Source organism: Botrytis cinerea, chromosome 12 (assembly GCF_000143535.2).
Source record: "Botrytis cinerea B05.10 chromosome 12, complete sequence".
In the NCBI taxonomy this organism is placed as follows: domain Eukaryota; kingdom Fungi; phylum Ascomycota; class Leotiomycetes; order Helotiales; family Sclerotiniaceae; genus Botrytis; species Botrytis cinerea.
This window is the reverse complement of record NC_037321.1, coordinates 2226899-2352958: the sequence shown is the minus strand read 5'-3', so window position 1 is coordinate 2352958 and position 126060 is coordinate 2226899. Positions and strand designations below refer to the sequence as shown.

Below are 126060 nucleotides of genomic sequence, written 5' to 3'. Positions count from 1 at the left end.
CCCTAACCCTAACCCTAACCCTAACCCTAACCCTAACCCTAACCCTAACCCTAACCCTAACCCTAACCCTAACCCTAACCCTAACCCTAACCCTAACCCTAACCCTATGAGATCATGTGATTTTCACGTGATTTAAATTAAAAGCCAGTTTTTGAAAAGTTTGAAAACGGTATATAACTCAAAATTCTTCAAATATTTCAAAAGTACTATTATTATATTGCTAGCTCTAATATTACGTAAGAAATGAGTTAATACCAGATGATTTTTGTTAATACCAGATAAATCTTAAAAATAAAAATAAGATTTTATATATATATAACAAAAGCTACACCAAAATATTCAGCTTTCAAATCTACTTATAGTAATATATTATAACTTTCTCGAAAACATTAGCCCTTAAGCTTTTAAACCCTAAATAAGTTTTATTAAAAATCAAGAAATTCTAATTTTTCTAAGTCAAAAACGAACTAAGCCCGATTTGGACAAAATATATATCATTCAATTCGATTTATTTTGAAAAGTCCAAAAAAGTTATTTTTAATAAGCTAGCTCTAAAATTAAGCGAGATATTAGTTAATACCAGATAAAATTCTAAAAATAGAACTTAATAAGGAAGAACGCTAGCAAAATAAAAAAATCATTATTAAGTCAGAATTTTTCTCAGAATTATAAAAATATAATTATATATATATAAAAGACTCTAAAACCTTTAAATTCGAGTTAATACCAGATAAAACGTTAATACCAGGTGTATAGGAGTTAGGGCCTCACTTTTCTATAGCTTTTTTTATTCTTATGATACAATATACATCTTTATTTATATTTTGATAGTTTATATTATCTTTATAAGAAATTATTACAACTTTATATTAATTAAAAACTTTATTGATATTGCATTTCGATTGTATTGATTATACTCATTATTAGCTTGTTATATATTCTAATTATTATTATTTAAAAATTCTACAAAATTACTTTACAATTTTAAGAATATCTTAAGAATAATTGTTTAAGTATTTATATCTAATCTACCTCTATAATTCCTTTTCTTGAATTATATTTTCAATTTTATTGAAACTAATATTTCTTTGTTTATAGATTTGTTTAATAATTCAAATGCTATATATTTTGTAATTGTTTAAATTGTATTTAAATTGATTGAATCGATTATAAGTTTATTACAAACTCAAACCACTGCAACAGAAATTCAAGTTATCGATACTCAATTGAAAATTATCGAATTGAAAGATACAATTGAGATATTGAAATTTGCTATTTATAATAATCTGCAAATTCTGTTTTATTGAAAGTATTTTATTATTTTTAAAAAGTTTAATAGTATTGAGTAAGATATTGTAAAATGTCAAAATCAATATATAGTATTTTATAGTATGATAAATTGTTGTTTAATCATTAATTATAAAAATGAATCGGAATTTCAAAAGATTATATTCCTTGTTAATTTATTCTTTAGTTTTGTTTATACAAATAATCAAATATATTTCGATACAATTATTGATAATCTGTATAATTTCAATCTTTAGTTCTCCGGATAGTGTATTGTTGCAAATATCTAATGCAAATTGAATAAGCAATATCAAACTTTCGATTTTTTATAAAAAGCCTTTATAGATTATAATAAGTGTAAAATGAAAAAGATTCTATTTGATAACTTTATTATCAAGTTTAAATAGTTTGTTATAAAATATAAAAAAACTATTAAATAATAAGTCATTGATCTTAAATTCAAGGTTTTTCAAAAACTGATTGATATTTCGGTTAATTGTTTTAATAAACTTTTTATTATTGATATTGATATATAAACAATTTGATAGTAAAATATATATAATGATTTGGAAAAAAAGATTTATTTCGATAGTCAATAAAAGAATTAAGGTATCAATTTCAATTGTAATCAACCAAAACCTTATAATAGAAAGTAGATTTTTATTACAATTCTTTTTATATCAAATCTTTTTAACAATTTTATATAATTGGATACTGTTTATCAAAATCAATATCCCTTATTTTGTTATATTCAAAAGTAATATATTAATCTCAATTTTTATTTTTATTATAAAAAGCTCGATTATATTAAAAACAATTATAAAAAAAAACAAATCAATAATGCAAAGTATAATGTTAATACTAATATTAATATAAGATATACCTCTTATATTAATTATATTTCAATAATCAATTAATATTAAAACCCCAAATTATATCGCAATGCTGCTATCCTTTTATATTAAAATCTGTTTTCATTTATCAATCGTTTCTTATCCACACCATTACACTACACCTTTCCAATTCCTTCTAACCTTATTTAAAAGATTGATTTAGAAGAGTATATCAAAGGTTTTATTTATTCGAAAAAGAATAAAAGCTTATTTCTACAACTGGATATATTAAAAGATTAATCTCGATTTATAATTGCGAATCGAAATCCTTTGTAAGAAATTTACTTTTATAAATTAGAAGATTGATTATATTTAGGGATCTTTTATATCTTAAATTAATAAATAACAAATCTCTTAAAATCTCAATAGAAATCTCCCTTATATTTAATATGATTATTTTGTTTATTAATTTTATAAATAGTGGAACCATGGATTATAACTTTATTAATAGAAAAATCGTTTTCGAATTTTATATCCCTATACACTCTTTCCTTTACATTTGTTATTTATTTCTAGTTAATAAAAAACCTTCCAATATCCTATTACAATATACACTCTTAAATATATAAATCAACAATTATAAGGAGATTGATTTGTTCTATATTACTATTTTATTAATTGCAAATCCTATAATCCTCAATCTCCCATGGCTCCAGCGCCACAACCCCAGCATCGATTGGTCGGCGATGACACTCAGATATACATCTTTACCCGTGCCTTGACAGAATATATAAGTTTCAATAATATTTATTATTTATAATATATTAAAGCATTTTTTCTTTTAATATATAATATATATATAGGAATATAGCAATACAATATAAAATATTATATTATAAATTGGAATATAAATAAATAGCTTTTTAGGATATAAAATATAAAAAGAGGGGCTTTATTATGAGTATTTATAAAATAGTATTTCAGATATTGAGATTTGAGATTAACGGATTTATTTTATATTGATAGCGTTTTTTATACAAATATAAATAATATAATTTTCATAATTTTAAAAGAATAATAAAAAGTCATTATATTATAATTGACTAGTTGATTTATTGCTATTGTTCATTCTAATACTCCCCCTCTGTCTTCGAAAATTACTATAGCATTTCTTCAATCTTTTGAATCTCTTAAAAACTAATTTTATTTCAATTCAATATAAATGCTTCAATGTTATAGATTTTTTATTTTCATTTTTGAATAAATATAATTCAATTAAATTTCTATTTATTTATTTATTTATTTAAATTTTCAAAAAGCTTCAAATTGAAGCTAGAAAGGGTGGTGATTAATTGGAGAGATTTTCGCTGGGTCACCACCCCCCTGTCAAAATGAGTCAGCACCGGTGTTGACCACCAAAAAAATCCTAGGAATAATAGTTAGATTTTTAATAGTAAAGGTATTTCACAAATTGAAGATTTGAAATATATAATTTTGAGATTTTTGATTTTTTCAATAATAAAGATTTTTGTAAATCGGAGATATAAAATATATAATTTTGAGATTTTCGAATTTTTTAATAATAAAAGCATTTTATAAACTGAAAATGTAAAATATATAATTTTAAGATTTTTAAGATTTTGAAAAATACAATTGTTTCGTAAATCTAAATTGTGAAATATTTATTTTTAATAGAATAAAGAAATACTAATGTACTCGATTAATTTTATATTCAATATTTTAAATGAAAAAAGAGTATTAAGGCTTTTTAATTCTAATTCTGATTTCGCTATAATATTTATGGAGAAGTAAATGAATGTTGCTCAAAGCTGAAAAGATTATTGGATTGATTGGTTGTGACATCGACGCCAGGGTAAATATCATCGTTTGGCCAATTGTTATCATCGGGCAATTCTCTGTAGGCTACAGCGAAGACCCAGTGGGTAATAGCCCACCTACTGGGTATCTGACCTATAAGTTGGGTCTTTAAAGTAAATAGAGCCTTAATAGGTAAGTTAATATTTTAAGAACTTAGCCTATGTGAGAGGCTACGTTCAAGGAGCTTGGAAGCGTAGGTTCAGATTAGACTATGGACGATTCTATACAGAGAGAAAAAGAGATTTTCGCTTTCGGTTCTCAATTATATGTGTGCGCCACGTGACTGGTAACAGTAGTGGAGGTTCTGCCTGAGCCAGATATCACGGGTTCCATCCTTCACAGTCGGGGTTTTTCTTATGCGATAATATCTAAGTAATAAAATTCCTATTTAACTTTATAACGCTCTATATAGTATACTAAACAAATACATTCTACTAGAGACCTTTGTTCTCCTTTGAATCTAGAGACATCGGCCAAGATTATCTGAGTAAAAACTTTCCCCTCCTAAATATCATGATATGTTGGGGGAATTTTCTTGATATATCCATCTTGGATTTTGCCCCAATGATATGTAACTTAATGTATCGGGTGGTAGGATGTGTCGTGTCTGCTATTAGTAGAGAGTCTACTGGTGTATTTGGTATCTTCTGCTTGTGGAATCCGTCGGAGGCAATATAGATAATATATAATGCATCTTTATCAGGTCCTGTGAGCTGTCGATGTAGAAAAGAATCTCTGAATCTCCCCAATCTAGCTGCGGCAGTATCGAAGACCGGAATATCAATATCATCGTGAGAGTCTGGTTCGTCATGCTTATCAAGTATTCGGCGTATCCTTATATTTCTCGAGTCATTCGTGATGACAGCCTTGAACTGACATGCGGGGTCAATTCGTATTGCATAATCCGGCTCTGGATCCGTCCAGTCTGGATGGTCGTGGGTCGAACTTGGATCTCTCTCGATGTAATCGTGGGTGCTCCACTTATGCTTTTATCATGCCAGCATGCGCTTAAGTGGGGCACCCACGATTACACCAACGAAGAGAACTTATTAGGTGGCTCGTAGTTGGTTCCCGCATTTGGTCTCGCTTATCAGTATGCTTACTTAAGTAGTATTAAGTTCGTTGACCTACACTGTATCTACTCATCTTTACTATCTTTCTCTTGTTTCCATCGCCATCGCCATCGCCATCGCCATCCCCATCCCCATCGCCATCCCCACATCCTTCCATCTCCATTTTCATCGCCGTCTCGACATCCTTCCATCTCTATCGCACAACATTTATCACGACTATACGAGTGCTATCTTTCTATCACCATCTACCTATCCCTCTATCTCCATCACACAACATTTATCACGACTATACAAGTGCTGTCTTTCTATCGCCATCTATCTGTCCCTCTATCTCCATCGCACAACATTTATCACGACTATACGAGTGCTGTCTTTCTATCGCCATCTGTCTCTCTCTATCCCCATCGAACAATATCTATTACGAATCGAAATTGCTCCTATATTGTATTGTATACAAGAGTTGTGTCTTACAGTATTTGCTACTTAGAACCGTCCTACTAGTGACAGTGAACCGTCCTGCTAGTGACAGTGAACCGTCCTGCTAGTGACAGTGAACCGTCCTGCTAGTGACAGTGAGCCGTCCTGCTAGTGACAGTGAACCGTCCTGCTAGTGATAGTGAACCGTCCTGCTAGTGATAGTCCTTCAGTGTCTGCTGCTAAGAACAATTCTAATACAATTCATATATTAGCTTTTGTTGATCACTTCTACGCTTTATTTTATCTGAGAGTCAAGGCTGCTCTATAGCCTGGGTGGGTGGGAATCACACGTAAAGTGTGGGCCAGCATTGTTTTCAATACAATTGTTCTTCATCTATGTTTATCGCTAATTCTAGTTATAGGAATAAGTTATGTCGGATCTGACCGAGATTCTGATTGAGAAACTTCAACTACAACGTATCCTCTGCGAGAGAGTATTTATAAAATGGGAAGATCAGTCAGGCGAATCTTGCACATTAGGTTCTCGCACGAAAAATAATAAGAAGGATCTCAAACTTTTGATGGCTGCGTACTGTGATGAAGAAGGACATATTCATATTCACTTTTCCATTAAAGTGTCTATTTCGCGGGATGGCAAAAAGCATGAAAAAGAGATGTTGTTGGTTGTTCCTCCAGATGCCGACTTCTCAAAAGCCCTTACACCTTGTTCAATATCGACTATCAATGCTTTATCTCGCCTTGACGCAGCTGCTATTCACGATGCCGGAATCAGTGATTCAGTACATGTTATATATTTACCATTCGATTTAATTACGGAGGGATTCGTTGTTAGGAATACTACTTCGGCTCTCAAGCCCAAGCCCTGGAATAGGCCCTCACAAGAATTGATTCGTCGCTTTGTATCTCTATCCAATACGAAAATCTTCACTGTATACATCACGCCAAACGATTATGCGCGGGTCGGCCTGAAAGGACTTCACGATCGCTTAAGCAAGACTTCTACTGCTACCAATACACGCACGAACAATATGATGGAAATGTATATTCAACAAGGCGGTGTATTAGTAGAATCGAGCAGACTTGACCCAGAACTACCACCACAATATACTGAGAATCCTCCTCAGCCACTCCCGGAAGTACAAGTTCCCCGGTCACCACCAATCATTTTCGAACAGAAAACACTATCAATCAATACTTTCGAAACAGCGATTGCAGAAACACCAGCTCGGATTCCAGCTACTCCAAACTCTATAGTGGTACATAGTATTTTCTCTCCTATCTGTGAAGAGTTGTCCGATGGTGAAGTGGACTGGGACGATATCGAAGAGACTTGGAGAAATGTCGAGGAGGCTTCGAGAAATATCGAAATAGACCCCGACATAGATTCGGATCAGGAAGGTCTTGTTAACTTGAATTCTCGAGACCCAAGTCAGCAATTCAATTCTCGAGAACAAAGTCAGCAATTCAATTGTGATTCAGAAGTTTCAAAGATACTTGAGTCGAAGTTTGCGGAGTGGATGGAAACAGCAGGGCAGATAAACCCAAATATTCACGAACATAAACGTTTGATTACCAAGTTGTTAATACTAGGTAATTGTATTCGTACATCTAATTCTGGGGTATTTGATGCTACTATATTCTGGTGTTCTACAATATTTTTCTACGACCCATTCGATTCCGATATAAGTCCGGAGTTATGGGAGAGAAATTTATGGCTTCTCTCAGATATGGCTCGGCTGATTAAATGGGCTAATAAAGTTCACTATAGCGCCGAGATGAATCCGTTACTGGTGGATCATTTTCTGAAGCTAGGCGATACTGCTCGTACTACTGCTCTACATCCTGAGTATAGCTATGACAGCTATGAGCGTCAGAAACGTGTTTGCACTACTCAAGTAATTATAAAACTTGGCAAGCCGGTCATTGGTATTAGTGGGGAGACCAGTAAGCCTGTTCCTCGAAAACACTTGGGAACTGACAGTAATACGTCTAAGCGGGTAAAAATATAACGTTTGCCTCGTGTGCCACGTATGCTTTGTTTACCTTGTTTACCTTTTTCACCTTGTTTGTCTGTGACTCGCTCGCTATCGCTGGGGCCAACTAACCCCCAACTCATTACAACCTATCTAACGTCACTCCCTGCGTAGTATTTAATGTCCGCGTTCGGTATAAAAGGTCTATTGTCATGGAGTAACTCCGCTCTGATCTCTTCGAATTTCTCCATATCCATCGAACTTGTCTTGATCCCGTGTGCGAGTATACCATATTTGGGGAGCCGTGTTGACGCGCCTCTTCCGATTCGGCTCATCCGGTCGTTTGCAAATTGTCTCAATGCCTCCGCCTTGTTTCTGCTTGATGTCTTGATGCTAAGGTCTCCGCTCTTCAGTTGGTCAGCTGATACTACACCGGTCCTTTCGATGTGTTCGTTTCTACTCTGTTCAATTGCGCGATCAATATTGTTCTGTAAGTTTCTAGGGCTCTTTGCTCGGAGACTTTCAATAGTAGCAGGGTCTGTGATTTTCACGATAATCTCACGTTGCGCCTGAACGAATGATGAAGTCTGAGCAGATAATGTGATTGGTTTGCTAAGGGGCGCGGTATTTCTAGTCAATACCGACGCGTATGAGGCCTTTGAGGACGGTATAGATTGAATAGCTTTTACAATATTGTTCGTTACTTTGGTATTATCGTTGATCTCTTTGGTGATGTCGTTCGTTTCTTGTATAAGCGCGGTCGTTGTTCTTCTCTCTTCAGCAGTCGCTTTCACAAATTGATTAGTTTCTTGGCTCAGTGTAGCAATCTGTTGGTGAGTGATGGTGTTTTCCTGTATTTTTGCTGCTGTGAAGTGTGCTATATCTGCTGTCATTTTGAGATCGTTTTGGACACTTGCGAGGGTTTCCATTATTGCGCTCATATCCGGGGTATTCTGGAGCTTGGTGATGAGGACACTCGTGGCTGCGATCATGGTCTTGACTACCGGCGTTGGCACTGGCTCTTTCTCGGTAGAGTCGATACAGACAAGTGCTTTCCTAAGGTAATCGCTGAGGTCAGGAAACGTATCGCTAATCCAATGCTGTCCTAGCTGCTTTTCGAACTTCTTACACAAAAGTACCCTCAGTTCGTCTATTCGAAACATGTCTGCAAGGGCAAACACTCGTGGGTGTTTGAGTAATTCGAGATCATCTCCTATACTATATTAGTTTTAAATTTTTGGAAAGGGAAAGAGAGAAAAAAGAAGGAAAAAAAGAATGGAAAAAAGAGGAAAGAGAAAGAGAAAGAGAAAGAGAAAGAGAAAGAGAAAGAGAAAGAGAAAGAGAAAGAGAAAGAGAAAGAGAAAAGAGAAAGAGAAAGAGAAAGAGAAAGAGAAAGAGAAAGAGAAAAGAGAAAGAGAAAGAGAAAGAGAAGAGAAAGAGAAAGAGAAAGAGAAAGAGAAAGAGAAAGAGAAAGAGAAAGAGAAAGAGAAAGAGAAAGAGAAAGAGAAGAGAAAGAGAAAGAGAAAGAGAAAGAGAAAGAGAAAGAGAAAGAGAAAGAGAAAGAGAAAGAGAAAGAGAAAGAAACACCCACCATCAGAATCTAGACCTTCCGAAAGTTCATCAGAATAATCCCCTGTATATATATAGCAGAGCACTCGCCAACTGCCTAATTGAGTATACCATATAGGCCATGCCGTAGAAGTGAAGCTCTCCCGTACTATGTAGTGAGATACCACAACAATTATCAATTGTAGTAAAGTCTTCTGAGCAGACGAACTCTGCTATGCGCAGAGCCGCCCAGGTGCGGGTTTCGCAGTGGGTTCACACTCCTAACCTAGAGTTCATAACTCGATCAAAGGCACATAGCAGACGAACAAAGCTTCAGCTTATCGTTATTAGGACTTGTGAGACTAAAGTTCTTCTATATTCCGAGAGTGTAATCACTGTGACGATCTGAGGCTGATAGACAGGCTATCCTTAGAGACAAGGTCATCGATATCAGCTTCATAGAAACTAGCAATCTGTTGTCGGACCAGGACTGAAAGGTCGGTGTACATCGCCTAAATGTCGCCGTAGGGTTGCCGGAAACACGTTCGAGCTGCAGATTTCACAGTATAGTATACGATAGCCAGCATATGCATATTTAATGACCGGGCGGTGCAGAGGAAGTTGTTTAGAAGACAGAGAAATCATGGTGACTCGAGCCCTTTACAGTTGTTTAGCTCTACTTGTGACGATTGGGTTCAAGACATGATCGATAATTGATAATAAATAATGAATTGAAGTTAACAATCTATACGAAAGAATATCAAGTTATCGAATACAAGAATAAAGGATACCATGTCCTTTTATACCTTCTGCTAGCAGAACCTTAAGGTCCTGCCGGTAGAACCTTTTCCCCTGCCCTAACAGGCATAATCCTTCAATCCGTCACACTGCTATGATAATCTAGAAAACCAAAGAAGAACTAAAACAAAGTAGAATTAAATAGGTGTCTTACCACTAGATAGAACACGCGGTATGCAACGCGTGTATGTCGCGTTTCTTGTCTAACATATTCTATTCCGACTTTAAAATTAGAAGACAGGTGCACAGAGCATAGGGTGATCTTACCAACTAAATGAAAGTGATCTGACCACCAGGGCAGAGAAATTGGAACGAGAGGATGAGAGGTCAGCAGATCGATTATAAGTAGTCAATTACTTTTCCAAAGTGACTCAAATAATATTCTCTTAAATCACAACTACTAATCCAATTATACAACCATCATTTTGATTATATACCTAAAATAAATACTAAACTCCAAATCAGAATCAATCATTCAAAACAAAAACAGAAAAGTCTAATCAGCAGCAGCTCAAAACACCAAAACGTCACCAGTCGAAACAATGAGAGTAGAGACCAGAATACAACAAATAAATAAGAAAGATACACAGAATATCTCTTCGTGTCATTCCCAGTAGAAATCCGCTCGTAGATCTCTCAGTCTTTGTATCCGAGCAAAGATTCAATGCTCTCCTCTTGTTCTTGAGTGGTTCTTTGGTCTCTCCTTCTCCTTTTTACTGGGTTTAGTTCCTGACCTACCGCTACGGGGCTGTTTATTAGAGCCCTCCTGATCAGTGTCAGACTCCTCCTGATCTCCCACTGCTACTCTCTTCATCCGGTCATTCAAAGCTGCTATACGAGCAGTTTCAGCCGCATTAAATGAGTCAATTGCTTTTTTATGATCTTCGAGATTGTCCCTAAGTTTCGATGCTGATTGGCCCTGTTGTGTAGCACGTTTTTTGTGGCCATCTGCTGATTTTTTGCTAGGTTCTGTGGCTATATAATCTGTAGCCATCTGATCACGGAGATTCTCTGCCCTGGTTAGGTTTGTTAGCAGTTGTCTCAATATAAATTAGGAAACAGTGATGCAATCATCATAAAGTCAGAAAAAGCTGACTTACTGTTTGGCGCATTCGATAGCATGTTTCACCAGTGAGATAGCCTTTTCATGGAATTCTTTTGTTCCAGCAGGCACACCTCTGTATTTTCGCTGTTCTTCGGGAAGTCTCGCTTTCTTCTCTGCTTTCATATCACTTTCTTTAGCTGCTTCACTCTTACGGTGTGACCTGTAAGCCTTTTTCGCCTCCTCGGCCATATTATCGGCTTTTTTGTACTTATCGTTGAGCTTTTTCATGTTACTATCAGCAGGGACGTTATCAGCAACGGCGTCGCGGTATGCATCACGTTCGACTTGGAATGCGTCAGTATAAAGAAAGGGACGAACGTTTGAATTACGAAAATTTCACTCACCCTCTGGCTTTGTAGGATAAGTAGAAGTGCTAACCCTGCCCTCGAAATTTCCAAATAAGATTTTATCTTTAGGCACACCCTTTGTAGCTCGATGAGCCTCTGCGCTCCTTGGATTTGGCGGCGAATTCGTGATAGAAACATGTAGCCCTGCGTTGGGGGTTTGCGAGAAATTTGAAAACCCACTGCGTGCGGTGCCAGAACTTTCCTCGGCACTACTGCCCGAACGCGAGGTACCTTGGTATTGCGCTTCATTGCTGCCAGCAGATCTCTTAGCAGAGTGTCTTCCATCAGAGCTGGAATAGTTGTGGCTGCTACTTCCGGGCATAGTTGAAGAAAGCTCAAACTTTAGGTAGATGTGATGGGCAGTTGTAGATTGAAGTCAAAGTCCTGACAATTGGAATTTTGGATTGTTTACTATGTAGATGAAGAATGAAGATGATTGTGTGATGATTCGTGTTGTTTTGATATGCAGGTATCTAGTGTTCTCTTCATGCTTTATATACATCTTGAAAAGGTGTTGGATGTGGCTTTATTGGCTCAATCAAGAAGGAAAATAGGTCTCTGGATGTGGCCTCGCTGGCCATATGTATGATTTCCACAATCGTGGGATAACTAAAGAATTGAATGAGTGAGATTAAGAAATGAACAGATGGAATCCTACAAGACCACTTAGGCCAGAAATCAGGTAGAAGACCATTTTAGAGACAAACTCATCTTTATCTCGTCAAATAGTTATGGTTCCCAATAGAAAGTATTTTCTTACCACAGGCCATCGCTAGATGACGCGAAGAATTTTGGACATTTCCAGTTTCCCGTGCCAATGAGAGGAACATTCGAGAAGCTTTCTCCTTGACAAGGCCTCAATTGGCAAAGAACTGAGCACTAAGACGTCTCGAATATAAACAATTACTGCCTATGACCTGCTCAGATAACTCTCTCTGGGAAGGCAGTTCGAAAACTGGGCCGCATGAGGTAAGTCTCGAAAATAAAAACAGGATGAAAAAGCCGGTTCAGTGTCCGCTTTTGCCTTGTCACGTATCTCACCTTAGAGTAGCGTTCCCAATGGCTGGGGAAAGCGATACAATTGAATTAAGTAAATCATAAATTTGATCGAGTTGAGTATTATAAGATGATTATTTACAAGGGTAAAAAGATTAAGCGACTAGACTTAATGCTTCAGCCTGATTACGAGTGTAGCCTAAAGTTTAGCAGCGCCTGTTCTGTCAGCCGCGCTAAGGTCACAATCCTGATAAATACATTCAAAAACATAGCCCCATTTATACCAACATACAAGATCAAGTTTTCAGCTATGCAATATGGAGAAACCAAAAAGCCGGCTTGAGTTACTGCCCGTCGAATCGATACAAGCTATCCAGTGTCTCATTAAAAACGTCCCTGATTTATCGTCCATCATCCTCACGTGCAAAGCCATGCACAACGCTTTCGTCTCTGCAGACCAACACATTCTTAAGCAAGTCCTCACTAATGAGATAGGGTCTGAGGTGCTACCTGAAGCGTTCTTAGCTGCTCTAATCTCTCGCCAAACAACCGTCAGTGATGATGTCCTCGATAGTTACCATAATCGTTTTATCGAGAATGCTCGAAATATCAAGCGCAAAGACCATTTAGATTTGAGGATTTGTGATGCGCTACTCATGAGCAATCTCCATTCTCATGTTGTCTATTTCACGAACGATTTCATATCGAAAGCCTTTACATCTCAAATTTTCACTGAAGACATCTCAATCATCACAAGGCAACTTCCAGTCTCAGACAAAGAAAAATCGAGAATTCAGCGAACATTTTACCACTTTCAAATCTATTGCTATATATTTCACGAAAAGAAAACCTTGTTTCCTGTCCATTTACAATCGGATCAAAATAAAATATTCTTCAATTATTTCTCAATCTGGGAAAACGAACAATTAGCTTGCGTTCACGATTATATGTTTCGCGTCATTGCTCCTGGTATAGTACATATTCGTTTTTAATAGTTTTACTGAAAGTACTAATCCATCAATTTAGGCTTTGATGAGCTTGTCGACCATGATGTGGAATGGGGCGAATATATGATGAATTACGCTTCCTTCGACGACCCTGAAAATATGGAACCTCTGATCGCTCGTGGTCTTTTTGCAGTTCGTAATATGGTGGAAGCAAAAGGCTACAAAGAAATTCGCAAATCTTACTATCAAGATTATCCGGAGTATTCGTCAAATCTCCTTGATCATGGGCTTAGGAATTCCGCACATGGTAGTGGAGATGAATGGCATTGGCTCGAAGATTATTCTAAGGAAGAAGAGGATAAATTTATCAAAAATCCTGTATGGTATGATGACGAGGACAAGGGACCTGAGCTTGTATGGAGATGGGCGCATCAATCTTGTGGCAGTGTTGATTTTGTTCTTTGCGATAAGCACAGATTTGAGCGAGAATGGGGTTACGTGATGTGGGACTATAGTCGAATTTTAGAATTGGGTGTTACGGAAAGTGAATGGGAGAGAACAGACGACGCTGAGAATAACAAAGGATCACGACCGTCACGAGAATCCATGGATAGGAGAGAGAAAATCTATCGCACTGGTGGTAGGGGATGGTGGAGTGCCGAAGACGAAAGTAAAGTAGTTTGGCCAGACGGCTGTGCGCCATGGGATAAGCCTGTAAAGGCCGAGAGATGGGATCCTAAAGATGGAAAATCAATTGACGAGGCTAAGGATTTTATAAAGAGGTTGAAACTTCCCTGAGATAGATTTATCTTTCCTCACAGCGTAAACCAAATCACTGGGTAGTGCTCGGTGAACTTTATGGCCTAGCCTCTCATCTCGCCGCCATCAGTCGGACACCCCACTTTTGGGCCACCGCAAAAATGCCCACTGCAAAAAGGCATTTCATTTATTCATTGTTTAATAACTTCACAACGCTTGAATCAATTGATTCGAATTTTTGATATATCATTGATTACATCATGTCTAAGGGATATACCAAAGACGACTTTAATTGGGCCTTATGTGTGGTGGTGAATGGGCATTCAGCTCGACAAGTTGCTTCGGATTTTGGGATTTTAAGGGTTATTCTTCAAAATCATATAAAAGGCCACCTACATCTCACCAAAAAGGTGCACAACATATGCAAACGATAGCCCCGACTCAGGTAGGAAGTGAACAATAATAAGAGCCCGATGTGCTTGGAGGGCATTGGAAGGGCTCGCGAAGGCTTTAGGGCCGAGTGATCAGATTAATGACAGGATTTACTAAACTTGAATTGACATGGGTCAAACAACTGGATGCATTATGTGGAAGACAATAGTACATTTCCCTGAGTTGTATGCTGGTCCAACTTCAACACGGAATAGTACTGTGCACCATACTGAGGCACAGGGTGTGGCTGAACCTTGTGGTAGGAAAGTTAATATTTTCAACGAAAAGAAATTTAATATAAATCCCTATACAAATTTTATTATATATATAACAATAATGATATATTCTCTTCGTTATCGACAAAATAGCTATTTTATTAATAATAAATCAATAAATATTTTTCGAAATTTGTTTAATATTGAGATTTTTTTTAAAAAAAAATAGAAAAATAAGAATTCTAAAAGACCTTAGAGATTTTAAGGTTCTTAAATATCAGAGTTGAAAAAAAGATGAAGGGAAAAGAAGTAAATATAAGAGTTAGAAGAAGAAGAGGAGTAGATATAGAAATTAAAAGAAGAAAAAAGGGAGTGAATATAAGAATTATAGAGTAGGTGAAAGATATTGAATGAAAATTTAAAAGAGAATAAAGAGTAAATCAATTATTTATGTTTATTGATTAATAATCGAATTCAAAATGAGTAAATATTCTAGTGGTTTTTAAATTAAAAGTTAGAATTAGTTTTTTAAATTCGAGAAATTCATTAAATCCCTTAAAAATGAAATTCTTTTATTATATATAAAAATAAGATTTATTTATTTAGTTAATACTTTAAAAACACTCTTTTGAACAACGTAGTTTATCAGTGCGTGTACTAATATAAAATCATATAAGTATATGTATGTACTACTCATTTTACATATAAAATTCGTTTATATATAATCTTATACTATTACGGGAGCTGCCTCTAGGGTCACGTGGAAGTGTCTAGAGATCTCTTGAAGTAGTTTAGACTAGACTTCAAATAGGAATTCGATAAGATTATAATTAATTGCAATTCTCATAATAATAATAATAAAACTAATAATTATTCTTAAATATAAAGCTTTATATTATAATGAAATTTATTCCCTTATATAAATCTTTATTTCATTTAAATAGTTGAAATAGTTGGTCGCTTCTAAAACGCTATCATTCCTAAATTATTTATTATAGAATACTAATCCTATAATTTTTAATATTCTAATTTATCCTTTATTTTGAAACTAACCTTCTAGAATATTATTAATATAACTTCACAAAAAGTTTGCAAAATTATATTTAGTATTTTCTAAAACCTATTATCCTAAAAACTATATTCTAAATTTCTAGAATAACCTATAATTAATATTATATATATATTTAAGGCTTTCCTTGAATACCTAATATCCCTTAGTATACTATAGCTGAATCACTAAGGCCTATAATATCATTATAGCCTATACATTGGTGATTCTACAGCCTGTTACTAATCCGTTGTAACATATACTTTCTTTATTTATTAATATAATTTGGTTTTTCCTGAAAACCTTTATAGTTATTTATATAAACAATAAGAGCTTCTAATCAATTATTAGAAATGTGATTTAATATAATAATTATTTTAAAAAAAAGTTTTTTTGTACCGAAAATCGTGACAATTTCAATCTTTTCTAAAATATAATGAAAATATTTATATAAAAATTTATAATTTTTATCAAATATTTCTTTCTTTTCAAAAAATAATGATTAATTATTAAAATACAAATATTAAAAAAACCCTGATTTTAGTATAATTTTGAAGTGGTGCATATACTGATATGGTGCACGCACTGATAAACTACGTTATCTTATAAAAATATTAAGGATTTTATTATACTAACGAAGCGTCCACTTCGTAGATCACGAATTCTGCCACCATAGGAGAGTTCAGCCTGAGTCTTCTAATCAAGTAGTAGATCTAACCCAATTACACAACTCAATTCTTCTGTGTTGTGTGTGGAATCTTATACCCGAGGCACAATGCTTGAGAAGCCTTTTCACTTCTATTCTGCCAGCTGCCCTGTAATAGCAAAGTTAATAATTTCGATGAAAAGAAATTCAATACAAATCCCCATATAAATTTTTTATATATATATTATATTTATAATATATTCAATTCGTTAATAACGATATAGTTAGTTTATTAATAACAAATGGAATTGGTATAGAATGAGATTTATTTAGTATTGATTTTTAATAAAAAAAAAGAAAATGGGGGTTTTGAAAAACTTTAGAGATTTCAGGATTGATGATTATTAGAGTTTTAGGAAAGGTGGATGAAAAGGAAGCGAATATAAGAGCTAGAAGGAGGAGAGGAATAAGTGTAAGAACTAGGAAAAGAGGGGGAGGTATTAGTTGAAAACTTAAAGGGGATTACTCATTTTATTTTCAATTTATTTTTTAATCAAAAGCTTTATTATTGTACTATGCTATATAGAATGTACTGTTTATATGTATTATCTACTTAGCTCTAATTTATATATTCATATTCAATTCAATTACTAATCGAATTCAATATGAATAAAGTATTGATTATCTTAAGTTAGAATTCAAGCTAGAATTCAAGAATTTCATTAAGTCCCTTTGGAGTAAAAATTTCTAATCATTTACGAAAGAAAAAGCTTTCTAATCAATACTTTAAAAACGCTTTTTTCAATACAATATAAAAATATTGAATATTTTCTGGGGCTGACAAAGCGGCCACTTCGTCAATCGCGGATTCTGCCACCACAGGGCTGCTGATGGTCTGGACCTTTCATTTCTAATTGTTGAACTGTGATTTGATGTGTTTTGGTGTGTTCGGAATGGTCTTGTATTAGGACCTTTTCCTTCCAGGGCTTCATCGATTCCTGAGAGAGTTGCAACATTGTTGTGGGAGAATACATAATTTGGAAGGTAATTGTTTGTATGTGCAGCCAGCGGACATTAAAGAAAAGGAGTCGATTTGTGAACACTCGTCTCGAGTTAATTGGCGCTCTTTTGGGCCCCCTTGTTTTGATGTAGGTAGTTGATGTGTGGTCGTCGACTAGTAAAGTAAAGTAGATGGAATTCATTGCTAGGTCCAGACAATATAACAATCTCCAATGCCGATTAGACAATAATTTGATAAATCGGACACCAGCTACTGTCACGATTCCTCACGCTTTGTGTCTCTGCTGTGAGTATCCACTATTTGCACTCAGCAAAAAGCATTGCTTGGAAGCTTACAAAATAGGCGACCAGTAATCACTATGTTGAGGTGTTGGTGAATGCAATCCAGGCTGTGGGCTTTCGACTCTCCTCATAAGCAAGCGTATCATCTAAGCCTGAAAAGTATAGCTTGTGGTCACTTCTTTGTCAGTGCTGGGCGCCTTTGTTTCGGAAAACAATCGCAGTCTCACTACTATTCAAATTCCATATCTACACCAGCTATTATCAGTCATTGAGAGATACATCTTTTCTTAATTCCATGTTCTTAACACGACAGTCATTACTATTTAAGCCTTCGTCTACCTACAATAACATTTAATTTCTCTCCTCTCGTATTTGAAGGTCTATATTAATTTATACAGGACTTCCATATCAGTAATCAGTATCTATATCAGAATTTATATCTTTCTCATGTTCCCTAGATTCCCTCTCCTCCATTATTTATAGAATTTTGAGCGTCTTTGACAAGATCTCAACAAATTATTTAACCCCATGAGCACAAAGTGGTATCAATAGCCAGTACCTGTGCACCAATAGTAATCCTCCCGTCCACGGGTACATTCGATGCCCCGCTTGTAGTAACATACAAAATATGACTATCCCAAGGTGTGCGTCCAAAAGCCGCAGCTGTCGGCCCTGCTACAGTCGTAGAATTGAGACTACCCACCACAATCTCTGTTGGGATCGGTCCCTGCGAGCCCACTGCTGGGGCAAACACGCGTTCAATAGAATTTCCAGAGCCAGTCGTAACATATGCGATAGTGTCGCGCAGTGCAAAGTCGTCGTAGAACCAAGTAGAGTTCGCCTCGTGGGACAGGATTTCAACTGCACCACCTGCAACTTCTGTGCCGTTTTCGTGGATAGGAAAACGCACGAGCATACCTAAGCCGGTATTAGTGAGGTAAACCATTCCATCTCCTATTTTGATGCCGTTGACGCCCACAGCGCCAAGGTTGGGGTGCTCGTGCGCCTGCGTGTAAGTGTTGTTGATGGCAATGAAATATTTCCCGGAGACGGGGTCTAGATTGTAGACTACGCCAGCGGCGACATCGTTGACGAGCAAATTACGCGGTCCAACACCCCATCGAGGTAATGAAGTCATTCCATTAAGAAATTGACCAGAAGAAATATTTGCAATGGTGGACGACGTTGCCATAGTCTGCGTCAAGTTCAAGGAATCGACACGATAAGTGCCGGCGACAGGACCTGTACTCGAAGAGAACCTGCCGCCGTTCACGGCGTACACATCACGCTCATACTCAGTCATGCCAAATATGGTGAGGCCATCGAAGTTATGCACAACTGTTGGGGTGTAGTTTGAGTGCAGGGGGTCAATGCTATGGACTGAGGAGTTGTAAGGTAGTGTCATGAGAAGCTCGCCGTTAGGGCGAATTGCGATAGACTCGATGAATGTTCCGAGTGGATATTCGTAAAGAAGGCGAACAGCGGTTTCATTTCTAGAAGACAATACTCTTGATTTCTGGTGTGGTGAGGTTTCATATGATAAACCAGGAGCGAAAGCACATGACAACAAGATCACAATGGTCTTAAATAACATGATGTCGGCTCTCGTGAGTTCTTTCAACAAGGAAGATGGGTAAACTGGTTAGGAGGATTCTTATGGTTGAAGTCACTGACTGATGTATATATGCACATACTGATATATGGCGGAATAACGGATTTACCGGATTTAACGGATTGAGATGTTGAGATGGATCCAGCATCAAGCTGGAAGAGTTGAAGAAAAGCTTGGCTCAAAATTTACGTAACAGCTATAACAGCTATCGGCTTTAAAGTCGCTACAGCCGAAATCTACTTGCAGATGTGGGTGTTTATCGGCTCAATGCTCGGAAATAGAGTTTATATCTCTTGATACTCCTTTGTATTACCTTTTTCGAAGACGTATCCGAGTAGATTGTTGGCAGTTATCTTGCCTGCCCATGAGCAAACTCTCGTTCAGTGTGTGATTCGCTATGGGAAAGACAGAATTGCGCCAACTTTTACGAGTGTCTTGCATAATGCTAGTCTTCCGGAAACACTTGACCCTACCTCTCAAAATGAACTTATGTTAACTCATTACACAAATTCTCCGACCATCTGATTGATCGGATGAGGATGAAGAATAAGGCAGCGGACTCGTGCCTCATAGCACATACCGCATAAGACAGAACTAGTCACAATTGACCGCTTTTAACGCCAGCAATATAAAGATATCATCTTTGAAATTCCAATGTAGTATTCTACAGAATGCTGCATATACTTTTCTTCTCATAGTTTGCGATTCACGCAAGTAAGCTAGACTCTATTGTGACACCTCGAATCAAAAACTCATTCAACGAGGCCACAACACATTTCTCTATCCAACTATGGATGAAGACCATCCTCTCCGCAATGAGCGATTGGTTCATGATAATTAGTTTTACTCCGGGTATTTTGAAATAGTCAGATTTCAGCGAAGAGATATCTGCTAAGCTAAAACAAGAATTTGAAGAAATACGTCATAAGCTCCTCGAGGATAAGACGAACCTGGTTTGAAACCCCCTCTATATTGCGTTATTAAAGGAAAAGGTGATGGAAAAGAACATTAAAATGTTATAAAACACTCTTGGTATGTATATGAACTAATCATGTCAACAACATTACCCCACTGAGTTTTATCCAACGAAAAGAAGGACATGTGAAAGGGCAAGTGAATACACTCTCTGATTTGGAATTGAAGCCATAGTTTACTGTTATCCCTGTGATTAACCTGGATGAGAATTTTGAAGACAAAGAAAGGGAATGCTGGTATTTCGGAGCTGGAGGTGATCTTGAGGACTTTGTGTCCGATCTTGTGGAAGATTGGGCTGCTGTTATATATTTGGGCGATTATGGGAAAAGAAGCATAGCTTTGGTAAAACCGCAGCACAAGCTACTCCACCATCAAGTATGAATCCTGCAGCAGCCAAAGTAGCTGAAGTAAAGAGCCAGGCATTTTTGTTGTCCCCTTATCCCAGGTTTAAACATCTGAAGTCAATTGAGCGGCATGTAACATGTTTTGCAAAGCATCTCTCAGAGATTAGTGATCCTGGATCACTGAAGATCGAACATCTGATGTACTGATGCCAAAAATTGATCCAGGGAAATTTATCAATACGAAGGATTACTCGGTACATTTTCTTTATCAGTTCGGATGAGATCAATCAAGCCCAGAGTGATGGCTGAGCTGCATGATGTTTGAAATAATTCTGATTCACACAAGCGGTATTTCAGAATTCCCTTTAAACTTGTCATGAAGTCCAAGCTCTGTTTTGTTTCCAGTCGAATTGATAACTCAGATACGTTCCATGATATAACTGTCTTTATAAAGAAAGAAATCAAGGATTGAGGCTCTAGATATAAACGTGAAACTTTAAAGAGAGGTTCAAATTGAATTAGAAAAAGCTTTATTAAGGAATAATAGAAAAAGCCAAGTGGTACTATGAATCGCCTTCATCTATGTAAGCATGTAGTATACAAAAGCTTCATGAAGTAGTTTAATTACGATCTACGTCGAATATTGGAATTGAAGACATTTGAATATAACTAACCTCACAACGTGAATTTAAGGTTAGTCGATCAAGATCCAGTCTGAAACAAGTAGTCCGGGGAAACAACATCTTAAGATCTATTTTTTCTTATGTTCGGAGAATTACTACCCGTCATAATTGTATTGATTACCTATTATTAGAGTATTCATTATGGTCTAGATCACAACGCTCTTCCGTTTTCATAATCATTGTACTGATTAACATTCTCACCGAAAAACTTGTCTATCAAATGATTATCTACAAACTTCCATCGAGACTGTGCCATCATAGAATGTCCTATATCTAGTTGTATTAAGCTTCTCAGTCTCATATATTGGAATGTCACCGATCTATAAAGAAGTTCTAAATCATAGTTCCATGTGAAGGTGTATTCTCTAATTTTAGTCTCACCGCCTTTAATTTATCAGCAGCCAAATCATTCTGCGCAAGCAAACCCGCCTTTAAATATGAATGTCGTGAGACAAAGTTGAAAGTACGCACCTCCATGCGTGATGTAGAATTTACAGCAATCATAGATTACAGCATTATCATGCTCTCTTGGTGGAGGTATTCTCGAATAATATATGAAACACGGTACATCAAAGTTAAGTGTTATTTTGTCTATTTCTGCCTAGTGTATAATCATTGGACGATCCTGTCACCCGTGTCTCAAAATGTCAGAAAGCATACACTGACATTATCTGTGTATGGTTTTCACCTGATTATCTTTACCTAAATTAGAAGAATACCAATTCCAATACTAAATCGACTAAAGTGAGGCTCCATCAAAGTTTCCTTCAACTTGATGTATATAAGAAGGTGCTCATATTCCTATTGTTATTATTCATTCATCATTCAAGTCATTCATACATACCATCAAGCCTTCCTTACAAATATTACAACAGCCCAAGCCCGCCTATCACCAATAAACCACCACCATGAAGTTTATTCTTGCAACTACACTTTTCTTGGCTTCGGTCATGGCCTTGCCAAGTCAACTTGCAGCCGCCCCTCATGACGGGGGCAAGAGGGACCTCGTGAAAGAGAGTAGAGAGGCGGCGAATGAATTCTGTTCAGGATTCTTGGGTAGGTCTCAAAATCATCCGGCTTTTTCATAGCTTTTATCTGCATATTATGATAAACGATACTGACGATGGTGGATTTGAACAGGATATTGCTCCGATACCATCAAGTGCTGCGATAACCGCATCTGCACACGATGCCCAGGGGATACTGCCCCCATAAACGTTTGCCATGACACTCAGTGCGCCGCTTAAGGCAAAATCGGTACATTAGAGCTATAACAATTGCTTGGAAATCTTATCTAGGTGTTGGGAGTCATATCTGTTGGTGGAAGATGTTTCATTTGCATGTGCTCAGTATACAAGGCGGCAGGCGGCGGTGAGGGAAACAAGACTGCACTTTCACAATTGTAATCTTCTGTAATCTAAGGGACTTGAATTGTGGAATTCTATTAATTATGTACTTTATCACTGCTAAATTCAACATTTTGTCATTGCATCCTCCGCTCATTCCTTGTGGAGTGCATGAATGTAACCTCGGTTCTTGTGATATATGATGAATCCAATTGTCCCATTGCCTCGTAAGGCTCGGCTTCAAACAAACAAAACGCTGGGAATTGGTTGTATATGCCCCATTCTTCAATCAATCATGAGAACAAAATTCTTAAATGGTTGTTGACACAAACAAACGCGGTTCGATCCCAGTATGCCCATGATTGGTAGATTCAAGACGTAGAATCCATTGTTTTGAACCTCTGGCAAACATGCGGCTCGAATATACACCTCCTATCCCGAATGCTGGTCCATTCAGTAGCTTGTTATCGCAATAATATTTATCCATTACTACTTTCGATGGAACATGATGTTTCTCCGCATTTCAGGACACGCGATTGTACAAGTAGGTGTAGTAACGTGAATAGTGAAATAAACTCTATTAAACATACAAGATTGCAAATCTTTTTTATTGTATGATATCGAAACGAAACACTATCCCTTAAATGATGATCGTAAATAACTGCAATGCGTGATGTACGATAGTCAAAAATAACAGAATGTGCGGCCACATTAAGCATTTAACAAGTGATAAAACCTTAACTCTCAATTATTACTCATGAGATCTCAGTGACATTGTCATTTCGCGAAAATTACTTAAATGTTGAAAAGCCTGACCGACCACCGTTACCAAAGGAATGCGCGCAAGTTTCAAACAAAGGCACCATCTGAAGTCCTAACATCTTGAATACTGATTCGACTGACAGTGAGCCACAACTAAACCTTTTCGTTCGGTCTAACTTCTTGGGTAGCATCACCAGTCCTAATTGACTCCCTAGGTTCCACTCTCGGTTCCTCACCCAAAGTGTCACCGACACCGCCTCTAACATACTCGTCGTCATCAAGGTGTCTATACAAAAAGTAGAACCAGATTGCCATTAAAGTTCCCAATACCGCTGGTGCAACATAAGGCCAAATCAAGTACGGGTCCACCAAACTCGGAGTACAAGCTTGTGCAATTGCAGCAGAGAGAGCAGTAGCAAACAAGTACATGGAAGTGACAAGACCTTTCATATTTGCAGGAGCTCTTGAATAGGCGAGTTCAAGAGCAGTGACATTGCAAAAACATTCTGATATGCCTCCGATCATCCATTGAGGAAGTTGCCACCAGATACTAAGTGGAGCAACACCGGTTCCTATTTCGCAACCAGTGGCGTAGTATCCACACGGCGATGTTTCATAGATTCTCCATTGAGTAATCGCACCAATGGCAGATGAAACCGCGGCAATAAGAAAACCAAATGTTATTCTCTTGATAGGACCAAAATGAATCTTGTGGCGACGCAGAAGTGGATAAACTCCATAAGAAAGAATGGGGATGGTGACAATAACAGTAAGAGCATTGAAATTATTGAGAATATCATTAGGCGCATCGTTGGTTACCATTGCTGAACCTTGGGATGTCGTGATGTTTCCTATACCTCCATCGTTCAAGATGTAGATTGGGAAGAACAAAAAAATAGTGCAGGCTTCCAAAGATCGTTTGACATCCTCGACAAAATTGTCGTCCCAATCTACTGGCTTTCCATTATGTTCACCAGTGATACCTTCTGCAGCGAGGATAGAAGGTTTTGCAGCATCAAGATAGCCCTTGCGCCCAAATTTCTTTAGACCATTTCTTCTCAGGGAAGTACCAATGACCCTGAAAAACTTTCCGAGATCGCTTCCTTGCGGTGGATATTTGACCAGTCGTTTGTTTATTGCCCATAGTAATACTGGAAGCAAGAGGTAAAGAACCATTGGTAGTCCATAAGCCAGCCAGAACCCAACTCTCTTTTCAGAATATGTCGTAGCAAGGCCAAAGAATGCGCCAACATTGACCATACCATAAAATGCGAGGGCGAGTCTCTGAGCAGTAACTTCGGGGTCAAGAATGACCTTTTCTCCATCGGGTAGAGTCTTAACTATGAGTCCCTTTTGTGTGTCCTGGTCGAGAAGCATGGGAGAAACGTTGCTCTTGAATAGACCTGATGTTTCAATCAACATTGTACTTTTAGATGTATCTCGTAAGACATACCAGCTCCCAAAGCCAAGATCAAAATCCCAATAACAAATGGTGCCATGCCATGACCAGCTTGTAATACACTAGGTAAAGCCCCAAGAACCAAAACAAGATGCGCAACTCCAAAGACGACAACTCCAATACAGATAGTTTTGAAACGCCCTAATTTGGTATCTGCGAGCCATCCTCTGTAGATCTAAGTAAGCAAGAGATAACTGAAGACGGAAAATTGCTGAACGAACCCAAAGACAGGTACTGTGTATGCTAAGAACTTAAACAAAAGACCAAGGGCAGATGAAACAGTAAGACCTTTACCCAAAGCGCCTGGTGTTAGCTGGGTACCTTTCGGGGTTGCGCCAGCTCCATTCCCTCCTTTACTATTGTTTCCGTTAGCAGTGGACGCGAGATTTAAAACAAATCCTCGTTGAGATAAAGAGACATACGGAAGTGGGAATTGAACAAAGTTCGAGAAGACAAATTGGCAACCATAATAACTTGCGCGCTCTGCGAATTCGATGAGACAGATCATATAAGCAGTCCATGGAATTGAACCAGAAATTCTGCGAAGTGTAGTTCTCTCTTCTTCAGTGGGACGCAATAGTCCATCCTCGTCGAGGGAGGGTTCATGATCAAAAGCATGAATTTCGCTTGAGATTTTGGCATCAAGGTTATCTGGCGCATTTGCCAACAGACCTGTTTGATATACTGGAGCACTGGTAAGTGCATCAGTGGTAGTAGCCATGGAAGCTAACAGGTTTGTTGTTAGTATCTAGTGCCTCATGAACGGGTTTGATGCAATGAGGAATAAGTACTCATGTTTTGTGTCTTGGGTAAAGAGTTTCGCAGCAATGTTCGAGCTAGGTGTCAAAATGCGGTTCATGAAAGCCAACATGCAGTACGATCAAAGTAAAGTACCATCAATAAGTAACTCTTGATTTCAAGCAGCCGAGGGTAGAGTTGGCAGTGAAAGAGCTTGAATGGATCACAAGTATGATAACAGTGAATGAAAATGGGATGATATTGAGGGGAAATAGGAGAATATATGAAGGGTAGCACGACATGGTGTCAAAATTCACTAACAATTTCCATGTCACCTAATGCAACACTTGGCATGATAAACACTTATTTCCATTCCTTGGTATCTGAAGTCGTATTCACATGCAGCACCAAAAAGGTTACATTTCCTGCTCGTTGGGTCCCGATGATAGCCTACCCATCACGATTTTTGGTTGAGGAGTCTCGACATCTTACTCTTGATAATGTGGTATAGGACAACCTCAATTCAGAACCCAAGAGCTTCTTCGGACCTGTGCCTGAATTTGGAAAATTAGCATATCCTCGACATTCATGCCGTGCCTCATGATCACTGGGAGCATCCGCCCTTCTTGATGAGGAAGGTGGTTAAGAGATGAGAGGCGGTTCTCGAAGTTTTTGTAGTCTTGGGTCTTTGCGCTGATGTCTTGTTGCAATCCAGAATGATCAAATCAGAATTATTTGTGGTACAATATTTCACACTTGTGATTGGTACAGCACATTGATGGCTGAGCTCCAAGGCTTCCAAGTCCTGCCAAGGGCGAGCAGACAAATCACAATTCATTGTGCTATCAATATCGCGTTTGATGCTACTAGGAGCTCAGTGATAATACACGCTTCTTAATGTCGCTATTGTTCCGGCAAATTGTTGGTAGGATTATTGGGCCAAGTGAAGACGGTGCAATCCTTTCGTATCTCCTGAAAACATTCATGATAGAACATCAGCAGCAAGCTAGCAATCAATGCCGCAGAAGGCTTTAGACTTTTGGTCATTTCGTATCCGCGACCATAAAGATTGAAACAAACATTCTCGTTCTCATGTTGGCATTGTCATCTTTCTTGCGAGGACCTTAATCTAAAGAACGGTTCCAGAATACTGTCAAAGGAGTCAAGATCAACTCATCTGTTCAAGTCCACAAACTCACAATTGATGATTTTCAAGATATCAAATGGTGGGCTTAGTGAGGCTCTTTAATGCTATGAAGGAGCAGCACGAGTTGTAATACTGCACAATGGTTTGTAATGAAGAGAGTACTGGCAAGAGACTGATTTGTGATGCGCAAGTAGAAATTACTAGTCCATTGCGTGTTGAGTCCATATCACGTACCCTAGCTGTTAGGAATGTCAGAAAATCAATCTATTACGGTAACTTGGTCGCGCCAATATAGAAATCTCCGTGTTTTTGGCAACGCGACGTGGAATTTTTGACGACTCCTGAATTTGTGCCCCTCAAAAGTAAACAACAACAAACAATTCATTAATCCACCAACTCACTCGCCATTCCTTCAATTTCAGCAAAATGGCATCCGTAATGATGTCTGATGCGCCAACGCCAGACTTTGGAAATTCTTCAAGAGCTGGAACTCCCAAAGCTCGTAGACACAGGGGTTCTTCAACATCTGGTAGACCAAGAGGCCCCCCCTCCGAAAGCGCTGGTGCTATGAGTGATGATGAAGGTTTCGCAGATGATGCTATTCCACAAAACACTAACCGCCCGAGGAAGAGTGATAGGCCAATACCAAGAGTGGAGGATGCGATTGGACAATATGTACAGCTCACATTTGAGGAATTTCTTGAGTCGTGAGTTTTGCCCTTATTTTTACCATCGCACATCTAATGCCTTTGCAGATATGTTGAAGATCCAATACTATCTGGCGCAACTCCCTCATCTGCGATGACCACCGATAAATACTATATTGCGCAAATTCATGGGCTAAGAACATATCAATTGTCTACTCTATATGTGGATTATACACATCTCTCTTCATACAAAGGTGGCGCATTGGCAGAGGGTATAGTTGAAGAATACTACAGATTCCTACCATTCCTTACAAAAGCTTTACACAACATGATCGCCAAATACGAACCGAGATATTTCAGAGATCATCGTCAACCCACTGCATCGAGTAACCAAACTTCATCTGGGGCGAGCAATGCAGCATCTGCAAGTCAATCCGATTTCCAAGGAGACAAGACCACAAATCAGCAAACTGATAAGTTGTTTGCGTTGGCCTTCTATAACTTGCCTCTAGTTACCCGAGTACGTCATTTGAGGACTGCAAACATCGGACAACTTTTATCTATCTCTGGTACGGTCACGAGAACTTCGGAGGTCCGACCTGAACTCTCTCTAGCCACTTTCATATGCGAAAACTGCAAAAATGTTGTGCCAAATGTCGAACAAACCTTTAGATATACCGAACCTACACAATGTCCCAACTTGGAGTGTAACAATCGTCAGGCATGGAGATTGGATATCAGACAAAGCACATTTGTGGATTGGCAGAAAGTTCGTGTGCAGGAGAATAGTTCTGAAATTCCTACTGGAAGCATGCCAAGAACTATGGATGTAATTCTTCGTGGAGAAATTGTCGATCGTGCGAAGGCTGGAGAGAAATGTATCTTCACGGGAGCTCTTATTGTGGTTCCTGATGTTAGTCAACTTGGTTTACCTGGTGTTCGGCCAATGGCGATTAGAGATACACAAAATCGAAGTGGAGATGCAAGCGGTGTCACTGGACTGAAAGCGCTCGGTGTAAGAGATCTTACATACAGACTTGCATTCTTGTCATGTATGGTTACACCCGATACTTCCACTCAAGGAGCAGCTGCAAATCAACAACTCAACGGACAATCCAACAATATTCTCGCATCCCTTAATCAAACAGCTCCTATTGACCCTAATGAGCCTGGAGATCACGCTCAGGAAGCCGTTCTTGCATCCATGACACATGCCGAAATCGAGGATCTCAAAGAAATGGTTCATTCAGATCACATCTACTCACGTCTCGTCAATTCACTCGCTCCTATGGTCTACGGGCATGAAATCGTCAAGAAAGGTCTTCTCCTTCAACTCATGTCCGGTGTTTCCAAAGTTACCCCGGAAGGGATGCAACTTAGGGGTGATATCAATATTTGCATAGTTGGTGATCCTTCCACCTCGAAATCTCAATTTCTCAAATATATTTGCTCTTTTCTTCCTCGGGCTGTCTACACATCTGGAAAGGCCTCCTCAGCTGCGGGTCTTACAGCTGCTGTAGTGAAAGACGAGGAGACAGGAGAATTTACCATTGAAGCTGGAGCACTGATGTTAGCAGATAATGGTATTTGTGCTATTGACGAGTTCGATAAAATGGACATCAGTGATCAAGTCGCCATTCACGAAGCTATGGAGCAACAGACCATTTCCATTGCCAAAGCAGGTATTCAAGCCACGTTGAATGCTCGAACCTCGATTCTCGCAGCTGCAAATCCAGTAGGAGGAAGATACAACCGAAAGACGACATTGAGAGCTAATATTAATATGAGCGCTCCCATTATGTCGCGTTTCGATTTGTTCTTTGTTATTTTGGATGAGTGCAACGAAACTGTGGATCGTCATTTAGCAGAACATATTGTAGGGATCCATCAACTTCGTGACGAAGCAGTGCAACCCGAATTCACGACCGAGCAACTCCAGCGCTACATCCGCTTTGCCAAAACCTTCAAGCCAGAGTTCACAGATGAGGCTAAGGAATTACTGGTTCAAAAATACAAAGAATTGAGGAATGATGATGCTCAAGGAGGTGTTGGTAGAAATAGTTATCGCATCACAGTGAGACAATTGGAGAGCATGATTCGATTAAGTGAGGCTATCGCAAAGGCGAATTGTGTTGAGGAAATCACCGAGCCGATGGTTGTTGAAGCCTTTAACCTTTTGAGGCAAAGTATTATTAGTGTTGAGAAGGATGATGTCGAGGTTGATGACGACGATGAGGAAGTTCCAGCTCCAGCTGCGAATGATGATGCAGATGACGCCATGGATGAAGATACCCAGGATGCCAATGGAAGTGTACCGCCAGCTGAAGGGGATGGAAGGCCAAAGACAAAGATCACTTATGACAAATACATTGGAGTGGTCAACCTATTGGTCAGAAGGATCAATGAAGACGAGTTAGGTAGCGGTGAAGGCGTGGAGGGAGAGAAGTTGGTAGAGTGGTATTTGGAACAGATCGAAGGTGATCTAGCTGATGAAGAGGCATATCACGAAGAAATGAAATTATGCAAGAAGATTATTAAGAGAATGCTCAAGGTTCGTTGCTACTTTCATTCTTTTTCTGCTTCTGTTGGTCACTTCAGATCCTACATGGATTGCTCTGTGGATCTCGGACTAACATTTGATCTTGTAGGAAAACATTTTAATGGCAATTCGTGGGCAAGGATTGGTTGATCAAGATAACACGAATGGAGAAAGCAGTTCGAGGTCAGAGGAATCAGTTGTTTATGTATTACATCCTAATTGTGCGGTGGAAGAATTTTAACGTTCGATTTGGGGATTTGGGGAGCATGTCATAATGCATATATGAAGGCGTTAGGAAGAACACCCCAAGGTGACGATAATTTATGGACAAATGAATCATAACTTCCAAGCAACGCTACACATAGTAACGACGTGCCTGTTTTTGTATCAATGATTATCCATTCTATTTTCTATCCCTATCCTAGTGAGCCTGTGCAATGTTTGTCCCTTTCTAATTTATCAATGCGCTATTCCGTGGTGATTCGATATACACCAAAACACCTATCATGCACCCATCCTTTCATCCATCCTTTCATCCATAAACCGCCCTTGCAACTTCAACCAATTTATTAGACACCTCCCTAGAAAAGATTGCAACTCCTAACTCCTGGCTAGTCATCCAACTCGCCCGATCCATATTGCCACTCCCAAGAATCGTTATTTCGTTGTCAATTATTGTCATTTTGAGATGAAGCTTGACTGGCTTGCTCTCTTTTCCTATGTTTTCAAATCCTCGAGCCAGTGTCCCATCCGTTGTCGTATTTCGGCTATTGCATTCACTGGCACGAACTAGAGCGGGATTGAAATACACAATTTCTAAAGCTCCTATTCTAGAATTACCGGCTTCAATATCATCGACCCTTCTTGATGAACGAGATACAAGCTTACGATATCGACGTTTCATCTTCCATACCTCCCATTCAGTGATCGTGCCAGCTGTTACTAATTGCTCTAGGATCATCAACTTGCTCGAGACCACAATTCGGACATCGACACCTTTATCTAATGCTTCGAATAGTGAATTTATGAGTGGCGTGTATGTAATATTTGGTGTATAAAATGTAATTGATGTTCTGGCTGTTGAAATTTGTGATAGCAGGAATGTGTTGAGTGGTGTCAAAGGTGTTTTTGCATTTGGCCTAAAAATAACAGAAAATGGATTGTATGCAGAGTGAGTATGTGGAAGAAGAAGTGTTTCGGTATTTTGTGGAAGTTCTGATAGGTCGATGATACTTAACAATGATGGATCAGGATTCCATAAATCGCCATGTATTGATGGGCTTCTTTCTACTGGCTGAGCCGACGTCCACAATATTTCGGGAATTGTCATCTGGCCATCGCCGTTCCAGATCCTGCTCCAATAACTCCGCAAATCTTCTACCAGTTCTCCTCCCTCAAACCCAATACATCCTTCTCCCCATGGCTCCCAACTCACATTACAACTTGGGAACCAAATGCGTCGAGTATCTTGTATGATATATTTCCCATGCAAAACATGGCACGGGCGGAAAAATATCGACTTGACACGTAGATTCAGCCCTGGTATATCCGATTCAGACGGAAGTCCAAGTGAAGGATATTGAGATGATGGGTACAAATATCCGTCGGGGGAAGGGGTGTGAAATATCTTTTGCGAAATTGAGAGAGATGAAAAACAAATCCTGACATGAATGGTTTTTTGATCTGAAGCCGCACGTTCCGATAGTCTCAGGAGAAGTTGACAGATATCGCGCTGGCTAGAGGAAGAAGCCCAAAAGCAGGTCACGAGAATGAGTTCGTGGTTTGTGGAAAGGAGTTGTGGGAGGAGCGAAGACCATATTGAAGTACCGGTGCCAAGTAGGAACGTTGTGGGATGTGTTGTGCGATGAGCATAGCTAGGGAGCTGGGTTGTCATGGGTTTGTGTTTGTGTTTGTGTTTGTGTCTGAGACGATTGGAATATCAATAGTACCTAGGTGATGGCAAAGACTCGGAAGCAATTCAAATTCGTTGTGGTTGTTGATGTTCAGAGGATAGATAGTTACACTTATATATTAACAAGTTGGTTGTGAGAGATTGAGGTCAAGAGCAATAATAATAACCCACTGCCTTTTGCCCGGGGTCATTCATTTCACAGTCACTAATAAAATCCCGGACCATTACACCGGCCAAACCATTCACAAGAAATCACTACTGCACAACCGCTCCTCCCTTTGCTTCAGATTAGATTTCGACGCCATAAACTAATAATAAATAAATAAAATAATAAATAAATAAATAAATATTGATAATAGATTCAATACACATATTTTTAATCTTGTCAAAAATCCCACTGCATCCAATTCAAATAGAAGATCGCACTAGCAGCAATTCACCCAAAAAGGAACCAAAATATTACATAGTTACTCGAAATCAACCCTTCCCCAATTCACACGGATAATCCCCCCATCTTTGATTAAATACGACATAGAGAATCTCTTCACATTTTTCGATATGGATTGACTGCGTTATTCGCTGTATTCGAACAATGACTTATGGTATAGAGCCAGGTCCAATCTATCTTTGGCGTCGTCCCTCGCATCTACACTTTGTCTCCATAGGTGTTCAGCTTCACTCACCTTTTTCTCTGCGTAGCCTTCGTCCCCCCTGCGATCGCCAAGAGCCATTGTATATTGAGGGGAAAGAATATTGAAGTAAACACTTTCCAATGCCTGTCCTATTACTTGCTTTCTTTTCTGAGAATGAAATAGCTCTCGCGCGACTACCCACTCGTTGGCTCGATAATATCTATGTTGAAGCTCTTCGTTGGGATCGGAAGGCAACTTGTTGTATTCCGCAAGGCTTTTTAAATGATCGAACTCGTAATCCATTACCTGCAACCTTTTGGCGTAGAGCATTTGTTGATAGCGCTTGTATTTTCTCTGTATCGATTCGATGCGGCTATTATGTTCGTCCCACTGAATCTCACTCATATCCAACGCTTGTTGATGCAAATCTTCCTCGGTGGTTTCCGTCAGAAGTCTAGCCTCTGAAAGATTTGCTTGATGACGCAAAACTTCATTATACAACCTTGCAGTTCTTTCTCGGGCTTGCTGGAAAGCCATTTCCAAGTCACTTATTCTCGCATCTGTAGGAGGAGACTGCTCAAGAAGCTCATGCTGGACTTGAGGGCGATGGGAGGGAGCGATCGCTTCTAACCATTCTGGCCATGGACCAGATTCTTCCGCTGATATATCAGGCAATGGGCCGCGGCATTCCTGTCTGCAGATGGCGCATCCTTTGAACTCGATCATCATATCAAGACAATCTTTGTGGAACATGTGGCCACACTCTAAAGTTAGAGACAGCGCTTCATTCAGTTTCTCGTGTTGACATATCATGCAATAATCATCTGGAGGATTATCGCAGACATTTGCAATCAGTGGGGCGTGGGCACCCATCGCTTTTCTCCATTTTCCTTCCTGTTTTGTTTCCTTGTAATGAGTCTCTGCACGGTTATACGCAAGATCTCGAAGTATAGCCTGCCGTAATTGCAATATTATAATTTTATCCTCTCGGGATATTTTCTGTGCTTGACCAGTCCCAACAGTGATCCAGAGATGAGGTAGAAGTTGCTGAAAAACGAGGAGGTAAAGATGATTAAAAACATCGAGGTTCAGTCGTTTGTTGGAGCAAAATATGTCAAGATTTTCTCTAATATCTGGCTCAAAGTTGATATTTACAAAGGCATGCGCTCGATTCAACACAGCATTGGCTTTCTCCGATACGTTGGACTCTTTGAAATAAAGTTTATGAAACTCATATTCTGTGTTGAATCTTCCGACCATAAGTTGATTGGCGAGCATTTTCAGGGGATCTTCCGCCATGTAACATTCGGGGCAGAAGTCATCGATAGAGAAACTCCTAGTGTGTATCGTGTCGCAAATTCCAAGAGGCTTGCATGGTTGTACAATCCAAGAGTATGGCGTCTGGTCACACAACCTGTAATGGCACATTGTTCGTAAGCACATGTTGCAATAAAGGATAAAATTCAGCAGATATTTGAAATGGAAGTTAATTTTCAACTCTCAATGGGTCATATCAAATAGTTAAAAAACGGAGGAAAAATGTAGGAATAGTCATTGGGAACGTTGCCATGATGAGCTATATCATTTCTTTGTCTTGGAATGTTAGCAATACCATCCGTCGATCTTTGATTGAAATAAAGGAATTCAAGTAGAGGAAAGGGATACTCGTTAGTCTCTCTTTGTTTTGCTCAATAGTCGAGAACAAACAGAGTGACAATATCACTGAAATGCTCTTTCATTGAATTCCGCTACATACCGAAGCTAAAATTTAACGTTGAAAACTAATATCAAGTAGCATATGTAGAATAGATATTCATATCTCAATATAAAGGAACATGACTGAAAGTGTTTATCTGGATGATAACGACTGACCAGAAAATAATTGGAGGATCTAGTTCGGCAGCCCAAGCAAACCATTGGATACTAATACTCATATGATTTATTTCAACCGAATCATCTTGGTGTTCCCAGTGGTCCGAACTGCAGTCCAATTCAACTTTTTTGACTTCGAGGCTCCGATAATAGGATCAGACTCTTAGATATCTTGTGTTATCTCGCGATGAGATCTCTAATAATTCTCTTGTAGTCATCTACACCTTTAGCAAGCCCATCAGCAGTTATACATTCATGATCCGAATGAGCCGAAAGTACAGATCCAGGTCCGATTAAATAGCGTTTATGATTTCCTTGCAGATTTGGAACATCAGTTCCCCCTCGTTTTACATCAGTCTCAAAACCTAAAATTGAGGATCTCAGTACCAGCCACGCCTTAGGAAGCTATTGCAACAATACATACCGTCTATATCAACGTCACAGTTCACAGGACCGAAATGACGACCAAGTTTCACCTCCACACTCCCCTCGTTGATATCAAGACTCGCGATGATAGATTCGATCCGTTTCATAGCTTGTTCCGGCGTCCCGGCTGCCAATCTTGTCAATACAGAAGCTGATGCTTTTGCCGGAATTACGTTCAATGCCACGCCGCCTTGTATCATGCCAATACTTGTGGTTGTTTCACCCAACTTGTCACTTCCAGGTAGTTTCATTCCATCAATCTCCGATAGTGCCTTTATCAAAATACTAATTGCGTTGATTCCTAATTCTGGATAGGAGCTATGGGCGTCCTTTCCATGAGCAATTATCTCAAACGCCAACGCTCCTTTGTGTCCAAGAACCAATTTGTGTTCCGATGGTTCCCCGAAAATAACACTCTCCCATGCAACGTCATCTTGCTGGAATATTTCACTGGCTCTTTTCATACCAGCACCATCTGTTTCCTCCCCGACTACAAATAGCAATCCGATATCACCCTCATGAATTGAATCCTCAGCTATCAATTCTTCAACAGCCATAATTTGAGAAGCCATACATCCCTTGGCGTCGGTACTTCCTCGACCACAAATTTTATTCTCTTCTCCGTTAGAAGAACGTGAATATGGAATATATGGCCCGACTGTATCCATGTGACTTGTGATTAGAAGTCTAGTATTCCGTGTTGTTCCTTTATATGCGAAGATATTGAGTCGTGGTTCGTCAGAAATGTTTTGGACATTGGATGCTGACTGGATGGGAGAGACATGTTGAGTTTCAACCGTAAAATTGCGGGATGAAAGGTAAGAATATAAATATTGACCAATATCATACTCATTGCCAGTAATGGACTCGATAGAAATGAGGTCTTTGTGAAGCCTGATAAGGTTTGATTCGATTCCGGTGAGTCGAGAATCTTCTGCGTCCGGATTCATAGGTATTTGGGAAGGACTAAATGAAGAGCTCTCTACAAATGAAATGAAATGTAAACTTCCCAGGAGGAAAGGAATTAAAGAATTAATCATCGTGACTATTGATTTGTTGATGATAATGAAGCTTCCCAAAATCCTCATCTAAGAAGGTTGTCGTCAAATTTAGTTTGGTGTTACCTGATGTACTGTTGCTGTATAATTAATCAGCAATTAACCTATCAGCCAACAGCTTTGAGTCCAAAGTTAAAATTCTCCATATGTACTTAACAACTCTGTCGTCACATTACTGCCTCGATAAAAACTTCGGGAGCATCTTCATTTCTAAGGCAACACAAGGAGCAACGCACTCCAATGCAAATAAGATATGTGGTTATGCTTCAAATTTCGACTTTATTTCCAGGAGATTATGAGAACTTCCATAGCTTTTGCAAAAGCCCTTTCCTAACTAAAAAAGCAAAACACGCATCTCTCACACCAAAGATATCTTTCCTTTGACAAATCTGTTGCCATCATGGTATTTCACGACTGATACCACTTCTCGAAAAGCTCCCTGATGCGCTCAGAGTTCTTCCAGAGAAATTCCCATGTTGTTGAAAAATTGCTTTGCAGCCCTAAGAGTTGAACGTTTTCCTCAATATCGGTAGACAGAATAACCTCATCGATCGCTCTGCCCATAAGTGTTGTTCTTCCGCAAGTAATCCTCAGATGTCTGCATTTTACTTTCAACAATAATGTGTCGTCATTCCCGGGTACTTTGGCCTCGCAGAAGATCATTGTCGATAGCGGTTGTTATTCCGTCTCCGGCCTTCGCTGCTGCTTGGGAGAAACTCTTGAACCAGCTTTCGACTTGTTTCGCGGGTTGAATCTCCTCCAAACTTGGCTTGCTGAGAATCTCAGAATCGTTTTTATTAGCGATAATCCAAGGAGCATTCTTGGTGTTTCCTCGAGCCATGTTAGGGAGACACTCGTGGTTCATGCGTGATGCAAAGTGGTAAATATAATTTGTGCGTTCCGGTTTGTCGTTGACGATTTCGAAGCTATTGATATCGTAAATTTTCATGAGTGTTGTTTCTCGGCATGGCTTTTTCGTTGCAGCTACAATGATTGTGAAGAGACCCAAAAGCATCCTTCTTCTCCTCTCTGAGTGGCATGAAAAAGGCCTCTTTTAGGAGCCAGTTTGTGCCACATTTCATCAAAGGCGCTTCCCTCAAAGCTTCTGTGTCTTTTTTGATATCTTATGCGGCGAAAAACCCCAAGACCTTTCTTGGGGCTTGCCTTGATTTTGCACAGGGAGTTTGAAAATCATACTGAATTAATGTCAGTATTTGCTGTTTGAGTAAAAGAACATTTATTATTTATTACTATTGGTCTTTTTCTGTGCTAAAGCGGAGCTTCCAACGACACAATCACTGCTACAATCACTGCTACTGTTGCCGTTGAAACAGTCACTTGTAAGAGAATTTGTGGTTTTTTCACTTCCATCTGATAATGGAATTTTAGTCTTTTGACTTGTACTTCCTAACAATCGACATTGTTCGAATTCTTGTCGGGGTTTTCTTCGCCCCAGCACTCAATTTCTCTCGCCGGTTACGTTCAGCTTTACGCGTCTCAGTAGATTGATCTGCTGCATCATTGAGTTCCAAAGTTGCTACCCCAGACGACTAGAGGTAAATTAAAGTTAATTAATATTTGCACAAGCAGGTAGAAGGGATATCCTTACAATAATGTTCTGATCGATCTGGATTTGAGATCATCCGGGCGTTTTGCACTGTCTGCTTTCCCTGAGGTCATGATTCTTTGTGGGTCTATCAAAGAAAAGGGAGGCTGTTTGAGTTTGTTGTACAGATTAATCTTGAAGAATTTTGTTCAATCTTAAAGACGGTGGATTTTAAAAGAATTGGAAGAGCTTGAGACTCTTGCTTCTACCTCAAGATTGAAGATCGTGATCAATAGTAGCGGGTCTGGTTGGTTATATTCACTCAAGGTTATGTGCAAATATGAAGTCAGATTCACAGTCGTCACTTTTGATGATCGGAGGCAATACCCCCTGTTACAGTTTTTGCCATCTCTCAAAGCCATTCAACCATCGGTCGCAGGCCTAAATGTTGTGGAAGAATCTGGCGAGCCTAATTCAGGCGCGTTTCAATGGTGTCCCATGTGTATGAAAACACGAGAAACAAATACTTTGACCGCTTGGAAAGGCCCGTATCACGAGTGAGTCGATACAGAGTACTAAAAGATACTGCTAAATCTGGCTCAGGGTTTGATGTATATGAGCAAGTGAGATGACCTTCGTCGATCAAGCAAATCAGACTTGCTTCACACCCATCGCTCTTCACCGCGGGAAAATATTATAAGATCAAGGCTGAGATGGAAGCTGAGATGGAAATCAAGGAGTAGCTAAGGCTGGATTTGGGTGGAAAGTCATAGTAAACAGGTGGAAAGAGACTTCTCTTAGTTTAGAGCCATTGGGAGACAAGCCAAATGTAGTACTTTACAGGTAATGGTGATATATCGTAAAACAGAGGAATAGAAGCTTCTGGAACTTATCGGAAAATGTTTTCGGCATAAGAGACCAAATTTTTAACTAAAAGGGCATCTCTTTGAGTCTTCTTCACAAACTTTATACCTAGACTTCTCGTGAATCTAATAGCTTTCAGACCCGCAAATCAGAATATTTGGATACTTCAATGGCAGCTTATACCATTATGTTCTTCCTAAATCCCCATATTATAGTTGACCTTTGAATGGTCGACTATTTCATAGTTGGGAAGATAAAATGCCAAAGGATGATATTCCATCGCTTTCAACACATAATAACACAGCGGTTCAGCTTGAATCTAGTCTTTGTAGATGGAGCATGGTCACATAATCAATAAATTAAATAGACACTCATTTTGACAAACAGACAATGAGAGATTGGCCTACATCCAGAGATTTTTATTCTCCTCCGCAAACTCATCAAAGGTTTTAGGTGTGTGGCCTCCAATCCTCTCCACCACATCATTTTGTCTCACTTCCCCGCCATTCGCAGTCATAACTTCCAACGAAGTCAAATAACATGCAAGATCTTCAGGAAATCCTATACTAACATGCCTCTGTATCATCTCCTCAGCCGTAACTTTGATGTGGGTGATTGTTCGTCCAAGAACTTTGCTCAACTTTGCAGCAATCTACAATTGATAAGCCAATGTATTAATAGACGGACAAGAACATAGATACCTCATCATAATTGAGTAATTCAGCGCCAAGAACTCTGTAGTCGTGGTCTGGAGGATTTTTGCTGGTAAGTGCAGCCATTGCTACTCTGGCAATGTCACTCGCTGATACAAATGGAGCTTGGCCATCGCTCATTGCGGAAACGAATTTATTTTCTTTCTTGATGCTCTGGACATATGGGTAGTTGATAAAATTATCTTTCAGGTTGATTAACAACATTAGATCAAAGTCCTTCGCGATGAATCACGTACCCATGAACCAACTCGCTCTCAAAACCGAGTATTCGACGTGGATATCATCCAAATGCTGCCAAACGCCCCCATTATCATCTCCACCCTTTTCTGTGTCACTACCACTTAATAAGACGAATCTATCAATACCGTTCTTGACTGCGACGTCAATAAAGGCATTCATGGCAGGAACTGGGTCTGGAACTTCTGGAGCAACTAGATACACGACTTTGATGACTTCCTCGTGTGGAAAGGAATGGGAAAAGATAGCCTGGTAAGTTGATGGATCTGTGTAATCAAAGTTGACGGCGTGCATTCCATCAGGAGCAGTCAATTGGGCTTTTCGAGAAGCGAGAAGGAAAGGAATGGAGGCGGATTGAAGATGGCGGGCCAATTGAAGAGATGTTTTGCCTGTACCGCCGGTGACGAGAACTGCCATGATGAAGATGAGAAGGGATCGCTGTGATTATACAGTAGACAAGACGTGAAATGAAACGATTAGGGGAAGCTCGATGAAAGATTTTCAACAGAGAAAGGTAGCTTAATTCATGAAATTGATGTGGTCAACTTGGAACAGTGATACTTCACCATATATCAATCCGAAGATCAACAAATATAGGCCACCACGTGTAAGAATGCTGGCTCCTCTCAGAATGATAAAGATGATTCCGGATTTAGAAGGAGACGTGTCCTTTGAATCTATGAATCCAAGGTTGGACTTCATAGTTCAAAGAAGCATCGCCAATGATAATAGAAAATGATGCGGGGAGATGCAGCTTGGCCTCGTGTACCAAATAAGGCGACCATAACATCAGACTTCCCTTTACGCGAAATACCACATACCTAGTACGTATCTCTACAACAGCCAAAATGGTCTATGGAAACAAGGCAGTCATCAAATTTCTTATGTTCAATATCATCTACAATCCTCCAGAATCCAACAGTTCTCAAGTTGATCTCTATGCATAAGAATCTGGGTCAACCATCTATTACTTGCTTGAGTTCAATGCCATGAAGCCAACTTAGACTTACAATACGTCATTGTTAAACATCATTGCCCCCTTCTTCCAAGGGCGACGTTGCCCATTTTCAAAATCTAAATCTACTTGGACCTCCAAGACATGATACTTAATTTACTTACTACACATAGCATAGTGCCCAGGAAGAAATTTAACATTCACAGGCTGTTTTACATTTTACAGGCACAATTTTCAGAATCCGGCAAAGTAACAATGCCATCGCGTCCCTCCAAATCTACTGATGATGTCCTACCTTCTCCAGGCCAATTTACCCGTCCTCCACCATCTCAATATTACACCTATCGTATTCAACGAGGAGAACAGGGAGTTCTGACATATGAGCCTTACAAATCCTATCTCCTACCTTTGTGGCGATTCCGGACTCCCTCGATTGCAGAAAAGTCCTCGAATGCCTTATACGGAGAATTTCTACGATTTTACAAGGACAATGATTTTGTGGGTATGGATATGAGTAGAAAGTTTATACAAATGGGTATGACGCGATCGAAACGTTATGCGAATCATAAAGGGGGACGAAAATACGACGTTGGAAAGGATGGGGAAAAAGTGGAAATAGAAAAGAGTCAAGGCCATGAAGGACAAGCAGATAAACTGATGGCTAGTGGCATATTCAAAGAAATGTGGGAAAGATGCCGGGGCCATGAAGGGTACAAAGCTTTGAAGGAAAAGTTTCAAAAGGAGTTGAACGACTGGATAAGTGTCCATGGAGAGAAAACACGGTCAGATGAAGAGGGTTTTCAAGTAAGAGAGCAGGAACAAGGCGAAGAAGCAAAATATATCAAGCGAGAGGGCGAAGGGGCAGGGGACTTGAAGGATTCTAGACAACGAAAGAGGCCATGGAGTGAAATAAAAGATGGTCAGAAGATCAAGACAGAGGATAGTGTAGAGGAAACATCGAGCAACCCAAGAATGAAGCGAAAACGAATCGATCTTTGATCTGGCGCTATTTATACACCCATCGCTTTGCTTGTAAATCTCATATCATATTCTCATCCGACCTTTCGAGTGTCGAGTAGGCTTTTAACCCTTTCCATTGTGCTCCAACGATAGACATCCAAAGGACTTGATGTTATATTTTGCACTCTTCATTCAGTATCAATTCATGTGTCTAGCATGAGACTGGATGCAACAAATAGTAACAATCAATGTGCCCGTAATAACGCCATAGAACTCCCCCGTATCCTATTATACCAAACGTAAAGATCCACTTATTAATTCGACTTTTCGTCCTCCTTGCTAATGTTGTCGCAGCCGTGGATCTATAACAAAGACAAATTAGCACAATTCATTCCACTATTCTCCGGAGCCCAATTCTATTCCTCCTCTCCTCCTGCCATTCTACTACCAAAACAATCGAACAGGAAAAACGTACCGCACTCGCCCATGCCATCCACTCTTCGATTCCTCTGACGACCATATCACCACTCGCATCAACCAAGCACTCATGCCCCCATACCGTCAAGTCATCAAAAGAGCCTTCTTCATCAGCTATCTTCGTTTCGATTTCCTTTTCTACCACTTCATCCTCGTCCTCCTCGTCTTCCCGTCTCTCATCTTCAGCAGTAGATTCTTGTGGCATGATTTCTTCGCCCACTCTCAACACAACACCCCTCCATCCTTCTGGGACCTTAACCTTCCTACCAATCAATCTTCTACCTCTGAAAAATGACACCAATTCTTCTTTTCCCCTTTGATTCTTTGTAATTTTGGGGTCCCAATATCTTTTTTCGATCTTAATTGGAGCCGTGTGGTTTATGCGGCACGGGATGAGATTGGGTGTGTATTTTCTCGTGGATTTTGAGGAAGACTGATTAGATGGTGGACGGATCGCGAGCATGATGTTTGTGTACTTTTATCTCTGCGGTATGTATGAGAGGGCAGTGTTTTGTGGTTAAAGTGTGCGGAGTCGGTTTAATAGAATTGCATTGATGTGTATTTTCAAAAATCAAAGGTTTTGGTAGTGAGTACGAGCATGGGCGCAAGAGACGCGACTTTGACGCGTTTGCGATAAAGTACTGTAATAAGGTTACTTGGGCTTGGATCGCAAACTGCCTTGCCTGCCCACGTGCCGCCATTGCTTTCTCCGTCTCTGCGGGTTGAGTTGAGTCATCCTCCGATAACGCGGTAGACATGAATGAAGCCCATGATACGGTCCATCTACCCCTTCTGCTAATTTGTGCCTCTCCAGGTGTATCCTCCATACACCCTTGAGACACGTGACACCTCTTCCCCACCCCGCCACAAGACAAAGACTTTCCTTTCCTGGCCGATGGAGCACAATCCGATCCGTAAAGAGTGGCTCGGGACGTTGTCAATCGGAATGTTACCCCTGGCAGATTATATAATCACCCACAGTTTCTTTCAAATGCCATCTCCCACGGTTACGATTCCCATGCCTTTCTCTCTCGCGTATGGCCCTCGATGCGGACGACTCTTTGCAAGAGTGGGAAAGAGGTATACACATCGTTTCGCTGCGGAAATGTACGGACTCCGAAGGTGCTGAGGGAAAGGTTTCATTGGGAGATGCCCCTTGATATATGTGTGCTGCGGCAAAGGATCAATTGATGATGTCACGACTTTGATACCATCACCGGATGGACGGTGGGCACACCACTCACATTGCTCACACCGCGCATGTCAATTTGTTGAGCCTTATACGAACACGCGAATTGTTTTCTTGTAGGACGTACGAGTGCGCTCAGTTGAGTAGCTATGGTGTGCGCAAAATAAAATTAAAGGTCTAAACTCCTACCCAGATGAGCAGCGACCCTCGGCAGACTGGATCGATTGGAGATCCTTGTATGTATCTGATGGATACGCGCATCGTGCATACCTTGGGAAGAGGGATGAGGGTTATGCCCACGACCATGTCTCACCGTGGACATTCTCATTTTCAAACATCGTCTATACGTGCGAAGCAATATCTCTCTCCATGTGTGTTTACATGTATATTTTGATTTACATCTGTGCCAGTCATCTTCCTTCCCAGCCCAAAAAGCTTGATCAATTGGTGTCTGAGTTCACAGTCCAAGCACTTCCAAATATCGATGCGTTCCACACAGATCTCCCGACAAGATACACTAATAGCGGGGCTCCCCATCTGCATGAACTATTTTCACCCCTCCTTAATCCACATTCTGCCTAGCCCTTGTTTCCTTGCCGTGCACTCAAGCATTCAGTGTTTTGGCGGTCTTCGGGTAACATCGTCATCCGGGTCTTTCATGCTTCGCTCTCGATCGTGTTGCTTTTTTGATCTAGATTCGTAATGTGAGTGCTGCCTCTTCCTTTATATCTCTTCCCTCAACTTTGTGTGGTGTTGACTTCTGCTGATACCCGTAACAGCGAACGAGAGATATCTACCAGTTCCTCTGTCTCTGCTTCTTTTTCTTTCCTTTTCTTTTCCCTTCCTTCCCGTTCCTTTTTCAACGTAATCCCAATCAAATCGGTGGTGGTGCAAAGCTCAAGCTCAACACCTAGCGTCGTGATAGCTTGCTCAGTCTCCACAGCAGAAAAGGTTCCCACCCACGGCACTACCGGCACCGCCCAGCTAGTACCTCGACCGAGGAAATAGTCTTCTCGCCCTTCACCCTCCTGTCCATTCAATTGATATTTTCATACATCCCTCTCTACACGCGCAGGTCGTTAATACAATAATTTCCTAAGTTTTTCTTCTCGATTTCCCCAAAGAAGCTTTCCTATCACCATAATGGCTTCCTACCTCCCCGACGCCGTCACTGCGCCCATAACCAAGAGTGCCGACTATCTCAAGAGTACAATTGGTGGTTTGACTTGGGGTCCAGCCCTTTCTGTGTCCAAAGCTGCTGTCACTTCATTGTTCGGACGAATTGAGCGTGGTACACTCCTCGTAACTGATGCCGAAACTGGAAAAACAATAAGTTATGGGGCGAAGATTGCAAAGGAACACAAGGCCAATGGAGTCAATGGCGTAAATGGTAATCACAACCCGCGGAAAGCTGGTGCAGCAAGAAAGATAGAATTGAGAGTTATCAATCAAGCATTTTGGGTGCGCCTATTCCTGTTTGCCGATATGGGTTTTGCGGAGGCGTATATGTTGGGAGAGGTCGAATGTGATGACTTGACTGGCTTTTTCGAAGTATGTTAGGTTTTCCCCGGGTCGCACAATCTTACAATTTCATACTAAAAGCCATTTCTAGCTTTTTATCCAAAATCGCAATCAATTGGCAAATGCCACAACTCTAACCTCCTCTATCGCCGCCACTATTACAGGACTCGCCCGGAGTACCAACACTCTGTCCAATTCCCTCCTCAACGTCTCCGCGCATTACGACATTTCTAATGAAATGTTTGCTGCATTCCTTTCCGATGATATGACATATTCATGCCCGATATGGAAATCAATTTCTAGCGCCTCATTCGAATTTGAAGAGGAAACACTTGAAGAAGCACAAAGAACGAAACTCGATCGATTCATAGACGGGGCAAAAATCAAACCCTCAGATCATGTATTGGAGATTGGGACTGGATGGGGCTCATTTGCCATTCAAGCCGTTAAACGAACAGGATGTCGTGTAACAAGTTTGACTTTGTCTGTTGAACAAAAGGCCTTAGCCGAAAAGCGCATTTTCGCAGCCGGCTTCGCGGATAGAATTGAAGTGAAACTTATGGACTATCGAGCACTACCCGTACCAAAACAACCTTATGATAAGATAATTTCCATTGAGATGCTCGAAGCTGTTGGGGCAGAATATCTGGAGACCTATTTCTCCTGCATTCATCGACTATTGAAACCAGATGGAATCGCTGTGTTCCAATGCATTACTATGCCGGAGGGTCGATATGAGGCGTATGCAAAGGGCGAGGATTTTATTCGAAAGTATATTTTCCCCGGTGGCCATCTTCCTTCCGTCACACAATTAATCGACAACATCACCAAAGCCTCGGAGGGAACTTTGGTTGTTGAAAAGGTGGAGAACATCGGAGGTCATTATGCGAAGACGTTGCGATTATGGAAGGAAAAGTTCTTGACAAATTTCGAGTCAAGAATTAGACCTGCCTTGATGGCGGAGCACAAGGAGATGGGAGAGAGGGAGGTAGAAGTATTCAGAAAGAAGTGGGAGGTACGTATTTCCATATGCACCACACAAACGTATCCCAATATAACATGCGCTAACATGCTCATTCAGTACTATTTCACATATTGCGAAGCAGGATTTGCAACAAAGACACTTGGAGATGCAATAATCACAGTTGGTAGAGAAGGAGCATTGGAATTGATGGATGGCATTCCCCTATAATTTCGAGATCCCGGTTCACAATTGAGGGTAACTTTTTTCTGCAGCGCTTGGAGTCCATGGATGGGAGGGGTAATGAATTTTTCTAATTTTGAAAAGTCTTAGAAGAATTGGCACTGCATTAGGGTGGCAGTGTGTTAGACCATATAGACTTGTCATGTTTGTCGTGGAACCCATAGTATATTATTAGTGCTGGCTTTTCTTGTGCTTGCTGAGCAAACAGTGCCTAGCTGGATGTAATTGTTATATCGATGCTCGTAAAAGGGTCTTTGGATTTTGAAACCATCGCTCGAGTTAATGAGTCTCTTTCTCAACGCCAACCAAACTCCCAACTCCACTGAAAGCCAATATCTGCATTAGCAATATTCTTGTTCACTTATTTATAATAAAGTAAAGTCGCAACTCCATCGCCATTCACATCGTGGTGGCCTTGAGAATCTTCAACGCTTCCCTTTCTTCTTCTTCTTGCTGTTTGGCTTGGACTTCGAGGACACACCAGAGTGTGGAGGATGATGCTTCGCATGTTCAGTATCGAAAGCCGATTTGTGTTTCCTAAACAAAAGTATAGTTGCCCTCGCATCCTCAATACTAGAATGTTCACCGCCTTGTATATCCACACCCAGTATCTCCTTGGACAACTTCTTCAGACTCGGTGTTCTCCCGTTGCTATATTTTCTGAAGCCCGAAAATTTTGACGTATCCCGTATGTCTCTCTTTGGGTGGCTCAGTATCATAGCTTCCAAATCATTCTTTATCGCATGTCCCACCAATATCCTTCCCTTCAAAATCTCGGCCACATCCCTCTGCACCTCATCAAATTCCCTCGCCGTCGCCATATTTTTCGTCGAAACCCCAGAAACATGAGTTCTCCAATCCGTAACAAATTCTTTGGGTCGCACAAAAGAATCGTATACCTGCGTGCCATGGAAATTGACAATACTAACTCGAGCCAATACCGATCTATCTTCAGAACCTCCTACACCTACCATTTCGCAATCTATTCCAATGTATTTCCCTATATCAACGTCTTCCGAGAGCCCGCCATTGATTTTGTCGGCTCGAGCGCCTTGAATGGTTGTATCTTTCAAATTGCCTCCATAAGCTTCCGCAAGATCTTTCGCCGATATGTCATTGTCTTCCGCCCAGAGTGCCAGAGAAGCAGACGGTGCATTCTTAGGAAGTGGCGTATCATCTTCTGTTGAGTCTAAAGCTGGTGAGCTTCCCATTGCTCCCATCTTTCCCTTCTTCGGAATCCCTTTGGCGTCTGCGATTGGTCGAGGTTTTACTGCGAGGCCTTCTAATCTTCTGCGCTTTGCGATACTGTCTTTCGTTCTTTCCGAAGGTTCTGCAGCTTTTCGTTTCTTCGCATCTGGTTCTGGGTTGGGGGCTTTCTTTAATGCTGCTTGAAGATTCTTCCAATTACTTGATAAAACTGGTGCCATGACTTTTTCTTTGCATATTCCGTTGTTGATGTTGTCAATGTAGTTGCCCGAGAAATAAAATTTGAGGGTTGGGTTTTCACCAAGTCAATAAAATGAATTTCGATAAGGCAAGGCTCTGGCCGATAAAAGTGCCTTGCCTACCTAGTGAGTACTAAGGTTATCGAAGGCTAAAGAAAATGCGAGAACATTGTTTCCACAGCCTTGTTTTAACAATTTTGCCCTCCAAACACAAGAACCAACAAGCAGCTACATAGTGATAAATCAATCAAGATCAATCGAGAATCAATTCATCCCCATCAAAATAATCATTGAATTCCATCATGACAGGTCCGTCGCAAGATAAAGATAGTTCTGTGGGAACTCCAGTACCTAAGCAGAAGAGTAAGGCGACGATTGATACATTGGGGTGAGTTCTGGCACAATTCCACGGTCGCAAGATTAATGGTGCTAACGGATGCCTGCAGGGTAGGATGTATAGCGATGGTACAGAAGGTTAGTAGCCACATGTATTTGCTTCACCACTTGAACATCAATCATCCTCTTTTTGCCTTTGCTTCTATTTCTCCATGTTTTTGGAGACCAAGAACTTGTCAATTTGCTCTACCCAAAAATCCTGTTACTAATTCCACGTCAGGATGGTGCACTTAGAAGAGCAGAAATTCTGAGTATAAAAGAGACGAAAAGTGGTCGTCAATTTTATTGCAATTTCGATAATTTCAACAAACGTCTAGATGAATGGGTTCCTGCCATAAGGATAGATTTTACTCAAGACGTTGAATGGCCAGCTCCCGAGAAACCAAAGGAAAAGTCGAAAGCTCCTCCAGCTGGGAAAAAGACCATCGTTGGCAACAAGAAGAATCAAAAACGACCAACTCAAGCAAGCAAGAGAGAAGATTCTGTAGTCTCAGAATCCGGTTCAAATGCTCCTCCATGGTCTGAATTTGCGGAGTCTCAAAGACAGACTCCGGATGCTGATGGAGATGCAAAACTCACCATGGCATTAGACCTTGATGCTACGCCTGAAGCCAACGATCCTATGGATGTCGATGAAGCTGCTACTGAAGCAGCAAATGCAAAGAATGAACCTGCTCAGCAATTCAGTCCAAAAGAAGAAATCGAAAAATTACGCACAAGTGGTTCGATGACTCAAAATCAAGCCGAGATATCACGTATTCGAAATATTTCCAAAGTGCAATTCGGTAAATTCGAACTTTACCCCTGGTATTTCTCCCCATACCCTGAAGCATTTACTCAAGAAGATCTCATGTACATCTGTGAATTTTGTTTGTCTTATTACGGAGACCTCAAAGCCTTCACTCGTCATCGAGGCAAGTGTACGTTACAACACCCTCCCGGAAATGAAATTTATCGGGATGACTACGTCTCTTTCTTCGAAATCGATGGTCGACGTCAACGAACTTGGTGTCGAAACTTGTGCCTCATATCCAAGATGTTTCTGGATCACAAAACTCTTTACTACGACGTGGATCCTTTCTTGTTTTATGTCATGTGCTCACGGGACGAGAAAGGGTTTCATTTAGTGGGATATTTCTCAAAAGAAAAGGAAAGTGCGGATGGTTATAACGTAGCTTGTATTCTGACACTTCCGCAATATCAACGTAAAGGTTACGGGAGACTCCTAATCAATTTCTCCTATGAGCTCTCGAAGATCGAAGGAAAGCTCGGTTCGCCCGAAAAACCCCTATCCGATCTCGGTCTTCTCTCATATCGACAATATTGGACCGAACGCATTGTTGAAGAGCTTTTGATTCATAATGAAAAAGACGAGAGAATTAGTATAGAAGGTTTATCGCAAAAGCTCAATATGACGAGTGCTGATGTAGAACATACGTTACAGGCGCTGAAGATGCAGGTTTATCATAAGGGAGAACACAAGATGGTTTTGCCGACGGCATTGATCAAGAGACATGAGGCGATGAGGGAAAAGCAGAAATTAAAGCCGAAGAGGGTGATCGATCCTTCAAGGATTGTTTGGAAACCGTTTAAGTTGGTGGATAGAACGTGGGGTTGGTAGATTGGGTTAAAGGGGCTGATGGACGCTCGATGGAGAATCTCTTGGCTGTCTGTGAGAATTGGCGTTAAAAATTTATGAGGCATAGTATTTAGCGTGCGGTTACGGGAGAATTAATACATTAATAAATAGATTCAGAGTCTTGGGACATATCTGTAACGAAACGTTAGACAAATTTCTTTGAAGCGCACGAAACCTACCCCATTCTATTCAATTGCTCATTCCAAGGAATTCGGACATGAATAACAGCTCCAAAGCCAAGGTAAAATACTTCAGTTATCGCATCGATGAAAGACGACAAGGCTCTCACAGACAATTCCAAAAAAAAAATACAAATGCGGGTCCCAATCCATGAAATGAAGTCTCCATAAAATAAAGTGTTATGGATAACGCAACCTGGGTACGTTTGATGAACGAACTTTATCTACAATCTTATTTTGACCATTGAATGAATTCGAATCAATGATTGGTACGAAGATGTGAAATGAGCTTTAAGGAGACGGGATGATGCTGGAATTTTATATTGGTGTATGGGTGGGTACAGTGGAGGGAAGCTGCAATTGTGAGAATGGTTTGGCAATGTAATTATTTCAAATCCGTTCCCTATGTTATTTTTCACGATTTGCGAAACTTCACAAGCAATAGAAGGAGAATGGTGTTGTCAAAATTTGGTTCAATTCATATTTGAATTTTGCGATTGGGAAAATAATTACAAGAAGGTATCTCATCATCTTTGACCGGCTCTCTACCCAGCCATCGTTCTCATATCATCTATCATCTATCTCTACCTCTACCTTTACGATCCACCAAGCTCTGTTCTGTGTCAAAACTCCTGGTTTCGTAATTTACTCAGCATCGCAAGTATCATCATCATCTCCACTGCCGTATCCAGTTGAAGCAGAGGTGGAATGAGGAGCGGCGACACTGGTCTTTGCGGATTTGGTGGCGGAAGAGTGGGAAGTAACTGCTGGTGCTGAGGAAGCCTCAGAAGAAGGGACAACTGGGTGAGAGACAACTGCTGCAGAAGATGCCTTGGAAGAAGCTGCAGAAGTTGGGACAACAACGACTGGGCTAGAGGTTGCGGAGCTTGGTGCTACGACAACAGATGAAGAGCTAACTGAAGTTGGGGCAACAGAAGAGGTCTTGGCAGAAGTGCTTGCAACTGGGGAGGCGGATGCACTTCCCGAAGCATCTGGAGCTGGCATACTTGAATCATCAGCTCTCTTGCATCCAGTGCTCTTGGTCAATTCTGCTGGACAGTTGACTTGTTTGAAGTTGACAGTTGGGTTATCGGCACCTTCGAACCAATCGAATCTGAAGCTGCAACCTGGTTTAAGGGCCTCTGGGAAGGCTGCGCAGGAAGAAACGGCGGCGACACCACCATATTGTGCACCCCATCCTGAGGAAGGAGCACCGAATTCCTTTGTGCAACCATTGAAAATTCCAACACCTCCACCTGGAATAGCCAAGTCAAATTGGTTTGAGCCAAGATCACCACCAGTGTTACTGCATTCAAAGTAATGTTAGAAGACACATTCAGGTAAAAGGAAAGTGATATGAATGGAAATAGTATTTAACGTACGTAGCTTGAACAATCATCTTCTTGCCAGCAAGAGCAGTGCTGGTGAAAGTCAATTCATAACAAGCACAACACCATGAAGCCTCGCTTCCACCAGCGATGTTAACGGCAGCATAACCATATGCCAAATCATCAGAAACTGCCCAAGGAGATTGGTCTGAGCACATGTAGGAGTTTCCGCCATCACATCCAGAAACAGCAATTGCGGTAGGGTCTGAAAGAGGTGAGTCGTTGATATCGCAAGTTCCAACAGGTCCAGAGCCAGATTCGAGAGTAGCTTTGCCAGACCAGGCGCAAGATGGCTTGCAGCAATCCCAGTAACGAGTGGTGGTACCGGAGCCAGAAGCTTGAGCACTAACTTGAAGGAAGAAAGGGAGGAGAGCGACGAGAGACTTCATTGGGACCTGCATTTTGAATTTGGTTGTGTTATTGAAACGGCGGGTAGATAAATTCTTAGTTTGACTTGGTCTCGGACCGGAAACTTAGATATGTACTTGAAAAGAGGGAATGAACTCGACTTGGAGCTATGTATGAAAGATGCGAAAGCTTTCGAAAAGAGCGTGATATTCAGCAATGAACGTGAGGAGCAAAGGTGCTTGAAGGAGGGAGAGAAGAAGCGCTCATTGTAGAGAGGGATTATTCCTTATAAACATATAGGCACACCCATTAAAATTGCCCAGAAGGTTTTCCAATTAATATATTTATCTCTCCGGTTGTATATTGGAAACAGTGGCGTATGGAAGGAAGGGTAAGCGACTTGAACGTCAAATGAAAAGCCAATGGAATGACGGCCAAATTGAATATATCCCTGATCTCAATCCTTGATGACAGACAAGGGATTGAATGATCGTTGGTTCGGTTCATTCGGATATGATGAATTTGTTTAACCGACCCAGTCATATATAACCATATATTTAAAGGTTGGGTCTCCTTAATTCATCTAATCGTTGGTACCTGCATATAATTTTTGTGGTTTTTGGAAATTGGATCATGCCAAGTAATAGGGGAAGAATCGATTGGCTGTCTAGACTCCAATGTTTTCTTGATTTGCTCACAAGTAAAAGCAAATTGGGAGATTGAAGTGGATTTGTGACGAGCTGTGCATCCTGTGTTGTTGCTTTTGTAATATAAATCTAGACTGACTCAGGATTATCCAATTAGGCGCTGCTTCATCCTGAATTTTCCAATTCAAGAAGAAAGTACCAGAAATATTCTTGTTGATACCTGAACTCGGCCATGCCATTCCATTCCAGATGAAAAATAACCTGAAGGCTGAACTGGATGTAGATTTCACCGTTGCCTTCAAAATGAGATTGAATGAGAAATTCCTGGCACAGTACCTAATCTCGTATCGTGATCCTTAACCTCCCTAACAAAAGGACGCCGAGGTAAGTTTGACATCGTATTCTTCGCCAGCCCCACCATGAATAGGCGCAGTAAGGTAAGCACTTGATGGTAACAATAAACCCATACATCTACTGTACTTCGAATTAAAATGTGCTAAGCCGTTTGATTAACCGTCCATCCGAGATTCCTAGAGTCAGCCTTGAGATCTTTAACCCACCATCGAATGGATTAAGATCCTAGACGACAATTATTTGACTACTTAACGACTGGCAGATTATTCTGTACCAGTAATCGTCAGATAACTTCGATTATGAGTGCGGCATCAACACACTCAATGTCTGGCCTGAGTTTGTACCAAGTCAATGAACTGAAAAAAAAAAGACATGACACTGCACGGTTTCAACACATTTGATCTCTTTTCCGTCCGAGGGACTTCTTAGTGCCGTGGATGTCGCTGTGTATTTGATATATGGTTGTAAAGAAGCGAAATTGGTCGAAAGATGTCAGGATTTGATCATCGCTTAGGAGGAAAGAAAGAAGGAATAGAACGAGTTAAACACCCCTTTGATGCTTTTTTTTGCTGTGAATGCTAGATGACCGAACGACCCCCAAATCATTTGGAACGGTGCATATACACATAAGATCTATTGAATAGGGCTATGTCGATGTTTCAATCGTTCGATATCATCCATTGCCTTGTATATCTCGCAATATATGAACTGTGATTAGCCATTTGTTGTACGCTTAAATAACGCTCCGCTGGCTCTCCGAAGGCCACTGCCGTGGAGGCAGACTATTTAGAAATAGATCTGAAGGACTGAACGTTGACTATGTATAGAGCCAGTAAATTACAATGAATATATAAATGACATCATGCGAATAGATACGCTCATACCAAGATAGATTCAAAAGCTTGAAAAGCGGAAATAGATCCGCACGTGATCTGACGCCTATCGTTTATCTCTCTCTTATTCCTTATCTTTCTCGCTCTACGCCTTCTCATTCGTCAATCGTCTCAATTCTGGGGTAAGTGCGGGTTCCGGAAGGACACTAGCTCGATTTGGTGATAGCTCGTGTGCTTTTTCAATCATGGTATGAGCTTCTAAACTGATGAGGTCAACATCGAGGGTTCTAGCTTCCACATCTTCCGAGGTCTCCTTCATCCGTGATTCCAAGGTCAAACAACTCATCTGTGGAACCGTCTCCCTGTCCATTATCTATATTCAACGAAAGATCACAACCACAATAATAGAATTGTAACGTACAGTACAACACAACACAACACAACATAAAACAACAAGAAAGCAGCAAAATGGCGCCACCAGCTCGAGCCCTTTTCTCGTATGTTTATCTCCCCCAGTCTCCCTCCAATTCGTGTCTGCCTTGTTATGTACTCAACACTTGCTGTCCTCATCTTGATCGTCTGTATTAAAGAGTACTACGAATATACACTTGTCCTAACTTCACATTCGCAGACGTCAAAGATTGATTCTTGGTACCTTTCTTGGTGGCGGAGCTCTTTTCGTCAGTATGAAATGGAAAGCCGTTATGCAGAGAAGTGAGGCCGCAAAAATTGCAGGATCAAAACAGAATTATGCTGTTGTTGCTGGTAGAAGCGGTAAGACTTTGCAATAACCCTGAGTTCATGATTGATTACTGACTGACGGTGAAGGTGGTGGAATTTGAACATTCTTAATGGAATCGATCGATAACCAGTCAGAATTATAAACTGGGAGAAATTGGCACACACGGAAGCGGATATGGCATGGCAGATATGATAGATGATAAACACGCATGTACAGAATGGGGCTGCATTGAGTTCACGATAAAACAGAGAAAGCATGGTCTAAGGCGTTTAGAAATCATTCTGGTGACGATGAGACAACCATAGATAAATGCCTTGAGTTGGATGATAAGGCCATCATGTTGCTCTCAATCATGACATTTGGCTAACGTGCTCATATTGATAAAAATTCTACACCTCAAATATCGTTTCTCTCCAAGACTTTACCATGGGTTTCTTTTAGGATTTGTGCTTAGAAAGGAAAATTCGTGTCATTCAAGTGAGTGTATAAGAAAATCTCAATATATGGGAATAGAAGAATCAGATTCCGAGTTGAAATAATACAAATTATGGCTGTCTATATTTTACTTGAGATCAAAGGGACATACGGCCATGCACAGTGTAAAATTAACTTCAATCTAGTGACACGGAGTTTATATCTTTCAATCTCATCACACTATAAATTGTCTCTGCCCACCCCTCTCGAATACTTTGGGGTATATGCAATCCTCGCAGGATTGGTGATTCTGTGTTTTGCTTGTGTTTGGTTAAGCAGTCGTGTTTCCAATCGGTGTTCATGAAATGACGCAGTTTCTCTTCGAATACTCTGTGCAACCGATGGTCGTAGACACCGCGTGGAAATGGAATTTTGGGATGCAGAACGAAATCTGAGCAAGGGTTTCTCATCCTCTGGGCCGAGCACCTCCTTTTTAAATGGGTATTTGTCGTCAGTACTAAATGAAAAGTCATCGTTTTTTGCTTCCTGAATCACTTTGCTCTATACAACCATACAACCAGATACATGATGCGTGGTCAGATCCACCGCTCCCTTGTAGCATTTCGAAACATTCTTTCCATCTCTTGTCGTCTGTTAATCCTCCAATGTTGACACATTTTGTAAAAAGTGGAAAGATTTCTCCTTGAGTGAGTATCTCAAAGAGGTCTTGATATTAATGAGTGTATCTTAAATGAGTGCATTTGAAGAATCACTGGGTTCTTGTTATACCTCCTTGAGTCATGCGAACTTCTTTATAGCTCTAACAATTTCCATTGGTACTGCCTAGCTGAGGAACTTGAGGATTCATAATCCTTGCCTGGCATTTAAAGTTAAGGAATTACATTAAACATTTGATTATTCGTACTATCATAGAGCGACCGCTTCTGTCACTCTGCTCATTCATCCTAAAAATCCAAAACTATCTCATTGATATGCGATGATCCGCATCAAATGTCCCAACCAAAACCGTACATTATAAGTTAGGGATCTCTGACAACAGACACTCTAATAAACTTCCTCATCCGAAGAGGCAGCGCCGTCAACTTGTGCTTGATACATCCTCTCCTTATTCTCCTCCGATGAAAGCAAGCTGGTCTCTGCTTCCCCCCCAATCTGGAAAGCAGACCAATGGCTCTGATGCGAGGAGTCATAGCAAAATTTGCCTCGACTCAGACTACGCTTATGTGCAGCATGCGGCCTAACGTTTCTCATTAGATACCTCCAATCATGAGGCCCATTTCCTAGATTAGCCCACGTAGTGACTGTTGCAAAAGTTCCGCGATTGTCATTAAAGTCAAGCTCAAGACAGTATTCAGTGGGGCAATCATCGCATTTCAAAGGTTCTCTTGTGTTGTGAACGGGCCAATTAAAATCAGGATTGCCATTGACCCTACCGACCATTGTCTGCCATCTGACATATGTGGGACTTGTTGGTAGGAGTTCTAGTGGTGCTTGAATGCGACTTGAGAACTGTGAATGCGGTAGTGGCAGTACTTCCGAGAAAGAATTTAATAGTCTCTTATCACCCAAGTCCATAAGCCGTGCACGCTCTGCAGTCAAAGCTATAGTGAGATGCGCGCAAACGTCCACATGTACATACCAAGATCTTTTTTCGTCCATAAAATTTGAGAAAAGGACTGATTCCTGTCTACGATAAATCATCAAGCCTTGCGAAATCTTACAATCTACCCGAGTCTGCCCAGAGATACCATCACCGTTATCGATCTTTGAAGCTGGTGGATTTCCTGACAATATCTTCAACAGCCCGTCACATTCTGGCTTGAAATGATGTCGTTTCATGGCCATTTTGAAGATAACACCAGAAACTTTGGCAGGCCTATGATTTAGAGATTTGAAGGAAGACAGAATGCACGGTGTCAATTCCTGGGGCTGGCGTTTCTCCTCCACTGATTCCAAGCTATATTTTGCTGCATTTGACATACTGTGTAGACGTAGACAGTATGGGCAGCCAATTTCATCCTCAGTAGCCAATAAATCCAACGTTGCCAACTTATCTCGTACATTCAAGTCTTTGGTAAAATGACCATTTAACTTATGATACACTGTCTTACAAGACATAGAGAAAGCAGCTGCTGATTCGGGAGGTAAGTGATCGCATATTGACAGCAATGTCTCCGCCGAAAGATCAAACTTCATCTTGGAATTTTCTAACGACGTTTCGATATGATGAGATACCAACTCCAAGTGCCCGCTTACTTTGGTAAGATTTGGATTGTTCGCTGTCTATCGGGATATACAAGAGGAATGTAATAATGAGAATAATGAGAAATAATTATGATTAAATAATACGTAATACTTGTTAAGAGAAATAAACCCAAATAACCACCCAGTGATATATTTGGAGATAAATGAATAATGTAAAAAATTTGTGAAATGAGGTTTATCCTGTGTAGACCAAAGGGTTATATTAGTGTATTAAAAGTTATGGAAAAACGGGTATAAAAGAAAGATCAAGAATAAATGAAGAATGAAGGGAGGAAGAATGAAGAAGTAATTTTAAAGCGAGAAGGGAAATATATATATGATGATATCCTCAGCATATGAGATGTACGTAGAGGTAGATCTGACCAATAGGATTTCAATAATTGGATTTGTGCGTCAGGCTAATGGCATTGGCTCAATAGGCTTCAAATGCTTAGTAGTATCTAGTAGTTATTAAGTCAGAACCTAATTAATCATGACCTAATATGAACAATTGTTACGTTCACCTTCATAGGCCTTATTAGGCGTGGAGGAGAACTGTGCATCAATTAAGAATCTTCGGATGAACCTACACATACACACAGAGAAAGAGGAAGAGAGGAGGAGGGAGAGGGAGAGAGGGAGAGAGAAATAAGGAGGCAGGGAGAGAATAGCGAATCATTTTTGATAGACTTGAGCTAGTGAAGGCCAAAAATTGGCAACGAATTTCAACACATCCAATCAACCTTAGGATTCACCACTTTCTATTTTCAAGCTTAGACTGTTCTTCAGAGCATATATTATTGAGTAGAACAGCCTTGAGAACATGCATCCTTGTTTTCTGGGTGGCTAGCACTGATTGTTGGAAATGATGGAGGCCGCACTTTCCTGAAATATGCGAGACTAAAAGAAAAATCCCGAAAATCCAACCTACGTCGTAGACGACATGGACAAGGAACCCCATAATTTGGTCTGAGACATTATATGTAAATTCTTAATATCTGATAAAGCAATCTATTCTCTGAAGCGAATTCAGTATCTCAAATCCTTTGAATGATCTAATGTGATATAGTAAATGGAGGTTTCTGATTGTCGAATTGGGATCCGGACCATTTGAAACTCTGAATATAGAGAACAACAAGATGTTCAAGATGGTCATGGCAACGGCTTGCAAGAAATTACTACGCCGGTGTCTCGCCCTTTCTGAATTTTATTCTGCAAGGAAATTTATCTGCCGGATGAGCAGCACCTCCATCAACCTGGTATGATCTTTCTCCGTCTATTTCTTTTACACCTTTCTTATCGCCGAACTTTTCATCCCATTCATTATAAGCATCCCGTACATCCAACTCTCTCACCACCATCGACAACACAATCTTCAACTCCATCATCACCAAAGCCTGCCCAATGCAGTTCCTTGGTCCTAGCTCAAAGGGTCTCCAAGCTCCTTTTATACCACAATACAATTCATCTCCTGATTGTGCAAGCCATCTCTCGGGCAGAAACTCTTTTGGGCGTGTCCAGTATTTTGGATCATGTTGGATTGGCAAGTGAAGCGTGTATACCATGCAATGTTCTGTCGGATATATATTTCCTTCTTCATCAACCAAGTCCACACCTTTTAGTCCTTGCCTAATACTCGATGCGGGTGGGAAGAGACGAAGGGTTTCTTTGATGACGGCGGCTGTATATGGCAATTGATTGATGAGTGTCGAATCCTCTTTAATGAGTTTCGAAACAGCGGTAATGTCAGTTCCAAATACCGAATCGTGTTCTTGAATGATTTTTTCGAGGGTGGAGGGGTTTTTAGAAAGAAGATAGTAACACCAGGATATGGCACTACCAGTTGAATCATGGCCGGCGAAGAGAAGGAGTCGGATGTTACGGGTAGCGATAGTGCGGAATTCTTGGTCAAGACTGGTTGCATTGAGCCGAGCAGGATCAGCCATGTAGTCCTCGATAACCAGATCCATGATTGATTTAAAGGTTCCTGCTTTGTCGTCCAAATGGTCATTTGTTTCGGAATTCTTAGATAGCGTATACGCCTCAAAGCGCTTGTCGAGTTCTACGTTGATATACGCATCCATTTTCCGACCATTGAGCCACTCTTTAATCGGACGTACAAAATTGAGCCATTGAAGAGGGTTTACTTCTTGATTCGCAAGTTTACTTTGGATTTGATTCAACATGGTGTCTGCAAGAGGGTTGTATCCTCTCTGTGCGTTAAGCTTTGCGTTCCTAGATTGTGTTAAAATGTTTCACTTCGCCTATTTTGACTCTATCATTCCACGCAAACCATCTCTATGTGCAATGAATGTAGCGAAATGAATTAACTCACAAAGCGGTATTCCCAATCGAATCAATCATGAATCTCAAATTAATCCCATCTAGCTGAATCATTTCCCCACTCCTTGCCTTTTCTCTCAACCCCTCTGTATAGATTTCAACCTCATCTATGATCCCAGGAAGCAAATTCGTTAGATACTTGTTGCTGAAACCTCTGGCGAAAAGACTTCGTAGATCCTTCCACTCATCATATTCCGCATCAAACAAACTGATACCACCTGCGATGCTCCAGAACCAAGTTCTCAGAGCATCAGGCTTGCGATATGATATCGGAGTAGATTGTACAGCTTGATTTGCGAGAAACGGAGAAGTGATGACTAGGAATGGGGCTGCGAAAGGATATAGATCAAGGTAGAATGCGCCATTACTGGAGTATTTGCGGGCGAGAGCACCGAAAAGGTATACCTTTAGTGCATCTGCTGGGAAACCTTTCATAACATTGGCTAGCTCGATAAGATGGCCAGCTAGGAAATTATGGGGTGGCATTGGCTGAGAGGAGATGTTAGTGTAACTGCGCACTTCTGAGAAGGGAAGAAACTCACCAAGCCACGAGCTGATAACTTCGTGAAAAAATTCCGCGCGGTATATAGTTTAGGTAGAAGCCATAGTATGAGAGTAAGGAAGGATAATAGAATCGTAGTCCAAATGAAGCCCATTGTCGCGGTTTCTCCTAAGGGAATGCAATCGATCTAGAGCTGTTGAATTTTGTCTCTTGGATTTGTATTTTGGTATGACTAAAAAGATGACGAAAGAGGTAATTTAATGGGAGTTGACGGAGTGACTGGAAGTGATGCGTTGTAAGTACTGGCAATGTGCGTACAAAGTTATTCTTTAAGCGCCGATGATGCTCTGAGGATATTGCAGTCTCACTGAGTGCAGTGCAGGGGACACAATGGCAATAACTATTTGTGAGCTCAAGTCATCACACCCAGAGACCTTTTTGACGAGACAATTGGATTCAATGTGGCATTCCTATCCTACTGAGTCTTCCGGAGCATGTTAGAATATGACCAGATCGTCGCCAGAGTGTTCAGGAAATGCGGATTTAGCACGTCCCTATCGTGCCTACCTATCTGCATTTCCCTCGTGACAATGTTATCCATTGGGTCCAACCCATATAAACCTGACAAAGCAAAAATTTGACTGGACAGATACTCGTGCGACGAGAAATTGTGCGACTCCGCTGCTAAGGAAACCAGGTTAGCCCTCTTGTAATTTACCATCTTGGCTCAGTGCTAGGTGCGTCTAGCTTCGGAGTTGCGACTGCTCCATAATTTCTTGCCCCACGATCGCGAAATTCTAGGCAAGTTCAGAATTACCAACCCGACTTATGCAGGGGGAATCGACTACTGTCAAGATTGGTGGTAGTACCAAGTTGAAGCTTCAAAAGAAGCTTATATACGGAGTAATGAGGACTGCACTTTTCAAGCATGGACAAACTGAGAATTCCGTAAAAAAGAGAGAACTTCCCTTATCTCGTATAGGTGGACGTTTAAGGTCCATTCACAGCAATGTCTTGTCGATCTTATATGAAAATAGGTTTCACGTTCTCGATTCAATTTCTTTCTGGGCATTCATCACTCACGGCTGGATCTATCTTTGACTCTGATAAGTCTAATCCATGAGGCCATCAAGCTTGATTGACACATTTTGACCGTTTTTTGACTTCAAGTCTCGAAAAACGCCTTCGACCTTTAACTTTCTATCTATCTCTTTACAAAGGTAGGACACTTATTTAAATGAGCTTTATCACACTTCCCCGTGTAACTGAGTAGGCCAATAGCTCAAGGATAAGTATAAACATCATCAGCCGCTCCTGGGAGTCTAAAAAACCGAACCACATAATCAAGGTAGCTAGAGTAGACCAGTCCACACAGGAACTTATCCACAGCTGAGCGATGGAATTCAAAAATTGGGTTAAGAATACTCACCATCGAGAATGCTTTATTAGCCCGGGAACGCCATAAGGGAACTAAACATTCGGTCTACCGGAAGTTGCCAGTGGACTGGTAATGGTTGACATACATTCTGGAGTGCAAGAATACGATGTCCGTAGGAAAGAGAACTTGCCGTAGATAAGATGCAGGTAACTTTTCACTCCTAGTTCATCTGTTAGTTGGGAATCATCATCCACTAACGTTAGTCTGAAGTGGACGGTCGGCAAACAAATCGGCGGAAGTTGATACCGCTATTCACCAAGATACTGGAACCGCGAACTGACATTCCTTTTTCGAATATCATATAATTTAATGAAATTTTGGAAAAATGTTCGCACAGTATTTTGGTAAGCATAAAAGTTAATGGATCTTGAGAAATTTAATATAGCATAATTGTCTTTCCGCATCGCTTTATTGTAAAGCAAAGGTGTTTTTAAAAGGGGGTTGCTTTTGACGAGTTTGATGTCCCGCTCTACCGGTTTTTTATGTCCTTGTCGAAGCTCCAATGCACTCCACATCTTCATAGAAGCATAGAAGACTAGAAGCATTGCATGCCCGGCACTGCGGCAGGCAACATACACTAAGAACCAACAAATAAGTTTCGTCCATCATGTAAGGTGGACGGCGAAGTGCAAGTGCATTGGCATTACTTTGCCAAGAAAGAAGGAAATCTACGTAGCGCAATGGATCACTCTTTTTGTTACTTAGGAGCATTAGCGAATCTTCAAAAGAGATTACTCCATACAATTTTGACAATACTAATCACTGTATATCAATCTTCCACCTGCATTAGTCGGACCTTGCAATGGTAGACCATCCCGTTTAATCAATGTTTCCTATCCAAACTCGTTCCTGAACTGATCGAGCGGGCACCTGGTGCTAGGATATACTGGTTCAGTCAACTCCACAACCTCTAGTGGCGGTCATTACCAACTGCCTTCAGATGAACAGTCCTCTGAAATGGCTCGAAAATTCTTTTTCCCCATCTAACAGCCAGCGTGGAGAATAATTCAACATGGATCAATGGAGAAATGGTGACGGCAGATCTGGATGGGCACCGTCATAACAATATCCTCAGTGGACTAGTCATTATCGTAAACGAAAGAATTTCTTGGCCTGATTTGTGAGTGCCTGCTTTTAAAAGATATAAAGACAACGTTGAAGACTCGGGGGTAGATTTTTTCTCATCCAAACTCACTTTGGTATCCTGGTATCCGGTCCACTCTTTATCCAAATTATCACATTCGTTTACAATGCGTGTCACTAAAGGCCTTTTTTTGGCTGTCGCTCCTTTGGCGGTCGCTGCCCCTACTCCCTCTTTATTCGGTGATATTCTTGCTCTCGAAGCTGGTATTGCCAAAGTTGTCACCACAGTCGTAAGCACTGTCAAATCGGATATCCAAGTTGCTGTTTCCAAGATCGGCGCTACTCTCCAAACCGATGCCTCAAAGCACGGTTCTGTCTGGAATTATGGCAACATTCCTTGTCCTGAGGTTGCACTTTCTATCCAACGATATCTCCATGACATTGCCTGGACTAAGAAGTCCACTAATTACGTTGACTGGACCACATACAAAGCAAATGGTGTTAATTTCGGTGCTTGGTTAGAACAGTAAGACCACCTCATTTTCTTTCTCTTTTAAGTGTACATAAACTAACACTAGCATTAGAGAACAAAACTACGATCCAGACTGGTGGAATGCTCATGCACCTGACGCTATTGATGAATGGGGCCTATGCGAGACTTTGGGTGCTGAGTGTGGCCCAGTCCTTGAGGCTCGTTATGCTTCATGGATTACCACCGCCGACATCGACAAGCTCGCTGCTCAAAACATAAACACGCTCCGAATTCCCACTACATATGCAGCTTGGATCAAATTTCCTGGTTCCAAATTATACCATGGTAATCAACAAACCTATCTCCGAAATATTGCCCTCTATGCTATCCAGAAGTATGGAATGCACGTCATTATCGGTCTTCACTCTCTTCCTGGAGGAGTTAACTCCTTGGGTATCGGTGAAGCTTTCGGACATAGCGGGTGGTTCCAAAATGCAACAAACTTAGACTACTCCTTCAAGGCCATCGATGCTATTTTGACTTTCATCCAAAGCTCTGGTCAACCACAAGGTTTCACCATTGCTCCTATTAATGAAGCGAGCGATAATTTTGAAGCATTTGCTAGTAGTGAAGGGCTTACGGCAAACGGTACTAACTGGATCAACACGTACATCAACGGTGTCTTGACTCGTGTCGGTAAAGTCAACAAAAAAATCCCCGTCATGCTGCAAGACTGCTTCTTGGGGGAGACTTTCTGGTCCCCATTCTACGCTGCTGGAATGAATCTCGTCATTGACTCCCATATCTACTTCTTCGCCGCCGCCGGTATTTATTCGCAATATGTTTCCCCAGCTATCTGTGGCCAAGCAGAATACACTGCAGGTGACTCCAAGTTCCCTGTTTTCATCGGTGAATGGTCTCTTCAGACTCTTTACAACAATACACTTGCTGGACGTAAGGTTATCCACGATACTCAAGTTTACGCTTACCAGAAGTATGTTTCCGGTAGCGCATTCTGGAACGTCAAGATGATTAACAACACTGCTGCTGTTGATGGAGAGGGTATCACTTCCGACTACTGGTCATGGGAACTCTTAGTTGATCAAGGTGTTATTACACCTACAATCAATGGATCTTACTGTTAGCCAAGATCTTGATATCTCGTGGTCGATGGACGGACGTTAGGTACAACAAGTCGTCATCTGACTTCTTTCACATGTATATATATGACTTTAGGGGAAGACCAACTTAATGAAAGTAATGAATCTAATTTTTACACACAAATTCACAAATTGCAGATCGCAAAATCGGGAGTGATAAAACAATTTCGCGACTGATCATTCCCCCTTCATCTTCTCGGGTAATTTCTGTTTCTTTCAACACGTTCCTGTCTATTCGGAACTACCGAAATGCTTGCCGTACCGAATTCAAAACCTTGCATGTTGTTAAACGTATAATGACGATTACGACCATGAGTTCATATTTTCAAGCATCGTATACACCTTGGATAACGAGCCTCCCTTCACATGAACGGAAAAGCCACGCACCTAATCACCCAAGTAAAACTGTACATTGAAGCTATGGGAGCTTTGATACTAGACGCCACGTCACTGTTTTCTGATCATGGGTAAAATGGCCAAGAAGAATAGATCAAAAGCTCTCAAATCTTAATGTACAATTATGGACTAAATAATTGTTTGGCTTTATATCAAAGAACGAAAATACAGACGGTACTTGTGGGGTGTACCGTTCCAAAACCAGCTGGAGTCTCCTTCTATCCTGCAATCGAGATTTTTCGCCTTCGTCATTATCACTACATGGAGCGTCACTTGGTAACCAATCTACCCCAGAACTCCCGATATAGATTCGTGTTCAATGACAAAAATCGGTGATAATGATAAGAAGTAAAAACATCTCTAAAAAGAATTATCATTTCAACACTATCTCCGAACTCTAGAACAACTTTCAGACTGTCTCCATCCTGGAGATATCTATCACCCCACGCTAACGGTTACACGTTGACGATGCCCCGCATACCATTCCGCCCTCATTCCGCACACATTGATTGTACGAAGTACACGAAACATAAATACATACCTAGGTATAAACCAATTGAAATGCTATCATCACACCTTTCGACAAAATTTCATACTCTCCCCTTTCTTATCCGAATCTCATATCTAGCATCTCAGAAGCAACCCTCGAAAAGATGGAAGGTACATGTCTCTGCGGCGCCGTAACCGTAACAATCAACGATTCGGAGCTCTTCTCTCGTCCAAGAGGTCATTTATGTCATTGTCTGAATTGTAGAAAGACAGCTTCCTCGGGTATGTGGAAACATCTTGACTCGTGAGAAAACAGCTGACAATGAGACTAGCATTTGGAAGTAATCTCGCAATCGAGAGTGAAAAAGTGACCATTAAAGGGGCGGAGAATATGAATGTATATGCAGACTATGATACCACAAGCGGAAAATGTGTTAGGAGGCACTTTTGTAAGACCTGTGGAAAGTAGGTTGCTCATTTCATATCTAGTTCATATCTCCATATATATGTTCCTCGAAGTTTCCTTCTCAAGGCCCAATTATACATGAAATCGTTAACAAAATCCATAGCCCAATTCAATCAATAGCCGAAGCATATCCCGGCAAAACCATTTTGAAGATGGGAATCTTCGAGAAAGTCATGACGCCAGAATGGGAAAGCTTCGTGAAGGATAGACACCCGTGGATATCAGGATTGGAAGGAGCGGTGCAATTCAAGGCGGAAAGTGGCGGAGAGAAAGTATAGTAGTGCATGGTTGTCTTGGGGGATGAACCAAGTGGCGAGGGATGGATACCGCCGTATTTCTATGAAATGTAGGCAATCTTACGTTAGTTGAAATGAGCATGCATTTTCCTCAAAAAAAAAAAAGAATTGGTAGCTGGCTTAATTGTTAACCTCAGCAAACATGCCAACCAGGCCCAAGTTTTAACTGCGAGCTTCTATCAATATACACTATCTCATCTCCTGGACACTACTATACTGAGTTCCTTTTCAGACGCGCGTTTAAAGTTAACTTGATCAGAGTTCTACTTCATCTAGAGAAAGATGCAGTGGGATATTTCAACTCCACACCAACCTTCGCCTTGTGGACTTCAAGTCTAAGACGAGTGCTGCGACGTACGATCGAGGGCACCACGGGAAGGAAGTAAGATCTGTGAATGTCTGCCTTGTTCATTCTCATTCTCTTCATCAACTTCATATTTCAAAGAAGAATAGAGGGGGTGCATCTTTATGCCTGAAATGAGCTTTGAATGGTTTCCCAGCTCTGATAAATGCTTCAATGAAGGCTTGATAAATCAAACGAGTTTACGTGTTGCTCCCGCAATGAACAGAATAAATTGCATGCCAAGCAAAGACTTATAGCATTTTTCAATATTCCAATCCGAATCTAACAATCAAATTCTTTTGATGGTCCAAGCTGGATGTGACATTGAAATGCTTGGAAATCTCATTTTGATCCATAGTCTAATCCGTTCGCGTGAAGGACTGCGCAAAGTCTAGGAAATCATAAGTTGTGATACTAAAACTATCATCAAATCCAACGATAGCATGAAGATTTATTTCGCAGTCAGATTCATTCATCTACTAGGTAGAAGAATCTTCCTTTTGATCACCTGATGAACTGAATGACTGTCGGCACTTGATTTGAGGTGCTGGTAGAAGGATCTCAGAACGCGACTTCTTCATTTGGCAAACTCTATGAGACCGGCATCTTTCAGGGTAAGAGCAGTCGACTAGCTCAGAACTAGGAATACCGAAGTATAGCACCTCTCCTTCATTCCTTTTACTCCCTTTCTCTTCTTCTTCATGCTACCCATCCAACAATTTTCCGTGCCAGATTTTGCCTTTTCCAAGTCCTCGTCTTCAATATATGCATCATCTTTCGATAACATGGGCCTGTCCCACAAGTTGTCAGTTTAACATTCTTTCTTATGACTGCGTTCGCCACTAACTGGTTGTTTTGTAGATAAATGTTGGCCCTGGTTCTACTGTAAATCTTTCTGTAACCCCCATTCGACGTGGTCCCGTAAGCTACAGTTCCTTCAAGTTCATTTTTCATTCGTTTCATGCTAATAGATTATTTAGAATCGCCGACAAAGACGCAAGGCTGCTGCCAAGCTTGCTGCTGCTGCTGCTGCTGCTGCTGCTGATAAAGGAGCTGCTGAAAAAGGAGCTGCCCAAAAAATCACTCGAAGCCGCTAAACCTAATCTCGAAAATGCCAATTATGATTCCGAAACTGCCAATCACCATTCCGAAGCTGTTAATCCTCCTCTCGAAATCTCTAACCATTCATCAAATGCTGCAAAGCCTACCACGAAACCTGCTACCGAATCTGCCATCAAGTCTGCTGCTGAAAAGGTTGTTAACAATGTGAGATAGCCTTGAGTGATGAAGATGGCATGGAAATTGACCATGAGAATTGCTGGAAGGATTCTATAACATACTATAATCACATTTGCTGCCAATACAAATCTACATTCGACCCTCTATAAAACTTCTGACAGACATCACATTGAATGATGACTAAGAGTAGACTTGCAAACTAAGGAATATTTCATCAAACACTTGTTTTTCCAACAAATAATACATCATAAATATATTCACTACCTTTCAAAAGTCAAACAAAATTGACCAACATGATAACATGTTCCCTGAAGGTATCATAATTATTCCATTATATCATTGCATTTCTATCTAAGCTAATAAACCACATAAGTCCTCATATCGTACAATCAACATATAAGCTCCCTTGTTAACCCCAAGTGCCACCTCCACCGCTCCTACCCTGCCTCTTTTGTGCACTCAATCTCCAATCATCTTCTCCAGCAAACTTATTATGAAGAGGTTGAATCCTCTCTGCCTTCTTTCTCTTTGACAATTTCCCTGCATCCGCCACCTTAAAGAAGCTTGGTGCAGCACTCACCAACCACTTAGGATCGATGGTCGTTGTGCAATGCATGTATTCTTTCGTCGTCATTACAAGGGTATGATAGATGACCCATTCAGCTTGTTTACCGAAAAGAGCGGACGAAGGATGTAAGTATACAGGTGTGCTTTCAATTAAAGTCTTGTATCCTTCCTGAGGATCCTTTCGAGCAGAATTTCGGAAGAACCCAGAGCACAGTGCTTGTCGAACTTTATCTGTGTTCCGGCCACAAGATACAATGGGATGCTTGTATCGTTCCATGATTTTCAATAATTGATCACGTACGTCTTTTGCGCGCTTCATACTTCGTGCTTGAATGAAATTTTCGAAACACCACGGACTTGCAAATTTATTCTGCTTCCAGCTGTTATAAACATTCAAAAGTGTGAGATGATCACCATGAGGATCATGAAATTTGGCCTTCTTCTGATCGGCCTGGGCTTGTTTTTCCTTAGGTCGGTAAAAGATAGTTGGAATAGAAATCATAGCAACGATGCTAAGCAATTCGTCAGAGCAGCCGAGGTCAACAGCTGCAATAAGAACCTTTGAAAGAGATGGTTCCATGGGGAAATCTGCCATCTTACGGCCCAAACGAGTAAGAAGACCTTCATCATCCAAAGCTGAAAGGGCGTATAATTCTTCCAAAGCTGTCAGCATAGTGTTTGTTGGAGGTGGATCCATGAAGTCGAAATGAAGCAAATCATTGATGCCCATAGCCTTCAACATCAAAATAGTTGTAGACAAGTTTTGTCTCTGAATTTCCGGTATACTGGTGGGCAACATCTCAGATTGGAAAGCTGCTTCTGTGTAGAGACGGAAACATTTTCCTGGGCCTGTTCTTCCAGCACGTCCTGCACGCTGTTTGGCCTGTGCTTGGGAGATTGGGGTAACTATCAACGAGTCCATACCAAGTTTTGGATCATAGGCATTCTGTTTGACAAATCCAGGATCAATAACGTAATAGATATGATCGATAGTAATAGAAGTCTCGGCAATGTTGGTGGCAATCACCACTTTTCGAGCTCCAGGTGGTGCAGGGTCAAAGATCTTACTCTGCAATTCTGTAGGAAGTGATGCATAGACAGGAAGGATAATCAGCTCTGGAACACTAGGTCCAAGTGCTTTCATACGCTCGTAAAGAATTTCACAAGACGTGTCAATCTCCTCACTACCAGTCAAGAACAGTAAAATATCTCCAGGAGGTTCTGTCAAATGAATTTGCATAACAGTAACCAGAGCAGCATCAAGGTAATCAGATTCGGGCTCCCTTGAGTACATGACTTCTACAGGGAAAGTTCGACCAGGGATAGAGAAAATGGGACATTCGTTGAAGTATGACGAAAACTTGTCGGCATCAAGAGTCGCAGATGTGATGATGATTTTCAGATCTGGTCGACGTTTTATCGTTTTCTTCAATAATGCAAAGAGAACGTCCGTGGAGATGGTACGTTCGTGAGCTTCGTCCAGCATTATGACAGAGTATCGCTTTAGATCAGGATCCATCAGTACTTCTCTCTGCAACATTCCATCTGTCATGTACTTGATCTTCGTGGCTGGACTAGTACAATCTTCAAATCGAATAGTGTATCCAACCTCTTGACCAAGCTCGCAGCCAACTTCTTCTGAGACACGTTTTGCAACTGACATAGCAGCGACACGACGAGGTTGGGTGCAACCAATTATGCCATTGTTAGCAAAACCAGCCTCAGCTAAATATTGGGTTAATTGTGTCGTCTTTCCTGAACCAGTATCACCAACTACGATCAAAAGTTGATTCTCATGAACAGCCTTGATTAACTCAGAGCGGAATCTGAATACTGGGAGCGACTCTCTTTGGTCTTTGATGGACATATCCGTGCGGCGACCTAGAGGTTCATTCTTATTCTGAGTAGCCTTCTTCCAAGCAGGTACGACTTCACTACTAGGTGCTTGTTGTTTCGCAGTTCTAAGATCACTAGCAAACTGTCTCTGGTCTGGATTCGCCATCGGGTCATTCCATTGCGCAGAAAGATCAACCTTCGCTCCATCTTCCGTAGCTTTGTCTTGAGCTTCCTGTTGTTTCAATTCCCTACGGTCTTTAGCTAGAGTCGTACCTGCCATAGCAGCGCGATTAAGTGAGCCATCGGGAGCCTTGACGACTCTGATGGGAGACAACTCCAAGGACTGCTTCGTTTGCCCAGTCAGGAAAGGAGGCTCTTCTTCTCGAATCTCGATATCAACATCTTCTTCCAGCTCCATTTCCCCCTCGCCGTTCAGTGTCGCGTTGTAATCTTCGTCTAGATCTGGGTAATCCGATGCTTTTACCACGCCGGATGCGATCAGTTGTCGAATCTCCCATCTTTCAGGAGATGTCATTCTCTTCTTGTTCCTCCTCGAATTTCGCGACATTTGTCCTTCAAATACTGGTATAGGCTCATCAATTAAACCATACTCATTCTTGCTACCAAGAGGAGCACTATTAGCCCCAGAATGAAACTTTTCTTGGGGAGCCAAATCCATCCCAGTTTCTTGGTCAACCTCCTTCATTGAAAGTCCGATTCTGTTGCCCTCCACTTTAATAACTTTAACCTTGACAGGTTGGTTTCGCGAGACTAGATCCGATGGATGATTTACTCGTTGCCCTTCCACTAATGCCGAAACATGCACAAGTCCATCAACCTTTCCCTTTACACCGTGTATGTTAACGAAGGCACCGAAATCCTTAACACTAGTGACATGGCCGTCATAAATCTTCTGTAGAACAACTTCATCGTCAATTTCGGGGGTGCGTGGTCGTTTGTAATTATCATCTTCTCTTTTCCTCCGACTACTTTTGTGGCTCTTTCGCGTCCTCCCAAATTCGTCTTCTTCGTCATGTTCATGCTTTCGACGCCTCCTTGGTTCATCTCCGGACCGTGATCTGGATCTATGCCTATCTCTGCGACTTCGTCCTCTGTCATAATCTTGATCTGGACTTCTGCTTCGTTTTCTGTTTGATCTCTCAAGCTTCACGGGTTGCGCCGTGGGTGCTAAGCCTTCTAATAAGGCAAGGGTATCATCGACAGGTTGCGCCTTTGGTGCCAGACCTTCTAATAATGCAAGGGTATCGTCAATTGCATCAGCTCCGTTCGTTGCGTAGTCGTTCGAAGATTCGTCTTCGTCTTGCCATGCCGGTTTCTTGTCGGGTAATGCCAGACCTCTGAAGACCTTTGTTTTCTCTTCGACTTTAACGTTCCCATTTTCAGCCGATGTGCCATTTCTACCTTTGCCACCTTTGAACTTCGGATGCATCGTCAAAACCAGGCGATCCACACTCTCAACTAAACTTTGAGGAAAGTCTCCGCCAATTGCCTCGAGCTTCTTCTGGAATTCTTCGAGAGAACTGCATTCTGCACGTTGCGCAATAACAAATTCGGCGAGAGTTTTATCACTTATTCCAAGATGATTGTGCAGTTCAGAGGCCACTCTCTGGACCAAAGAAAGGATTTCAAGGGATTCGAGGTCGTCCATTTCGAAGGTGGCAAGGTAGGTATTGCTACTTGTCGATAAACTTTCGAGATTCAGCAATCAATAAGACGCCGAGACGCGCTTAACTTATCTCGCTAGTGAAACAAGCGCCAACCTTGGATAATTCTCAAACTTCAGCCCCCCCCCCCTGTCAATTATCATGTATTATGTAACGAATCTAGTTAATTTATCCGGAGGTATCTTGAGAGTCTCCTTTTGAATACTCATGGGTACAAAAGGTGTAAAGTGTTTGTATAAGAGGAAAGTTCCTAAGTCATCTATGAGCCGCATCGGAGGTGTAAAGGTCATACAAGATGCGACGTCTGGAAAGAATTACTTTCTACAAGGTCATATCTTTATCTCACTTCTTGGAAGTCGCAAGAAACTGATTTGAATTAGAGGCACAGTGTCACCTCAGTCTAGGGAAAATATTCCTAAGATAATTAGGTAGTGCCTATTCATCGACGCCCAAAACTGAAGGGAGAAGAAGAAGGAATACCTACATCCGCGTGTACAGATTGCAAGCACGTCCAAAATCCAAGTTCGCAGCACGATCTTCAACGGGAATGATATCTTACCACAGCTAGAATACTCCTACGTCTTGCTTGTTCCTCGGGCAGGATTTTTTAATTCATCACACCAAAAAGAATGGATATGAAAGTCTTGTTTGAAGACTTTTCTGTCAGTGGCTTGAGCTGACCACTGGAAACAATGAAGATGCAACACTGGTTTTCTGGTCTCTCATTAAAGTTGGTATCGAATTTACGTTTTACCACAGAGCCATCGCGCAGATAATTGTTGTAAGTTTTGATGACCGCCGTTTTAGGGTTAGCTCTGGGAAATGGGTGAGAAAATTCGCAAAATCCGGTATAACACATACCAATTCCTACTAGCATCAATGAGATCTTGCCAGGAAGGTAAAATCAGTTCCTGCCATACGCTCACCGATCAACTGCTCGAACTGTCTGTTTCACCCAGGATATATTTGCAAAGAACTTCGCTAAATTCCAGGGGTTTCTTACGACCAAGCCCGGAACTTGTATGTGAATTCCGAATTTCTATTCCACATAAATATTTTCCCCCCAAATGTCCTCCTAGATCACTTTACAAGAATGGCACTTACAACTTTGCTGCTTTTACTGGTTGCTTATTAACTTGCCACAGAGCTGTTATGTACCACTAGTTCTTCCCTTTTCCTCAACAAGATATAAAAGAAATTGACGATGAGTTGTGGCCACTATCCAAAGCCCCTCCAAGGAGGTATTTCAATAGTGACCAATTTGAGTTTGGACAGCTATATCCTTTCCCGATCTGGCTTAAAAATTGAAAGCCTGGTCAAAGTAGGGATATACATACTGAATATAATGAGATTACGAAAGGAATACTACGATTTTTAGTTGGGGGTTCAAGTGAGGACTTGACGGAAGAGTGAATAGGTGCTCGCATGATGTTTGTTTTCCAGAGATACCGTTTCTGTGGATGTTTATATTCTATGGTTTTTGAGGATTTGAAAGGTCTTCCTATATTAGTGTTTTCTGGGGGCGTAAGAGTTGACTACATTATAAGTCGTAAAAAAAAGCCATCATAGACTATGATGACAGAACATGGCAATAGTAACTTGGACAAAGACGGCTCACATATTGCAAGAGCCCGAATGAATAAAACATTCGAACCTCACAAATTTAGAGAATGCTTTTTGATTACATCAATAGTTCTGACATAATTAATGTATCAATGGCAAACAACAGATGGTGGTCAACGTGTTTTGGACGACCCGGTACAGATGGAAGATGATCATAAGCGCTTGATGTTATGATGTCAATACTCAGGAAACTGTTAAATATTTGAAAGGAGCAACAGAAGTAGCTGATATTTACATGATTCGGCTACCCCATTCCACATAGAAACGACGCCAAACCCTCCTCAAATCACATCATAGCCACCATCAATATCCCAATCCATCCATCACCTTGAGAATCCCGAATGCGTAAATACTAACAAAACTTGCCAAATGTAGTCAACATTCACCCTTCTCGAGCCACCCGGGGCCATTCTCATTCATCAAGCCCGCAATTCGATTTCTTCTCCTCAATCCTCATATTCGGGGACAAAAATCCTATTATAAATTCATCGCTCATTACTATGACTTCAAAATTCAACTGAAACATAACCCTGCTTCTTCTAGTAAAGCACAACAAACTCAGTGTAATATTGACTTGAACCATGGGAAACATGATGTGCATGCATTGTTGAAAATAGCATTTATGAAAATTTACGATGTGCAACAAATCACTTTCTGATATCACTAGCGTTCATTAAGGTTCTTCAGATTTTTGGTTTGGTTTGATGACCTGGAACCGACAGATTTGTAAGAAATACTGATCTGTTCGTAATGAATTCAGAGCAGACTCCTAGTTTTGCTTCTTGTTAATCGATTTATAGGATTTAGTAATATTGAGATTGCTTCTAAGTGTCGATGTATAGGTTTGAAAAAGAAGCCACTTTTCAAGACGTGATGTGCAACACAACTGTTCCAATGTAGCCGGCGGTCTTTTAACTTTTCCAATGAAAACTTTATTTCACATCTCCCAAATCGGAATGTTTCATTTTGAACATAACTTGTGAAGGTCATACTCGACATGGTGGTTTGACCCCTATAGGATGTTGTAACTCTCCTTCTGCCCATGCCATATATGTAATTTTTAAGAGTTTTAAAGGTCTCTAGAGTTTGGTAAATGGATTCGAGAACTGGGTCTCATTTAAGATGCGATATGCAACAAAACTTATTGCTATGAAAGAATTGAACTTTCTTTGAAGTTTAAAGTTTGTGTTAGTCTGGTTTTGGTACTGGCAAGTGAGTATCTTATAGGGAGTGCGAAGCAAGAAGAGCCATGTTGATTGAGGCGAAAAGGCATTCTTGACTGACTTCCCTCTTGATCAATTCCTGGTAATAGAAAGAAATAAGAATGTTATGGACGAGTAAGAAAGAAGTAATGAGAGAGTGCAACATACCGAGGAATGATATCGATGGCAGAGAACTGTGAGATAACGCGCGACGTCAAGGACATCAATTTTCAGAAATAGTAGGACTAAGTTTTTTTTCTGGCTGCCAACTTTACGCTACTCATGTACTTGCATCAAAGTAGGCATCTTGGCCAGTCTGATGGTCCTCATCGTCGCTGCCTTGACGGAGCGTAGGCGAATCCCACTGCGTTTCGCTAAACAAATAAGGATTCAATCATAAATGCATCTTCAATTCAAGCAGCTAAATATGTCTGCCTCGCTCATCCGGATATGTACAGTCTTCTTCCCCCCATGCCCAAAATTTCTCGTTTATTCTCGCCATGCATCCTCTACTTTGTCCTAATGTGCTTCAACTTCTTATCACTCCATAAGAAGTTGTTTGCATATGCCTTTGGCGCAACCTTCCTAACATTTGGCTCTTGAACGAAATATTCATAACCTTGCTTCTCTGCAAATCTAATCGCATCCTCTTTGGTTTTGAAGTTTACGTTTGTGCCTTGCATGAAATCGGCTGACGATTGCCAACCCATAAGAGGATTTTCCCAACGGTGGCCCTTGGACAAAATATCCCAGTCCATGCGCCAGTGATGACCATGCCAATCACCGGATTGTGTGGCGGTTTTGGCAGGTCGATAGATGCTAGATAATTTTGTATCAGTTATTTACTCGGAAATTTAGACATTGGTGCGATCGTTATGTAAAGCTTGGAGTTGATTGTGAACATACCGGACTGTTCGAGCTTGCAACTCGATTGGAGCACCAGATAGAACTGCAGCTGGCAGAACGTCTCCCTCTTCGCTACCATTCATAACACGCTTTGGGATGGGTGTGAACAATCTGCCAGTTTCCCATCAGTAACCGTTCTTCCTTCCATTATACAATTTCCCTTTGCATTCCCCATGGAAGACTCACGAAGCAGCTTGGTCAACCTCCACTCCATAATCTGGTTGGTTATGCTTAACCAGTGTATCCTTTGATTGTGGGTGGTTGATCATCGATGATTCTCCTTCTTTACGTTTAGGGTTTGGCATGTTCGTAGGTGTGAGAGGGACACCAGATTCGCATCTCACTCCATTTGGTATGGAGCGCAGCCCGGTAGGGCCTGTTGCGCGCAGTAATCGCCCTGCGATAGAAGGACGAAGGAGTGACATATTGTGTATAGTAAGTCGCAATTGAGGGGAAGATTATTGGATGTTTGATTTCGAGGTTCCTTGAGGCTCCGGGATGTGCTTACATAAGCGCACTAGTGGAGGCTTTCGGAACGAGATTTGAGGGAAGGTTGAAGACAACATCATTTCACCGTTCCTAGATTTCATCACGACGTCAGAAAAGGTATGTATTAATGCAGAGCATATAATTAATGAGATCGCTTATTGCGCGAAGATCAATTGGGCTGATTTTCTGTGGTAGTCTCCAAGATGAGTTTCGTTACACGCAGAGCTCTTTCCACCCTCATCCCCCCCAAGGTATGTCCTCTATACCCCTCCATACTTCTCACTTATAAACCGAACTAACTCGAGACTAGGTTGCTTCTCCATCTGTAAGTTATGTTTCTCCGCCAACGTCTTTGTTCTCCTACTTCTCGGGCTCTTCATCGTCCCCCACAACCCCCGAAATCCAAGCCGCACAAATATCAATTCTAACGATGGGCTAGGGACTCGGAGCTGCCAAAGATGCTGCCCGTATGCAACGTGTAGTTAGCTTCTACGAGAAGCTTCCCCGCGGACCAGCACCAGAGATTAAGGCCAAGGGTTTGTTGGGTAGATACCAAGCCAAGTACTTCGGAAAGAACCCTTCTGCCACACCTATCATTCACGCCTTGATCTTTTTGGTCGGTATTGGTTATGCTCAAAACTACTACTTCCACTTGCGTAAGCCTTTACACCTTTGGATCTTTGTGGATCACTAGATAACTAACAATACGGGGCAGGTCACCACAAGAACAATGCTCACTAGATGGATGATCAAGGAGAGAGGAAGGTCGATGGAGAACATACGCGGGCATTGTGTTACTTGGGTGTAAATAAGGAAAGGAATAGATGAATACCAGACAAGCCGTTAGTTGGATCTCATGCGTTGTGGCCATTATATTGGGTGTGACGCAATTTGAACCCTCAAACAACCCTAGGAATTATTACCCTGTGGTGGAAGAACCCATTCCAACCCAACAAGCCTACACTCGTATAGCACACTCATCACAGGCAAAGCGATGGCTACCGCATATAGCCAATTTAAGACTGTTGAGATTCATTCCATGTTTGCATTCCCCTTTATCGAAATTTTGCGGGGCCTAACAGGTAATGATCCCTCTAGAAGTGTGCTAGATTGCAGCCTTCACTTAATACCATTGTCTTTACTATCACAGCCATACCTTATGAACAGTCTTCGGGGTACTAAAATTTGAAGGAACAGTCCCGTGGGAGGAAATGAGCTCAGAAACAATTTAAACCCTCATTATTACATCGCGAGAATTGACTGGCTCATTCCTTTTCGCAATGCAACAGTCGCATGTCACCCCGAGTTTGTCCCACCTTTATGTTTTGGGTTATCTTCTGGATCAAGCAGCCGATGTAGCTGTGACTCCAAAACAGTAAGATAACCCCATTGGCGTTGTGAATATCTAAAATCTCCCCCACTGGCTCTCGTTCGATATCAAAACGATGAGGTGAGTATATTTCACCGGAAGGATGTGTGCTAGTGTATCTTCTATGCTGCATTGATTTGAATTCGAATTTAATAGGAATTCATCATATCAACAAAGACAAGAAAGTGATATGTGACTGATTCACAACATGTCATTACTAAGGGTGCACACACACACTGACCTTTTTTTTGTTCATATTAAAATTCACTTCAGCCTCGAGGAGATTCAAACGCTAACGCTTAAGATTATCACGCTATCGCCCAAAGGGGTTAGAGCCATACTTTGAATGGTCCGTACCTTAAACTTCGACATGATACATAATAGTGGCCGTATCGTATGAAAGTCTCCCGCAAGAAGATAAATCAACTTCAATACTTTCTCCCATTGCCTCCTTCCTCCTTCTGCTTCTCCGGATTCCAGTTACCTCAGATAGAAGATATTGCGACTGCCTTTATTGGAGATATCTTACCTAATTTGTCGCAAGCCAACCTCATATTTACGAAAACGAATTCCCCCCACCATATTTACATCTTCAAGGTTTAGAAAGCTTGTACCTTCACGAATACCATCGGGTCAACGTATGCGCAGTTACTTCGATACCAAATAAACATTTTGAAGACGTATGATGGCAACTGAAGCCACTCCTCAGAACTTCGCGACGTCATCTATAACTCCTGATCATGAGCTGGTTAGTCTATATATTCAATGACCCCTTGCACCTAATCGAAAATGCTGACATGCGCCTAGAACACTACTGAAACTAAGAGTCAAGATGTCCCCTCCGACAAATTTCTCTCTGTAGATGGAGCAACTGCCGACAAAGATGGAAGTAAACAAGATTCGGATTCTCTCGAAGTCACCAACAATAACTCGGCGGAGGTCAGTGTTAATGGAGGATCGGATACTGAAGGTACAAAAGCGGAAGCCTCGAAAATTGGTGATGACAAAGGTGGCCATGTTCGAACAACCTCGACCCTCAAGAAACCAGTCCCCTCTTTCAAGGCAGTTTCAGTAAACAAGACATTTTTGGCATCGAAAGCTTCCACGGCCGCAGTCCCATCGAAGGTTGGAGATAAAGGTCCTGCAGCTTCTAATACTGCGCCAACAGCTTTGACGGCTTCAACTTCAACCACACCGAAACCTAGGTTGGTCGCAAAATCAGGCAGTGGCCTCCGTGATTCAACTCCACGAGCTTCAACTACCGCAAATGGTGGAAAAGCTGGTGGTGCTCCGGATGCGAGTGCCGTGTGGAACAAAAACAGACGTATGTTACACAATATGTTGAAAGGGGGAAGATTCTAACACGAGACAGCTGCTGCCCCACCAGAGCCAAAACGATTTACAGATGAGGAACTCAAGCAACGTTATGGTATTCATTTAGCGACTAGATTACAATCAGATGACCCTGGTAAGCAGGCAAATTGGGCAGATATCGATGATGACGATGATGATTGGGCACCTGAATCGATTGAATGGACGGACGGCACGAAGATTACTCTACCGCACGCAGATGATGCACCCCCTCCACCTCCCGAACCCGTACCAGAGCCTGCGCCAGTCGTAAAGGAAATTAAAAAAACCGAACCCGCACCAAAGCCATCAAAATCACCAGCACCTCAGGTGATAGCTGCTCCTGCTCCTCGACTTGGGTCTGGAAAAGCTGGATTGGTGCTCAAAGGTGCTCCCGAAAAACCTACTCTCGTTGCAAAACCACCTGGGCCTCCAACGCCCGTTAAATCTCCATGGGCCCAACTTCCTCCAGTCGAAAAAGTGGCTCCTGTCGCAATTGACATGGCTCAACAATCTCAGCAACAATCTCAGCAAAATAGATTTAACCAACGCGATCCTCATGGATTTTCTGGTATGCCACAACCACCTGCGAAGGAAATTGCGGCCGATGATTTCAGCCGAACATGGAGAGAAAGTAACGCACATGCTAGCCGGGAGCTCTACAATTCTCAATCTGGTCGGTATGAGCCTGTGAATGAGGGTCGACGTGGAGCGTCCAGGTCCGACGGACAATCTCGTGGCCCTGCAGTCCTTCAACGACCATCGCACCAGGATGGCCCCGCAGAGCCATCTGCCGCTTTTCAGACTCATCACACGAGTGCGCAACAAGGCAATTATGGGCGCCGTCGCACTTCTTCTAATGTTAGTGGGGGAAGTGGAAATTTCGCTAGGCGTATGAGCCGTGGTCATGATATGCCACCACCTCAAGAAATGTTAAATGTACGCAGAGGCTCATTGGCAGCTGTAAGTGATGCGCCGTCTTCACCAAGAAATTTCTCCCCGTCTGGTCAAAATTATCCAAACCAGCAACATCAGCAACGAGGTTATCCAAATCAAAGTCAACCATGGCAATCCCGCGCATCGCCAGCTGTTAGTCATGCATCTCCTCATTCTACTCATGGACAGCTTGCTTCAGGTTCGAATGACATTCACATGCATGGTCCTCTACAAGGCCCACCGATGGGCGCTGCACGTGATGATGATGCTTTGGAAGAACAAAAGATTATCATGAGACGAACTCGTGAACTTGCTATCAAGAGAAGACAAGAGGCTGAAGCCAAAGAGGAAGCGGAGAGAAAGGAGCGTATCCGTATTAAGCTTGAAGCAATGGGTCCACCTCCAGAGAAGAAAAAGGTTAAGGATGAGCCGGTTAAAGAAGAAAGCGTTCCTACCTCTATTCAAGCCCGCGAAGCAAAATCACCCGTTCTAACGAAATCGACGGAAACCTCCAATGATGCACACGTGCTTAAATCGGACATCACAAATGAAAACGATAATGTCGGACATGTTGAAGGAAATTCTACTGGCTCCGATTCACGATCAAATGGTGTCTTCCAGCCCAGTGCTTCGGCGCCTACGCAACAACCTGTGCCTGATAATCGAAATTCGCAATCATGGCAGAGGAACTCAGCTTCAAATTATCCCGCCGATAGATTCACTTCATGGTCGGCTGCGCCCCCACCACCACAAAATTCATCTTCGCGGATTTGGGGGCCTCCCACAAACGAAAAAACAATTGGAAACGGTACTTTTAATCCAGAATTGAATAGGCTTCCAGAGATGTCTCGTCAATCACTCTCAGATATGCCTCATTCATCCGCACATCCAGGACCAATTGGACCGCCTGGTGCAAACCGTGGTAATGGTTCTTACCAGGCAAATCGTGGTCAAAACCAATACAATTCTCGACCACCTCCAATCGGACCTCCATCGGCGAACAGAGTATCCCAGCCACCAAGATCATACGAGGATGAGCAGCGAAAGTCTATGGCTAGACAGGTTTGGGGTGGTGTACCTGACAGGATATCACAAGAGGATGCAATTCTTCATCAACAACACCAGGAGGAAATGGAGCGCAAACGTGAATTAGAAGCAGCTGGTATTGTAGAGGAGCTTCCTCAGCCTGTCTACGAAGATACCTGGAAGCAAGTTACATTAAATGAAGATGGCACGAGAAGCAAGACGAAGAAGGTTTCGACTGCTTTAGTCGATGGAAGATCGTCGACTCCTTCAGTTTTGACGGAAAATGCTTCTCGCGGCAACGCTCGACCAGATTTGTCTCGAACACAGTACAACAACAATGCATGGCCGGGTCAAGAGACTAATGCATCAAGTACACATCGAGAGTCAAAGTTCTTCCCGAGCCACAATCGCGACGTTCGCCTTGACGAGATGAATGGCCATGGTTTTGAACGATCATCATCACCATCTCCACCTCCGCCTACCATGGCTGGTCATCCGGCATATGATAGCGACTTTGCAAGTCCACATGTAGCTCTACCACCTCCGTTACCTGTTGTTAGATTGCCACCTCCAACTATCGTTGCCCCAGTTGCTCCTCCCCGTCCAACATCCTTTGCAGCCGCGGCCGCAGCCCCTGCAGTTCCTGCCATCAGTCAAATTCCTGGTATGGTAGCTCGTCAAGGACTCGCGCGAGCTGGGTCAACTTCTTATGATATTCGCAGAGGTGCAACTTCATCCACCCAAACAGGGGAATGGAAGGAAAAAATTGATCAGTTGTTCGGCAAGAAGTCTCCGCCAAGAACTCATGCTCTTGCTGTCGATTCTTCTAGCAGACGCGCATTTGATCATTCATCTGAGTCACACACTTCTACTACCACTGTGGTTTCCCTTCCTGGGTCCGCCAACGAGAATTTGATTGGCGAACAAGAATCACTCGACACAAAGCCGGCTGCGGAGGAATGTTTCGAAGAACAGGAAATGGGCTCGTTACCTGTCATCAATATTCCACGAATTACGCCACAAAACGCCCTTGAACCTGCTCCTCCTCCAAGAAATATTCCTCGAAAGTTTCTTATGTCTGACACAACATCCGCAGAACCAATGCAATTCCCACCGGAGATCAGCAACAATGCCGCTTCTCTTATAATTTTGCTACCCGGTCAGGAAAAGTCTAAATCGGTTCAGCTTACAGTATCTCAGGCTAGAAGCAACCCGCGACGTGGGCGCGGCGGATCAAGACAAACTTCGTCGACACATCCAAGAGGTAACCGTAGTGGAAGAGACACCAACAGTGGCTCTTCCTCCACTCCTCGTGAAACCCAACCTTCAAATACAAACAATACTTCTGGACGTGGCCGTGGTGGAAGAGGCTTTGGGAATAATAGTAGCTGGAACCGCCACACTGCCACACCAGTTCACACTTAACTGTCGGGAAAGTTCAAGAAGACACGATAATGGTTATCATATTCTTTCATGAATATTGAACCTTCAACGTGTATTTATAGGAACGACCTTTTTCTTTCTGCACAACACCACTTTCTTCTTCAAAATATCTACACTTGTAACTTCAAAACCCTCGTGAGTGGGTTTTTGTCTTGTCAGCGATCATTAAGCAATTTGGGTTGCGTTATGGATCGCAATGTACATTTGCACGCAGTCATGACTTGCTTCTTACTGTTTTCGAGAGGCATAGGCATAGGTTTGGATGACATGGAGGTCATTATTTACAACGATATGAAGGGTAACAAAAAGGGATCGTCTGGACATTGAAATATTCACGAGGATTCCCAAGAAAACTCTCAATCATAAGTACTTCATTGCAATATGTTTTGCTCTATGGCTGTACATTCGGGATGACAGCAATGCCAAATGGAAATGGCTTCTTAACACAATTTTCAGATGAATAAAATATTCTAAAATCATGAAAACATATACAAAGTTTTGATGGAACATTCTGAATATGATGTGACGTCTATGTGAATGAATAAAGCAACACACTCGATCACCTAGATAGAATCATGGTTCAGGTTTCTCTTCAAAGAGTGAAATGACAATCCGAATTATACTTCTGTATTTCTTCCTAACATCTATCTATCATCAACCCCCACTTCTGTTTGATAAAGGGCGTACTGTTTATGTCGATCCCAACGAAAATGATTGGAACTCGTAGCCATACAACCCTTTACGTATTACTCTAAGCATCTTGAAATCTGGTACAATGATTTGATATCCGTCAAGTAATGATGTGCTCCATTTCAAAAGCAATGAAATGTATTTTGAAATAATCATGATTTAGCAAGTTCATTTGTAACCTCGAGGAGAGCTTTATGAGTCCGTGCGCATCACATCATTATATCACATTATATCACAATCAGATGTCCTGTATCCAACATCAACATCAACATCAACTTCAACTTCAACTTCAACAACCACATTACATTACCCAACGTTCATCATGACCAAGAATTACCCCTCAATCACTAAGCCTATGATTAGTCCACCAAAGAGACAAATTAATCTTCTGAGAGGCTGGCCTCATACTTCTCTCCTTCCTACTGCGTATATCCAGAATGCAGCAAACAAAGTCCTTACAAATCCAGATCTAGCTAATCCGGGATTATTGTATGGACCGGATCCGGGACCATCAAATATGAGGGAGAGCGTGGCGATATGGCTTCGAGAATTTTACTCTGAGTATTATCCTTCCTCTGCCTCCAACTCGGACGAAGAAAATAACAATCGAAAACTGTGGAATAAAGATAATCAAGGTACACTGACAAGTCCAGAAGCCGATAGGATATGCATCACGGGAGGAGCATCGCAAAATCTAGCGTGTATATTGCAGACATATACGGATCCACTAGTTACGAGAGTGTGGATGGTTACGCCCGGGTATTTTTTGGCGGGGAGAATCTTCGATGATAGTGGGCTGCGAGTTAGAGCTGTTGGGGAGGGCGATGAGGGGGTGGACTTGGAAGGATTAGAAAGTATGATGAAGGAGACTGGCAAGGAGGATAGAGGTGTCGAGGTATGTCAGGTGTTTCACGTTATTTGAAAGATGTCAATGTCAGTTTTGGAGTTGTAAAATTTCGTGTATGACAGAATGGCAAAGAATGAGGCTAACCAACGTGGACAGCCTATCAAAGACTCAAAATCGAGGCCATGGGGTAAGATCTATAAAAATATTATCTACTGTGTCCCAACATTTTCAAACCCGTCTGGAAAAACAATGACGCTGTCTTGTCGCACTTCTCTTGTTAAATTGGCTCGCGAATACGATGCATTAATCGTCACAGACGATGTTTATGATTTTCTCCAATGGCCCACTTCATCATCTACCTCTGAGGCTCCTCTTAAAAAGGCTTTACTTCCCCGCCTCGTCGATATCGACCGTACACTTGAGCCCATTCCCGATGTAGCCAGTTTCGGAAATGCAGTAAGTAACGGTTCATTCAGTAAAATAGCGGGACCAGGTGTTCGAACCGGATGGGTCGAAGCAACTCCTAAATTCGCGTTAGGATTGAGTTTGGTGGGTAGTTCGAGGAGTGGTGGATGCGCAAGTCAGTTGACTGCTACTATTGTTGATCAGGTTTTAAGATCGGGAGATTTGATGAAACATATCGAGGGGACACTTCAGCCTGCTTACAAGGAGAGATGCGAGAGGATGATGAGCGCGATTAAGAGGGAATTGGGCCCATTGGGTGTGACAGTTGAGAATACGGGTATGGAATCAGGGGAAGCAAAAGTTTTTGGAGGCTTTTTCATTTGGTTGAATTTGCCAGGTGGAATTGATGGAGATTTGGTAGCGCAGATGGCATTAGAAGAGGAGAATCTCGTGGTAGCTAAAGGAAGCATTTTTGAGGTGCAAGGGGATGAGAGTGTGAAATTGCCGAGGGGATTGAGACTTTGTTTTGCGTGGGAAGAGCTGGATGATTTAGAAGAGGGTGTTGTGAGGTTGGGGAGAGTTGTGAAGATGATTTTGCAAGGACGTGGTCTGAGAAGTGGAAGTAGAGGGGGGGATGGAAAGAGCCTTGCGGAGTTCAAGTAATTGTGATAAGATCAGAACCAGGTAATTCTGAAAGACATCATTTTTTTTTCTTCAAGGAAATCGGCTACAATCAATATCTGGCGAGTGATTATACATTCGGATTCAAATCCCGCGCACTTCCAAAGCTTGGTGGTACATGATCCCCGCCAGCCAGATTAATCTATGTAGCAAGCAACCCTCAAATTCTCTCGACATTATCATCGATCATATTAAAGGAATCGATGCCATGGCTATACTCGAGGCAAGCCCGCGCATAATGAGACCGCAAGTGCAGACGCTTCAAAAACACATAATGAAGAACATGCGTAGCGATAATTCTAGACGAGAGAGTTCTTGTCTGATTTTCAAAACAGGAAGTCTACAAAGGCATGAAAATTTCTCGGTTGATGCATCTTTAAATGGTATTCACGAGTTCCTAAAGTAAGGAATATATGACTGAGTCAGTGAGCTTCAATAAGTCTCAAGAAAGGATCACATATATGATAGATATCTCAAATTGGTTTGATCATTCTACCCATTCTTTCCACAGACAGATAGCCCAAATATTGCAACCCCATTTTGAAATATATAGAACCCAAAATGAAATGTAGTATTAAGTTGTAATAGCCCATTTCCAAAAATCTCAAATGTGAAGCGAAGGAGATAAATTTGTCCCTAACTACCAACCAACTGTGGCTATAAAATCTGGAGATGAGTATCCGATTCAAACCATCAAGACAATAATTATAGGAATCTCATCTACCCGACACATATTCCATAAAGGTTGACCAATCCGTTCTAGCCCGTCGTGTTAGGTATAAATCGGCAGCATGTAGACCAACATGCATATCAAACCTCCGTCCGATCGTAGACTTTATCCCTTCCATCCTTTCCCCCTCCCCAGTAACTCCGCGAAAACAAAATCCAATGATTCGTAAACCTATCCACCATAATATTCCTCCCTAAAAATATCCATCACAGTACTATCTCGGCACGACTCTCTGGTAATCTCAAGACTTCCACAATAACCTATAAAACCAAACATGAGTTGCTACACTCCAAGGAGCAATCACAAACAAATTCCTCCCCATCGGCGTCTTGTTCCACCACCATACCTTCATTCTATTAATCGAACTTGGACGAGAGCGAAGGAAAGCCAGATATGCCTGGGGTGGTGGTCGGGGGAGGAGAATTCTGTCAAGACGCCAGCAGGCTTGGAAGGCTTAGCGGTAGATGAAAGAAGGTGGCATGTTTGGATCGAAGTCAGTGTGGAGATTGGTTGGGTGGTGAGCTGAGCTGAGCTGAGCTGAGCTGATGGTAATAGGTTGTAATTGAGAGGTTTGATAGATTGTAATGGTCAAGGACAATATTGATGTGACGTGGGGTGGTGAATATACATGACATGAAGAGATTCATGGCAATTTATCTTAGTGTCGGGGTCTAGTGCAGACTAACGGAAGATTTTTACAACATCCCTATTGGCCGAACCTGGTTACATCCACCTCAAATGATAACACAACGTCACAGAATCTACTAATAAATAATTTACGAATTGCCCAGTTTTTCAGACGGATATTAGGAATCCTGAGATTCTCAGATTCTGAGATCCTGAACCAACAACCGATAAAACCCAAGGAAAATATCTTGTCGATTTCATATTCATTGAAAAGAGATGAAACATTGGTTTTGGTATAACGTCGAATATCAGTTCAGTTCCATTCTGAAATCTAGGCCGATACATAAACCAGAGGAAACCTGACACAAAGGAGAGAAGTGGTAAGGATATATCTTCGTCTTTCTGCCAATGCCATTTTCTACCATCACTATAGCTTTTCTGAGTGTTCTGGGTTTCAAGAGATGATTCATCAAGACTGACAACGGGCTCTTGACACAGGCATGAGATTTGAACAGTGTGAATTATGGTACTCTTTTAACAAAGTAGAGTGATAGTAACCATGGGAAGGAATTATCTTTCCCCCTGTTCCAGTAAAGTCTAATAAGATCTAGTAACATTAAAATCAGTGGAAAATGAATCTGATACCCTACTATATACACAGAAACTGAACTCCATATGCTGTAAGTATAAAGCTTCAATCGCTCCCGCAACGATGGTAGCGACTGTACCTCCAATTCTGTCTTTGCCTTCGCCTTGGTCCCATCTACCAGGAAGCCACAAAAAGAGCGCACTAGCTATCCCCTGACCTCATCAAGTCATAATACTCAACATGAATCATCGGTCAGCAACTCATACACCCTGACTATACCCCAGAACCTTTGACTCCACATCCCCTACACAACCCCCTATTGCTGATAAACCTTAACCGAATTAATCAACCAATAAGCCGGCGCAAACGCCCCCGGATTCGCCCCTACATACGCATTACAAGTATTTGCAACGCTAGCACAGTTCCCACTGGACCAAACCGATCCGGCCCAGTCTCCACAAAACGTGGTATCGAAAACAATCTGCTGGTTCGCGAAAAAACTATCGATGTTGCACCCACTCCCTCCATTGAATGCCACGAGGGGTAATCCCCAATTACCCGTTACGGGTTTCCCGGCAGTGACATCGGCGGGTACACTACCTCGAGGCCAGAACCATACGTAGATGCCGGAAGATTCCCATTGCATGGCATAGACACCGCCACCGACAGAGTTGAAACCATCTCCGTAGGAATTGGCCTTGTTAGTAAGCACACCGCAACCGTTGTAGCCGCTGTTAGAATTGCAATTCGGATCGCTTAAGGTAATACCGGGTTGGGAGCCAGCTGTATTGATTACACAGCCCGGTCCGGTGTGCAAGGTCATGCTGTTTGTGCCGGCGAGGTTAACGCCTTCGATGACGTCGATCTCTCTAGAACATAGTCAGAATCGTGGGTGTGGTGGAGAAGTCCGGAATTAAGCGGGATAAAATGAAAGTACGAAGGGACTTACCCTGCATATGGCCAATTAGGACCAACAAGCCAAACTAGAAGCAAGTATTAGCCAACCATCCAACGTGGACTTTTCGAAAGAATCACTCACAAGCGGGCCAGACTCCGCAGATTGATCCAGGCATATGGGCAATATCAGCAATGAAGAGACCATGATTATATGCCTTGTTACTCGTAAGTCTGACGGATGCACGGCCAGCTGAAGGGTTAACGGTTTTATAGTCAACACCTAAGTAGACCTGGCCATTGTTGGTATTGATGAGACCTTGTGCTGAAGCCGCTGATTGAGATTGATAAGATACATATCCATGAGTAGGATCTGCATCTGTGAAGAAGCTAAAGGCAGAGAAGAAGTTGGCCGAGTTGTAAGTGTCCTTGAGGCTATAGGTAGCAGTTGCATACTGCTGATAGGTTCCTTGAATATATGGGACAAGAGCGGTAATTGAGAAGGGTAAAGATAGTAAGAGATTTGTATAAAGGAAGACAGATCTAGGAGACATCTTGATTGTTCAAAGATAGATTTGTAGAATGAAGATGATTACACAAGCACTTGAGAGGCTGTAAAAGCCGGTGAATATTACGCTTTAAGGAAGGGAAATGCAAGAAGTCAAATCAGAAGGAGTGTAAGATCTGCCATTCAAAAATCCGAAGTGGACAAGATGAGCACTTATAAGCTGATTTTAGAAAAAGCTATCACTTTCCCAAGACGAGAATAAGTGCTTGATTAGATCACTTGCCATGAACCGCGCCACCGAGTCTGGAAATCATCTCCGTCTTGTGAGTGTAACATGCTTCCTTGCTCACCAGAGTTACAAGAGAAACACAACGAAGGATTGCAACGTAATCAAAGTATCTTCTGATATCAAAACCATGTGCGAAAATCCGGGGTAGCGTCCCAATAGTCCGGACTTCAGTCTAACAATTGAGAAACTTCCAATTTCTAATTCCAGTAAATGACTCACATAACTCGGGGTCCTAACCCTCTCCTCGACTGAGATATTGCTTTCTTTTTGCACAAATAATTCTCAGTTGACGGAACAGTTCTGAATATTGTATTGCTTTTCAGATGACAAGAACTTGCGTTCAACCTACCTTTTCGGACTATTTGATGCTCTAGTTCGGGGCATTCGACCTTCTCAATTCTTGGCACCCAGGACCTGAAGAATCCATTGTTTATCCGCTAAATGCCACTCTCCCATTTGACTTGCAATATCCGAAACCATGAAGTTTGTGCTGGAGAAGAGACGGAAAGCAGACAGTAATGCAAATGAGTGACCAGAACATGCGAGCATTGTACCCACGAATGAGAGTTACGAGAAGACTTATTATATCTTATCATTTACGCCAACATCAGAAGCCACAGTGTCTGTAGTTCAATGCTGATCGTTTCCCATGTATACACTTTTTAATTAAGGGGTATTGCTACGGAATATTTATGACCGCTTGAGACACAAAGATCTGAGCCACTCGACAATCTGACAGAAGTAACCTGAACACTAAGTGAGCCCTGCAGAAATTACAGATTACCTATTGAATTGCCAAATAGGTGTTGAAGATTCCGTTTCAAAGAGTGTCAGCAGCGTGGTATCGACCTTTGCATTATGCGTTGTTTACCCTCGTGAACCAAATTACCGGACTCTTTTCTATATCGGCTGATATCTTCATCTAGTAGTTCACAATCATTTGATCGTGTATTACCACCGAGTATAAGTCCGAAAGATTTTATCAACACTTGTCTGGTTCTTTCTTATGATTTTTTGACCATGGGGAAAGATCCTAGAAAACGCGGGGATGTAAGACCTCGGTAGTGGTTGTGTGGCATTGTGGCGTTGGCGGCATGAAAGGATACTTTGCTACTTACGAATTTAAGCATGTTTTTACCCGTACAATTACTAATTAGTTCCGTAGTTTGTCGATGCTACCAATGTGTGAGAAGTCTAGTTTACGTTCCCGTCAACATCTAGTGATATGCTGTATTGATTATTTAAGCGGAACTGAGTCTTGACCCCATAAGATCCCAGTAGTGATTCTCCCGCCCGGCACCGTAAATAAATCTAATCATATTCTAGGAATTGATCATGAAGATCCGATCACATTAATTTTGCAAATCCGTAAACGATTAGTTGCAGTTCTAGAGGAGTATCCAAAACGAGTCAGGAAATATTCTTAACCTTGCTGTAAATTTCGTTCGAACTAATACTGGACGCTAGTTTTAAACCCACTATTTACCGCTGTTGGTCTTGATAACACCTCCACCTCATAAACAATTCATTGTTCAGAATAAAAGCAATCATTTTGATGGTGGGGGCCAATGATCTTGTCCATACCAAGCTGGGTCCCAAAAAGTACGCGGCTGTACACCCTCACTCCTTCCATTCACCAAATGACCACGACTAAGAGAATTCAAAGGCAAAGTTACAGCCTCAGTTGGATGTTTAGCAAGGGCGATGCAACTACACATACTCACCTCATCACTATTGGTATCAACAAACCCTGCCATACAGAATTTCAATATATCATCAGTCAAAAGATCTTCATGCTCTTCCAGTGTTGGCTCCCTACGAATAGGGCCCCCTCTACTTCCATCCATTTCCCACAACGATCCGTCTTCTCCCCTTATAAAAGCCACAAAATGCCGTCTCGGCTTCCCGATATTCTCTGCGGATGATGATTTATCGACCAAAGCAGCAATAGCCTGATGAGCATCTTCGAACTTTTGATCGTTATATAACATCGTTGCTCGTTCGTCAGGTCCTAAGGGAATAGATCGCTCATAGAGTCTAGATAGTATAGTGTTGGGGAGAATATATTCATGAGCCGGTCCATTTAGAAGGCAATGTAAGAGACCCATAGAGCCACAAGCACCATTGATTGCTTTTTTAAACCAAATAGCAGGCTCATCAGGTCCGCTACCTTTATAAGGTGGTTTTGCCATTTCTTTTGCGCGCGTAATGGTTTCCCAAGTAGACGTGAATGGTATGGAAAATAGGAGAGCATAGACTGGACGGGGAATATGCTTGAGCGAATCCGCTTCGGTAAGTGAACATACGTCGTAAAACTTGAGAGCAGAAGAAAGCCCAAGTTTAGAGGCGAGCGCGTTCATCACTTCTGATTTGTTCTCTGATTGATTGTCAGCGTATTCTAATAAAAACGAATGAGAATACAACATACCAAGTTTGGTAAAGGTTAGTATATTATTGATCATGCTCGCACCTGATGGTCTTGAGATTGTATGAGAAGTCAGATTCAGAGAAGTTCCAGAATAGACATTTCTCGTATCTGGCGACATCAGTAGCGCTGTCGAAGAACTCCCAAGTTTTGAATCTGGGGATACCCATGTTTCTGTCGAGAAAGCTTCAGGATCTGAATCTGACGAAATCAGTGTTTCTTTTGGGCAACTTTCAAATTCCAGTTCCATTTTACTATCAACGACCTCATTTTTTGGATCATGAAAACCCATCTTTTGAAGTGCTGGCAAGTACATACTCGAGGTATCATTAAGATAAAACACCGTTTCTATGGCATCTCCGTTTGGATTGAAAGTCATGGTGAAAAGTATGTATAATGTGGTAAGACGTAAAACAAATTAATGATATCGTGTTTTCAAAATTGCTTGATTTGAGGAGTAATAAGTGTAATGTGAGTGATCATGTAGTTGGAATAGGAACAATCGGTAGAAAGTAGCTATAGAAAAGCTATGAAAAAGTCACGACACTTCCTTCCTTTTTGGCAGACTGTCACAAGGTTTCTAGTTCGTCAATGAAGATCCCAGGGATGAGGGCTCGAACAACTTGCTAGACTCTAGTGATACTTTTTAAATTATGCCAGTCACATTGAGCCAATTCAATCTTCATTCGTAACACGCACTCTGATGTTCTTTTACACTAGAGCCGCGTTCATTCAATCATATATCATTCGGTCGTAATCATAAAAATCATTTCCCATACAAGACAAAACCACTACAAATGCATGGTCATCAAACTTCATAACACATAAATCATTGCCTTGCACCTTCCACTTTACCGAAGCACAATCTTTCCCTCTCGATTCTCACCCCCAATCCTCCTTTCCAATCTTACCGCAACCAGCAAACACAACCCCAACAAACCCGTCGCCAAAACAAACCCACCCTTCTCATCCATCCACCCCTTTAAATTCCACCGTGCAAAATTCACAAACCCTTCATTCCCACTCATCCCCCTCGCAAACCCTAAACTCCACACCCCCGTCCCCAAACAAGCCCCCACTTGTTCCAAAATCCCCATTCTCACATAAAATTTCTCCATCTCCGATCTTCCACTCTCTTTTCCCTTGCAATTAATTCCACCGACTTCCGATTCCAAATCTTGCAAGACACTTCGAGCTGTAGATATAAACCCTGCCTCTCTCAGATGGCTCTCATCCTCGAAATCATGCTCGCCTCCCGAGTCAGAATCTGCAACCAATCCACTCCCCCAAGCAAGCAAAGCAACTTGCACCGGACTCCCCACCACACTTCCTCCAATCGCCACCCAGAACACCGCTCCTCTTGTCGTAGGAAGAGCCAAGAGTATCAAACTCATGATATTAACCAGCAAGCACCATTTTAGAATCAGGAAATCATTTTCCCCTTCACATTCTATCCCTTCTCTTTCCTCGATTTCAGCTTCCTCTCCTTCTTCGCGGCGGATGAATAAGACTCGTAACTTCCTCCTCCGATTCATGAATTTTACGATTTGTGGGAGATACATTAGTAGGATGCTAGAGCCTAATAAACAAAGACTGTAAATGGTGGTCGTAACATTGTATGGGAGGTTTTGCGAAAGGCTAGTGAATTGAGGGTAAAGGATACTAATCTTTAGCGAGAAAGTGAGGAGAAAAACTAGGGATAGGAACGAAGCTTGCGGACTGATGCTGAATTTTGGTTTCGCTTGCTGTGGGAAAATCCTTGTATACATAAGGTTAGTTGATAAAACGGATGAGGTATCGTGATTTATTGAAGATGACGAAATTCCTGAATCGTTGTCTTGCTGGTCTTCATGCATGAAATCTCTGTACCTTCTCCTCTCCATACTCGTATCCACTTCTACACCTTGTCTATCAGTATTTAACTCGACGGCTCTACCCGAAGGTAAAAGCATCGAAATTCCAACGGAAAGAGCCCGACATCCAACCGCAAGCGCACAGATAACCCAAACACCATATTCATACTTCAACAAAAAACCAGCGAGTGAAAGAGCTGTGAAGCTGCTGAAAAGTTGTAGAGCGACGAGACGATATAGAGCTGAGGATCTAGAGTAGCCATTATCAGCGCGTTCATACAAAAAAGGGTTGCACAATATATAAGATACTGAAAAAATGCAAGGAAAAACACAATGTGGTAAATCCAGGAACAAAGACATCAGACATAGACAAAAGTGGAAACATACAAACCCCCTTTCTTACTCTCAGCATCCGTCTCCTCGCCAATATAAGTATACAGCAAACTAACCATAACCACTTTTCCTCCACCCACCAAATCAAAACCCGGTATGAGATAAATCCATCGAATATCCCACGTCTCAGAATTCCAACCTATTTCCCTCATGACTTATCAGCATCTCCACAGCTTCAAATCCCTAAAACACGCAACTCATCAAAAACAGAAACAACCGCAAAGAAAACTCACAAACAAACCCCCACCACACGCCCCCCAAAACCCCACTCCCAGCAACCAACCCCACAACCCCTCTCCTCATCCCCCATCTCCCTGCAATCCAGCCCCAAGGCCCCGCTAAGAAGATCCCCGGAAGAAAGCTCAAAAACTGAAATATCCCATTCATCTCCGCTACCCGTGATTGTATTCGTGGGGATTTACATATTTCTTCAGAGGATACAGATGGATTCGAAGAGACGAAAGAGAGGGGAGAGGAAGATGGAGTATAAGCGCTACAGATATATCGTTCGATAAGAGGGAGATATGTAGAGCTGAGTAGGAGAGAAGAGATGGTTGAGAGGAGGAGGAGAAGTGTTGCCATTTGGCTTGGAGTTAACTTTTTCATTCTTGATGGGAGTGAAAGGGAGGACGAGCGAGGGAGACGAGGAGGAGCGGCGAGGAGAGCGGGATAGAAGATTCGGCCGAGCATTTGTCTGTCCTGGTTTAGTTGTTTGGATTTAGAGATAGAGTAGACTAGAGCTAGAACTTTAGTGAGTTATCTCAAAATTCACCCCTCGCTTAGATAATTTGAAAAGGACGAGTAGCTAGCATCGGCCTTGATAAGATGAAACGCCAAATGAAAGTATATGCTAGAGAATAGAACATGACAATGAAGAAGTCAACCTCATTAGATAAGATGGGATGAGAGGCATATAGTTACACAACCATGAGTACAAGCAGGTACAAAGTACAAGTACAACAGATTTCGAAAGCACATTCTCACGCACGAAGTCTTGAGAGCGCATACCCACTCGCCGATACCAAACCATTCATTCTGCCCAACAAAGCATTGTTTGCAAAAAAATAAAATAAAAAATAAAGATCGATACCTCGCGACGAGAACAGTATTGTCTCAACCCCCGCTTTAGATCCATCTTTCCCCTTCCGTATCCCACCGACCTGCTCCCTCACCTCCTCTCAATTTCAGCCTTTCTCCCATCCCGGTCCCCAACCTCCACTCATCCGCCCAACTCCCTATCTCACAAAGCCACAAACACCATGCATCCACCCGCTGCACTTCAAGTCAAGAAAAACCAAAAAACCAAAAAAAAAAAACAAAAAAAACATCCCATCTCTCCTGTATATCCATGCATAAACTACACACTACATACACACTACACACACGATATGCGAGTAGTCTCTCAGCTGAAAAACTTAAGACGACGCACGACTTCGCCTTTGTACCATTTCACTGTCATACTAACATTGAGATTCTCAATCCGACTATTCCTTGTGAGATGAGATGAGATGGAAAGCTGGGACGAAGATAAAGAATGCAGATAGAAGATCCGCTTGGTCTACTGTAACCGCACTCGAAATTTTCACATCTATATGCTTAATGAAAAATGGCAACAGCTGATATCAAGATCAACCTAGACAATACATAACTCCCATTTCTAATTCTAAAGCTTCGAGTTTTAGTATCAATATGCCCTTCCCACCGGATCAATATTCCAAGAATGTCCATCTTCCCATCTTTCCGTCTTCCCAATGAAAATGCATACATACATACATACAATATCAATACCACCAAACACAATACCCAGCACAGTACCACACCAAAATCTATCCAGTGCTCCTCCAAAATCTTCCCATCTAAACTCTTCATCCTAAATACCCAACCATCCCTTCCCCCTCTCATAAACATAAAAGCTCACCGCAACCATCGGCACAACCTTGACATAGCCAATCGTCAACCCCACAAAAAACCCTCTCCACCCCCTCTCCCTAACGATCATCCTCGCCGTCTCCCCAATATGCAGCCTTCTCCCATCCCCCACAGTTCCTCCGACCTGCATTCTCCTCCTTATCACTTCCAACGGATACGCGCTCGTTTGAGACACCAATCCCGCTACACCACCCGCGAATAATTCCGCCCACGATCTAAGCGGCGCTGGTTTATTCTCCGCATAATGTGCTGGTTTCGGAAGTGTCGTGTACTGTTTTATACTCTTATGTCTTAATAAATCTCCCGCGGTATCATGCGTCAAAAATGACATTCCAGCATACGGCAACATCCCCAATATCGTCGCCGAAAATCCTCTATAAAAATTTGCCAATCCGCTTTTGGGAACAATGCTCTGCATCGCATTCTCTGCCCCGGCAACTAGACCTCCTGCCCCATTTGTAGTAGATAATTTAGGCTGTGGCGGAACTTCATGGTATATCCTCCTGCAAATTTCCCCCAACCCCGCGCTCCGTCCCTTTGTCTCAAACGCCAACCTAACCCTAATAACCTCCAGGGGATAAGTGAAAAATACACTCGTTACTCCCGCCAAACTACCACTAATCAATCTTCTGAATGGCGTCTCGTATTCATGTTTCGGTATTATCGCGGCGCGGATTTGCTCATATGCTAGAAATTTAATCGCAGCGTATGGGAAGATACGGAGGATAGTCGCAGAATGTCCGCGGAAGAGTCCGCGCAGTCCCTCGTCGCTGTGGATATCGCGCATGGCTGTGATGTAGCCAAACCAAGAGCCGGTATATTTGGCGAACTGAGGATTGCTGGCTTGGAAGAGGATTTTTACCCGGTCCAGGGGGGCGACTACGGTTTTTGCCTGGGGTGAATGCTGTCAGCTACATCGCTCTTGATGCCCTGGATATTTCTTCCTGTAGAATCCGCAGAAAGAACTGATAGAAAATCGTAAATAGAATACATACCGCACTACCAGCCAAGCCCCCCGCCAATCCCGTTCTCCATATGTAATCCCAACTTTGTTTGTTTCTAATCTCCTTCCCCGCTGTCCTTAACCTCCCCTCTTCTCCAAGCCCCCCCTTCTGCCCTATCCTCGACTGCTTATTCCCCAATACTACCGTATCATCATCCGTGGGACAGAGAGCTGGCGCGGATTTTCTCCTCCCATCAGCGACTGCGCTCGCCATTGCTTCGACTGTGTTGTTGTCGTTTGTCTCTCGTGATCCGTTCTGTTCTGTAGATATATTTGTTGAGCTCGATGAGGCATCCTTGGTCATATCATTCCCATTTGTTTGATTCTAATTCCTCTCTTATCAATCAATGCAAGATTACCAAAACAGTTTCTCTCATTCCATGGGGCAAAGTTTCTCTCAAGATTCCATCTGTAAATTTGCAAGTTGTTCGCAGGATCTTAGGAGACCGAATTCTTCGTAATGTCTTGAAGAGAGACCTTCAATCAAATCGCATGTATTTGTGCAGCGTCTCTGTTTTCTGTCTACACTCTTCTGGCTGCACCCTTCACTCTTCACCCGCAAACGTCATACTAGCGCCTTACAATCGGTCGGTACTCGGTAATCTTCCCCTCGCAGAAATGGATGCACAAAGCACATGTGGATGTTTATTTTGCCATTCCCAAATACAATCGTCCAAGGTTTGGAATAGAGATATTGCTTCAAGATTCACATAAATTGGCCCAAAGAGATATCCTCTCGCTCGCAAACAAGACAACAGTTCTCACTCTTTCATTCTTTCATACCCAATTATTTCGCAAATTCTATTTACACCTACTGAACAATGAGACCAAAAATCTCAGCATCAGACCTCGGGTTTGCGGTATTCATCGGCTTAACTTTGTCAGCGTGATCGGCTGAGAATTGATTCGTTGTTGATATTTGTCTCCCCAGATATCAGAAAAGAGCATGGTATCTATCTATACTAGTCTCCGTGGAATTGGTGGAAATCGATCCTTTATCAATCAGGAGCGCATTCACACCACGATATCTATCAGAGCAACTCCAGAGATGAGTTGAAAGGCTGGAAGAAGAGTGGTATTTGCAAATTCAAATATTCATATACATCCTCAAACTTTTTCATCAATGTGAACCACCCACCCCCATTCCCATTTCCTTTCCCATCCCATTTTCATACCGAACGCCTCCAGTGAAAACAGTAGATGAAGCAAATAATCAATCATCATCGACCAACCCATAAAAGACAAAGTAGGCCAGCAATCGCACAAATTATATACGTTTTTCCAACTCCCCATCCCCATTCCCATCCCATCCAACCACCGGTTTTTTTTTGGTGGAAAAATTCGCTCCCTGCCCTTCCCATATGCACTTAATTCATCCACCCATCCACCCATCCAATCAACTCAACAACTTTTACTTTATACAAATGCCCTCAGCCCTCTCAATCCACTCCCCTTCTTCTTTTCCTTCGGACTACTCTTTGGACTCTCTTCCGCACCACTCCCACTTCCCTCCTTCCTCCCTTTATCTTTATCCTTTCCATTATCCTTATCCTTCTTCGCTGCTCCAATATTTCCAACCCCTCCTGCTTGAATGTTAGACAATGATTATAAAGAGTCAGAAAACACAAGAGACAAAGTATCATCTTTCTTCAACTTTGAATTCAATGGACGATTTACTAAATTGGAAAGTTGAGTGTACTCACCACGACCATAACCTCTCATTTCACCTTGCGGCTTAGCTTTTGGCTTGCTCTGGGCTTCAAAAGAGTCCCTATCGCTATTATTGCCATCTCTACTCATTGTTCCGTCCGAATGTGACGAGCCTGGCGCGGGGCCGAAGGTACTGGAATGAGAAAATCTACCCCCATAAAAATCCGGACTGGTAGGTGCACTTGTAGGCGTTGACCTAAATGCATGGCCTGATGTTGGACTGTGAGAATCTATCCTGGGCCGAGCAATAAAACTTGATGTGCCTGTGAGTGGAAACGTTGCTTTAGGTACAAGACTTCCTGGCCTTGCCGAATCTGAATAGCTATGAGTCAAGCGACGATGATCTCTTGGAGGAATATGTGGCCCAGGGGATCCATCAATACTCATAGGTAAATCAGACACTCTATCTTGCGCTGTAAGCGCTTCCAGGTGGTCTTGCTGTAACTTTGTATATCGTTTCAAAAGATTAGAATGGGCTGTCTTCATATCATCCATGCGTCGTCGTGACCCTGCTAATGCCTCGTCAATAATCTTTTGCTTTGCAGGATCGAGTTGCTTGAAACCAGTTGGACTAGCATTTTGCGCTTCTTGAAGCTCTTTTTGAAATTTGGCAATCAATTGTTGTATTTCCGCATCCTTGGCCTTTAACTTCATATTGAGGATTTCGATAGTGTTGTAAGCTTGTTCTTCATCTTGTTTCGCCTGGTCCATTTCAACTTCTCGAGCTTCATATCTTCGTAACTTCGTAGTGAGCTTTTCGGCCTCGATGCGTAATCGCTCTAATTCTTCCTTATTTGATTCCACTACTTGAATTTCTTGGGTAGCATGAGACACTTTATATTCGGCTTGAACGACCAGCTGCCTTAGATTGTGTATATCAATCTTCGATGCAGACAATTCACGCTTTAATTGATCACCCTCCACTATCCACTTCTTTTGCTCCTCCTTCAATAATCGTAGTTTAGCCGTCAAATCAGATTCCCATTTCCTAGAATGATTTCGGCTTTTGTCAAATTCTTTTTTCATTTGTACAATGGCTTTCTTGGTATCTTCTAGCTTCGCTCTCAAGATTTTGTTGGAGTTGATCAAGTTTTGAGTCTCGGCTTCGACTCTTGCTTCACGGATAGCCTTTCGACGAAGTTGTCCAATATGAGTAAGATGTTGCTGCTTAAGATAGCGTTCAAAATTCAAGTCATTTTTCAATAACATAATGTCTCTCTGTAAGTATGCAACTTTCGTAGAATCATTTGTCCCGGGTCTCAAAGATGGTGAACGGAGGGCGTGTGCACGGGTGAGTGATTGCAAGTATGAATCAACGTGAGAAGTATTATCTTGGGCATGATGGCTCAACGCAAGCGATTGCACGCTATCATTCGTCAAAGTCTGATAAATACCACCTCTAATTGAACCAGCTCGTTGAGAATCCAGCATATCTTGTAGATGAGTATGCGAAGGCGACGTGGCGATGACTGGAGGCAATGTAGGACTATCTAATCGCCTTTCCGGTCTCAAGATAGGGGAGTCCGCAATCGAAGGCATTGATTGACTTGTGAATGATGCCCTCCTTAGTATAGAATTTCGTAGTGCTTCTGGCGACGCGATGGTAGGCGGTCCAGCATACCTCCAACTGGTGTGCCGAGATTGGGCCGGTGTGAATGCGTTATGTTCAGTCAATGGCTGATCTGGGACGTCAGCATTAGTATCAATGTGTAGGTTTGGTAACTGTGATCTTGATAATGGAGCTTGTTGAGCATATCCTGGTATGTATAATGCCATGCATTCAGTCACAACATCCGATGCTTCACTTTTCATCCATCGATTAGTATCTGATAATTCCTGATCGATAGTCATTGTGAAGAAATTTGGATGTAAAAGATGGAGTTGCCTGAAAGGTTCAGATCGTTGTCTTATTTCCATAGGCTCAACCGCGAATTCATTGGCGCCCGGGAATCCTTGATGCCTTAGGAACTTTTGCGGTTTTCGAATGTAACTCATGAAATTCATCGGATAAAGGCCGTAAAGAAATGTGTAGTAGTGTAATAATTCCGGAACTGATACATCTTCCGAGTCCAGCAAGTAAGATAGTTTCGTCCAGGAACTTGTACTGTGAGTACTTCTGTCATCTCGATCGTCAGGTGCCGAATTATCCTCATACTTTCGCTCTCTATCCCAAAAAAGCATCCTACTGTAGATATTGAAAAGCGCAGGGAGATGCTTGGAGAGAGAGCTTGGGATATGAGGCAGAAACATAATCAAAGCTGTCATTGCCAGTGATACCACTCGAGTCGAAGTATCTATTTGCAAACATCGTAGAAGATTCTCGAAGAGAGGAGTTTGAAGGAGTTGATGTAGATGAGGAGGTTGGTGTCGAATAAATTCGCAAAGTAATGAGAGCGCAAGAATTCGACTGTCTTTTTTAACGAAGAATTGGTTGATAGCAGTCAAAAAGTTCTGTATCTCGTTAGGATTTCACCTCCATTCCTAGATGATGTAGTGCACATACCTTTGGCCTCTTCCTTCCAAATGATATCAGTATACTCCTTAATTGACTCTCAATGAACTTCGAATTCTCATCCAGGTGTGCAGCGACACTATTACACTTCGCCAGCCAGATAGCGATCAAGTTCTCTGCCACCGTATCCGAAGTAGTAATCGCATCTTCTACATGTTCGTCGTCTTCGTCATAAATGAGAATATCCAGTAAAGTATTCCTAGCTTCCAAAGCCAATCCCTTTTCCTCTCCAAGATGACTCAATACTGGTATGCATAATTTATCCCACCATTGTAACATTCTGCCACCACCTTTTATCGAGGTTCGAAGCTTTCGCAATATGGATAAGAAGGGGGCATAGCGGGCAGGATGGTCACAGACATCCCTTTCATAAATAGAGAGCAATTCCTCCTGAACCTTGGAGGCGTCGGATTCATCGTGGGTAGCATTTTTCTCCAGGTAGATATGGATAATCCGCACAAGGTCGTCTGGAAGTGGTAATCGGGTAGAAGTCGTTACTGATGTTTTGATCGCTTTCGTTAGGTCCTTGAGTGAACTGCATTAGAGACATTGTTAGTCGGGGGCATATGACAGCGAACATGAGAATACCATACCCGGAAGACATGTTGTCTTCTTCATTGATAGCTCTAGCAAATAATGCTCTTCTTGGATGCTTTACCAAGCCTTTCTCTCATGCCTCTAAGCTGTTCTAAGGTGTGGGGTCCCGATCCTATATCTCTATGTTTTCTTTTCTTTTCCTTTCGAATCCGTCCGATCAACCAATCTGTGTGTTTCAATTCCTTATCATATCGTGTTATCGGGAAACAGGCGCCGTCTACCATCTCCTCGCTTGGTACGTTGGGAATAGTCTCATTGAAAGAAATCTAGAAATAAATTCCGGCATGCAACAAGGTATCGTAGATCATCTGCAGGTATTCATGTTGGGAAAAAGTGGTGCGGAATCTGGTCAATCTTTGTTGCTGACGTTGGAAAGAAAATGTCCCTCAAGCACATACATGATTCACAAGGGTTCACCTCCGCCTTGCAGGAGCTTTCATCCTTGTCCGTTTATTTTCTTTTTTTCTTGGTTGGAACTTTATATGGGGAAGGCTGATTGATTCATTTGTTCTGATAAGAGGGAGAAGCGAAAGGCGGTCGCATTGTTCCTACCGCCGAATCAGCTGATGGGACGTTTTGCTATGCTGTTCGATTAGAGATCACCATCTTATCTTCTTATTCAAATACGACACGAGAGATCAACGACGGCAATTACGCGATCTGTGGTCTCCCGCGCTGTGGGTTAGATGCCACGACGAAGAGCCCGGGTTATCCTCTCTACACGTCATGGAAGAGAAGTTGTGGCGAGCACCTAGCACGCCTCGCAGATAGACACTCAGCATCTCGGAAGGGGGTAAAAAAGTTAGATGCGAGATACGTTTTCACATCTACTACTGAACCCCTATGTTCCAAGCGCTTCGTTACTTCATCAACACACGCAACTCACTTAACTTCCAAGTATGATGTCACCCCCCCAAATACTGGAAACCACAGACACCACAATGTCAGAGCACCCCCTTCACCAAGCTCCCGAAACTCTATCAAACTACCCTCCAAGCACACTCGCCTCCTGTACCCCTCAATTGCAGGATGGAAGTAAGTGGAGTGGATGACGGAAACGAGACAAACTGCATACATATATTACCTAGGTATGTGGATTTTCCCGTCGCGCCTTGGCATAAACACTAGGTATGCATTGGTTGCGGTAGTTGGATATAAGTTATAACCTAGTGAATTCTCAATGTCTGTATCCGTTGCTTGGTAGTTGTAAGAAGTGTTTGTACGTTCTCATTCCCTCTCATGGTGACCCTCAAAATAGAGTCCGCCATGATGCACTCATCTCTTGTTGTCATTGCTTATAGTGCCGATACTCTAATTCAATCGTCATTAAATAATTCTCTACCATGCCAATCTTTTATATCATGGTTTAAAGTGCATTGGTATTCATTTATTCGCGCTTCTATACGCGCTTCTTCTTCGGAAACTCGCGTACACCTGTGAAAATTGCTCCTCTCCTCTACTTCTTTCACTCTTGTACCATCCTCCCTCTCACGATTTCATCTTTAACCTCATTCTCGGCCCTATCTCTAAATCAAATACTCGTCAAACCAAGTCACGGCCTGCAAGAAAGCCTGTTCCTTGGCATATTTCTCTATCTTCTTGCTCAAATCACATCTAACCGCGAAACCATGGACAGTTCCACTGAACAAATTGACTTGATAAGTAGCACCAATCTCCTTGAGGATTTCTTCTGATTTGTGACGTTTTTCGGCTGGAAAAATTTCGTCGGTTTCAGCGGCTGAGATGGAGAAGGGTCCCTTGATTGCGCGAAGTTCATCTTCGTCGACGAAACTTGGGAGAGTGTCAGTTTGTTACTCAAGGTTGGGGTTGGATGTAGAGTGTTTTCGGGGATTGGAGGAGTGGGATGAAGGAAATGAAATGAAAAACGTACGAAGGATGAGCAACATATCCCACATCAATACCCTTTCCTTCAGCCATAAATCGAGCGACGTATTTAGCACCAAAACAGTATCCGACAGCTCCAATCTTGGTGTATCCCTTAGACTTCAAGAATTCAATGGCCTTTTGAACGATAGGATCAACATGTGTAAATGTATGTGGGTTGTTTCCATCAGAACCCTTGGTTAACCATTGCATGAAGTCGAAACTTTCAGGACGATTAAGAGAGATTGGATCGCCGTTAAAGAGATCGGGGACGATGGTGTAGTAGCCGTTGGCGGCAAACTGATCGGCCATCAACTGGGAGTTTTGCCCTGTTTGAAGGAATATTGATTAGTTGCTTGAAATTGAAATCGCCGTGAATGATGGAGGAAATACATACAGATACCGATAACATCTGGAAGATAAAGGATGGCAGTATCCTTGTGAACCTTTTCTGTAGGCTCAGCAACATAGGTCTCAATGGTATCAGCAATCTTGATAGTAGATCCAGTTGGAGCACCCCTAAGATAAGATTTCCATCAGCTTCACATCCACAGACTCCTCCCTCACCAAGAGAATTAAAACTTACTCGTGCTTCACACCTAGAGTACAACATCTCTGAGGTGGGTTGGAAGCCATTTTTTTAATATGTGTTGCGGTTTGAAGGTAGATGGGTATTCGATCTTGATGCAAGAGGATAAAAGAAGTCAACCAGATGACTGATCCAAAACACAACAGCAACAATCGGTACTTATAACCAAAAGATTACGCAGGCACGCATAGATCTGGAATAACCAAATCTACCCCTCCACTAGGTTGCATGCTGGGTAGAGAGTGGAGCCGACGGGGCCATTGATCACAAATCTTGTCAAATTCACACTTCATGACTGGAAAGGAAGGTTAAATCCGTGATCCTAACTCCATCGCAATGGTGCAATTCCGAAGAAAGCTCGTCGGAGTAAAGGATTGCGAGGTTCGCTTTTCGCCGTGGATGCTTGTACAGGAAAGTCACTGCGGAAGATGGTGGTTGATACGGGAAGAAGATCTGTCACGAGACGGAAAAACACTGTTACTGTAAATTCGAATGATAATTTCAAGAGATATAATAAATGAGATCCAGTAGAAATATATGGTAAATTATAAGCATTTTTATTTTAATATCTAATTCAAAATACAAAGGATTTAACAATGTCTTTTTGGCAGGCCGTTTTTTTGGTTCACCGCGTGCCAAGGCAGCACCGGCAAATAGGTAATGATGGGATGGATGACGATGATGTGTGAGAAGACGGCGGAAAAAACGAGAAAATCGCTTTGCTAGGGTGCGTATGGATCCGTCATCTATGTCATGTCATGACTAGCGAGCGTGCACGTGTGAACGAATCAATGACTCAAGTCGTGAAATGGAAACCGCCCATGAAGAGAACGATAGCTCGCGCTTAATTGTGCTTATCGCGTCAAACGAATCCCGATAATAATATTTCCCGCGCTTAATTTTATCTGCTACTTGCGATTTCAATCGAAGAGCTCCAAATCCCAATTCCACCGCAAAAATGGCAGCACCCCTTGCGGCCGTCGCTCGAGCGCCCAAAATGGGTCGCAAAGAGATATTTCTGTACGATTCCCCCTCACCATCCTGCTTCTTGCCATCTGGAAGCTAACCCCTCTTCTCACTACAGCCCCAATTTCACAATCACCCTCCTCCGCACTCCGAATTCACCACCCTCGTTCGCTTCCTTTATCGTACCCCTCAATTTGAACAAATTGGACTTGAGAGATTATTTATGGAATGCCTATGGAATCGAGGTTCGAGGAGTACGAAGTTACATCCAAGCGCAAAAATTGAGGGAAGGAAAACCAGGAGCGAAAATGCCAACGCCGAGGAAATGGTTCAGACCGAGGAGTATCAAGAGGATGATGGTGGAGATGGATAGACCGTTTGTGTGGCCTGAAGAACCCAAGGACTTCTCCGAGTATGTTTTATTTTCGATTTTGGGGCATTTCTATATCTTTGGCGGGGAAGTGATCTGTGTAGTGGGGGGGGGGGGGGGGGGGGGGGAAGTCAAGGGGGTGATTGTTCGAAAGATATGATCAGAATGGAAGTTTGGAAGATACAAAGGCTAATCGTACGGTACTTATAGATGGGATCAAGAGGGAGTCAAGAAACGTCAAGAATACGAACAAGAGCTACAAGCAGGCCAATATCCGGATGCCAAACAAAAGCCCAGCAAAGAACGTTTATCAATCGCAGAGCAAGCAAGAAAAATCTTGCAAGGAAAGGAGAAATGGGCACCTACGAGAGATACCTGGATGAACGTAGGAGAGGAAGTTGAGGTGGAGACGGATGTGACGGTTCCTCGTATTAGAAGACGGGAATAGATAAAGATTTGGAGGAAGTGTAAGCATTGAACTTTGGAAGAGCATGTATATTGCAAGATACATTGTATGAATAATTCATTGAATGGGGTATATGAATATGAGAACAAAAAAAAACATGTATACACCAGCCCAATTCTGGCACTTTTTGTTCAAGGTCTCTTTCAGCCACACGACTTTTTACTGTTTCCCACCCACAATTATGTCGATATCCTTGGGGCCAATATCCTATAAATCGATAAAATTATTCGCTGGTGGTGCTCTAGCTGATCCGAATATGGCCGGCTACTTCATTCAAATCGTCTAATTTGTACTTTGACGAATTGACATCATTCACGCAGTTCCCCGCCAATATCAATCCAAACACGTTTTCAAATTCAACAACTGATATACCTCTCCCTTCACTCCCCGTTGCTCTTCTCGTCTTCCCTAACCTCTCGATTCTTCACTTTCAATACCTCATCCACTCTTTCATCACCAACAACATCATTATCACCGCCTTCCTCATCAACCCAAGCCCCCTCATCCTGAAACTTCAAAACTTCATTTCCCCACCCCCACCACCCAGCCGTGAGATTCCTCGCGAAGATTTCTAAACCCCTATACTCTTCATCACCGCCCCGTAACCCCAATAACTGTCTGAATAGAAACCTCAAGTTAGGTTTCCGTGAGTGTAAATCTGGAACTCCAATTATGATTCTTCGTTCTATGGGAAGATTTGAGTTTTCAGATCGGGATGGGTTAGGCGAGGGCGAGGGCGAGTGCGAGTGTTGATTTGATCCCTCGAGGTCATATTCTTCTTTCATATCCAATTTCCCATTTCCAAGGGACTTCTTAAGTTCTGAGTCTCCTTCTCCTCCAATACTCTCTTTCTCGCCCTTCTTCCGTCCCACAAGTAAAATCTCCCATGGTTTCCGCCACGTGCCTGAAATATTACACATCGGCTCACCACTCGATGTAACTTTAAGCCAAATCCATTCTTCTACCAATTGAAGACCCCAGTGATCAAATACCCCTCCTTCGTCCAATAGCATGGAGCGGAAAGCGGGTTTGTTTGTTATCCATATTCCAACGTAGCCATTGTGTTCTACCTGATGGCATGGTAAGCTGTATTTGGTAAGAATGTTTAGCTTGGAGCTTTAAAAGAGGGCTGTTTTTAATAGTTGGGTACAAGCATGGAGCTACGTATCGAGATAACCCAGATGTAGACCCATAACGCGATCGGACGAGATGAAATTCGAAGCTGGTATATACAAAGCCAAGGATGAGCTGTGAGAGAAGAACAAGAAACTATAAACTTACCATCTCAACAGACTCTCTATCCCTCCAGATCCCGATGCAGTAGCATAGGCATCTTTCCGTAAAGCAGACCGATTAGGCCAAGGTGGATCGGCAATTACCACATGGAATTTTGGAAATTCTTCATCACGCATTTCCAGATTGGAAGAGAGGTTAGTTTCAGGTATATTGCCATATATCATTATAGATTTAGGTGGCATGGTCCCCGAAACTCCACCAATCTCAACGCGTTTTGGAAGATAGGAGACGTTTTCAACTTTGATGACGGTTTGCTGAGACTTCTCTGCTTCTTCTGGAGCTGCTTTCCTCTTCCTTTTGGGTTCCTCTGAATATTGAAAAATGTTAGTAAATTTCCAAGCGAATCTAGAATTTATACAATTCCATGACCATCCTAAACTAAAATAGATAGACCAAAAACAGAAGATTACAAAAACAAAATTCAAGTGAACTAACCATCTCCCCAAATCCTTTCTAAACAAACTTTCCCCTCCCATCTCTCATCCCCCATCATCTCATCAAGCGCCAGCTGAACGTAACGCTCCAGCATCAATTCTTCGATCCCTTTCTCCGGTGCATTTCTAAGAGCTTTGGCAGATTTGGGCTCAAGTGATGGATATGGTGTGTCTATTGGTTTACAAGATATCAACCTCTTCGCAGTCTTCAGACGCGTAGTGTGCTGTTCGGAGGATAGTGATTGAGCATCTTCGATTGACCGTGGGATGTCAATCACGGTGACAGTCTTGCTAGAATTTTGATAAAGAATATGTAGTGGGAGGTCGGATGTTTGATTACTTGGAACTGTCGACTTGGCCATATTCCTACGTAATTTCTTCCCACGTATGCCACTCCTTCATGGATGTGAAGAGTGCCTCACGTGATCACACATCGACTTACCATTCGCGAGATTCGTATGTGGTTTCAATCAGTTACAACATCATGATGCTACTACGACTCTGGGCTGTATTCTGTAAGGCTTAAAGCTGCAGACATTGATGAATCACTACGCTTTAAAGTTTGATATAAGGGGTCAATGTTAAGGCATAGCAGATTACAGGTTCTGTGGTGGGAAGTGTATTCAATTTATCTAAAAGGGTAATAGTTTAAGACAATCTTTTATACCGCATTTAGTTAATCTAAAGTGGATACAGCCACCGTCTCGTCACCCCTGCCTTTTCTGATGTCGTCTTTGACACGTTCCCCACATTGGAGCTCTGCCGATCACCCCAATCTCGAAATAGCCTTGAACACCATTCGTGTGGCTATTGGGTAACTCCAACGGGCTAAATCGGTAGGGGTCAAGTGAATTTCGAAGTTTAGATTCTACGGATGGAGGGTCTCCAGTCATGTAGAAGTGACCCCCGTACAGCGGGATATTTTGTTTTACTATTCAGGTATACTTATTATAACTTCAACAGGCCACCTTTGAGGCATCTGAAGAGCCACTGTCTTCTGGTTTTCTACCCACTGAATGAATCAGTCTTCTAAGCGTCAACCTTCCTTCCACTTCAACAATCAAAAGGGTACGGGTAACGTATTCAGCGTCACATGATTAATGTCAGGTGAGAAGAAAGTCGACTCGACTTGTCGATTCGGCGAAGAGAATGAAGGTCTATATAAGGGAATGGGATTTCGTTATAATATGGAGCTTCGTCCTCAAGACAATCATTAGAGTTATTTTACAGTCACGAGAATTACAACTAGTTCCAATCATTTCGAATTCCTACTTGAAGTTTAGTCTAACCTACCTCGAGAGATCTCTAAACACTTCCACGTGACCCTAGAGCTCTTATAACAAGTAACAAGATTGAGTTGATGAAATATTATTACACATAATGATAGTATATCATAAGAGTAAAACATAATCAATTAAAAGATTAATTATAAGATTTTAGAAATGAGTTCGTCGTCCTTCTTTCAAAATAGACTATTACTATATTAATCTCATCTCATACTTTTTATATTATCTATAGCTTTTGCTTAATCTTAGAGTATTAAATTTTTGAACTCTTATAAGTATATATACTTTAAATAACTTTTGAGATCTTCTATTAGTAGTTAATAATCCGTATTGTACATCACAGGAAAAAGAATATTTATACATATCGTATTCATTCGGAAAATTCGCTCAAAGCTAGTAAGGATTATTACTTTAAGGTTGTTTTAGAGCCAATTGGCTTCCCTCTATAAATGCCATGCTTCAAAATAGAAATATACAACAGAAATTTAAGGTATTCGATGAATAATCCATTGATGTAACGAATCAAATAGCTCTGGTGTTTTCCGCAACCCTAACCCACAATGAGCTTAGATAATTAATCCTTGCTAGTCTTGGGCAAATTTTTCGAATGAATACGCTAGGCCATCAACCTTTCGATCACGGCTTGACTCTTGCGTGACACAGAATCACTAGATCTTGCAGCTTGTCGCATAGTCCTATAACTTATGACATGATAGGCGTAGCACGAATGGCTTGGTGATTCCCCGGACCTCTCTTTTCAGTTAGACATGAATACCGAGCCAGCAGGCTTCGCAATTCGGACTGGTCCCATGTGGTAAATATTTGCCTCGCAGACAACGGACACATGCACTGGATAGTGTAGAGAATACTATGGCAATTTCAACACCTAAATCTAATCTATCTAGGCCTCTGATATATGTAACCACTGGCCGGCACGTGGTTGACATGCCGTTCTTCTCTAAAAAGTATTCTTCAGGAATTCGCCACTCTTGTTGATCAATCCATCGTCAACTGAGAAACTCAGATCCTTGATCTCCATCAGCGCCTTATTCACCTCATCACACTCGGCTTGGATGACCGTCCAAGCTGGTGCGCCAGTGGGAAATCGGAGGGGAATGGCCTGCTTCCGGGCAACAACCTCGTACATAGCAGCACCAATATGCTCACTCGGTGCCCAGGTCGCCTGCATGTCCGGGCTCTTCACGTAGCCTTCCAGCAGCCTGGTAGGTGTGTCTGGTGCTGTGTAGGCAGGGTGGGGAGAGAACCACACCATGCTATCGCCTGCGAAGTTGGTCTTTGTTCCACCGGGCTCAATGATGCAGAAGTGGACTTTTGGAGATATCTATTATCAGCCTCGTGTGTGACAAAGAGATTTGTGTTGCTCAGTGGTGAGAAGAGATAGGGAACTCACTATTCCATTCAGGCCGCATCTCCTTGCTCAAAGACTCAGTGTAGCCCTCAACAGCGAACTTGGAGGCATGGTAGAAAGCACTGCCGGGGAATCCAGCGAAACCACCAATAGATGTGACATTCAACACCACACCGCCAATCTGGCCGCTCTTAGGGTTCACGTCACGAAAGACGCGCACAGCGTGCGCGGACACCTGAGCGCTGCCCCAAAAGTTCGTCTCAACGATCTTGCGAGCTTTATCCAATTCCTCGGCGTTTGTCACAAAGGACTCTGTATCACCCATCAGACCATAGCCTGCGTTGTTAACAACGACGTCGATGCGGCCAAACTTGGCGATCGCGGAGTCAAACGCGGCCTTAATAGACTCAGCGCTGTTGACATCCAGAGCGGTCAAATGGACACGCGGGTTGTCTGCCGGAAATTGGCCGGCAAACTTGGATACGTTGCGTGCCGTGGCGACTACACGCTGGCTCGCTGTAGCAGCAATGATCTGTGCCAGAGCCAGGCCCATTCCAGATGAGCATCCGGTGACTGGGTTGAATATAAATTAGACACAAACGAGTCGAGAGTAGGTAGATACTTTAAAAAGGTAGCACTAGCTCAGTGGGACTTACTAAACCAGACTGCATCGTCAGGCAGGCTATAAACAGGCTTAGGTGCTGCCATGATCGCAATACGAACAAAGAAGTGAAGGGAAGGAAGTATATTAGATGGAGAAATAAATAGACTTTAGTCACGGTCTGAGGAGGTATCGGCGTCCGGGGTAGTAACAACTGAGTAATGGAATGCTTCTTCTTCGTCTTACCCTTACTTATATATGGCGGAATTATCGGAGATATCGGAGATATAGATGAATACTTTGCATACCCGATTCGGAAGCCAGGCTAGACTCTATAAGGTAAGCCGTCTCGCCAAGACTCTATAAGGCAACCCGTCTCGCCCTTGCTAGATCTGGAAATTGCCGAACACCTTATTTCCACATAGAGAATACACCCGTATGCACCAAGCTGATTGCTCAACTCGATACTTACTGTCGCCCTGGGATTGAGGCGCATAGCTGGGACGGATCTGGCCCCAAATAGGATAATTTTTGTCGGAAATCACATGTATGTTATTAAGCAGTATCTTGATGGCAACTATCGTTGTCTATTGCTAAAGGTTACGAGCCCGGATGGCAGAGTGGTAAGGAGCATGTTTGGAGATCGTGTGATACAAAGACTCACATCCAATAACTTGCTATTGGGTAGAAAAGAAGAGAGATCACCACAGTCAACTATGGCTGCGTACAGAAGATACGCAGAAGATAGCTCTGGAAGAGCTGTAGGGCATGCTACTTAAGAGGGCGTGTTGGAAATCACATATATGCAACCAAGCAGTATGCTGATACCAATCATCCTTTTCTATTCTAATGGTTCTATATCACGTGCAATCGATCATGGATATTGACACCTTGCCAGAAACAGCGAGTTCCTAATTTAGGAATCCCAACCCCAACGCCCACCGATGAGCCAAAACGCCGGAAACAGGATGTTTTATGAGGTAACCGCTCTCCTCACGATCTCTGTCTGATGGAAGTAGTCCATACAAATATCATCGAAGCCGGCAAGCTTTATCTGAGCGCTCATCCTCGTGATGAACGAGTATAGCTCCTTCATCCTCACTGCCAAAAGCATCTGGGCAATGATCTTCTGATCTGCCTCATTCTCCACAGTGAAAGTCCCTATGTTGATCGCTAGGCTGGAGTCCCGCCCTCCGGATGGACTATCCGCGGCGTTGACCGATGAGGAAGCGTCGAGAAGCAGTGCGAGCAACTCCTGGATATTCATCAGCATGAGAAGCGCAAGGCTCTGAGAGATATGACGTGCCGACGTGCACGTCTCTACCGCCTCCCATTTGCACATGGCCTGCGTGAAGAGGACCAAGAACTGGTCGACCTGCGCTTTTTCTGGCCGCCTTCGAAGACTGAACAAGGTTGCAGTCAAGTCCTGGAGACATGTGCAGGCGCTCGGAGTCAATGTCGCTGATCCAGATGGGGACGAGTTTTTTGCGAATCTCATTACGTCTATAAGGTCGGAAAACCCAGTACTTGATAAAGGCTGAGTGGTGTCGTCCTGAGTGTGGTGCTTGGGCTGCAGAGTTGCGGGAGGATCGAGTTGCACGTCTGACGACAGACTTGGACTTTTTTGGTGTTCGTTATGCCGAATCATCGTGCTCCAAACTAAACTGGGCGTGCGTGTGGGCGTCGACGAAAGGGACGGCGTTGGTAAAGAGAAGTTTGGCCGGAATTCGTTGCCTGGAGCTGAGAAGTCGTAGTAGTGAGGAGCATTATGTTCACTCTTCGAAACCAACTCCAGGTCTAGGAGGTGCAGTACCCCATCTTTGTCGTCCACGGAGGCCGACGAAACATCCGCATCAACCCGATTTGGAGGCACAAGATTTGGAGACCCGTCGATGGCTTTGTCTGTGGCTGGGTCTTGGTCAAAAAACAGATCCAAGGGCTCATATTGGGACTCCCACCACCTAGTATGTGTGTCTTGTGGTGCTGTCGGGCCTTGCGGGGTCGGGGTCGGACTCGCACTCGATGCTGACTCCGGGATTGACGGCGTCAACGAGTTGCCCTTCTCGCTCTCCTTCCCGTTCTCCTTCCCGTTCTCCTTCCCGTTCTCCTTCCCGTTCTCATCTTCGTTGCCTTCAACTGTGACGCTGGCGGTGCGCTTAGTTTCCCTAGGCTCTGTCGGTTTCCCAGAGTGTGAGTTTCGGGACCAGCAGCTCGCCGAGTTGTATGTGCACGCCCTATTGGTACCTTGACAACGGGCACACTTTAAGTTCTCGCTGTCGGGATCCCCTCGACACTTGACACGAGCTGTTCTGCATTCGTCACACGCTGGCTGTCTCAGCCGCCTCCTGTGGAACGCTGAGAATGTGTGGAACTCGGCCGAGGATCTCTTACTTTTGCTGCCGTTGCCAAAAGAGAGGGTGCCGTACATATCGTCGGTTCGGTTCGGTTTGTCCGTCTACATCGTGTTAGGAAGACCATGCACGTGCTCTACGTAAGGCTAACCTTAGGAGAAATAGGAGAAGGAGAAATACCTGGCCGATTTTGAAAATTGAAAACACTGAAATCCAAGGTGAACAACACTTTATTTATGCCTTGACGATGCGCTTTTTAAATTCAATACAATATTCAGAAATACTTTTAAACTCAAACTCAAATTCTTTTTAAGTTTGTAAATCATGTTTCGATTCTAATATTTCTCTAGACCGGTCTCAATATTGGCCTTCATATCGGCCACAATGTAGAGAACATAAGAGTCTATTACTCTGTAGTGGGGCTGAACCGGGGCTGATCGAAACCCGTGCTATGCCGTGGATGTGCCAGACGGCTAGGTCGGTGACGTTGCGCCGTTGATAGGCCGGATAAAGTGAAACGTCCAGTAGAAACTTATACTTTGCTTACAGCCCAAATAGGTCTAAACAGTGGGTCTTTGTCAGCAACAGTGCTGGTTTTACAGAAAAACCTAATATTTTGTTGAACCCACAGGTGAATGACACGTCGGCAGCTTCCTATTGAGATTTTCCCTTTGCCGTAGCACATTTTGTGTTCGCTTTGATTGTGCGACCCCGAATTTATTCGAGGCGGCACTCAAATTCATCCTCCACTCTCGGGGCTACTTGTGATAGGAGCTGTCTCCAAGATCACATGAAAGTGCCGAGATCTCTCAAAGTGACATAGACTAAACTTTAAATAGAAATCCAATTAAATTGTAATTGATTACAATTCTTATAATTATAATATAAAACTAATAATCATCTTAAATACAAAGCTCTATATTGTAATAAAATGTATTTCTTGATATAAATCTTTATATAATCTGATCACCTGATAAGAGTATTAATTAATTTATTTATACTTATTAAAAGATGAATAATTAGAAAACATAGATAACTATCTATCTATCTTTTTAAAATTATCAATTGCTTACTCATTCTCCACACAGTGGGTGTACAGACTCGCGAGAGACTCACAGGATACTCAAGAAGAAAGTATAATTTCACGCCTAAAAGAGCGGTTTTAATAATTCAATTAAAATGTAAATCATTATTGAACTTTTTCAACATCAAAATATATGATTTTTAAGTATAATCATTCTATATAATATTAAATTTAATAAAAATAAAAATAAATGAAAATTGAAGCTTCTATAATTAATTATACTATTAAATTTTTAAGTACAAAATCCACCTTTTTTTTTAATAAAAAAATTAATGTATACATTACTTTTCAATGTTTGAAAAATGTAGTATATCAATTTGAATAGTATTAAATCAGATCTCGAATTTCGATTGAATTTTAAAGTTAATAAATTTGAGTTTGAAATTATACTTTATTATCACCTTGTCCCGTCAGTCTGTGCACCCCCTGACGATCTGTATTTCCGACTATTCTTTGATCTCATAATTCCTATAGGAGTATCTTTATAGATTATATTTTAAATATAATATCAGAAATAATCTATTTTCTTATTAATCTATAAAAGTGCAAAATATTCCAAATGTTTTTGAAATAATAAATCTATTATATATAAAAGTGCAAAATATTCCAAATGTTTTTGAAATAATAAATCTATTATATATATTTAATTAGGTGATTGCTTTTTGATATTATAATGTTAGGAATGATTTATTTTTTTATTGATTTATAAAAGTATAAAGTATTTCAAATGTTTTTGAAATAGTGAATCTATTACATATACCCAATCAAATAATTACTTTCTAATATTCACTTTTATTTTATATAGATCTATTTGATATATATTAATTAAAAAGGAATTAGTAATTCTATAAATATAGAATATTAGAAATACAATAATTATAATTGAATTAATCATTAAGATTGAATTCAAAATATAATTACTCTTATTTAAATTTCTATAAATAAGAATCTCAAAATAAAACACTTTTGTATTTGAAATACAATATCAGAAATGATTCACTTTTCTATTAATTTATAAAAGTATAAAGTATTTCAAATATTTTTAGAATAGTGAATCTATTATATATATTCAATCAGGTAATCGCTCCCTGACAAAATTAAAGTAATCTTATTTGAAGTCAATTTTAATATTAATTAAATACTTATTATATAAAGAAGATTTTCTCTTTCTTTTTATTCTAGATGATTTTAATATTGATTCTCGAGATCTTTTGAAAGAATATTTATATGTATCAGAATTAATATTAATTATTCTAATAATAATTTTTATATAAAGATTAAGAGAGTAAAAAACATTATTTTATTTATTTTTATTATAATATGCTTTCTTTTAAATATTCTCAATTGAAACTTCTTTATTATTAAATCTAATTATTAAGAATTCTATTAGAAATATTAAAATAGGACAATTATATTATATATGTTTCGAATTTGTCTCAGATATTACTTTACTAAGATATGTATATATATTATGAAACTATGTAATATAGTTTATTAGTGGGTCAATTATATTATTAGATCTGTTATATTTTTAGATCGATTATATTAGTAGATTGGTCACTTTTATCTCAAATTATTATTCTATACTTAATATTTTTTTCTTTATAATCAACTATAGAAATTCATTTTAAAGTATATATTATCCTAATTATATAAACTATTAAATTAAATAAAAAATTAATAGTTCGAAAGATAGCTTAGCTTTATAATATATTTTAATCTATATTGAGTAATAGAATTCGAAGTAAATTTAATTTAATTATATTAATATATACTTGATATAAATAATAAAGAATTGTTATCTAAATTAAATAGTATTGAAAACATAATAAATTATACATTCGAAATATAAGATGTAAAAAAGATTGAAAAGTGTTTAGCTTATTGATTTTTAAAGTATTATATAGAATTAAAAATAAGTTTGAATTAGATTTATAACTTTAATTAATTTCATTTTGTAATATAACATATTAAGGTTGAAATTCTTTATCTTCTAGTTTATAATAAGAATAATTATTAATAAGTATATATTAATATTTAGATTTTATATTAATAATATAGACATTATAAGCTATATATTTATGCTCTATAGCCTATATTAATAGGTTACAAAGTCTATAAATATTCTCTTATAATATAAAAAATCTTTTATAACTGTCACGGGGACACGCTTACTAAGCTGGGACGAGCCTGGACCAGCCCGGGACGAGGGCCAAGGATCTACAGCTTAAATAAGTACAGAACTCTTATTCAGAAGAGCTATAGGCTTGGCTTGAAAAATTAAATATCAATAATGTAATATAGAGAAATGAAAATATTATTGAATTGATTAATAAAAAGGAATTAATATAAATAGGTAGTTATATAGAATCCAGTATATATTTAAATTTGATTAAAATATATAATTAGTTTTAATTAAATTGGAATATACTTTATTATTTAAAACTTGTATTTTTTATTAAAAATCTATTTGATATATTTTTTATTATAAAACCTTAATAAGTTAATTATATTATTTATTTTGAAAAAGGAAGTAACTAATATATTGAATAGAGATAATATTTTAAATATATTATTATTATTATTAGAAAGTTTTTGAATATTTCGAGTAATAGAATTTAAAGGATTAAGATTGGGTAGGAAAGAAAGTGAATTTCAAAAGCTAAAAAAACAAAAAAAAGAATTAGAATAGATTATATATTTTTTTTTAAAAAAAGAAATAGATTGAAAGTGAATTATTTGTGATCTATTTTCAATCTATAATTTAAATTTAAATTAAAAAGAAAAAGAAAAAAAAGAAAAAGGAAATAATAGATTAAAAAAGAAATAAAAAGTTTATAATATTTAAGGAATATTATAAAAAATCAATAAAAAAGCTTTACAAATTTATAAAAGAATATGAAAATATTTTCGAAATTATATTATTGATATATAAAAAAGAATTGTATTAAATATTTTAAATTATTATATTTTTAAAAGGAATTCTAATTAAATATTAAATAAATATAAAAATATTATTATAAAAATTAATTTAAAGAAAATTCATTATATTTTTATATAAATCTTTTAAACAAAATATTGAAAAACCTTTTTTAAATATTTTGAATTATAATAGAGAATCAAAAATATTTAGAAATATATAACTATTTTAATTAAATATAAAAACAAATTGAAAAATATATTGAAAGGAGTTTATATAAATAAATTTATATAAAAATTAAAAATACTTTTAAAAAATAAATTTATTAAAGTTATTATAATTTTTATTATAATAAAAAAAGCAATCACTATAATAAACCAATTTGAATATAATTAGAAAAATTATTATAATAATATAAAATAAAATTATATAATAGAAAACCAAAAGAATCGAATAATATCAATTAATATTAATATTCAATTCAAAGTAATATTTAATTTAAAAATAATATATATCAAAAATATAATTAGCTTTGAAAATATCTGATTTAATTTTAAAAAAAATCTAATTTGTTTTTTATATAAACAGAAGGGATATATTATTACAAACAATATATATTTAAATAAAAAACAAATCAATATTATAAAAACAATAAACTATAATTAGATTATAAAAAAATCAAAAAATGAATTGAATTAATAAATAATATTGATATTATTGATTCAAATATATAATAAATAATAATTAGATATTAGACTTTTTAATTAATTTAAATATAATTGATAAATCGATAATTAGATAATATAGTTTATAAAATATTAGAAATAGATTATATAAAATAGAAGAAATCATTAAGGAAGAAATATTTATTTTAAAAGAATATTTAATATTTATGAAAGTTTTCGATTTATTAAAAACAATAAAAGAATTCCAAATAACTTTTTATAAATATTATTATAATCAATAAAGACTTATTCTAAGATTACCTTTTTTATAATAAATAAAAAAGAAAATATATAATTAAAAAAGAATTAATAAATTTATAAAGAAAACTCAAAAATATTTAATATTGAAATTTTAATTATAAAAAAATTTAATAAAATAATAATTAGAAAGTTAAATAACAAATTAGCAATAATAATAATGAAATTATTAAAAAATAATCAAATATATATTCAATTTATTCTCGAATATAATTACTTATAAAATTAAATATAATATCAATATAATTAGAAAATTCGAATTCATCTGATTAAAAATATAATTATAAAAATCCTAAAAAAATATTAGAACTTTGCAAATATATTTAATAATACAAAAGTTAATATATTAATTGAAATAAAAGAATTCTATCATAAAATTAAAACAATTGAAAAACTATTGTTTCTATTATTATATAATTTATTCAAACCTTAACTAATAATATTACAAAAATATTTGAAAAAAATATTAAAGAAAGAATAGATTTAATATTCAATTAATCCAACAAAAACCCTAATCTTATTTGTATTTTAAAAAAAATGAATTCTTTAAATTATATATAAATTATAAAGATTTAAATAAAATAATAATAAAAGATTAATATTCGTTATTATTAATTAACATATATAAAGATCTTTACTAAATTTAATATTAAAAATATATATTACTATATTTGAATCAAATTTGAGAATAAAAAAAAAACAGCTTTTAGAATACAATATAGATTATTCAAATATTATATAATAATATTTGAATTGATTAATACCTCAACTACATTTCAATTATATATTAATCGAATCTCATTTGGATTATTGAATAATTTTGTAATAATATATTTAAATAATATTTTAATATATTTCAAAAATAAGAAAGATTATTATAAATATATTAAAAAGATATTAAAAAGATTTCGATAATATAAATTATTTATTAAATTAATTAAATATGAATTCGATATAATAAAAACAGAATTTCTAGAATTTATTATTATAATAAATAAAATAATAATGAATTCAAAATGAATACAAATTATCTTCGAATAATTAGAATTCAAATTATTTTAAATAACTTAGATATTTTTAGAATTCATTAATTTCTATTAAAGATTTATATATTAATACTCCCAAATAGCTTTTGGATTTATTAATATATTAATAAAAATGAAAAAAAATATCTAAATTATTTAATATAATAATATAAAGATTAATTAATTTTTTAATATTAAAAAAAAGATTTCAAAAAGTATTAATATTTTAACATTTTGATCTTAATTTAATATATAAAATAGAAATCGATATTTTTGAAAATATTTTGAAAGAAATATTATTTTAATAATTTGATTTTAAAGAAAATAAAAAGTAAAAATATTAATATTTAATAATATTTCAATCAAAAAAAATAATCAGTAAAATATTAATATATTATTTATAACTAAAAACTCTTAATAATTATAAAATACTTTAAAAAATAAAAAAAGTATTTAAAAAAAATATAATTCAATATTGAGATTATAATCAATTATAATAATCTAAAATATTTTATCTTAATTCAATAATTAAACTAAAAACAAATAAAATATATAATATACCTATCTTAATATAATTTCAATATTCATTATTAAAAGAAATTTATTATTTTTATAAATAAATTCAATAAAAAACTAAATTATATAAATAATAGTAGAAATAAAGATATTATTTGGTTTTTTATATTTTAAAAGAAAATAAAAAAAGAAATATATATTAGAATAATAGAAATCTATAAAAAAGATTTCAATAAAAAATTGGAATTTATTAAATTTATTAAAGTTATTTCTAATAATATTTTAAAAAAGATTAATTATCAATTATATAATAAATTATATTAAAAATTTGAGACTTAAAGAGCCTATAAATAATAATATATTATTCAAATAGATATAAATTAATATTATAATTAATTTTAATATTTAAAAAGAAAAAAAGAATAAAAAAAACTAAAACCTTATCAATTATAATTTATAATTATTAATAAAAAATATATCAATTATTTTAAAGATTTGAATTAAAATAACTATTATAATTATAATTATTTATAAAATTAAAATAAAATTATTATTAAAAATCATTTAGATTATTTAAAAAAAAAATTTAAAATATATAAAATTTGAAATAAATATCAATTCAAAAAAGAAATATAATTTAAAAAATAGAATATTATATATAAATAATCTACTTTTAATATCAAATGATTTTATATTAAAAATAAAGCTTTTTTAATTATATTATAATAATATATTTTTAAAATATTTTAATAAAAAAAATAATAAAATTATTAAAATGAAATTATATATAATAAGGAATACAAAAAAAATAGAGAAAATATATAAAGAAATACAATTCTTATCAATATAATAGAATATAATATTATAAACTATATAAACAATTAGAAAGCTTATTATATTTAATTCAATCTTAATCTAAATTATCAATAGATTTTATAATAAATCTATTATTTATTGAAAACGAAAAAAATAAAAATCAATTTTCTAATAATATTTTAATAATTATAAATAGATTTATAAAAATAATAAAATATATTATATATTATAAAACAATAAATATTATAAAATTAATATTTTAATTATAATTCAAAATATTTAAAAGTATTATATTTAATAAAAAAATTAGTTTTTATTAATATCTTCTAATTAATTTTTTATTTTTATATAAAAATAAAAAGATATTTCGATATAATTTTTTATTTTTAAATAAATAAATTATAAAAAAATAAAATTAAATATTAAAATATTATTTATAAATATATATTGAAAAGGAATAGGGGAAATAGAATTTGAAATTAATTATAATAGAATTTATATATAATAATTCAATATATTTAAGTTTAAAGTATTTTTTTTTATATATTATAATTATAATTTAAAAGTGTTATAGAATTATAAAATTATAAATTTTGTAAAGAAAATATTAAATAAAAAAAAAAGAATATAATAATTATAAAAGTTTTAAAATAGTTTTAAAGATTTATAAAATAAAGTATAATAAAATTAAAAGAAATATTATAATAGAAAACATAAATAAATATATTTTATAATAAATAATTGAATATTATTTTTAATAAAGAATATTTAAATTAAAAGTAAAGAAATGTAAAAAGAGAATAATATAAAATGAAAATTGAAATTCTATATAATAAAATTATTCAAAATAAAAGATATTAAAAAAGAATATATATATTAATTAAAATTTTTAAATTTATATAAAAAATTATATAATATATTTTATATTTTATTATTAAAGAAATATAAAGTAATAAAAAAAATAAATTCAAATTATTATTTTATTAAAGAATACTTAGAATTATAAGAAGAAAATAAAAAGGAATAGAAAATAAAAAGGATTATTATATATAAAATAAAGAAATTAAAAAAGGAATATTTAATTTAATAATAGAAATAATTAAAAGATTATAATATATAATTATTAGTATTTTCAAATTTAAAAATATTCATAAAAAATATTTAAATAATATAATTAAAAATAAAAATACAAAAAATTTGAAATAATTAAATGGAAAAAAGAAAGATTAAGGAAAATCTAATATTTATTGTAAAAAAAATCTTTAATTTAAATTAATTTAGGAATTAAATATATTTTTAATTTATAAAAATGAAAGAGTTTTTATAATTATAAAAAATTATCATTATAAATTTTATTTATTTAAATAAAGAAAACCAATAATTTTAAAAACAATATTGAATAAAATTTGGAAATTTATATTTTAATAAAATTAAATATTTTATATTTATAATTTATATATTAAAAAACTAATTTGAAATAGAATTGTTTTTTGAAAAGGAATAATTTCTTTTCTTTTAATATTAATCATAATAAAAATAAATAGGATTCATAATATCCAAAAAAAATATTAAGAAATTTTATACAAATTCTAATATTATTAAAAAGGATTATTAAAATAATTTTATTTATTAATTTTCTTTTTGTAAAATTGTTTAATAAAAATAATATAAAAAACTATAATATTATTATATAAATTAATATGATTTTTAATATATTGAATTAGTTTTTAAGGATTTTGATATATTATAATTGAATTGATATTAATAAAATTTAAGGAAAATATAAAAAGAATAACATCAATAATAACCCAGTTATTAAATAAATCTATAATTATTATAATATTCCGAATTATAATTATAAAAAAAAAAGAAATCTATACTATAAAAAAGCTTAAAAATCAATAAACAAAATAATAAAATTAGAAAAAACTAATATTCTCTATATTTTATTATAAATATTATTTTATATAATATAATATATATATATTTAGGATATATAAATATTTCAAATTAAAAAACAAATATTTGATATAATAAAAATAATAGTTTTATATTGAAAAATTGATAAAAAAAAGATATTGTAATATAATAAGTAAATTTTGTAAAGTAGTTATTATAAAATAAGGGGAAGTAAAGAAAACAAAAAAGCTTTATAAAAAAATTATTTTATAGGTTATTATAATTATAAAAATTATTAATAAAAAAATAAATAAAAGTAAATTAGAATTTCAAATTATATTTAAAAAGTTATTAAAATAATATAATATTATAATCTAATAATTAAATATAAAAATAATAAATTGATAAAAAATAAAACAAATTCATATTTCAAAAAAAATTTGATTATAATAGATTAAAGATTAAAGAAATAAGATAAAAGAATTGTAAGATTAAATAAGAGAATCTCTGAGAATAAAAATATAAAGAGGGATATTATATTATAGAAATATATTTATTAAATTAAAATAAGTTTAAATTAGTTTAGAATAAAAACCAAGGATTTATAATTTAAATAAATACAAAACTTTTATTCAAAAGAGTTATAAATTTGATTTGAAAAATTAAATATCAATAATATAATATAAAGAAATTGAAGTATTATTGAATTGATTAATAAAAAGAAATTAATATAAATAAACAATTATATAAAGTTTAGTATATACCCAGATTTGGTTAGAATATATAATTAATTTTAATTAAATTGAAATACACTTCATTACCTAAGACTCTTATCTCTTATTGAGAATCTATCCGATATATTCCGTATTATAGAACCCTGACAATAATCTAGAACATAGTCTACTAATTCAGTACGACTAATAAATAAATATTTCAATCTAGGCCAATTCATACGATACATCTATTTTTAAATAGACTATATCTATTTATAAATAGATTTAAATTTTGGCGTCTACTACATTGACTAGTTGATAGATTAGTCTAGCTAGAGACTGTGTTGATTGGGTAATGAACTATTGTATTGGCCAATGGACGTAATCCATTTATGAATTTCAAATGTTTGTCTAACATACATCGTCAAATTCACTAGCAGCGAATCCTGCAGACTGGAGAAGCCACTAACACATTATATCAACCATCAATCCTGAGAACAGTAAAGTACACCGCAACTTTCGCCAGCTCATTAGTCCCAAGCGCGCTCTCCTGTATTCTCAAACGTAAGGTAACTTAACTGTTGCTAGCTTCTCCTTCATCAACCACCCTCCCATCTTTGCTGCCCAACATCTACAGCTACCTTACCTAAATGAGTCAAGTTCTTTCTGGATCAAGCTCCACGTTTCCTCCCTCAAGTAAGCGTGAACCCAGTAGTTACCAACTTTATCTTTGCCGTAGATCACGAAGGTGTCGCGAGGATTGTCAGTAACGCTCAGGGTCGTGCCCCAGTACATGACTGGTCTGCCTGGTTGTGTCTGTGCCTGTGTCGGTTCCGTGTGTCTTGCAGCCTTCCTCGTACTGCTGGATTTTTGATTGCCCGCACCACCCGCAATCAAAGCGTTGGGGCCAAAATCAGCTGCGTCCAGAAATTTAGCCTTTGTCCAGTTCGTGCATGCAACGACTCGCGAATCCCACTTTGCGAACAAGGGCATCGAGCCCATGCTCGAGAACCAGCGACGTGCGATACGCATGAGTCGTCGACTTTGTACATCATCAGTCTGCTCCACGATGGCCTTCCGCAGACCCAGAGCGATTTGAGCAGTCGTGGCGGTGGCCGCTTCTTCCTTTGACAAGACAGTTGTTGCTGGCAGGATCAGGTTCTGGAGGTATGTGCCCCCCCGAGCAAATGTGCCCTTGAGACGCCCGCGGAGGTCAAAGACGTTGCAAATCACGGCACTGCAGTTCTTCCATGTGCTCGATGACATGACCATGCGAGCGCCCCATGCGGTGATGAGGTCGCCGTCGCTAACAAACGGAACTACGCCGCCATTTTGTCTTTTCAGCTCCTCCTCGACACCCTGGCGGAGATGCGACATATACTTGGCAGGCAGGTAGATGTGCTTCGTCCGAATGGATCGACGAGTCTTGACATCCCACATATAGCGAGCAATAAAGGATAGTAAGGAGAACCCCCTGGTTTGTTGGTCTTCCAGGAAGAATTCTCCTTGCGAAGCTTTCTTGTCAAGGTTCGTCCCAACATCGCCAAGCACATCGACCTGAGTTCCCTGAAGGGGCTTCACGAAGCTGCTCTTGCCAGCCACCACATTGGACCACGCCTTGAGAAACTCTGATGTGCCCATGGCGTCAGTGAGAGAGTGCGGAAAGGTCAAGCCAACCAGTGTGCCGTTCGCGAAGGATGTTATGTGCAGACTTAACATTGGCTGGTCGTTTTTCCAATAATGCTCGATATTGTTGGGGAGATCAGTGGGCAAAGCAAATGACCGGAACGCGTGGCAGCCCTCTTGTATGGATGGTGTAGACCCTGTGGGTCTGGGTAGTTGGGATGCCAGCCCGTGGGACTCGATTTCGGTATCGGAGCAGTCGACGTGAGAAAACTTCACTTCAGGGCGGGTTTTGCTGAAGCTTCTGGGTACATGAATCTCAAGTTTTCCGTTTTTCTGCAAAAAAAGCATCAACCCTTAGCGAGTGTCCTTGGTTCAGTGCGATCTGTCCCCGCTGGAGGTCAGCCGTGGATAGATGGACGGGGTCACTTACAGTGGCTCGGAGCCTGCCTCCAAGCTTATTCCATCCCGGGATCTTCAACAGCTGGAGTAGACCTCTATGAAGCTTTGCAGCGTCGAGAACTTCGTTGTAGCGAAAAGTATAGTTGATAATGGATGTGCGTACAATGGCAGCCTGATCTATGAAATGTACGGGCAAGACCTCGTCGTCACCTTGCGGATTGTCGTTTTCTGAAACCAGGTCTTCTGCGGCAACGATGCCTTCACCTTCAACCTCTTTGCGCTTTTCAAGCCTAGAGGCATGATAAAGCCGCAAGAACAGTATCAGTGAGAAGAAAAGCGGTATTGTCGCCATCTTGGACAGTACAATGACAGCCTTTTGTTGTTGACCGGAACCTTTCTAAGATATAATATCGTTAGAACAAAGCAGACGTGCAACTGGCTCTATAGATCTTCCCAGACTAGTATAAGCAATAGTATCTATCCATTAAGTCTGTTTGGATAAAGTAATAAATATAAGAATCGTCGCAATCTGACCAGTCATTATAACAGGCAGCCGGCTAGAACGCTTTTAGGGTATTGAATATATCAAGCAAGCATACTCAATCTGCCTATAGCTCAAATCGATACCCTAATTGAGGAAGTATTAACGAATATCACTCTAATTTATATAAAGTATATACTTCGGTTCGCTGGTCACACGCTATTTCTCGATACGGAGGTATGATAGATAGTAGTGGCAGCGGTATAAGTGGAGAAGAGGAAGGAATCATTATTGGGGAAAGAGAAAACGAACGCAGAAGAGAACTTTCTCTAAGCAGATCTACGATATCCATATTACCGATCCATTTGATGAAGTTGATGTTGATGATAGTCGAATTAACTGAGAGCAAATGAGGTTGATTAAAGCGGCATGACTCTTGATGATTTTGGCCAATAAGATCTTTGGAAACATCCCTACAGGCGAGAGTGGGTCTCTTAGTATGCCGACCTTCGTACAGGCCTCGCTTGCCGCCTGGCTAAATTACCTAAAGGGGAATTCCATTTTGAGCATGTCCGAAGGGCTAGGAGCCTCAGGTGTCCATGTATATTTCCCAGCATGGCCATCACCGATTGTCTCGGCACCCATCGCAAGTAGTATACCCAAAGCTTAACAGACCGTTTCAATTCAAACTAGGAACAGTCATGCCTCGTACGAGACTGGAGTCTATTTCGACAGGCTTTAAGCGCTCTCCGTGTGCCCCACATTCAAATAAACCCTTCACCACAGTATATTTAGTACACCGCAGAATCTCCCACACATTGGATCTCGGCTGAGTTTCTGGTTCCTATGTTCTCTGCGTGTCTTTCCCATTTCTCAGCATAACTCTTAGAGTCGAGGACGTCAACATGGAGAAGAGCAACCCGACTTTGGACCTGGCCACTAAAACGGCGCTGCTCACGTGGCAGAAGTCCAACGCACTCCTCCAACATGGAATCGAAAGAGCCACTCCCTTTGTGCTAGCCGTCAAGAGTAAGGCATGGCAGGATGCGCAATCAATCGGAAGCAAGGTGGCTGAGGCCAAATTCAGAGACATTGACAGGACAGAAATCACCACTATAACCTCTGTCGCTCTCGGGTTATACTTTGCTTATGTGTTCTGCTTGGTATTCTACCGCTTGTATCTACATCCCTTGGCAAAGTTTCCCGGTTACAGGATCTGCGCTGCATGCGAATGGTACGAGTTCTACTGCTACATTGTGAAGGGCGGACAATGGGGAAACGAAATCCGCAAGATGCATGAGAAATATGGCAAGCAACTCCCAAGTGCCGTTTTTAGAGCATTAAGTCTCTAAAACTCAATTTCAGGGTGACTTTGACAACTGACAGCATCTGGCTTTGCAGGCCCCATTGTGCGCACCAGTCCTTGGGAACTCTCAGTCCGCGATCCGGCATTTTACGATCAGCTATACGTCACTGCCTCAACTCGCAAGACAGACATGTGGCCCAGGGGTAGAGAGGGAAACGGATTTGACAGTACGCTTTCTAGCTTGATGCAGATGCACTCGTCGAAGAGTTGTACGCTAACACATGTTTTATTAGACTCGCATCACTTGTCAGTCTCCCACGAACTTCACCGTACGCGGAGAAAGGTACGCAGAGCCCCCAAAGTACTCTATGTCCGTGGGGACAAGCTCAGTATCTGACGTTGTTGACTCGTAGCATCTGGAACCATTCTTCTCTCGCCAAGGCATCACTCGCATTGAGTCTCGGATTGCCGAGCGTGTCATGAAGATGGACGACAGACTCGTGGGTCTCAAGGGATCTGGTTCTATCATCGAAGTGGACCATATGCTCTGCGCATTGACCGGTGACATTATTGGTCAAGTGTCTAGCGGTATGGAAGCTGGTCTGCTAGACGATCCAGAGTTCACTCCTGCTTGGTAAGTGGAGGATATCTCTCGAAGTGACGAAAATGATAATGTAGATTCGGAGACTAAATTAAAGGTTTCAGGAAGGATCTTATGATCAAGTCCACCACTATTGCGCCCCTATTCCGATGCTTTCCATGGATCAACAAGTAAGCATTGCTTTTTCGTATGGGACGGAGTCCTTTCATAAGTACGTGCTTACAAAATGAAAACCTCAGATTCCTGCAGTCTCTGCCTACCTCAATCATGAACAGCGTCTATCCCAAAGGCATCTCGAACATGATGCTGGGTAAGACCGGCCAGCAGAACATCGAAAAGATAAAAACTCAAATTGCCACGTCCAAGAGAGACTTGTCGGACGTTTCAGTTTTCCACCACCTTCTTTCTTCCAATGTACCGGAGTCTGAGAAGTCTATCGATCGCTTGCGTGCTGAGTCTATGATACTGCTGCTCGCCGGAACGCTGGCAGGTGCGCATACCCTGACCTTTGTGGTTTTCTACGTTCTTCAGAATCCGCAGATCGAGAAGCGACTGAGAGCAGAGCTGCAGCCTGTTTTCAAGGGCTACCCCAACAAGATGCCTACCTGGGCGGAGCTGGAAAAGCTGCCATATCTCAGAGGCTGC

At 40.1% G+C, this 126060-nt stretch overlaps 42 protein-coding genes across 44 annotated transcripts in view, besides 1 other annotated feature; 16 read left to right on the top strand and 26 right to left on the bottom strand.

Moving 5' to 3' along the window:
• Positions 1 to 5919: 5919 nt before the first annotated feature.
• On the top strand, positions 5920 to 7518 carry BCIN_12g06810 (hypothetical protein; the record flags this gene model as incomplete). The annotated part of the gene is made up of 1 exon (XM_024698324.1): positions 5920 to 7518. One exon carries the CDS (start codon positions 5920 to 5922, stop codon positions 7516 to 7518), a length of 1599 nt encoding a protein of 532 aa, XP_024552404.1.
• A 113-nt stretch (positions 7519 to 7631) lies between these two features.
• On the bottom strand, positions 7632 to 8645 carry BCIN_12g06800 (hypothetical protein; the record flags this gene model as incomplete). The annotated part of the gene is made up of 1 exon (XM_024698323.1): positions 7632 to 8645. The coding sequence occupies one exon, from the start codon at positions 8643 to 8645 to the stop codon at positions 7632 to 7634; it is 1014 nt and encodes a 337-aa protein (XP_024552403.1).
• Positions 8646 to 10430: 1785 nt separating this feature from the next.
• BCIN_12g06790 (hypothetical protein) lies at positions 10431 to 11665 on the bottom strand. Its single transcript, XM_001547671.2, has 3 exons — positions 11278 to 11665; positions 10929 to 11217; positions 10431 to 10844 (listed from the first exon to the last, which is right to left on the bottom strand). Exons 1-3 carry the CDS (start codon positions 11600 to 11602, stop codon positions 10490 to 10492), a joined length of 969 nt encoding a protein of 322 aa, XP_001547721.1. The 5' UTR covers positions 11603 to 11665; the 3' UTR covers positions 10431 to 10489.
• An 860-nt stretch (positions 11666 to 12525) lies between these two features.
• Positions 12526 to 14776, top strand: BCIN_12g06780 (hypothetical protein). Its single transcript, XM_001547670.2, has 2 exons — positions 12526 to 13245; positions 13303 to 14776. Exons 1-2 carry the CDS (start codon positions 12594 to 12596, stop codon positions 14019 to 14021), a joined length of 1371 nt encoding a protein of 456 aa, XP_001547720.2. The 5' UTR covers positions 12526 to 12593; the 3' UTR covers positions 14022 to 14776.
• A 3145-nt stretch (positions 14777 to 17921) lies between these two features.
• On the bottom strand, positions 17922 to 19330 carry BCIN_12g06770 (hypothetical protein). The gene has a single exon (XM_001547669.2). It carries the CDS (start codon positions 19217 to 19219, stop codon positions 18146 to 18148), a length of 1074 nt encoding a protein of 357 aa, XP_001547719.2. The 5' UTR covers positions 19220 to 19330; the 3' UTR covers positions 17922 to 18145.
• A 2683-nt stretch (positions 19331 to 22013) lies between these two features.
• Positions 22014 to 22702, top strand: BCIN_12g06760 (hypothetical protein). The gene is made up of 2 exons (XM_001547667.2): positions 22014 to 22295; positions 22380 to 22702. The coding sequence occupies exons 1-2, from the start codon at positions 22148 to 22150 to the stop codon at positions 22484 to 22486; spliced, it is 255 nt and encodes an 84-aa protein (XP_001547717.1). The 5' UTR covers positions 22014 to 22147; the 3' UTR covers positions 22487 to 22702.
• Positions 22703 to 23286: 584 nt separating this feature from the next.
• BCIN_12g06750 (hypothetical protein) lies at positions 23287 to 25783 on the bottom strand. Its single transcript, XM_024696591.1, has 5 exons — positions 25598 to 25783; positions 25229 to 25532; positions 25028 to 25162; positions 24801 to 24973; positions 23287 to 24750 (listed from the first exon to the last, which is right to left on the bottom strand). The coding sequence occupies exons 1-5, from the start codon at positions 25599 to 25601 to the stop codon at positions 23501 to 23503; spliced, it is 1866 nt and encodes a 621-aa protein (XP_024552402.1). The 5' UTR covers positions 25602 to 25783; the 3' UTR covers positions 23287 to 23500.
• Positions 25784 to 27034: 1251 nt separating this feature from the next.
• On the top strand, positions 27035 to 30239 carry Bcmcm6. Its single transcript, XM_001547664.2, has 3 exons — positions 27035 to 27398; positions 27447 to 29889; positions 29987 to 30239. The coding sequence occupies exons 1-3, from the start codon at positions 27118 to 27120 to the stop codon at positions 30116 to 30118; spliced, it is 2856 nt and encodes a 951-aa protein (XP_001547714.1). The 5' UTR covers positions 27035 to 27117; the 3' UTR covers positions 30119 to 30239.
• A 29-nt stretch (positions 30240 to 30268) lies between these two features.
• BCIN_12g06730 (hypothetical protein) lies at positions 30269 to 31938 on the bottom strand. The gene has a single exon (XM_001547663.2). It carries the CDS (start codon positions 31769 to 31771, stop codon positions 30410 to 30412), a length of 1362 nt encoding a protein of 453 aa, XP_001547713.2. The 5' UTR covers positions 31772 to 31938; the 3' UTR covers positions 30269 to 30409.
• A 249-nt stretch (positions 31939 to 32187) lies between these two features.
• On the bottom strand, positions 32188 to 33864 carry BCIN_12g06720 (hypothetical protein; the record flags this gene model as incomplete). The annotated part of the gene is made up of 1 exon (XM_001547662.2): positions 32188 to 33864. One exon carries the CDS (start codon positions 33862 to 33864, stop codon positions 32362 to 32364), a length of 1503 nt encoding a protein of 500 aa, XP_001547712.2. The 3' UTR covers positions 32188 to 32361.
• A 296-nt stretch (positions 33865 to 34160) lies between these two features.
• On the bottom strand, positions 34161 to 35808 carry BCIN_12g06710 (hypothetical protein). The gene is made up of 2 exons (XM_001547661.2): positions 34718 to 35808; positions 34161 to 34658 (listed from the first exon to the last, which is right to left on the bottom strand). The coding sequence occupies exons 1-2, from the start codon at positions 35757 to 35759 to the stop codon at positions 34471 to 34473; spliced, it is 1230 nt and encodes a 409-aa protein (XP_001547711.2). The 5' UTR covers positions 35760 to 35808; the 3' UTR covers positions 34161 to 34470.
• Positions 35809 to 36405: 597 nt separating this feature from the next.
• BCIN_12g06700 (hypothetical protein) lies at positions 36406 to 36792 on the bottom strand (the record flags this gene model as incomplete). The annotated part of the gene is made up of 1 exon (XM_001547660.2): positions 36406 to 36792. One exon carries the CDS (start codon positions 36790 to 36792, stop codon positions 36406 to 36408), a length of 387 nt encoding a protein of 128 aa, XP_001547710.2.
• Positions 36793 to 38527: 1735 nt separating this feature from the next.
• On the bottom strand, positions 38528 to 39844 carry BCIN_12g06690 (hypothetical protein). Its single transcript, XM_001547658.2, has 3 exons — positions 39137 to 39844; positions 38889 to 39082; positions 38528 to 38839 (listed from the first exon to the last, which is right to left on the bottom strand). Exons 1-3 carry the CDS (start codon positions 39552 to 39554, stop codon positions 38591 to 38593), a joined length of 861 nt encoding a protein of 286 aa, XP_001547708.1. The 5' UTR covers positions 39555 to 39844; the 3' UTR covers positions 38528 to 38590.
• Positions 39845 to 39979: 135 nt separating this feature from the next.
• Positions 39980 to 41139, top strand: BCIN_12g06680 (hypothetical protein). Its single transcript, XM_001547656.2, has one exon. It carries the CDS (start codon positions 40237 to 40239, stop codon positions 41089 to 41091), a length of 855 nt encoding a protein of 284 aa, XP_001547706.2. The 5' UTR covers positions 39980 to 40236; the 3' UTR covers positions 41092 to 41139.
• A 22-nt stretch (positions 41140 to 41161) lies between these two features.
• BCIN_12g06670 (hypothetical protein) lies at positions 41162 to 42379 on the bottom strand. The gene is made up of 2 exons (XM_024696590.1): positions 41528 to 42379; positions 41162 to 41414 (listed from the first exon to the last, which is right to left on the bottom strand). The coding sequence occupies exons 1-2, from the start codon at positions 41990 to 41992 to the stop codon at positions 41367 to 41369; spliced, it is 513 nt and encodes a 170-aa protein (XP_024552401.1). The 5' UTR covers positions 41993 to 42379; the 3' UTR covers positions 41162 to 41366.
• Positions 42380 to 43276: 897 nt separating this feature from the next.
• On the top strand, positions 43277 to 45611 carry BCIN_12g06660 (hypothetical protein). 2 transcript variants are annotated; one of them, XM_024696589.1, is made up of 4 exons: positions 43277 to 43422; positions 43498 to 44269; positions 44331 to 45254; positions 45321 to 45611. In XM_024696589.1, the coding sequence occupies exons 2-4, from the start codon at positions 43862 to 43864 to the stop codon at positions 45429 to 45431; spliced, it is 1443 nt and encodes a 480-aa protein (XP_024552399.1). In that variant the 5' UTR covers positions 43277 to 43422; positions 43498 to 43861; the 3' UTR covers positions 45432 to 45611. The 2 variants fall into 2 exon arrangements, with proteins under 2 accessions (XP_024552399.1, XP_024552400.1); XM_024696588.1 differs by having other exon boundaries at positions 43277 to 44269.
• Positions 45612 to 45780: 169 nt separating this feature from the next.
• On the bottom strand, positions 45781 to 46919 carry Bcrex4. The gene has a single exon (XM_001547652.2). It carries the CDS (start codon positions 46868 to 46870, stop codon positions 45869 to 45871), a length of 1002 nt encoding a protein of 333 aa, XP_001547702.1. The 5' UTR covers positions 46871 to 46919; the 3' UTR covers positions 45781 to 45868.
• Positions 46920 to 47102: 183 nt separating this feature from the next.
• Positions 47103 to 49039, top strand: Bcesa1. Its single transcript, XM_001547651.2, has 3 exons — positions 47103 to 47276; positions 47335 to 47362; positions 47505 to 49039. Exons 1-3 carry the CDS (start codon positions 47191 to 47193, stop codon positions 48903 to 48905), a joined length of 1515 nt encoding a protein of 504 aa, XP_001547701.1. The 5' UTR covers positions 47103 to 47190; the 3' UTR covers positions 48906 to 49039.
• Positions 49040 to 49571: 532 nt separating this feature from the next.
• Positions 49572 to 51077, bottom strand: BCIN_12g06630 (hypothetical protein). The gene is made up of 2 exons (XM_001547650.2): positions 50485 to 51077; positions 49572 to 50408 (listed from the first exon to the last, which is right to left on the bottom strand). The coding sequence occupies exons 1-2, from the start codon at positions 50889 to 50891 to the stop codon at positions 49748 to 49750; spliced, it is 1068 nt and encodes a 355-aa protein (XP_001547700.1). The 5' UTR covers positions 50892 to 51077; the 3' UTR covers positions 49572 to 49747.
• Positions 51078 to 52977: 1900 nt separating this feature from the next.
• Positions 52978 to 53830, top strand: BCIN_12g06620 (hypothetical protein). Its single transcript, XM_024696587.1, has 3 exons — positions 52978 to 53169; positions 53304 to 53446; positions 53501 to 53830. The coding sequence occupies exons 1-3, from the start codon at positions 53141 to 53143 to the stop codon at positions 53512 to 53514; spliced, it is 186 nt and encodes a 61-aa protein (XP_024552398.1). The 5' UTR covers positions 52978 to 53140; the 3' UTR covers positions 53515 to 53830.
• Positions 53831 to 54702: 872 nt separating this feature from the next.
• On the bottom strand, positions 54703 to 56146 carry BCIN_12g06610 (hypothetical protein). The gene has a single exon (XM_024696586.1). The coding sequence runs from the start codon at positions 56043 to 56045 to the stop codon at positions 54894 to 54896; it is 1152 nt and encodes a 383-aa protein (XP_024552397.1). The 5' UTR covers positions 56046 to 56146; the 3' UTR covers positions 54703 to 54893.
• A 726-nt stretch (positions 56147 to 56872) lies between these two features.
• On the bottom strand, positions 56873 to 59468 carry BCIN_12g06600 (hypothetical protein). Its single transcript, XM_024696585.1, has 3 exons — positions 58979 to 59468; positions 58429 to 58925; positions 56873 to 58328 (listed from the first exon to the last, which is right to left on the bottom strand). The coding sequence occupies exons 1-3, from the start codon at positions 59090 to 59092 to the stop codon at positions 57272 to 57274; spliced, it is 1668 nt and encodes a 555-aa protein (XP_024552396.1). The 5' UTR covers positions 59093 to 59468; the 3' UTR covers positions 56873 to 57271.
• A 1897-nt stretch (positions 59469 to 61365) lies between these two features.
• BCIN_12g06590 (hypothetical protein) lies at positions 61366 to 63212 on the top strand. The gene is made up of 2 exons (XM_001547643.2): positions 61366 to 61985; positions 62044 to 63212. The coding sequence occupies exons 1-2, from the start codon at positions 61627 to 61629 to the stop codon at positions 63074 to 63076; spliced, it is 1392 nt and encodes a 463-aa protein (XP_001547693.1). The 5' UTR covers positions 61366 to 61626; the 3' UTR covers positions 63077 to 63212.
• An 856-nt stretch (positions 63213 to 64068) lies between these two features.
• Positions 64069 to 64946, top strand: BCIN_12g06580 (hypothetical protein). Its single transcript, XM_001547642.2, has 3 exons — positions 64069 to 64258; positions 64309 to 64441; positions 64546 to 64946. Exons 1-3 carry the CDS (start codon positions 64141 to 64143, stop codon positions 64718 to 64720), a joined length of 426 nt encoding a protein of 141 aa, XP_001547692.2. The 5' UTR covers positions 64069 to 64140; the 3' UTR covers positions 64721 to 64946.
• An 838-nt stretch (positions 64947 to 65784) lies between these two features.
• On the top strand, positions 65785 to 66454 carry BCIN_12g06570 (hypothetical protein). The gene is made up of 3 exons (XM_024696584.1): positions 65785 to 65886; positions 65943 to 66002; positions 66062 to 66454. The coding sequence occupies exons 1-3, from the start codon at positions 65847 to 65849 to the stop codon at positions 66124 to 66126; spliced, it is 165 nt and encodes a 54-aa protein (XP_024552395.1). The 5' UTR covers positions 65785 to 65846; the 3' UTR covers positions 66127 to 66454.
• Positions 65847 to 65927: a sequence feature (Short protein (BCIN_12g06570, ATZ56126.1) was converted to a misc_feature.).
• Positions 66455 to 66629: 175 nt separating the features above from the next.
• Positions 66630 to 70404, bottom strand: Bcprp2. Its single transcript, XM_001547641.2, has one exon. It carries the CDS (start codon positions 70390 to 70392, stop codon positions 66730 to 66732), a length of 3663 nt encoding a protein of 1220 aa, XP_001547691.2. The 5' UTR covers positions 70393 to 70404; the 3' UTR covers positions 66630 to 66729.
• A 3280-nt stretch (positions 70405 to 73684) lies between these two features.
• On the bottom strand, positions 73685 to 74581 carry BCIN_12g06550 (hypothetical protein). The gene is made up of 3 exons (XM_001547640.2): positions 74326 to 74581; positions 74140 to 74250; positions 73685 to 74052 (listed from the first exon to the last, which is right to left on the bottom strand). Exons 1-3 carry the CDS (start codon positions 74562 to 74564, stop codon positions 73743 to 73745), a joined length of 660 nt encoding a protein of 219 aa, XP_001547690.1. The 5' UTR covers positions 74565 to 74581; the 3' UTR covers positions 73685 to 73742.
• Positions 74582 to 74671: 90 nt separating this feature from the next.
• On the top strand, positions 74672 to 75575 carry Bcatp17. Its single transcript, XM_024696583.1, has 5 exons — positions 74672 to 74745; positions 74824 to 74879; positions 74939 to 74953; positions 75068 to 75284; positions 75344 to 75575. Exons 2-5 carry the CDS (start codon positions 74832 to 74834, stop codon positions 75367 to 75369), a joined length of 306 nt encoding a protein of 101 aa, XP_024552394.1. The 5' UTR covers positions 74672 to 74745; positions 74824 to 74831; the 3' UTR covers positions 75370 to 75575.
• Positions 75576 to 76406: 831 nt separating this feature from the next.
• Positions 76407 to 81245, top strand: BCIN_12g06530 (hypothetical protein). The gene is made up of 3 exons (XM_001547638.2): positions 76407 to 76745; positions 76805 to 77321; positions 77370 to 81245. The coding sequence occupies exons 1-3, from the start codon at positions 76683 to 76685 to the stop codon at positions 80732 to 80734; spliced, it is 3945 nt and encodes a 1314-aa protein (XP_001547688.1). The 5' UTR covers positions 76407 to 76682; the 3' UTR covers positions 80735 to 81245.
• A 446-nt stretch (positions 81246 to 81691) lies between these two features.
• On the top strand, positions 81692 to 83452 carry BCIN_12g06520 (hypothetical protein). Its single transcript, XM_001547637.2, has 2 exons — positions 81692 to 82337; positions 82446 to 83452. The coding sequence occupies exons 1-2, from the start codon at positions 81765 to 81767 to the stop codon at positions 83355 to 83357; spliced, it is 1485 nt and encodes a 494-aa protein (XP_001547687.1). The 5' UTR covers positions 81692 to 81764; the 3' UTR covers positions 83358 to 83452.
• A 1778-nt stretch (positions 83453 to 85230) lies between these two features.
• BCIN_12g06510 (hypothetical protein) lies at positions 85231 to 86883 on the bottom strand. The gene is made up of 3 exons (XM_001547635.2): positions 86361 to 86883; positions 86271 to 86304; positions 85231 to 86190 (listed from the first exon to the last, which is right to left on the bottom strand). The coding sequence occupies exons 1-3, from the start codon at positions 86767 to 86769 to the stop codon at positions 85638 to 85640; spliced, it is 996 nt and encodes a 331-aa protein (XP_001547685.1). The 5' UTR covers positions 86770 to 86883; the 3' UTR covers positions 85231 to 85637.
• A 1542-nt stretch (positions 86884 to 88425) lies between these two features.
• On the bottom strand, positions 88426 to 89918 carry BCIN_12g06500 (hypothetical protein). The gene is made up of 2 exons (XM_024696582.1): positions 89441 to 89918; positions 88426 to 89389 (listed from the first exon to the last, which is right to left on the bottom strand). Exons 1-2 carry the CDS (start codon positions 89814 to 89816, stop codon positions 88560 to 88562), a joined length of 1206 nt encoding a protein of 401 aa, XP_024552393.1. The 5' UTR covers positions 89817 to 89918; the 3' UTR covers positions 88426 to 88559.
• A 258-nt stretch (positions 89919 to 90176) lies between these two features.
• On the bottom strand, positions 90177 to 92534 carry BCIN_12g06490 (hypothetical protein). Its single transcript, XM_024696581.1, has 3 exons — positions 91917 to 92534; positions 91678 to 91822; positions 90177 to 91540 (listed from the first exon to the last, which is right to left on the bottom strand). Exons 1-3 carry the CDS (start codon positions 92371 to 92373, stop codon positions 90289 to 90291), a joined length of 1854 nt encoding a protein of 617 aa, XP_024552392.1. The 5' UTR covers positions 92374 to 92534; the 3' UTR covers positions 90177 to 90288.
• Positions 92535 to 93245: 711 nt separating this feature from the next.
• Positions 93246 to 95080, bottom strand: Bcleu5. Its single transcript, XM_001547631.2, has 2 exons — positions 94608 to 95080; positions 93246 to 94504 (listed from the first exon to the last, which is right to left on the bottom strand). The coding sequence occupies exons 1-2, from the start codon at positions 94917 to 94919 to the stop codon at positions 93554 to 93556; spliced, it is 1263 nt and encodes a 420-aa protein (XP_001547681.1). The 5' UTR covers positions 94920 to 95080; the 3' UTR covers positions 93246 to 93553.
• A 597-nt stretch (positions 95081 to 95677) lies between these two features.
• BCIN_12g06470 (hypothetical protein) lies at positions 95678 to 99911 on the bottom strand. The gene is made up of 4 exons (XM_024696580.1): positions 99431 to 99911; positions 98829 to 99372; positions 96319 to 98776; positions 95678 to 96198 (listed from the first exon to the last, which is right to left on the bottom strand). Exons 1-4 carry the CDS (start codon positions 99439 to 99441, stop codon positions 96032 to 96034), a joined length of 3180 nt encoding a protein of 1059 aa, XP_024552391.1. The 5' UTR covers positions 99442 to 99911; the 3' UTR covers positions 95678 to 96031.
• An 824-nt stretch (positions 99912 to 100735) lies between these two features.
• On the bottom strand, positions 100736 to 102203 carry BCIN_12g06460 (hypothetical protein). The gene is made up of 4 exons (XM_001547627.2): positions 101905 to 102203; positions 101716 to 101837; positions 101326 to 101647; positions 100736 to 101225 (listed from the first exon to the last, which is right to left on the bottom strand). Exons 1-4 carry the CDS (start codon positions 101952 to 101954, stop codon positions 100961 to 100963), a joined length of 759 nt encoding a protein of 252 aa, XP_001547677.1. The 5' UTR covers positions 101955 to 102203; the 3' UTR covers positions 100736 to 100960.
• A 633-nt stretch (positions 102204 to 102836) lies between these two features.
• On the top strand, positions 102837 to 103832 carry Bcmrp20. Its single transcript, XM_024696579.1, has 3 exons — positions 102837 to 102927; positions 102992 to 103285; positions 103454 to 103832. Exons 1-3 carry the CDS (start codon positions 102866 to 102868, stop codon positions 103689 to 103691), a joined length of 594 nt encoding a protein of 197 aa, XP_024552390.1. The 5' UTR covers positions 102837 to 102865; the 3' UTR covers positions 103692 to 103832.
• A 71-nt stretch (positions 103833 to 103903) lies between these two features.
• Positions 103904 to 105993, bottom strand: BCIN_12g06440 (hypothetical protein). Its single transcript, XM_024696578.1, has 3 exons — positions 105441 to 105993; positions 104991 to 105312; positions 103904 to 104795 (listed from the first exon to the last, which is right to left on the bottom strand). The coding sequence occupies exons 1-3, from the start codon at positions 105799 to 105801 to the stop codon at positions 104090 to 104092; spliced, it is 1389 nt and encodes a 462-aa protein (XP_024552389.1). The 5' UTR covers positions 105802 to 105993; the 3' UTR covers positions 103904 to 104089.
• A 1534-nt stretch (positions 105994 to 107527) lies between these two features.
• On the bottom strand, positions 107528 to 108877 carry BCIN_12g06430 (hypothetical protein). The gene is made up of 3 exons (XM_024696577.1): positions 108751 to 108877; positions 108137 to 108667; positions 107528 to 108054 (listed from the first exon to the last, which is right to left on the bottom strand). Exons 1-3 carry the CDS (start codon positions 108800 to 108802, stop codon positions 107684 to 107686), a joined length of 954 nt encoding a protein of 317 aa, XP_024552388.1. The 5' UTR covers positions 108803 to 108877; the 3' UTR covers positions 107528 to 107683.
• Positions 108878 to 109587: 710 nt separating this feature from the next.
• BCIN_12g06420 (hypothetical protein) lies at positions 109588 to 111393 on the bottom strand. Of its 2 annotated transcripts, XM_024696576.1 has the most exons (2): positions 111227 to 111393; positions 109588 to 111150 (listed from the first exon to the last, which is right to left on the bottom strand). In XM_024696576.1, the coding sequence occupies exon 2, from the start codon at positions 111121 to 111123 to the stop codon at positions 109669 to 109671; it is 1455 nt and encodes a 484-aa protein (XP_024552386.1). In that variant the 5' UTR covers positions 111124 to 111150; positions 111227 to 111393; the 3' UTR covers positions 109588 to 109668. The 2 variants fall into 2 exon arrangements, with proteins under 2 accessions (XP_024552386.1, XP_024552387.1); XM_024696575.1 differs by having other exon boundaries at positions 109588 to 111393.
• A 9973-nt stretch (positions 111394 to 121366) lies between these two features.
• Bcbot5 lies at positions 121367 to 123482 on the bottom strand. The gene is made up of 2 exons (XM_024696574.1): positions 123059 to 123482; positions 121367 to 122961 (listed from the first exon to the last, which is right to left on the bottom strand). Exons 1-2 carry the CDS (start codon positions 123377 to 123379, stop codon positions 121645 to 121647), a joined length of 1638 nt encoding a protein of 545 aa, XP_024552385.1. The 5' UTR covers positions 123380 to 123482; the 3' UTR covers positions 121367 to 121644.
• An 846-nt stretch (positions 123483 to 124328) lies between these two features.
• Bcbot3 overlaps positions 124329 to 126060 on the top strand; it is a 2577-nt gene continuing 845 nt past the window's right edge. The window contains exons 1-6 of the mRNA XM_024696573.1: positions 124329 to 124816; positions 124910 to 125041; positions 125108 to 125157; positions 125228 to 125448; positions 125520 to 125585; positions 125655 to 126060. The exon at positions 125655 to 126060 is cut by the window's right edge and continues 99 nt beyond it. Coding sequence (XP_024552384.1) covers positions 124414 to 124816; positions 124910 to 125041; positions 125108 to 125157; positions 125228 to 125448; positions 125520 to 125585; positions 125655 to 126060 — 1278 coding nt within the window. The 5' untranslated portion in view covers positions 124329 to 124413. The remainder of the gene's footprint in view (positions 124817 to 124909; positions 125042 to 125107; positions 125158 to 125227; positions 125449 to 125519; positions 125586 to 125654) is intronic.

Coding starts and splice junctions, on each gene's coding strand:
- Bcleu5 (XM_001547631.2), bottom strand. CDS start 94,919: ATGACCAAGGATGCCTCATCGAGCTCAACAAATATATCTACAGAACAG. Junction 94,505..94,607: donor GGGGCTTGGCTGGTAGTGCG/GTATGTATTCTA, acceptor CATTCACCCCAG/GCAAAAACCGTAGTCGCCCC.
- BCIN_12g06750 (XM_024696591.1), bottom strand. Junction 25,163..25,228: donor TTTGTTCAATTCCCACTTCC/GTATGTCTCTTT, acceptor CGGAAACAATAG/TAAAGGAGGGAATGGAGCTG. Junction 24,751..24,800: donor GATCTTGGCTTTGGGAGCTG/GTATGTCTTACG, acceptor TTGAAACATCAG/GTCTATTCAAGAGCAACGTT.
- Bcprp2 (XM_001547641.2), bottom strand. CDS start 70,392: ATGGACGACCTCGAATCCCTTGAAATCCTTTCTTTGGTCCAGAGAGTG.
- BCIN_12g06470 (XM_024696580.1), bottom strand. Junction 98,777..98,828: donor TTGGAAGGAAGAGGCCAAAG/GTATGTGCACTA, acceptor AACGAGATACAG/AACTTTTTGACTGCTATCAA. Junction 96,199..96,318: donor AATGAGAGGTTATGGTCGTG/GTGAGTACACTC, acceptor ACATTCAAGCAG/GAGGGGTTGGAAATATTGGA.
- BCIN_12g06760 (XM_001547667.2), top strand. CDS start 22,148: ATGAAGTTTATTCTTGCAACTACACTTTTCTTGGCTTCGGTCATGGCC. Junction 22,296..22,379: donor ATTCTGTTCAGGATTCTTGG/GTAGGTCTCAAA, acceptor GGATTTGAACAG/GATATTGCTCCGATACCATC.
- BCIN_12g06620 (XM_024696587.1), top strand. CDS start 53,141: ATGGCGCCACCAGCTCGAGCCCTTTTCTC. Junction 53,170..53,303: donor CCAGCTCGAGCCCTTTTCTC/GTATGTTTATCT, acceptor TCACATTCGCAG/ACGTCAAAGATTGATTCTTG.
- BCIN_12g06680 (XM_001547656.2), top strand. CDS start 40,237: ATGATACTTAATTTACTTACTACACATAGCATAGTGCCCAGGAAGAAA.
- BCIN_12g06420 (XM_024696575.1), bottom strand. CDS start 111,123: ATGTACGGCACCCTCTCTTTTGGCAACGGCAGCAAAAGTAAGAGATCC.
- BCIN_12g06600 (XM_024696585.1), bottom strand. CDS start 59,092: ATGGGCTTCATTTGGACTACGATTCTATTATCCTTCCTTACTCTCATA. Junction 58,926..58,978: donor AGTTATCAGCTCGTGGCTTG/GTGAGTTTCTTC, acceptor ATCTCCTCTCAG/CCAATGCCACCCCATAATTT. Junction 58,329..58,428: donor TCGATTGGGAATACCGCTTT/GTGAGTTAATTC, acceptor AACACAATCTAG/GAACGCAAAGCTTAACGCAC.
- BCIN_12g06550 (XM_001547640.2), bottom strand. CDS start 74,564: ATGTCACTCCTTCGTCCTTCTATCGCAGGGCGATTACTGCGCGCAACA. Junction 74,251..74,325: donor GAGGTTGACCAAGCTGCTTC/GTGAGTCTTCCA, acceptor GGAAACTGGCAG/ATTGTTCACACCCATCCCAA. Junction 74,053..74,139: donor TTGCAAGCTCGAACAGTCCG/GTATGTTCACAA, acceptor AAAATTATCTAG/CATCTATCGACCTGCCAAAA.
- Bcatp17 (XM_024696583.1), top strand. CDS start 74,832: ATGAGTTTCGTTACACGCAGAGCTCTTTCCACCCTCATCCCCCCCAAG. Junction 75,285..75,343: donor AAACTACTACTTCCACTTGC/GTAAGCCTTTAC, acceptor AATACGGGGCAG/GTCACCACAAGAACAATGCT.
- Bcmcm6 (XM_001547664.2), top strand. CDS start 27,118: ATGGCATCCGTAATGATGTCTGATGCGCCAACGCCAGACTTTGGAAAT. Junction 27,399..27,446: donor TTTGAGGAATTTCTTGAGTC/GTGAGTTTTGCC, acceptor ATGCCTTTGCAG/ATATGTTGAAGATCCAATAC. Junction 29,890..29,986: donor TTATTAAGAGAATGCTCAAG/GTTCGTTGCTAC, acceptor TTGATCTTGTAG/GAAAACATTTTAATGGCAAT.
- BCIN_12g06610 (XM_024696586.1), bottom strand. CDS start 56,045: ATGAAGTTTGATCTTTCGGCGGAGACATTGCTGTCAATATGCGATCAC.
- BCIN_12g06440 (XM_024696578.1), bottom strand. CDS start 105,801: ATGGCCAAGTCGACAGTTCCAAGTAATCAAACATCCGACCTCCCACTA. Junction 105,313..105,440: donor AGAAAGGATTTGGGGAGATG/GTTAGTTCACTT, acceptor TTCAATATTCAG/AGGAACCCAAAAGGAAGAGG. Junction 104,796..104,990: donor ATAGAGAGTCTGTTGAGATG/GTAAGTTTATAG, acceptor TACCAAATACAG/CTTACCATGCCATCAGGTAG.
- BCIN_12g06690 (XM_001547658.2), bottom strand. CDS start 39,554: ATGGCAGTTCTCGTCACCGGCGGTACAGGCAAAACATCTCTTCAATTG. Junction 39,083..39,136: donor GAGAGCGAGTTGGTTCATGG/GTACGTGATTCA, acceptor TCAACCTGAAAG/ATAATTTTATCAACTACCCA. Junction 38,840..38,888: donor AATTACTCAATTATGATGAG/GTATCTATGTTC, acceptor TATCAATTGTAG/ATTGCTGCAAAGTTGAGCAA.
- BCIN_12g06490 (XM_024696581.1), bottom strand. CDS start 92,373: ATGCTCGGCCGAATCTTCTATCCCGCTCTCCTCGCCGCTCCTCCTCGT. Junction 91,823..91,916: donor CGTGTGGTGGGGGTTTGTTT/GTGAGTTTTCTT, acceptor TGAGGGAAATAG/GTTGGAATTCTGAGACGTGG. Junction 91,541..91,677: donor GAGAGTAAGAAAGGGGGTTT/GTATGTTTCCAC, acceptor TGGCTACTCTAG/ATCCTCAGCTCTATATCGTC.
- Bcbot5 (XM_024696574.1), bottom strand. CDS start 123,379: ATGGCGACAATACCGCTTTTCTTCTCACTGATACTGTTCTTGCGGCTT. Junction 122,962..123,058: donor GAGGCAGGCTCCGAGCCACT/GTAAGTGACCCC, acceptor CTTTTTTTGCAG/AAAAACGGAAAACTTGAGAT.
- BCIN_12g06780 (XM_001547670.2), top strand. CDS start 12,594: ATGGAGAAACCAAAAAGCCGGCTTGAGTTACTGCCCGTCGAATCGATA. Junction 13,246..13,302: donor GTTTCGCGTCATTGCTCCTG/GTATAGTACATA, acceptor CCATCAATTTAG/GCTTTGATGAGCTTGTCGAC.
- BCIN_12g06500 (XM_024696582.1), bottom strand. CDS start 89,816: ATGACTTTCAATCCAAACGGAGATGCCATAGAAACGGTGTTTTATCTT. Junction 89,390..89,440: donor ACTAACCTTTACCAAACTTG/GTATGTTGTATT, acceptor ACAATCAATCAG/AGAACAAATCAGAAGTGATG.
- BCIN_12g06510 (XM_001547635.2), bottom strand. CDS start 86,769: ATGTCTCCTAGATCTGTCTTCCTTTATACAAATCTCTTACTATCTTTA. Junction 86,305..86,360: donor CTGCGGAGTCTGGCCCGCTT/GTGAGTGATTCT, acceptor ACTTGCTTCTAG/TTTGGCTTGTTGGTCCTAAT. Junction 86,191..86,270: donor CCTAATTGGCCATATGCAGG/GTAAGTCCCTTC, acceptor ACTATGTTCTAG/AGAGATCGACGTCATCGAAG.
- BCIN_12g06630 (XM_001547650.2), bottom strand. CDS start 50,891: ATGCAGGTCCCAATGAAGTCTCTCGTCGCTCTCCTCCCTTTCTTCCTT. Junction 50,409..50,484: donor AAGATGATTGTTCAAGCTAC/GTACGTTAAATA, acceptor CTTTGAATGCAG/TAACACTGGTGGTGATCTTG.
- BCIN_12g06710 (XM_001547661.2), bottom strand. CDS start 35,759: ATGATTAATTCTTTAATTCCTTTCCTCCTGGGAAGTTTACATTTCATT. Junction 34,659..34,717: donor CTGTGACGTTGATATAGACG/GTATGTATTGTT, acceptor CCTCAATTTTAG/GTTTTGAGACTGATGTAAAA.
- BCIN_12g06460 (XM_001547627.2), bottom strand. CDS start 101,954: ATGGCTTCCAACCCACCTCAGAGATGTTGTACTCTAGGTGTGAAGCAC. Junction 101,838..101,904: donor ACTCTAGGTGTGAAGCACGA/GTAAGTTTTAAT, acceptor ATCTTATCTTAG/GGGTGCTCCAACTGGATCTA. Junction 101,226..101,325: donor GGATATGTTGCTCATCCTTC/GTACGTTTTTCA, acceptor CACTCTCCCAAG/TTTCGTCGACGAAGATGAAC.
- BCIN_12g06570 (XM_024696584.1), top strand. CDS start 65,847: ATGCATCATCTTTCGATAACATGGGCCTGTCCCACAAGTT. Junction 65,887..65,942: donor ATGGGCCTGTCCCACAAGTT/GTCAGTTTAACA, acceptor GTTGTTTTGTAG/ATAAATGTTGGCCCTGGTTC. Junction 66,003..66,061: donor CCCCCATTCGACGTGGTCCC/GTAAGCTACAGT, acceptor TAGATTATTTAG/AATCGCCGACAAAGACGCAA.
- BCIN_12g06790 (XM_001547671.2), bottom strand. CDS start 11,602: ATGCCCGGAAGTAGCAGCCACAACTATTCCAGCTCTGATGGAAGACAC. Junction 11,218..11,277: donor TTATCCTACAAAGCCAGAGG/GTGAGTGAAATT, acceptor ACGCATTCCAAG/TCGAACGTGATGCATACCGC. Junction 10,845..10,928: donor GCTATCGAATGCGCCAAACA/GTAAGTCAGCTT, acceptor AAACCTAACCAG/GGCAGAGAATCTCCGTGATC.
- BCIN_12g06590 (XM_001547643.2), top strand. CDS start 61,627: ATGCGTGTCACTAAAGGCCTTTTTTTGGCTGTCGCTCCTTTGGCGGTC. Junction 61,986..62,043: donor TTCGGTGCTTGGTTAGAACA/GTAAGACCACCT, acceptor CACTAGCATTAG/AGAACAAAACTACGATCCAG.
- BCIN_12g06670 (XM_024696590.1), bottom strand. CDS start 41,992: ATGCTCGCGATCCGTCCACCATCTAATCAGTCTTCCTCAAAATCCACG. Junction 41,415..41,527: donor GGATGGCATGGGCGAGTGCG/GTACGTTTTTCC, acceptor TCTTTGTTATAG/ATCCACGGCTGCGACAACAT.
- BCIN_12g06730 (XM_001547663.2), bottom strand. CDS start 31,771: ATGACAACCCAGCTCCCTAGCTATGCTCATCGCACAACACATCCCACA.
- BCIN_12g06520 (XM_001547637.2), top strand. CDS start 81,765: ATGACCAAGAATTACCCCTCAATCACTAAGCCTATGATTAGTCCACCA. Junction 82,338..82,445: donor AGGAGGATAGAGGTGTCGAG/GTATGTCAGGTG, acceptor CAACGTGGACAG/CCTATCAAAGACTCAAAATC.
- BCIN_12g06430 (XM_024696577.1), bottom strand. CDS start 108,802: ATGGCAGCACCTAAGCCTGTTTATAGCCTGCCTGACGATGCAGTCTGG. Junction 108,668..108,750: donor TGACGATGCAGTCTGGTTTA/GTAAGTCCCACT, acceptor TATTCAACCCAG/TCACCGGATGCTCATCTGGA. Junction 108,055..108,136: donor GATGCGGCCTGAATGGAATA/GTGAGTTCCCTA, acceptor TATCTCCAAAAG/TCCACTTCTGCATCATTGAG.
- BCIN_12g06770 (XM_001547669.2), bottom strand. CDS start 19,219: ATGTTATTTAAGACCATTGTGATCTTGTTGTCATGTGCTTTCGCTCCT.
- BCIN_12g06660 (XM_024696589.1), top strand. CDS start 43,862: ATGGCTTCCTACCTCCCCGACGCCGTCACTGCGCCCATAACCAAGAGT. Junction 44,270..44,330: donor ACTTGACTGGCTTTTTCGAA/GTATGTTAGGTT, acceptor AGCCATTTCTAG/CTTTTTATCCAAAATCGCAA. Junction 45,255..45,320: donor TATTCAGAAAGAAGTGGGAG/GTACGTATTTCC, acceptor ATGCTCATTCAG/TACTATTTCACATATTGCGA.
- Bcmrp20 (XM_024696579.1), top strand. CDS start 102,866: ATGGCAGCACCCCTTGCGGCCGTCGCTCGAGCGCCCAAAATGGGTCGC. Junction 102,928..102,991: donor GGTCGCAAAGAGATATTTCT/GTACGATTCCCC, acceptor TTCTCACTACAG/CCCCAATTTCACAATCACCC. Junction 103,286..103,453: donor GAACCCAAGGACTTCTCCGA/GTATGTTTTATT, acceptor CGGTACTTATAG/ATGGGATCAAGAGGGAGTCA.
- BCIN_12g06530 (XM_001547638.2), top strand. CDS start 76,683: ATGGCAACTGAAGCCACTCCTCAGAACTTCGCGACGTCATCTATAACT. Junction 76,746..76,804: donor TAACTCCTGATCATGAGCTG/GTTAGTCTATAT, acceptor ACATGCGCCTAG/AACACTACTGAAACTAAGAG. Junction 77,322..77,369: donor CGTGTGGAACAAAAACAGAC/GTATGTTACACA, acceptor AACACGAGACAG/CTGCTGCCCCACCAGAGCCA.
- Bcesa1 (XM_001547651.2), top strand. CDS start 47,191: ATGACAGGTCCGTCGCAAGATAAAGATAGTTCTGTGGGAACTCCAGTA. Junction 47,277..47,334: donor GCGACGATTGATACATTGGG/GTGAGTTCTGGC, acceptor GGATGCCTGCAG/GGTAGGATGTATAGCGATGG. Junction 47,363..47,504: donor GTATAGCGATGGTACAGAAG/GTTAGTAGCCAC, acceptor ATTCCACGTCAG/GATGGTGCACTTAGAAGAGC.
- BCIN_12g06580 (XM_001547642.2), top strand. CDS start 64,141: ATGGAAGGTACATGTCTCTGCGGCGCCGTAACCGTAACAATCAACGAT. Junction 64,259..64,308: donor TAGAAAGACAGCTTCCTCGG/GTATGTGGAAAC, acceptor CAATGAGACTAG/CATTTGGAAGTAATCTCGCA. Junction 64,442..64,545: donor TTTTGTAAGACCTGTGGAAA/GTAGGTTGCTCA, acceptor CAAAATCCATAG/CCCAATTCAATCAATAGCCG.
- Bcrex4 (XM_001547652.2), bottom strand. CDS start 46,870: ATGGCACCAGTTTTATCAAGTAATTGGAAGAATCTTCAAGCAGCATTA.